At 41.4% G+C, this 124,522-nt stretch overlaps 1 protein-coding gene and 1 long non-coding RNA gene across 2 annotated transcripts; one reads left to right on the top strand and one right to left on the bottom strand.

The window, feature by feature from the left end:
- Nucleotides 1-28,922: 28,922 nt before the first annotated feature.
- me1 (malic enzyme 1, NADP(+)-dependent, cytosolic) lies at nucleotides 28,923-115,369 on the bottom strand. Its single transcript, XM_084357942.1, has 14 exons — nucleotides 115,049-115,369; nucleotides 81,484-81,617; nucleotides 78,335-78,484; nucleotides 55,112-55,187; nucleotides 52,685-52,846; nucleotides 43,557-43,660; nucleotides 32,381-32,490; nucleotides 32,171-32,268; nucleotides 31,934-32,047; nucleotides 31,136-31,241; nucleotides 30,783-30,925; nucleotides 30,511-30,684; nucleotides 30,079-30,177; nucleotides 28,923-29,964 (listed from the first exon to the last, which is right to left on the bottom strand). The coding sequence occupies exons 1-14, from the start codon at nucleotides 115,175-115,177 to the stop codon at nucleotides 29,797-29,799; spliced, it is 1,767 nt and encodes a 588-aa protein (XP_084214068.1). The 5' UTR covers nucleotides 115,178-115,369; the 3' UTR covers nucleotides 28,923-29,796.
- A 2,303-nt stretch (nucleotides 115,370-117,672) lies between these two features.
- LOC311259626 lies at nucleotides 117,673-119,220 on the top strand. Its single transcript, XR_014622924.1, has 3 exons — nucleotides 117,673-117,741; nucleotides 117,961-118,122; nucleotides 119,027-119,220. It is a non-coding gene; the product is annotated as an uncharacterized lncRNA (long non-coding RNA).
- Nucleotides 119,221-124,522: the final 5,302 nt, after the last annotated feature.

Here is a 124,522-nt window from a genome sequence, read left to right as displayed (position 1 = left end):
AAAAATTCTCTGTAGATGCTTTTCTTTTTTCCATTTTACCAGAACTCGATGGATCTTTGAGGCTGTGAGGCACAGACATGGGTGAGCCACTGGGTTGTATAATCAAGAATAAAAAAAGAAAATGTTTCCCCAACCTGCAGCACCTCAAACCCTTCATGCATCCCTCCAGCACAACATCTCTGAAGGTCAAAGGGTCCCAGCTGCAGAGATGCTTTGCCCTTGTTTTCTGGGAGTACATCCGCATAAACGTGAGGGTTTTTTTTCTTGTTTTGTTTCCACAAACATAATTTGAAAAATGAAAGGAATCTTACACATTATTAGTGGAGTCTTCTTTGAGTTAAATAGGGGCTCGCAGTTCACAACACAAATGGATAGCAGCCATCCAAGGCCCACGTCTGGTTTCTTGGAGCTTTCCTTGCAATATCACACATAAACCAGCGAATAAAAGATTCAGAATCTGTCCTGATTGGATGAATCAAGAAAGAGACTCTTGTGGCAACACTGCTGCAAAAGATTAATTATGAATTAATCGCAATTCATTTATTTAAAAATGATCTTTGAACCGCAGCTGAGATGAATGCAAATGAAAGGTAGTCAGTGAACGGAACCTATTCTTCTATTCACAAGCTAAAGGTGGTATGGGACTGCGCAGTAAATAGGCTGTTTCCTCTGCTCTGATTTTTTTTTCTTCTTTTTTTTTTCACCATTACTCCGATTGTGGGATACTCATAGCTGAGAGAGGGGCTATGTGATGGAGTATGACCGCTGTCACAATACAGACAACAGAAAGGCTTGGTGAAAAATGTAATTTCCCCTCCTCTGTGGAGCTGCAGCAAAGGGGAGGAAAAAAATGAACCCGGCAGAATTATTTGCCTGCAACTACTAGAGCTTGTGGTAATTACTATAATGATGTCTCCAAGTCAAGGCGCAGCCAGTGCCGCGATCACACAGAAGCTGATCAGAAAATACAAATTTCAGGGGGCACACAAGGCAGCCACAGTCATCTCATTAATGCATGCTAAATAAGGAGAAATGACAGAAGGATGCGTAGTGGCCTTACACAAATATGAAGTGAGGTAGACAGCTATGTTCTTATTGTATCCATATAAATGATACTGAGGTTGGTAGGTTGTTACATGTCGGAGATAACATTTTTATGCCTTCGACAAATTGAATCACTTGTGTGACTGATAACATAATTATAGTATATCTGCACTGCAGCAGTTGTATTGAGGACACCATAGTTTTTTCTTGGAAGCAGATTCTGGCATTTTCTTGACATTTATTTACGCAAAATGGGACACTTTTAGGCAAAAGACAAAATAAGAATTAATTTAAATAAAGTACTTTGTGTATTCTCTACCAGCACCACAAACCAGGCAGAGTGGGGAAAGGTTCGATGCAGCTTTTGAGACCTTCATTTTGGGAAAAAAATGAACAGAAATTATAATTGGAAAATTTAAATGAATAATAAATAGCATGTGAATAAGGTGGCATTTTGGTGGCTTTTATGGGTCATGACCTCTATTGTCTACATGTTGTATTGAGGGCACTGAGGCCATGTTGTCTGTATTTTTTCTGTATTTTTGAGTTTTTGCAGTCTGGACATGTACTGTCAGTCGATATCTGGGCGATTTGATATTTTTTAACTAAATTAAAATACTTTTAAAGCAACAACAAGACAAAAAATAGATTTAAATAAGACTTTATTTACTTATATAAAGAGAATCCAGTTTGTGCCAAATAAAGTTTGTATCACTGTTTTGTGATTTAGTTTTTATCATTACTTTAACCCTCTCTATTTCTTTAGCATGACCGTTTCAGCGTAGGATGGATGTAATTTAAGACGACCTTAGCCAGCTTCAATTTAATGTTAGCTGAAGTTGAAAAGTATCCCACAATGTTCATTTATTTGGATTTCAAACAGGTGGAGTCACACAGCAGCAGAAGTGGCTTCATGAGTACGCCTTAATTCAATTTTTATAATAGTAATAATTTTTATTTCAAGAATGTAGCACCAGCTAACATTAAAAGTACTTGCAGCTGGATGCTACATCGGTTATGTGTAACGTCACTCAAATGATTACATTTATTATTAAAATCAGATGCATTTATAACACTTGTATGTAGAAACATACAACTTATAAAAGCAGAGTCTATAAATGACGTGTAAACAAAGGCAGGGCTGAATAGCTGTTAGTCAGAGGCTGACAAAACTGTGATTTTAAGTAAAAAAAATGTGACTCCGTGTTTTTATCACCTGTGTATTTGTCTCTTACATTGACAAATGAATGCTGCCCCTCCACTATAAAACTCCTACTTTCAAAAACAAATTTGAGTGAAACAATAAAACTACCGGTGTGCTTTCCCTTTTAATCCTGCGCACAGCCCATCACCAACAACAAAAAACACCTTTGACAGCAGGGCCAGTGGATAAGCTGTGAAAAAACAGCAAATATTAACAGTGTGGACACTTGAGAAAGTGTTATTTTGATTAATTTAAAGTTAATTTATTTGCGTCTTATAATTGGTTATCATCAATCTATTTACCTGTGTCTGTCTGCGCTTGTCTGTGTCACGTCTGTTATTCAGCACTGCTCCATTGCTCTTTTAGTATTATTTGAAGGACTTGAATACATGTTTTGAAAGTATTCTTCTTCTTCCTCCTCTGCACCCTCTTGTGTTCCTTAATTACATCTAAGGAAAACTTTGTAATATAAAAGGACCTTCAAATGCCCCACTCAGTTCTTCTTAAGCATTCACAAAGCACCTTGATAAAACACACATTTTTTAAAGAATTGTAGGACAAGGGCTTTCGGGTGAGAGGAGCTGCAACATACAGAAACAAGGCTTCTCGAAGGAAGACAGTTTTCAGCAAACAATTCTGTGGGCAGAAGCAATTTCTCTGTGACTCTGCGACTGGCCCGAGAAGACGTGGTGGACATGCAGGGAGGTTGCAGGCTGCTGATATGCACAGATGTTCCCCCTCATATCCACAAGCGTGTGACCACAGTCACTGGTTCGCCCTCGCCTGGCGCACGCTTACGCAGCTTGCCTCTTGGTCCCTCCACATTACACACAGGCCCTGTTTGATTCTGATGGGTCCTGAAAGCCAGGAGACATACGTGGCTGTAACAACATCAATGCGCTTCGCCAGGTTTTCAAGTCAGGGACATGTCTTATTATAATTACTACCTATGTATTGTTTATTGTGCTCCAGAGAGACAAATCGTCACGGTGCTCCCTCGACAGTTTCGTGTTTTCCTCTCCTCCCTCCCTCCTTCCTGTCCTCCTTTCCAGTCCTGGGAGAGGAGAAGACCACAGTTTGGGAAGAAGGCGAGGGGGCGGGGGGAGAATGGTGGGGGCAGCAGTGATCTGCAAATCATTTATTTACGTTTGGCATCTGCATAATGAGGCAGGGAGCCAATGGCAGCCCTGGCTGGCTGGAGACAGGGTGGCATGCCTTCAGTTTTAATGGGCACGCTGAGGAAACTTCCAATCCTTCTTGACATTTCTCATAGCGAAATAAACGTGCTCTGGGTCAGAGTGTCTATTAGGAAGATAAGAGACGAACAAGTCAATTATACTTCAATGACTGCATAGCCAGGGGACCTCATTAACATGATCAGGGAGGTCCATGCTGCAGCAGCCCTCTCCTGTGTGTAGCTCCTGATTAAGTTGTGGAAGAATGACATGGCCCTTTTTTTTCCCGCTTCATGTAGAAAAAGACAAAAAAAACCACAAAGACATAAATATATTCAAACATCCATATGTACAAACACACGCATATATATACGTGGTTACACATATACACACAGTGGCGCACACACGCACGCACAGCAGACATTGCCAGGACGCCGTGTCTGGCCAGCCAGCCAGAAATTGTTGACACATTCAGAAAAGTGAGAGGCACACTCCATCAGCGGTTGTGGGGAGGTTTTATCTGCTGATAGGGCCACGGAAGTGGATGCTTTGGGAAAACATTTGTGGCAGGGGATGTTGCGAGCTGTCATGCACAGCCTGGACTCATGGCCTAGGGTTGCAAGTGGAGGGTGGATGAGCTGTGGGGGGGTAGCAGGGGAGCGGGCAGGGCACGAGCAGAAGCGGAGGCGCGGGTTTAAAAAAGCAGAGCCTGGGGTTTGGTGGGCGGGGTGGTGCATGTTCTTTCCCCCCTTTCCCTCTGCGCTGGCTTGTTTTCTCAGCGAGGACACTGCGATCTGCTGACGTTGATGGGATGAGTGCAGACAGGGTACAGGAAGCACTGGCTTGTCTTTTCTAGTGCTTGCATAGTGTGCATCATATCCAGCCGCTGCATGGCTAAGGCTCTAATTAATTAATCTAAGTGCCTATTTGGACCAGTGGGAATTGATCAGCAGTCATCTTATCAGCGAGCAAAGTGTTCTACTGTTGACTGGAAGAAAAACATTTATTCATCCAGCAGTTGCAACATGATGTCAGCTGTTCCGTTCCAGCTTGACACCCATCCTATGCAGTCTGTTTTGGTTGAACACACATTTAAGCAGTATTTATGAGTAATTGTGGATTTTGTTGAACGAGGAAAACGAATGGAATTAGATGCAGTTCGATTTTAGTGAAACATTTTCAGGCTTGTTGGACACTTGCTGAGTATTTTCGAGTGTCAATTGTAGTAAAGCCAAGTCAAAGTGTATCTATGGAAGCACCTTTTCCAGTATACAATATAAGACAGCCTAGAGACATAACATAAAGAAATTGAATACAATTAATTAATAAGAGATAAAAGTGAGGAAAAATAACAGGGGCTAAACATTTTCTGACACAATCTCTCACTCAGTTTCGACTTTTTGAAATTCTCCTCTCAATATCCGATTGTCCTCTAATCAGCTTTACTCCGAACTGGATCTAACGTGGACACAAAACTGATCTAATTTCTTCAGAATCCTCATCAGAATCCGGTGTGTTTGCTGTAATTTTCTCTGCTTTGCGTGTTTTGCCATGTGACCGTGAAGAAGGAGAGAGTAAAGAGAAGACAGTAACAAGCCTTTTGTCCACATGCACACCAAGCACACACAAAAGGCGTCCCACTAGAAAAGGTCCCGGACATATCTGCTCACGTAGCTCCATTATTGCTCTCTGAAACATGAATGATTTGATTATTTGATGACAGCTTATTTCTTAAATCTGTTTCGGCACCATATGTGTCTAATATGCAGCTCGCCCGCCTTATGAATGCCTTGCCCTGGGGTCTGTGGGAGGCCAGTGCAGTTTTCCAACCTGGAGGGAGGATTGGCTTGTAAACTCAGACATGCATACCACACAGTGCAAAAGCGCATCGGACTGGATTCAAGTGCATGTACAAGGAAACATCTTCCTACTGCTTTGCGCCCCGTGTGCTCTCTCTCTCTCTTTTTTGTTGTGAATTAATAATGCTGCTTAAGGCTATAAGTGCTGTTTTTGAATATCTTGGCCTCAGCAAACCAACCAAATGAAGCAGAATAAAGCTATGGAAAGCCTCTCTTTCATTATTTCCATTGCCTTCCTGAGGAAGTATTCTTGTTATCATAATTGGTTCCCCAGTCTTCCCCCTCGCAGGAATGTTAAAACATGACAATGCCTCGCGATTCGAAACTAACTTTAACCAGCTTTGCAACCTGTGTCTCATCACGCTAATTGGCTCTTCAGCTGATCTGACTGGACGACAGTGATGCCCTGATGATAAACCGTGTCCATACTGTTAGCACACACTCCTGATTCATTGAATTCATTCCTATTTATTACAGAATTGAATAATTGCCTCCAGCCGTGGAGCAGGACAGAAAGAAAAGGCAGTCTTCGATGATTGATAATTTTCACAATTGTGGCCAAAAAATGGGCACCCCTGCACAATTAAAGAAAAACGCGCAATTGTCCCTGAAATAAGTTGAAATCCACTTTAGATTTAATATTTGGCAGCACAGTCTCTGGAGAAAAAAAATAGCTGTGAAGTGTTTCCCATGGACTTCACTGAGATCTCCTCTGGCACTGGGGCCCACTCCTCTTTTGCAGTCTCCTCATCAGGTGATACTGAACATATCAGTAAAAGTTCAGTTTTTTTTGTCAGTCAAAATGGTCCATCTGGAGGGACACTATCCACTTTCTCTGACAAGCCTGGACTGTCCTGCACTTTGTATGCCACCCCATCCACCTCCTTGCGACTCAAGCGCAGTACATTTTATTCAATCAAAGAAACATTGTGTGTGAAAATAATTTAGCCAGCCATCACATTCAGAACAACTTGGAACAGTTGTACGCTGTGTCTGAAGGTCAGCGTGATAGTGTTTATGCAGCTGTCCGAGTTTCCTCTCTCCAACATTGGAATAATCATTCGCTGCAATCTTTGTCCAACTTTTCTCTGGCGTCCACTTCCAGAGAGTTTGGCTACAGTAACCAGGCCTTCAACTTCTTGACAACATTGCGCGTGGTGGACATGAACAGCAAGGTCTCTGGGGATGGACTAGTAGCCTTGAGATTTCTTCGTGCTTGTCTATGATCCTCTGTCCGACCTCCTCAGGCTATTCTCTACTCCTTTTCCTTTTGTCCGCGTTCATTGTGGTACACACAACAGCAGAACAACAACAACAAGTACTTTGCTCCATTTAAACTGCCTGAATGAGTGATTGAAGGCACCTGTGACTCAGCACAGGTGAGTTGAAGGTGGATCACCTGCTTCAAATCCAATTATTTTTTGCAACTTCAAAAAATATAAAATAATATTGTCCAGGCCATTTTTATGTGGAATAGCTGGGTACAGATTGTTTTTTTGTCCCTACAAACCTATCAACCAAAGAAAAAGATAGATTTTTAATTTTCCCTGTTAAATCACGTGTGCCATGGTTTTTGCCATGACTAAATTACTTTTATCACTTCCTTTCTGCAAAGACATATTTCATTGATTGGTTTAGTAAAGTTATTATATTATTAAAGCTGCCGTAAGTCCTATCTTTATTAAAATAAACGTTCTATACCAACAGTCATCACTGATATAGTGTTGGGGTCAGTAACCCATGTCTCTCCTCCTTCTGCTCATGCAGTATAAGAAAAAAGACATTTTCTGGTATCCCTGCCCACTTTATTCAATCAGGAAAGAGAACTCCTCTCTGCTCATTAATATGCAGAGAGCAGGATCCTCGTGTTTGCTGCTATGTCCTGCGATTATCGCTCTGAGTTTATGCGGTGACGCAGAGAGGAGGGAGCGGACTGCTAACTGCAAAACAGACAGGAAGTTAGCAAAAACGACAGCTTCAACTCTGATTTACATCACTGCAAGAAAATGAAATGAAGAGCCACTATACAAATTCTATATATAATTATAATAATTGAATAATTGGCTGACAAATCACCATAATGTACTAGCATAGTACAAATATTTGCCACCTCTTGCACATGTGCACCACATAGAAACATTATTTCAAATGACCCTTTTGCATGAATACCTTCCTTTTGTGAATTGTGTCTACACTCAAGTGTTAGTGAAGTTTGTGCGTTGCCTCCGGGGCTTTAAGAGTCGCGGCTGATGAATGCATGGGTGCCGCTTGGGGTCACAGAGGTCAGGACACTGTGTGGACTGTCCGTCACCGCGTCCCCCTTCTCATTCACACCTCATCGAAGGAAGAACCTGACGGCTCACCATTAGAAATCATTCAGCAGCAGGATATCAAACGACTTGTCAAAAGAAATGTCAAATCATACTGAACTGGAAGCTGAAAGGATTGGCACCAAGAAATGCAAATGACCTCAGGAGCAGTCAGAGTCATTTAAACGCATTCATCCCTATTGAAGCGTGCCATACAGTGTATAGTGGTATGGACAAATTGCAATTAAGAAATTGCAAGGCAGATGGGCTATTTTGATTATTTTTCTGCTCTCTCAAAGAACTTTTCGAACAATTGACACTGGCCTTGCTAATTCTCCACTTCTGATTAAAATAAATCCATGAGCTATGAAGGAGGTCACACTGTGGTCTTGGGATGCAACTATTCCTTTATCTAACTGCAAATAAAGCTCACTGCTACTTCAAGGTTTGTGCCACAACAACATTTCCAGAGGAGAAAACTACAACAATGGCCCATTCAGATACTTTTGGCCACAGGCAAATATTTTAGCAGTTAACAGGGCAGCATTTCCAATAAATGTTGTTTGTAAAAATAGGTGAGAGGTGCCAGAAATGGACTGACTGAATTTATGTGGCGGTTGTAAGGGCTTTTGGGGTTGCTGTTGTTGCCACCAGGATTTTTCCCGGCCATTTAGCCCTGCTAATAGCCTCTCTGCCACGCCAAATCACACTTCTTTCCAAATATCTAGACCTGAACTCCCAACATCCCTTCGGGGGACAGAACAAGCTCTTTAATTGATATACTGAGCATCCCCAAACCTTTGAATTCAGAGGAAGGAGGAAACTGGTAAACTGGTGTAAATAGGAGAACAAAAGGCTGCAGCACAGAGAAAGGGATTTATCTTCTCCTCTGTGTTGCTGGTGTCGTGCTGAATGTCCCCGCTCCCTCAGATCTCTGCTGAAGAGATAACGCTGGCTGTGCCCTAACAAGATGTACAGTTATGGTTGACTTCATTCCTCTCAGGTCTTCTCACCAAGGCGGAAGAAGAAGACTATTTTTCCACTGTGATGAGGAAGCAGTTTATCTGTCTGCTTGTTTAATTGACATGTGAGGGATGAACATGCAGGCAAAGAAAGTTCAGATGTACCAAAGACCAAAATCACCAGCAGGAATTAATATGCTGCCTCTTTTGACACAGACTTTCCTCTGGATCATCGGCTTGTCTGCGACTATTTAACGTTGCTTATTACTGTGGGGAAGTGAAGCATTAAATGTTCATCCCTTCAATAACCTCTGAGCCATACGAAAGCCGTTATGTTTGGAACAGAGCACAGCACGAGTGCCACTATGCTCCGTCACGGCAGGTAGTTTACTCTGACTCTCCAGACAAAACAGATAATACAAAGACTTCATTAGACTTAAAATATAGCTAGTACAGGTGATTTATTACTTTTAAGTTTAACATGAACAATTAGCTTTGGAACAGGCAGTAAAAGACAACTGCAGAACTTTACACACTGGTGTTCGTGTGAATCCAAGATGGCAGCACAAAGGTTTCCAAGTGTTTTGCTATGTTTTTTATTGACCTCGAGCTTGAAATGGTCCATTCTAAGCCTCACAACACAAAGTCAAGACATAAGCAACATCGACAAGGAGAAAGCTGAACATTTTAATGCACTACTGCTAATCACCTGTCCTGTTTGCTGCCTACAGCTACCTGCTGCTCAGTCTGCAGCTTTTGTCTCTGCTTGTCTGCTGCAGTCTCCTGCCAGCTTCTGAGTTTATTCACTGTTGTTTCCATACTACACCCACCTGCCCTTGCGTATGGTCTAGCGGCTAGGATTCCTAGCTTTCTCCCAGGCGGCCTGAGTTTGACCATCACTGTGGGAACAATTCTTTGGGCACTGCTGTGGTAGTTAAACTGACCAAATAAAGGTTGGTTAGGTTTAGGAAAATGCCATTGACAATGACCTGCCACTCCACGCTTTATGTTGCAAATATACATTTCTTTAGGTTAAATTCTCTATTGTATGTTGTGACAATGCTTTGGCTTGCTGCAAATGTTGAAAAGCTATGATCCCTCATCAAAAATGTCCAGTGGTTTCACACTTCAGCCTTCTCACCCGTAACTCGAACTGCCAACATTTTATCATGGCGACTGGGATGTATCATTATAAAGTGTAATATTAAATGCTTGTGGACTGTGGATGCAACTATTCCTTTATCTAACTGCAAATAAAGCTCACTGCTACTTCAAAGTTTGTGCCACAACATAATTTCCAGAGGAGAAAACTACAACAATGGCCCATTCAGATACTTTTGGCCACAGGCAAACATTTTAACAGTTAACAGGGTGCAGTTTCCAAAAAAACAACCCAAGGCTTCGTTGCTTCTGGTTCCCTTTGTGACAATCTCAACCATCAGCAAGAGAAGGGCGCTGTTTGTTCTGATGGTCAGGTAACTGTTTTTAGTTTTAAGCCTGTTGCTGCAGGCACACAAAGCCCTGAACACCTCAACCTCACTGGTGAGCCAGTCTGTACAAATTTCATAAAAGATACCAAATGCATCAGGCTGGATTTTGTAAAAATGTGGATCAAATTATCTTTGCTTGCATGTTGCAGTATATGTTGTATATGTCATAGAATTTGATGAATTTACTGATTATCAGACCACAAATGAGACGTGAATAAGGCTGGAAAAATGAAACACATCATTGCCAGAGCTGAGTGTTTCTGGTGGCTGGGCCTCACTGAATACAGTGAGAGTTTCCTGAAGGACAGACAGCTTTACTTGTTGCGTAGCTAACGTGAGTTAGCTCAGTTAGCCGTGCAGCTTCTACATCAGTTGACTCTGCTCAGTCTCAGAGCACCGGAAGCATGTTGATGATTACGCCTCTGGCAGGTGAGCTTTGGGACTGCTAAATGCATGGCTGACCAAAACAGTAAGTGAAAAGGGGAAATTAATGCAAAGGTTAATAAATACTGAAGAAATATTGAAACAGAAATATCAATGTATGTCAAATTTTCTGAATTAAATGGGCTCTGTGGAACTTTATATTAGCGGACTCCATTTCCAAACTTACATTAGCTGCCCTTTGTCAGTGGAGCAGAGAGAGGCACTCAGTTGAAGCACTCACATGTTGCACCTTTACATTGTAACAAAAAAGTTACATAGAGCCTCTTTAATTAAAGCCTACATTAATTTTATGTAATGTTTTTTGTATTAAATACAGAGCTACAGATGCCTCCACACCCACAGAAGTTTAAACATTTAAGCCTGTATTCTTCAGACGTAGCAGACGGTGACTCAAGTGACATGATTTGAGACAATTAGTCAGAAACTGCTCCCTCTGGAGCCGCAAGGCCTCATACAAAACTTTGTACACGCATGCAATAGCACTCCTCGACACGTTGAAACAGACTAGCAAATCGGTGGAGGTCTCCTTTGATGTAATATTTGACATGACACACTTTTCACACTAAAATTGAAAACTTTTTATGAACAAACATGGAGGGAAGTCCTTGTGTCTCCAGAGAAAAGACTGTTTTTCCTTTTAATGCTAGCCTTGAGTACCCCCTCACCTGAGTCACCACCCAATTGTAAGTCTCATGTAACCTTGGGATCCTCCATTTGACAATGCGTTGGCACTTTCTAGTGAAGTTAAAATGACCATTATAAAGATTGTGTTTTTAGTTAAAGTCTAGGAGTTTAGTTTTAGTTTAGATGTTGGAGAGTTGAAGGTACTTTAGATTTTAACTCTGTGTATTTGTGTCTATTGAGCTGGTCTGAAGTCTGCTCCTAAATGTCCATTTCCCGCCTGAAGGCTAAAACAGGTCACAGTGTCAAAATGCTCATTTAAGGATCACAGCCTGCTGTAATTTTCACACTTCCACACATGCTGGCTAATTCACCATAATTGACAAATGAACTGGTCAGTAATTTAACTTTAATTATTCTGTTTTTTTTTCCTCTCCCCCAGTTCCTCCCCTTTCCTCCATGTTGTTAGATCTAAAGACAGGGCCTGTTGGGACTGTCGGGTTCAATGAAGTGGGCTGGGATGGGAGCCAATTAATATCATGAGCTGAACCCTCAAACAGGAAAGAGAAATGGGAAGCTAACGGGGACATTTCCTCAGGACATAATTGAATCTGATTACATCAGCTTTAATTTGAGCAATGTTGCCTGCAGGGTATGAGTTTGTCTTGAAGAAAGAAAGCCTTAAATCACTAAACATCCCATGATCCTTAATTACTCACCTGTAAGGTTCAGCTAGAAATATGGGTTATGAAATGATAGTTTGTTCATTTGACCCATATGCGACCATATATTATTAGTAGTATAGTAAAATACTGCAACAGTAAATATAAAAAATAAAGGGCTAATTCACTCAAATCGCGAAAAGTAACAAATATGCAATATTTTTCCAGATAAACAGATATTTCTGGTTTTATTTGCCATTTTTTGGGATATAAGAATCTGACTTAGGCTTCCTGAGTCATCTGCTGACTGTGGACTATCCTGAGTAAAGAACCAATTTCTAATAAAACATTCCTGTTCACTGAATTGTGCTTGAAACAGAGGTGTCATTATGGACATCTCAAAACCTGGACACAAAATTAAAACTAAATTCATGGGTTTTTCGTAGAAATGTCACCGAGGATAACTTATAATGACCTAAATTAAGCTTTTAAAAAGACTCCAGACATTACTTGATTTGCTAAATAAAGATATAAAAAGTAAAATATAGAATAAATGGATGATTGCTAAATAAGTGCTAAGTGCTAAATAATATACAGACATTCATTTACTTTCTTAGTGGTTCCAATTAAGTGTCACTGGGATAGTTGGAGTTTATCCCATCATGCACTGGATTAAAGACTGGCAAACACCATCAACAGATCTCTGATCTCTGGCAAACACTGTCAAAGACCCATTTAGGGGCATTCTGTTTATCCTTGGGCTTGTTTAGTATTGGACATCACAAATCAGAGGTATTTTTTACTTTACTTGCGTATTTCCATCTGTATATGCCATTTTGTACTTCTACTCCACTTGGAGGGAAATATTATACTTTTTGCTCCACTGCATTTCTTCAGTAGCTGTAGTTTCTACTTAACAAATTATGATTTTATAAGGGAAAATACTTCCACCTTGACCAGGACAGAACAATAAAATGCTACAGAAATGTATCAGCAATAATAATATAACATAGTATATATAGAAACACTAACAGGGGAACTGTTTTTGAGTACCTTCATTTTTTATACTTTTAATGCATTAAGTTTATAATACCTTTCTATTGTAACATTGTATTCTTACACTGCTTACGTTGCTACTTTTACTAAAGAAAAGGATCATAATAACCTTCAACAACTGATAAAAGCAGAGGAGAACATACAAGACTCCACTCACAATGGACAAACCCAGGAGGAACTTGTTATTGTGCGAGTTAATATAATGCATTACCTAAAAACTTGCACATGAATTACTATACATACTAAAAGGTGTTTCTTGAATGTTCCCATCACTGATCATTCCAGAAGTGTGAAGTTTGTATGAATGTTTTTCAGCTTTACTTCCATGTCTGAAGAATCCTCTCATTTCCTAACCCTCCCACCTCTCTCTCTCTGTTTGTCACTGCTTAATGGCTCTTCTCCACCCTGGTAGTCTTAAGAGTATCTCTGCGCTGTGGACCTTCGGATCACATTACCCAAGGCTAGTCCAGACTTATGATCCTCCAGGCCAAACTTAATGGGACACCAGAGTCCCAACCCGCCCCAACCAGCCCAGTGGATTAGTGCTACTCGGATCCGATCACATCCAGGCCCGTCACAGAGGGCCTTCAGACCAACTAACTGCAAATCTGAGGCGGCATCTCTGGGCCTAAGACCTGCCTGAGTTTACCCATAGCCTCAGGTCACATGGCCTCACTGACCAGACTCGGTGCCCTCAGGGAAGTGAAACAGCAGCAGCAGAGAGGGAAAGAGAGGCCGACCGACCCAGAAAGACCAGCATGGTCAGACACACGATGACCCCTCCCCGTTTTGTGTGGACAAAGACGAACTGAAGAACATCTGGGGAGCATCACAGCAAGTAGCAGTAGCAAGAGGCATGTCTTTAGCTAAAGTGGGGCTGGTCAGTTTAGAAAAGGGGAGGGGATGAAAGAGAAAGAGACAGAAACAGACAGACATGGACAGATAAAGAGAGAGAGAGAAAGAGAGGCCATAGTCTTGGTTGTGTTTCAGTTCAGAGGAACTCAAATGTAACTTTTCTGACAGCAACAGCAATGTCTCTTTCCAGAAATCACGACCAGGTTATTCAAGATAATCTACAGACCTTGTTGTGAGCAGTTTCATGTTGGAACTATTTTCGTTCTAACAACTACTAGTATCACTGCGCAGAAGGAAGCACACATTTACTCATGGCTGAGAGGCTTGTTCTCATGACAGTGCAGGATGGAAACATAAAGCCTTCTTCAGCTTAAGGCTGATTTATGGTTGCATGTAGGCTCTATGCAGAACTGACACTGTAGCAAGTGTTTATTCATGGGCGCTGGTGTGTCTGCGTTGCTGGCGGTGGTGAGCAGTTTGCCAGCCATTCTTTCCCCTCTGAACAGCGGTGCTGCTGGGCTATGGAAAACGGACAGGCGAGGGACCATACACACCGAGCTAGAACAACTAGGTTCCAGCAAACCGGTATTTGCCACTGGGCTGATCGTGGAGGGGCATAAGCTGTAGTTTTGTGGGTAAACACACCAATCTCTTTTGCCTCTCTCCTGGTCCCCTGCTGCTGAGGCAGGGAAGCCCAGAGGCAGCCTGTCCTCTCTACCTAACGAGCCCAGAGACACTCTGACAGTGATGAGCGACTCTGGAGGATGAGTGACCCAGAGAGTACAGATATTACCAGAGCTACTGTGTGAGTTAACAGCTTGAGTCAAATAGAGAATGCAAAACCCCCCCAACCAATTAGAGGTGGAGTAGGGCGGGTGTTGTGAGACCATGAGTGGGATCCATAATAATGCTTAGCTGTAATGTTAAAGTTGCTAGCCTAGTTAGCTAGTCTCTCATGAGTAGGCTTGATGTGTGCTTCCATCCGTCCAGTGATACGGTTGGTGGGTGTAGTTCGGTAGGGAGAAAGTAGTTTCAGCATGAAACTGAACAAAGTTAACATATAAATACACCATTTGGTAGGTTCGGTTACTGTCCCGACACCTGTCATGCTTTGCACGCGACAGTCTCAGCTTACAAGGATAACGTAGCAGATAACACTCAAAATTCATAATTAGTTTCACACAGAGGCAGACCAAAGCAGGCCTTTCACTTCTGGACAATCCAGTTGTTGAAAAGTCTGTCCCCAACTAAATGAAAATCCAGTGAGATGGTCTTTAATATGCCTTTGATAATAATGATAAAAGACTGAGGCTGAAGCCATAGGTCTCATCTTCATCAGTTGATGATCCATTTGGAGAAATCAAGGAGCAGCATTGTTTTTGTATCGCACTACACACATACACGGTGTGATATGGAAACATTTCAGGCAGTTTTTTCAATCTGACAAAACCCAGTTCGAATGTTTACTTGACATAAAACTAGTCAAGGACAAGCAACACAGAGGTTATGAAGGTTATGAGATTTATTGTTTGGATTGTATTTCACTGTATGTTTCACCTTTAATGTTTCGAGAGAAAAGAATGTCAGAGGAAGACTAAACTCAACTGATGTGTTGGGGAAATTGTAAGCATCCCCAAACCAGGACAGAGCTGCTAACGCTCCACTGAAGTCTGGTTACGTACCATCCAGAAGCAAGTAAATACTACACAGTTAATGTCCCAGTTATGAATGGGTCTTTTTCTAATGTAACCGTGGATTATACCCCACAAAATAATTGTGTTATCTGATGTTATGTTGTGTGGTTTTGAAGTCAACATTAAGCAGTAAACTAGCTATCGCCTGGCATGCTGATGATTGGGTTACTACATAAAGGTGAATGTATAGGGCTCGTTTCTCGGTATGAAGCATTTCAAACGACTATGAATTGTTTTTATTGATCCCTGAGCTGTTTTTATGTTGCTTTCCTGCCAAGGTCTCTCTGGACATGTTTTATTTTGTTAGCCTACATAAATGAAAAGAAACTAGAAAAAAAAGAGAATAAAGTAGAAGCCTGTATGCATTAAAGGGACAATTCAGAGATGTAGTATTGCATTTCCAGAAAGAGACAGATTGAGCAAGGAAAGTAGATGGACAAGTCAAACTGATCTTCGGTGGATTGCCCCTGTAATGAGAATATGTAGCCAGTTCTTCTTTACAGTACAGTAAATATACTGTTGGCATTCAGAATGAGCATGATCGAGCTTTTCATTCTCACCTTTGTTTCACCGGTGTTTTAAAGTCTGTTGTCCATTTCACTGAGCTTCAATACAACCTGTCAGTAAAGCAGCAGCTTCCACGAGACACTGCTATGCCACAATAACCAGCCTATGGCTTTGAAATCAGGCTCACTGTACAAACAAGGACAAATAGGAACAAGCATGGCAGCCACTTGGCGACAGAGAAGAAAGATATATGGAGACAAGGAGGGAGACACGACTGAGGCTCTTTATTGCGCATGAGAGGAAGCAGAGGCAGAAATCTGAGCCTAATCGCAAAACCCACTTAAAGAACAGCGTCAAAAGAATTAGGTCCATAGCGTCAGAGCTCAGTGTAATGGAAGCCAACAAGTTGACAGGGAACTAGTGAATTTGTGGTGGGCACGCAGCGGCTGAGATATCCGGCAAAACTTGTATGTTGACTAGTCTTTTATCCGATTGGATTACCGTTACTTAGACCACACGCAGCCAGGCGCGAGTAACGTAAAGCTCTTTTTATAGATTCAATCCCTCTCTCTCGTTCTGTTTAAGATCCTGGTGGGTGGAGGTGATGGATGGATGTAGACTCACTGACCTACATGAAGGGCATTTCCACTCATGTATGTCATTTAAAGGATGCACAGGCCTCATTTGGAACATACAGGACGATTATATCTCTGATTTCAGTGCCTAGAGGCTCATAGCATGGGCACATTGGTACCAATCAGCATTAGGGTTAAATGCATTAGTGAGCCGATGCATAACATTTTAAAAGCAAGCAAATCAATGCTGTGCGTCATCTGATTCTGTTTTCCATGTTGGCTAACATGTCTAATCATGACTGTGCTGTTATTGAAGTTAATGGGGTCATTTATTTATTTTTTTAATTTAAAATGCATCAAACAACATCCACTTTGAAATTAGTAGCGATAAGAGCACCTGCAGTTTGAAAACCAGCCAAAAAAAAAAATTTAAAAAAATCTGAGAACTTGTTTTAAGGTTACACTCACCACTGCAACCTTTCATTTGGAAAACACTCCCACCTTTCAGCACATAAAGCTTTTCTTTTTAAAAGCCCACCTCCCTATTCATCAGCCCAGTCATTGTGAGACAGCATGGTGATGCTAGACTCTGTTTTCAATTAGGTTGTTCGCTGTTTACAGGTATTATACTGGGGGCTGTGTGGCCAGCGTAGCCTGGCCTCCAGGCCATTGTGAGCGCAGACAATAGATAATGAGCCATCCACCCATATACAGTCAGCAGAAGACGGACACACACATACACATGCACACACACAGTATGATATTACTAAGACAGGTACACAAACACTCAGTGAGTAATGTCCAGCGATTGATCTGTTCTGCTTGCATTTATTTTTTTCCATGATATAATCTGACCTGAACTACATTCTCTCCGCGTTTCATGGCAATCAGGGTTTGGAGTGGAGTAAAATATAGGGAGCATTCAACTCAAGGCCAAGAGCCTGATCAGGTGCTCTTTACAGGCCTGTGAGACATTCAGTGACCAGCACAACAGATGACTATTTTAAACAACCTTTGGTGTTGAACGAGTGTTACCTAAGGCTGTATGTTTACAGATCATATTATGGAATTCACTGTAGAGAAACAAAAATTACATCATAAATATCACAGCAGTCAACTGGAGAGTTGGTTGTTTTAAAAATGACTGACCTTTAGTCTGGATTACAACACAAACCTTTATTAACCCTTTTCTGGCTTCATGGGGGGCAACAAAAACCAGGAGTAAACACAACACTGACATATTGTATTGTTTGATAAACTTACAAAATAAATTTTTTTTGGCTTTAACTTCTCATTCTGAAGTAAATACTGATTGCACAGTGTAATGATTGTGGATAAGTGAGAGCATCGCATATAGGTTGGTTCCCTATAAATCTCACAAAGGAAGCGAGCACAACCAAAACAGAGAGGGGCATTGATTTCCTCGGTCACTATCTCAAGGCAACAGTGGAACCACTGGAATAACTGTGGACACTCTACACTGCAAAAGAAAAAAAATGGCTGACACAGAAGGCAAAGCAGGTGAAGAGAGTGAGTGTGAGAGTGATAGAAACTGAGAAACTAATAGAAAAGCGACGGGCATTCACTTGCTAGTTACCCCACATAGCAACATGTTTCCCCTTACCACAAAGAAATGGTTCAAAACCTGCATTATTTCTATCAGATAAGTAAGAAGCAAAACCTGCCTACTTTTTTCAGCACAGCCAGGTGTTTAACTCTACTGTCATATACTCTCTCAGGGTTTCTTGGTCAAATTGGGATTCTTATGGTTGTTTTTTGTCAGTAGCCAGGCTGCTAGCGCTGTCCTTGTGAACAGTTATACCAAAAACATTTGGAGGGTAATGTGAAAAGTTGTTTTTCCACTTTAACTTGAAACATTAGCATTCATTTGAAGCCATTCTTCTACCCATCATTTACTCTCCTTTTAGCACTGGTTGGGTATCCACTTACTGCTGAGGAAATCCTTTTATGGCTAGGCAGCGCCACTGTTTTCAACAGCTAGTTGCCAGCACACAGTGCTTTTCAGGTAGCTTAGGTTGGGGTTTATTGATTTTGCTGCATAAGATGAGAGCCACGACAGTGAACTAAAACACTGAAGTTATGGGCCATAAAACCAAAACAAATAGCTGAAAGATGCTAAAGCACTCTGCCGCTGAAGGGAACTGCAGAGCTGGGGATATTTATGTGGGTTTGATGACCTTTTTCACATTATGGTACACAGCCATTCACTGACTATGGCAGCTTTAAGGAAAAGCACAAATGTACTGTATGAGGAACACTAACACGCATTGCCACAACTTTATGGTGTACACTGAATCACTGAAGCATGCATTTACCATCATTTACATCACTGTGGTCAGTATTCATTCTGTGCAACCTTTGCACCAGATTTCCGAACAGTGTGTGATGTTAGCGTGGCACTGTGACATATTGATCAAAAAGAAAAAATACAGCCTTTGTAGGTTCTTTAATTTATCCGTCAGGTGGACAAACTCAGGTGGACCCTTGAGCAGTTAAGGAGATAACACAGCAGGCGGATTTACATGCTGCAACCGATGCAAAAAAAGGGGCCACCTCGCTCATCATGGCCACATCAAAGAGAACCTGGTTATTAATGGGCAAGGAGAGCCCTGGAGGCTGCATTACCATCACATACACCTCGCTGTCCTCATTTATAATCAGCAGCACACACATACACACCGACATACGCACGGCAGTACAAACACACACCATGACCGCACAAGCAGGATAAACTACTTTCCCATAACAACCAGAAGCTGTTGTTGCCTCTCACAATTAATTAGGCAACTTATTTAGCTCAAGATGCAATATGCATGCTAACTTAATGGGTTATGTCTGGTTTCAGAAAAAAAAGAAGAGAAAATGCTTTGATGTTTACAAAAGTTGGCAGTAAATCACTGGCAGCAAACAATTACAGAATTAATGAAGATCCGGAAAACAATAGCCGCGGCTGTTGTTGCAAATACATGCATGTTAATATCTTCAAAACGCATGCATGCTAAATGTGATTTCAGACATTAGTGTGCCTCAGAGTGTATTCAGGCTTATTATCAGTGCTCTCTTACTGGTCTTGAGTGCCTGGAGTATGGAGTGATGGTTGGCTCAGCTTTTGTTGTCAGTCCATCAATTCAATCTATTTTGGACCACGGCCCGTTCTTTCTGAGACAAAACTTAAACTTTAAAAACATCCATTTATCACATGCAATACAAATTACATGAAAAGAAACATACTTACCTTGTACTTGTAGTACAAGGTAAGTATTTGAGTACAGCCTTATATTAAGGTCCTTGTAAAAAGTGTTTGTTAACAAATAATAAGGCCCTTAAAGTGAAACTCTCGCCAAAAAGCAACCGAGGCTTTATTTATGATTGGGTATGAGTCAAACCTTCACGTACAAGCACACTCATGACCAAAGAGGCACTTTTAAGATTTACCGTAGTTTCGTTTTGGGGCAAGCTCATTTTGAACGGGAGTACATGGGGCATACCACGACGGCATCAAAATGTCTATTTTTAGACCACTAAGAAGGCTCCACACATCATGAAACTTTACTGGTAGCATCACCAGGGTCTCTACTCATGACACGAGCAGTAAGAACATTGTTTGTGTACACAAAGTGTGTGAAAAAGACGGTCCTCGGGCTTATTTCCAGATGAATTCGCGGATAATTCGTTGTTCTGTCGTTAGTCAAAAGCAACACTGACGTCCATGTTGACAAGGGAGCCACATATTACAGAGCGTCCCACCGTTACTCTCCGTCATGATGGCCGCACTCGGAGATCGACACTTTTTGCCTGGAATGGCGGCGGCGCGCCGGAGTCCCAGTAGCTAAGCGTAAGTAGTTCAAAACCGTCTTTTTCACACACTTTGTGTACACAAACAATGTTCTTACTGCTCGTGTCATGAGTAGAGACCCTGGTGATGCTACCAGTAAAGTTTCATGATGTGTGGAGCCTTCTTAGTGGTCTAAAAATAGACATTTTGATGCCGTCGTGGTATGCCCCATGTACTCCTGTTCAAAATGAGCTTGCCCCAAAACGAAACTACGGTAAATCTTAAAAGTGCCTCTTTGGTCATGAGTGTGCTTGTACGTGAAGGTTTGACTCATACCCAATCATAAATAAAGCCTCGGTTGCTTTTTGGCGAGAGTTTCACTTTAACTCTTAGTAGAAGCTAATTAACTCTCTTTATAATAGTATAAAGACTGTGATTTATAGATATATAAGAAGATATTCCTAAATACTCAACACAAGAAACTTGTTAACAGTTTGTAGACTGCTTAAGAACGGGAAAAAAATAAACCTGTTGAGTTGTTCTTGCTTAGATCTGGTGGTGGCAAAAAGCATCCTTGCATTCATGTGGTGACGTAGAGAGGAGTGAGGGGATTGTTAACTACAAAACGGACATGAAGTCAGCTAAAACAACCAAAACTAAATGTTGTTTTTGGTTCAGACACAGAAATCAGAAAATAAGAGGCACAGCCTCTGGAAAAAGTAAATGCAGTCAAACGCTCCCCATAGACCTCAGTGAAATTCCTTCGCCTCTCTCGTGGCGCTTTAGCCACATTCTTTACAGCAAACTGCTCTCTCAAACTGTGCTCTCAGATTTGAAGTGTGCCTTCTTCAAACTGCTGTTTTCAGATTTCTTCATAGCTGTTCAATGGAATTTAGATCTGTTGTCATTCCTGGGTGTTTTTTGATGTGTCTTTTGGGTCATTGTCCTGCTGGAGGGCCCATGACCTTCAGCAGAGATGCAGCTTTGTGACACTGTTTGGAGCACTGCACTCCAAAAAACGGTGAAAATCTCCTGATTTGATGGTGTCACATACAGATTCAAGGCACAACCAAAGGCGGCAAAGTGATCCTAAAACATCAATGAATTTCCTCCACGTTTGACTGATGGTACGGTGTTATTTTCAAACATGAAGTTTATGTAATTTTGGCTTGTTCGTTGTGTTTTGGAAACTTCCATTCAGGCTTCTTGTGTGTCTCTCTCAGCAGTGGGGTGCTCCTGGGTTTCCTACCGTTTCTGAAAACGTCCTCGTCCGTTTCTGAAAACGTCCTTGCAGCACCACGGGCCCTCAACTTCAACATTGCAAATGGTGGACACAGGAACATCAAGGTCTGTGGAGATGGACTAATAGCCTTGAGATTGTTCGTGCTTGTCTATGATCTTCTGTCTGACATCCTCAGGCTATTCTCTGCTCTTTTTCCTTTATTGCATATCTAGCGTGTTATGCACAGTAACACAAAACAGCAGAACAAGTACTTTGCTCTATTAAAACTGACTGAATGAGTGATTATTAGATTGCAGGCACCTGTGACTCAGCACAGGTGGGTTAAAGGTGGATCAGCTGCTTCAAATCCAATTATTTCTCACAACTTCAAAAAAGGTCCAAATAATATTATTCTAGGCAATTTTTAGATTTCTATGTGGAATAGCCAGTGAAGTAGCTTATTTTTTATTTACATTTTCTGTTTTGCTCCTCTGTAAAGACAAGAGATGCCGACCCAATCGCCAAAATTGAAGCTGGCAATGTACGTTTCTGCAATGGTCTGATTACATATGGGCACAGAAGCACCTGGTTTAAGTTAGGAGAACATCACGTTTTGGCCTAAAATGCATTTTTTGGTTGGCACAAACGTGGCTGGAAATTGTCCGAGGTCTCCTTAAACATATCTGCAGTCTCCAGCTGTGGTGACTGGTTTGGCCTTCTCACCTGAAACTCCACCACCATCCCTTTCACCTCCCGACTTCAAAGTCAGGTCATAAACATGTAATGTGAACGTGATACGACACGTTTTGTAGAAATGTCTTATGGTACGTAGCCTATGACACGCACAAATGTGATATCAGTGGTTTGCTGAAATGTTAACTGACATTTTATTCTGGCGACAGGGCTGAGATGTGCATATGTAGATACCATGAAATGTTATTTCACATCTTTTTGTGTTACTGTGAGTTATTTAGAAAAATAAATGCAGGAGTGCCAAAAACTGTTCTGACCTATTGGCCACAGTTACATCACAGGGGTCTTTAATTTCCAAATGGGGATAAAAATATCTTTTTAACCATCCGTCCTTGTTTTGAGTTCACATATAACATGCCTTTCAACTCATCAACTAATATGCTAATTTTAATTCCCTGTATGGGAAAATATTTTGTGCAGTGCAAATGTTCTGGTCGGGGGTCATTAATGATGTCTTTGGACTGACTTGTTTGCATGGTGGAGCAGAAGTGAGGGATTTAGGTCACATGCAAATGTCTTGCTTGTAATATTTTCAGCATGTGTTGATCCATCTGGAGCTTGCAGCAGAATAATAAGCACAAGCCTGGCTAGCATGTGCCGACATTCAAAAGGCGGCAAAGACATGCTCAACAGCTAAAGGCAACGTGCTGTGTAGCTTCACTAAACTAGGCTAAAACATGTTACATTTCACCGTTGAATTATTAGATAGGTGAACGATATCCGTGTGCAAAAATCAAAAACCCGGACCTGTAACTTGTTGGATTTTGCCTAAAATAGAGGTTCAACTCTGCAAACCTACATTGCTCATAAATACTACAAAGTGGCCTATTTTAGTAGAACATTGTGTTTTTCCAGTGATGAGAGCTGCAGGGAATGATGTCTGCGCACCGTGTCGCAACGAAAATTAATTAAACACGACTTTGGGTCGTGATCACACATGTCACGTTAGATTTCAGTGCAAGAATCCCCATGCTGAGTGCAAGGCTTCATCTAATTATGGAAAAGTTGTCAAGGCGTTGGCGCTCCTGCTTGGTATCTGCGCGTGGTACCCGTCCGAGAGACAACAGGCTGTTGGAAACCTGCGCCCACCACTGCCTCTCAGGCTAAAACCTGTGCGATGTGCAGGCCTCACGAACTGTCTGCGAAACAGGGACGTCTCTTTAAATTACTCGTAGAATCATTCACGGGAACGGCAGAACAGTGGAAAGCTGCTGAACAGAGGTGGTTTTGATAATTGTCCTCATTCAGTCCACCACCAGCCAGGCAGGGCACTGAATTTGCTGAGAAAATAAAGGTCACTTGGTGTAACAACTTGTGATGTCTCACAACACAAAAACACATTGGGTTATTTATATAAGGCAGGTTCTGGTGCGCTAAAGAATATAAAGAAAAGAAAAGAAATGAGGAAAAAGAGTAATTAGTTAATATATGCCACTTATGATGTCATTGCTATCGATCCCATGGGGTTAACTGCCCTTGGTTACTGCTGGAGAGGTCAGAGGTCACGGCTGAAGCTGATAAGGTGCAGCTCAGGCACACTTCAGCGAGCTGAAAGTGTCCACGCCATTCTACTCTAAAGGAGCACCAAGATTTAAGCCTGTACAAAAGCATCAGGTACCAAATAAATCAACTGCAAACAGCTGGTTACAGTCAGATTAAGCAAGAAAATGCTCATGCTATTCACTGAAATCTATTGCATTAAAGAATATTATTGGATGTTATAGTGACTTGTAGAGTTAACCTTTTGATGCACAGGCTTCGTAAACCCACTCTAATACACAAAATGGATTTAAAAAATAAAGTTATATCTTTCAAATTAAAATGATGTAATCACTTAAGTGACTTAAATATATTTTATGTATTACTGCATCATGTTTACACACACGGTTCAAGGATGACCCATATATGCAAGAGAGAAGAAATAAAGACATACTATTAAATCATATTGTTAAAGAATTATTGTAGCAGGGATTTGGGCATAAAATATTGTTATTTGTCACTTGTTCACACATAATGTTTGGCTTTTATTTTGTTGATCTAGCTAATGTTAGCTAGCTTAAACAGAACATGGCAACAGCTAGCTTGCTATTATTGGACATATTTCTCTCTTTCTTTGGAAAACTGAGTGATGAAATTCATTTTCTGCCAAGATTGAGAAAATAAAAACTCAGTCAGGTCACTTTTGACATGTTGCGCATCAAAGGGTTAATAGTCAGGTTCAGGAAAAATAACAACATTTCTAATATGATCTTACAATGGCCCATGACAGCCACTGATTGATACTGAATTACTGCATTAGCTAGAACAGTGTCAACTTTGTGAACACACTGACAGCAACCTTTGTTATCTCTCCAGCGTCTGTCTCTGTTTTTAAACGGTCACAGAAGGTCAAATTTCCAACAAATACAGAAACTGCAGTAATTCACTTCCAGCTCAGATATGGAGCTGATCCCCAGCTAATGATTCTAGAAGATTTTCTGAGGCTTGGTTGTGTCAAACCCTACATGACTGCTGCTTCAGCTCACCTGAGAGCAGACTTAAACACTCCTGCGTGGGCACAGGCCCTCTGTGATTATAGCCAGTTTCCATGAAGCACCAGCAAGATGCAGAGTCGTAACGAGTTTTCAATCTCGTCTGATCATCAAGCACCCTGCTTCTCTGACATGGTGGCTGCTGGGAAACAAAAGAAAAGTTAAAAGGAATAAATGTGAAGTGAAACGTGGAGGTGAGATGTACACATTTATTCTTTCAGGGTGCTTTTGTAGTGCGATCTTCTCCCTTCATCTCCATAATGAATAGGTTTATTTCAATAGGTCAATGAAAAGTTTGATACTGGTTGCACTCGATACTGTTTACTGGTTGTACTGTACTCTGCAATCAATATGTTTCATCTCTTCATGTAGCCACTTTCAGAAGGATACGTAGTGCTCTTTGTGAGTGAGAACAAAGAGCAGTTTATTGGTATGTATAAAGTCCTTGAAGTGTAAACTCTTGTGTTATAGACTGCAGCTGCTCGTCAGATGCCTGGAACAAACTGTTTTCAAAGTGCTTCTTTCAGACGGTTAAGAGCAGTATATTTTCAAATTTTGCAAGTGCTTATGGCTCAGTGTGTGATCAAAGATGCTTCAAGATGGCTACAGACGCTTCAAGGTTTTTTGAACAGAAAAACAAATTAAAAGCATTATTTATTTATTTATTTATGTTTGTTTGTTTGTTTGTTTGTTTGTAACCACTTAGAATTCAGAAAATACCTTTTTTTTGTTCCCTTTCTCTTGAAGATTAGATGTAATTCAGAGATTAATCACATTTAAACAATATTTGTTTATTCGTTAGGATAAACCATTAGCTGTTCTCCTCCTGGGGTCCACATTTAAAAAAAAAAAAAACATACCTATGTACAAAAATATGCATTAAAAAGAACATATTAAACATTAGGATACACACGAATCATCACATTTGAAGCTATTACATTTTCAATAGTGTGCATTCAATATTTACCATAATTTGGATACAATTCTGGGTTTGGAACGCATATTTAAGATTAATTCAATGACAAAAATAAACAAAACTAATATAAATAACAAATTAAAATATAATTGACGTATTACAAAGCTGTCTAAATGTACTCCTGACAGCCAATCAGCAGATTAAGGTGATAAACTATAAACATGTTGCTGTTGTTGATCTCAAACATCTTTGGTTTATTAAAATGTAAGTATTAAGTGTTATTAAAAGCTCACAAGTTTATCTACGCTGGATCAGATTTTCTTCTCTTCTTAAGTGTGAATCTCTTTATTCGAGTTAGCAGCTTATATTCATCAGAAATGCTGTTTTCAGAAATGAGGAGACCAGCAGTGAGTAATGTGTGGTACCATAATGTAATATATTCCATTAAAGTGATTATAGACAATTGTAACATCTACATAGGTTTTGTCCAATTTACCCCTCATCATCTCGGCCTATATTGCAAGCTATAATGGCCGTCCACAGGCCCAGTCGTACAAAGACTGCACAATAGAGGAACCTGAACTATTATATGTATTTAAAGATGTAGCTGGTGAAATGAGCCCTGGAGTAAATGCAGTGATCTGTAGCTTAGGCTATGGTTGTATTTATAGCAGCCATTATCTTGTGTCATTATTCATGTGCAGCACAGGTTTCAGTAGATTTACAAGAAAAGGTCATAAAAAACATAATGCACGACAGAGAGGAGGTGATAATGGACAAATGTGTGCATTAAATTCATTATTGTCAGTGATGCTGCTCTATAGTGTGAGGCCTTTAACTGATCTCTGCTCAAACATCATGTTAGAGCGCCCTCTGCTGGTCACTTGTTTACTCTTCTTCACAGTTCTGCAACTTTCAGCATGTCCACAAGTGAAGAGTGTCAAGTAAGGCAGTAAAAGTGATCATTTATAGTGAGAATAAAACAGTGTGTGAACAGTAGTTTTTAAAGGTGTAGTGGCAAATCCTTCAAACTAAAATCATAAACTGTGACAGTCAAATAACCAAAGGGACACATAATGGCTCCTGAGAGGAAAGTAATGTTGTCTGAATCCTGCTGTGGTTACACAAGGATGCAAGCAGAACGAGCCGAGTGGTGGTGGTCGAGGGCAGACTGGAGAGAGGGGTTTCAGGCTTAATGCCAGACAGGCGGCAGGGAGGATGGGTAGACAGACTCACACAGGCGACATTCCCTCAGGGGCTTTACTGATTGGCACTGATCACAAGGTCTCAGCAATGTGCCATTTAATGTGAGACAGTAAACAAGGTCAAAATGATGTCAGCTCGCAGCTGCCAGTCACCCGGCCGGACTGCGACCAGCAAGGTGCCACAGAGGGCTGCAGGGTGAGGCGAGATGAGATAGTCCTCTACAGTGTTTTAACTGAAAGTCAGCTTCAGTAAAGTAGCTTACATGTTTCTTTTGAACAGTGAGCCAGGTGTAACCTCCCCTGAGGGTCATTCTGCAAGTGCCAGTGGGCAGGCAGGGACAGAGGAAAGACTGTAGCACAAGTAAATTGAGGAAAAATTGATTGACTGATTTGATGAAAAATATATATCCACATATTGTGTCAGCTATAACAACTGAACGCCACATACCGTGCCTGAGAGTCTGTGAAAACAAGCTAGCAGAGAAATATTCTAAAGCTAAAAGCAGTGGCAGTAAGACAAGTAATTAATAAATAGCTAAAATGGTTAGCTAAAAGTACTGGTTTAAATGTTAAGAAAAATAAATGAATAAACAGTTCAAATGTACGTACAATAATGAATTATGGATGACACAGCTGGCTATAAATAATGAATTAATTGTTCAAATGTAGAGCCTAGCTTATGAGATAAATGTTAAAAAAAAAAATTCAGCTAATGAATAAATCGTAGACACAGTGCAAAAAGTAAAAAAATGCTGAATGCTGGCTAAGTTGATAAGCTAGCTACATGGTGAAATACCTAAAAGTAACTGTAGATGAATACAGCGTATAGCCTAGCTGCTAAACAGTTAGCTCAACAGTGCTAGAAATTAATTTCTAACAGATAAATGGTTTCAAATAGATGGTTAGTAATGGATAAACAATTGACTTTGCTATAAGTTACAAGGTTGCTGTGCTGAATTACAGTTCAAATCAACCCTGGATAAATGTTGACAAAGAACAGTTCAAACTTTACTTTTCTTTATGTTGCAAACACGACTGGAGTTGTCCCAAGGCCTCCTTTTGTAGACATGTCAACATGGTTTATATAGCCTATGATGTACAAATTCAAAAGTATCTTGTTTGCAGAAACCTTAACGTCAATGTCAACCGATGTTTTATTCTGGTGACCAGGCTGGTTCAAACAGTTCACACAGGCTAAGGTCTATTTGATAAAAGGTGAAGTGACTGCTGGTGTTTCTGTAATCATATCATACTTTCTATGTTGGCATATTTTCAAACACAACCAAGCGAAAGTTGTTTGAATAACACCATGTACGGTCAGACGGCTGACGGCTGGATGGTGTTGACATTGAGACATATTGATCATCATGTCAGAGTGCTGGTTGCCCAGGGCTGAATTTAAAGCGAGGCCGAAGCAAGGAGAGGAAAACAAATGTTTGCCTCTCATAACCGTGCCCGGGGCGAGACGCTCAACATTGAAAGCGGACTGGTCTGCTTGCTTTTCTATTGATTTTGTACTGGGATGGACAATGGGCCAGCCAAGGCCTCTGGTACTGACTGTCTGGCCAGTGATTGATTAATTAATGTAAAATCATCCTCAGCTTAAATCAAATAACACAGACACAAAATACACTGTTGGACCATAAACCTGTTTGATGAACTGACTTTCATTGTGACTTCCATGTACACACACCTCATATTGTATGTGTGTATGGCTCTGAATAATCTGCTGCACACACCGCAGTTAATGCCTTTGGTTTTCTATTATAACTGCATAAAAATGAAAATAATTGATAGATTGATTGATATTTTATGTAACATGCTGATTAAGTCTGAAAAGAGGAAGTTTCCTGTTAAAATCTGATGATTAGAAAAACATTCATCTGCACATGGAGTTGATAATGAAGCCACCCTGAGTAAAGTGGCTAATTGTGTCGCAATGACAGAAGTTGGCCTCTGGAGGGAGCCAGCGCCTGCTGAGATGCATCTAAGAAAGCCCTTGCTGTGCATATGCAAGTTGGTAACTCACAGTCAAGCAAACGAAAGATGAAGTGTGACATTTATTAAGACAGCTGGTGTCACCAGAAGAATAAAGGAACAGTTTGTACATTCTGAATTGAAAAAGGAGGTTGCGCTTCAACAGTGGGATAATTATTGGTATGCTGGAGTCCAAAAAATCCAAAGAAACATGGAGGGGCAGTCATGGAGGACAAAATACTCACATTTCACTCTTTATATTTGGCTCACATCACATTAGATAAAAGCTAGTGTGAGGTGTACTTTAACATTTTGTACAGGAATTCAGGAGGGGAAAAAAAACTACATAGAGGCTACTTTAAAAATGTTAATATCTTTATTAGACGTCCCTTTTGTGTCCAAGTCTAACACTCAGTGCATCCTTGTCCTTCAGCGGTACAAAAGTAGTAATCATCAGACATGGATAACATTCATCAGAACCATTTTTATTATTTGACAAAGAGTTTTGGTTTAAAGCCTACACAGTCATAAAGTAACTGCCTATTACAGTGCAAGTAACCTGTGAAGGACTTTCCCCAAATATATCAGAGTAAAATATAACGTGATAACAACAATAGTGCAATATTTCACAAGTTCTGCGAAATACTTTCTGTTCCACATCGTATAATTTTCCCTCCTTTTCATTCATTTATAAATACCTATCTGTAAAATGAGTTTTAAACTTCAATGCTTTTCACTACTGGAGAAGAGGACATCAAAGATATCAAGCACAATAACTCTACATGTGTTGTCAGCATTAATTTCACAGTAATATATTAATGAGGAAATTCTACACACAGCCGCTTTTTTCTTATCCCAGCGTCTCCACTTGGGATGACATTGCATGTCAGTAGTTACCCGTGCCGCTCCAGGGCTCAATCTGTCCCCGCGTCCGGTGTGTTAAAGTTTGCATGACTGCAAAGTCATACTGTCGGCTGGCCAGTGGTACGAGTCCACGACAAACTCATCATAATCAGTGCTGTAGGTGAGTGAGCGCAGGTAGGCCTCTTTGTCGGACGGCTCCGGCTGAAGCGTCGCCATGTTGTGCTTGTAGGCGTACTCCATGATCTGTAACGCAAACAGGTTTTGGGAGATTTCAATTTTGGTGCAGTTTCACAAGCCTTCATACAGGTGGATTCACACAGAAATGGCCGAGTGCTTCTGCGATCACCGAGCTCTCACCTTGACAGCCAGTTTAAAGGAGACGTCCCCGATAGTGCTGAGAGAAGGATACAACCTTCCCTCGTTCAGGTCCTTCTCCGTCACCAGATCAGCAAGAGCCTGTCAAACATGTGTAAAGTGTGCTGCATGAGTTCCTCTCAGTTAATTTCATGACATACACAGAGAGAGACAATGATCAGGGGTTTGAACTGGTCCTTTTCTTTGTGTCCTTGTACTTACATTCTTGGGTGTCTAAAATGGTGTGAGCACCACTGCCTTGTGTCTAAAGATCTTAATCTGGTTAGTGTGTATATTTCTTTCTGGAAGTGAGTGAAAGAGTGACGGAACTTAATCTTAATAATACATTTTAAATATTTCTGATTGATTTGGTTTTATTATTATTATTATAATTATTAAAGAAGACACCATATATACTGTGTATGTCAGTGTTACCTCTGCTGCAGTGAGGAAGATTTCCTCAGAAATGTGTCGGACGGTGCAGGCGGTGACACCCAGGCCCACGCCGGGGAAGATGTAGGCGTTGTTTCCCTGACCGGGGTACAGCGTCCTCCCATCAGGCAGTGTGACCGGGTCAAATGGGCTGCCACTGGCAAAGATGCCCCGCCCCTGCAGCACAAACAGTAACAGTGTCAGTTTAATGTTTTCATTCAAGAGGAGCAGTAAAATCACTCACAGCCAGGTGTAACAGAGTTTAGAGGCAGTACCTCTGTGAGTGTGTAACACTGCTCAGCAGTGCATTCGGCTTTGCTGGTCGGGTTACTGAGGGCAAAGATGATTGGCCGCTCATTGAAGGAAGCCATGTCCCTGATGATCTGCTCGGTGAAGGCTCCGGCAACAGCTGCCACACCTGAGACATTAATATATTTCACTTTAGTCTGCTGCTTTAGTAGCTTACTTGGAAGACAGGATGAAAATTCCTCTTCAGCATTCCCTATATAACCTTAAAGTCTGCAAAGGTACTGTCAGGCCTTTCTTTCAGCGATAAATCCCTAAATCTAACACCACGCAGCAAAGCGGCAATGTCTGATATGAAAACATCAAATGCTTGTTGTTTTACCAATGATAGCTGTGGGTTTCAGTTTCTGAACCACATCCTCCAGTCTCTTCATGTGTGGGTGCTCATGAGCAAACCTCTCCTTCTCGTGAGTCAGGTGGTCTCGACCCTGAGGAGGTGGAAAAGACGGATGAGGAGGAGGACATTAAAGACACGAAACCATCTGTGGAAACACCAAAAACTCTTAAAAATGTACTCGGAGTCGTTGTTATTGTTCCCAGTTTTAGTGTTGAAGGAGTGAGGGATTCTTGTAAATGTTCCTCTGGTTTGGAGGATCACCAAGTTGTGAAACGAGAGAGAAAGGAGTAGGTGAGAAGAGATGAATCAGAGGAGGAGAGGTGAGATGGAAGAGAGTGGATTACTGGCAGTGAGAAAGCCAGGAGTTGAAGACAGTGAAGAGGAGGAAGAGGAGGAGGAATAAGGGATGAATGACATGGATATTGTGGACAAAACAGATGTTTAACAGATGTTAATGTTCATCTCCTGGAGAGTCTTTGCAGCCATTCCAAGGAAGGACCGCTGTCATATAAATTAATGCACCATGGGTAATGTTTTTTTCTTCATTTTGCAGTTACTGATGTCAAACAGCTTAGGAAAATCCACAGTTAGAGATTCTTAACCTGTAAATCAGCCTGTGATGTTTTGTGCATTTCACTTTTTGGACGGAAATTCCTGTCATTTAGTTTTTGAGGACTGAATTAATCGGACGATTCATTCTGGTCTATTACACCTGTCAGATTATGATAGATTAGTGTTCATGCCTGCATGTGTTGTGTAGTTTGCAGTTTTTTAGTTATGCACCTTGACAATGAGTCCCTTGGAGTCAACCATCCATATCTTTTTCAAACACTCTTCCTTAGGGAGTCCCTCCTTCTCCATGGCCATGCTGATCAGCTCAGCAATCCCCATCGCTGCCTGGGAGTGAGACAAAAAGGGAGAAATCAATGTCGTGATCTGATATCACAAAACTTTTTTTCTTTAATGACCTGTCGCGGTGGCCTATGGCATACAGGTCCTCTTTAAGTGTGCTGCACATACCTCCCCTGCACCTTGGAAGACAATTGTGTGGTCGCACATTTTGCTCCTGGTGATGCGGAGGGCAGCCAAGAGTCCAGCTACTGCCACTGAAGCAGTACCTGAGGAGTATTACAGAGCAACATCAATACTTTAAGTTTGAATCTTCTCATAACTGGTATTCGTACTGGATTCGTGCGTATGTATGTGTTTGTGTGTGTGTCGTTGAGTTACCTTGGATGTCATCGTTGAACGTGCAGTACTTGTTGCGGTACTTGCTCAGCAGACGGAAAGCATTAATATTTGCAAAGTCCTCGAATTGAATGAGACAGTCCATTCCATACCTGTAAAGACAGGAGCTGCGTTTAATCTGAATGCACCAACAGAGGAGTTAAACAGGCAGAGGAGGAGGATTAAAGGAGATCACAAAGCTGATGGTTATTGTAAAGGGGCGAATGGTCATTTAATTGACTTTCAAACACACACATGGAGAGTCAGCCTGCTTTCAAAGACTTTATTTCCGTCCTCAAGGGGGCGCCCTCTCACTGCACCACACAGCACAGTGTGAGACACGAGGTGAGGTGATGCTGGCTTCAGTTTTCTGAATATTCACAGTTATATGAAAATGTTGTTGCGTAATACTCTCTTTTGTTAGAGGTTGTGTCTTTTAATTTAAAGCCACAGAACATTGTCCACTCTTTTGTTTAATAGACACTTGACAGGATGACACCTGTTTCCACCGACTTTATGAGAGCGCCTCACAGTGAGCATCAGTGAGGGAGGTCAAACCTCCACAAAGGAGCAGAATAACAAAGATGCAAACATGTGAAGGAAAAGAAACACAGAGCCCACCCAGCCTCCCAGTAAAGCAGCAGCGTTCAGTTTTACAAGATGCTGCCCCGACCACCTTTCACATGCAGTCAATGCAGCCTGTGCCAATAAGCTCCTGCAAAAACATCATACAACAAAAATAAGCCATAAGCCCGGCGTTATGAGACTGTAAATTAGATTTAGCAGCGACAAAGAGGAATCCCAAGTTCCCATGCCTTTTAACAGATGGACTTCTGTTGAGGAATTTACTGGATGTTTGCAGAGCGACTGCTGCTGCTCTGTCTGCAAGATGAAAGACAGGTTTTCAGCTGGAGGAAAAGGGAACAAGGGCCTGGTGAAGGTGTGCAAGAGAAATCCAAGTTGCAAATGAAAATCCTCTATTGATTCATAGCTTTTCTTAACATAATTGTCCTTAGCCTATTTTATACCCTAATTTTGCCACCGGAAATGAAACTGTCGCTAGCAGATTTGATCAACTTTAGCTCGATTGTTAACTAAGCTAATGTTAGCTATATGAGCTGGTGAAAATGTGTCTGACTTTTAACTTTTAATGACTCTTTCAAAAATGGGAACACAATAAAAGGGTCTTAAAGGATAACTACCGTTTTTTACAACCTGGACCTTATTTCTAGCATAAAATATTATCATTTACTCATCCGGATAACTTTGGTATCATTTGTAGTCGTTCGGACAAAATTAGATCCAGTGTAGCGCCGGTATATCCATATCATGCGAGTGACGGGGCACTGAAACACAGCCTCTATAACGCATTATCTGCCACAAAACTAGTTCATTTCACCAATATTTTGTTATGATACACTAGTGCTATTCCCCTCTGAGTCCGGGCTCGTCTGTTATCAACATCCGGGGTCAAACTAGCAGTAGCAGCTACAGGTAAACAAGCCGGCTGTCGCGGGTGCGCGCGGAGCTCAGAGACGACATCTTCCAGGTCAGAGGTAGTAGGGCAACCTACAGACCCCGGATGTTGACAACAGACAAGCCCAGACTCAGAGGGGAAAAGCACTAGCGTATCGTAAGAAAATATTGGTGAAGTGAACTAGTTTTGTGGCAGATAATGCTCATAGAGGCTGTGCTTCGGTGCCCGGATCACTCACATTATATGGATATACGCAGCGCTCCACTGGATCTAATTTCGTCCGAACGACGCCAAATGACACCAAAGTTATCTGGGTGAGTAAAGCATCGTATTTTATGCTAGAAATAAGGTCCAGGTTGTAAAAAATATGCTGTATTTTTGTCGGCTAACCTGGAAGTTAGCATCGCCACTAAGATTCCTACTACACCATACTATGCACACTTTACTACAATTTGATCAATATACAGGTTGTAAAGTTAGCGGTTGAATAGTTTGCAACTTAAGTCCACCTGTAAAGACAGAGTAACAAGAAGCAACTGCCTTTTTAAAAACATGTCAATGCTTTATAATTCAAACGTGGGAAATTTATTGAGGTATTTTATGTCGTAGAAGATGTGAAAATCTTTTAAAGCATGTGCAAACCACAGGCCTCATTTCAAACCCGATGAGCAATGATGAACTATTTATTTTTTAGGACTCTCTCCTGTAACTCTCTAAGGCTTTAAGAGGGCGGACTTACTAGTGTGTTAGCCAACGTAACACTATCTTGAATATAAGGCTCCATAAAAGACCCAGACGAGGCTGCTGACCTTCCCTCGAAACTCTGATTGCCTATTGTGGTATACAGACTGGCTTCCAGACAGTGGGCGAGCACTTCATTGTGAATGTGACATTGTGAATATTATGTTAACCTATTACCTGTTTCTCGGATGGGCACAATGGGAGGAAAAGGGTGAGGTTGTCTGAAAACGTGTATTAAAAAGACCAAAGATCACGTTTCATTAGTGAGTGATGGAGGAACTGGCAAAGCAAACAGGCCGAGACGCTCCAGACACCACCACCCCCCAACACCTGCAGCCCCGTCAGCTAACTGAACAACAGGAGGAGGTGGAGTCCTTCCTCATCACATTTGTTTTCTCACTGACAAGACGCTGTTTGCTCCCTTTTTTCTGTCTTTAACTTTCTCTTTCTTTCTGTTACAGTCTTTTTCATAAAACCCCACCTCATGCCTAATAAGGAAAAGGATTCTCGTTTGCACGGTTATTGTACGACTCACTAAAGCTGTTTCCCACTTGTTACAGTGGCTGCTAAACTGCTTAAATTCTAAGCAGGGGGAGGACGAAGCTGAGCGGAAGCGAGACAAGAAAGAAATTGCAGGATGAGAAGCGACCCGAGTTCAACGGCAATAAAACTTAACGTCCTGATGAGAGACTGCCATCGCTGGGTCACTGTTTATCCTTCGCTCTGCCACACTGCGAGACACGGATTCCTAATACAGAGACTGACAGCCCCACTGAATTACTGCCAACACGGCAGTAGCGCTGAGGAGAGAAATGTGTTTTCTATCAAGCAGAGAGCAGTACTAAAGCACTGAGAGCTTGTGCGAAGAGGATGAATAATGAGGCCAAGAAGGGAGCTATAAACTTTTCATTGTGTTGGGGCTTTAGGAGACGCAGACAGGCGACGGGCGAGGATAGATGTGGCCTTGCCCCACTGCCAGTGCAGCGCCCTCTGGTATGGTTTGGTGCAGCTCGCTTGCTGGAGAGGTCAAACCAGTTCAGGCAGAACCAAGCTGCTCATGCCCAGAATCCAACAAGATGGATTTGGGAGTCGTACTTACCTCCTGCATGAACGCTCAGTAAAGACAGAGGATTAGATTTTAGGGCTTTAAATAAGAGTGAGAACCAATGCCAGATACTGAATTTTGCTGTCTTATTTAAAATGACAGCACAGAAAGATCAGAGACTCCTGACACAGATCTGAGAATAGCTGAGCAGTGAACACATGCATATTTAGGGGCATCCACTGACCGTAAGCTGCAGAGTGACTATCAGTGGTTGTGGTAATGCAGAAAGAAAGGAACATCTTCCCAATGCAGAAAGCTCTTTGGTCCTTGGCCTGAGCCAATAAAGACAGGGGGAGTGTTTTTGACATTGTGTGTGTGTGTGTGTGTTGCCTGGAACAAAGCTCCTCTTGGAGGCCATTTGTGTTCATCACCCCTATCCTGCGCGAAAGTCTGTTGTCTTTCCTTGACGACGCTCTGAATGGAACGCCAAAATCTGACAATGCGCCTCTTTGCCAGCTAAATAAAAAAAAAATACCCTGGACAAAGACAGCAGGATTTGCTTTTTTGTCTAAGCTAAAGTATCAAGGGCAGTAACCTAAGCAAGGCAGGGCACACCCAAAAGATGAAAAACACAGACCGTATTCCTGACAGTGCGGAGAGAAATCCATTTATCTGTGAGAGGCAGGGGAGGAAGACGGACGGACTGGGAGAAAGACTGTTCTCTCACAAAAAGTACCATAATTGCTATAAACAGATGTTTGAACTGGGAATTTGTTATGGATCCATTTCTTTAGGCTGTTTTGGATCAGCAGAGGGTAAATAGATGAGTCATCTAAGTTTATTAGGTAACATTTTAAATTACACCCTGCAAATCACACTATCACTGTTTATGGTATTTAGGCCATGAATAAAAGCCTCGCTCAGTACCTGTTACTGTATCCTGAACAAATCTTTACAAGGGAATGAGACAAGAGACTAACAGGATGCTATTTTTTTATAACAATTATGGGATATGCTTCTGTTGTTACTAGGTAACAACACAGAACATGGGGGAAAATGGGGTGAAGGTACCAACAGTGCAATGAAAGTTATGGTGTCCTTATTTAAACTGTAAAATGATGATATTCTTACAAAGAAATTACATTGTGAAAACTTTTGAAAATGCCAATGACTCCGGAAGCCCTAAACGGCCATGCATTCATACATTTTCTTTCCTCCGTTTTTCCGTGATAATGAGTTAATTTCATTTGTTCTCTTGAGAGAAGAGATCTAGATCTAGAGAGATAACAAAACTTTGTTTTCCTGAGATAACGATATAATTAATTTGAGATCTTGAGAAAACAAAACGATAGTGCAGTATATCAAATCATTGCAGGAAACATCATTCAGTTTAGCAATGTCAGAGGAGCAGGAGCATATCGATCACCGCGTCACATATATTTTCAATCAAGGCCTGACACAGGCTGAAATAGCATTATGCCTTGCTATTACAGATAATATACACATTAGTGTGTGTAATCTAAAAAGACGGTTAGCAAGGCTTCAGCTATATCGGCGGCTTAATCTAAGTGAGCCTGATGTCGTCGTTAACTACATACCTGACCAGCTACGAGGTCCCGGGCGTCTCCATAATCTCAGGCCTATCATATCACAGTCAGTATCTCGAGATCTCGAGAAAATGATCCCGTTATCTCGGGAAAACGGCAGTTGTTAAATCTCGAGATAATAACTCGAGATCTCAACACAAATGAAATTAACTCGTTATCACGGGAAAACGGAGGAAATAAAATGTATGAATGCATGGCCCTGTAGGGCTTCCGTAAATGACTGATGCACATGATAACTTTTTGTTTTTAAATATGATGTTAGAATATAGGAGATCATTAATGTTGATTTTGGGTCAAATACATCCCTATGATTTTCTGATGTTGCTAGAGAGCTAATAAATGACCTTGTGACATATATTTACTTAGAAACAACCTAGACCCAAGTTTATTGGTCAATATATCCAACTTATTCCCAGCAACCATGATACCATGCAGGAATTACGGCAGCGCTTTCTGGAACGTCATGTTGTTAAACGGGAACCAGGTCTGTGTTAATCCTCATATCCTATATCATTTATTCATTAAGAACTGGGGTTTTTTTTACCAACACTTTTATTAGCCAATGCAGGCTGTGATCTACAGCCATACTGCTCACAATTCCTTTATTAGTCAAGATCAAAATCATTTGTTGATAAAAGCTGTAAATGGCTACATTTGGTGATGAGTCTATCTTGACTTTGAACTCAAAACAAAGGTCAGGACTTGTTGTAAACTCCACTGCCAAAACAGTCACTTCTGTTCCACCTCTCATGACGGCTGTGAAAAGAAAGAGACGTTCAGAAGTCCCTGCTGTCGAGATTTGGCAGTAAGATTGCGCTCCGTCTCGCTGTCCAGTGCTTTGTCAACAGCAGTGTCTGTTCAGTGAGTTCTGAGACCAGAAAGGTCCTGGTGGGAAAGCTCTCACATCTGTCACTGTGATGTGAGAACAGGCAAGAGAAATCAGTCTTACACCTGCTAAAGGATATGAAACAGTGACAGTGAAAAGCTTTGGTTCTGATGTGGCTTCTCAGGTACAACTTGTACAAATAACAATGAATGCAACACAAAGTTGCCTAATTAAGCTACAACCTCATGTGGTAACTGGAAGAGACTGAACTGTGAGAAATGATGGCTAAAGTATCCATAGTAGTACTGTATTATACTACTAAAGGAGAATTATCACCTAACTCTGCAAGTCCCCTCAGCTTTACTGAACGTTTTAGCGTCTTTTAGCTCATTATTTTGTTTTGTTTTTTTGGCCTTCTGGTTCACTCTCACTGCTCTAATACACAAGTTTTCAGCTGCAGCAGGCAGCATTTTTTGATGAAAAATCCTCTAAAGGCCCACTTTACACTACCTGCTCAGCACCAAACAGCAGACAGACAAAGGTAGGAACTAGCTGGTGACCATCATGGAGCATTTAGCAAATAAAAGTGACATATTTGTCTTTGGAGTTGGAGGAGACCAAAACAGGAGAGTGTTTGTGCAGAATATGGAAATAGAAAAAATGGTCCCGAAAAAGCTTGACATGTCAACGTAAAAGTTGTTAATGTGCCAGTGTGGTTTTTGCAGCTTATTTCTGCTGCAAATAATTAGTTAATTAATAATTAATAATTAGTTATTGCAGGGTTTAAGCCCTGGAAAACTTCAAATCTTACCTACTCACGCTCCATCAAGACTTTGTGGGAGTGGTTCGATCAGATTTGACCGACGGTTGCCTGGTAACATGAGCAAACAACCTCTGAACTGTTATCACACTCTGATATGAATATTGCCAAATCCTGATTTATGATCAGAAGTGATATCAACTGTTCCCAACTGAGCTCTACCCAACTCTGAACCAGTGAAACGAGCACAGACTGAAATCTCACACGTGAAATAAATACAGCTGTTCAAACTTTGGCAGCAAAGACCACATCACTTATTGTAAGAAGCAAACTAAGTAAATTAAGGCCCTCTAAAGACTTTCACCTCAGAGACTTCTGGAAACAACCACACAGGCAGACAAGACACATGAAGATGAGACATTAAGCCATCTGGGAAACACTAGCAGAACAACACAGAGCTCCTTTGTGCTTCAAACTTTTATTTTGCTGTGATTGGTGACCTGCCACAATGATATGAGTAGCAGAATGAATGAAAAATACCTCGATTCATTGTTTATGGAGTGGTATTCTCTGGGTTTCTTGGTGCTTATGGCCATACCAGTCGCACATATTGAGAATAAATGCCTGTGACGTTGTTATTAATGTATGATAGTATGAAAAAGAGGGTGAGACATGAGACGACAGACACCCTCCCATGTGGCGAATCACTCAGACGTTTGGTGTTATGTCTGTGAGACGAGTGACCCAGCTCCTCCAGGAAACACAATCCAGCTCCATCTGAGACCTGATGAAATCTGAATCTCCAGCTAATAGGAAGTAGGTGGATGTCATTTATACTTCCAACACTCGGGGGGAGACTAAAAGCAGAGCTGAAGGTATGAGAGCTTTCAGAGGCGAGGAGGACCTCTGCAAAGAAGGTCACAGACAAGGGTGCTCTGTCCAAACACAGCTGTCGAACCTGTGTGCGCATATGTGTGTTTGTGTACACACACACAGGCTGTCTGTTACTGCCGTCCCCACGGGGCTTCATGGCTTTTCGTGGCTGAAGCCTTAATAAATCCCCAGCCCCCTCTCGCTCTCCAGAGAGCCAGCATCTCTCAGCACACATTATTTCTCAAATCCCCGAGCCGTCATTTAAGACAAAGACGCATTCTGCATTCTTTCTCCTCCGCTGCTGCTTTCATCCACCCATCCATCCAACCATTGGTCAGTCTGTTCCTTACTCTCTCAGTGCCAAGACTTGATGGCATTCCTGTAGTCTGTGAATGCTACAGTACTCAGAGCTGCATGGAGCTCCACCTCGAGGCTGTTCTGCCAAATACTGCACAATCGTTTCTGACATGAGAGGTTCTGACATCATGTTGCGTTAATGAGTTAATGAGTTCAATTGATTTTTTGCCTACCCAAAAATATACCTGTAATGACGTATATCTTCCTGATTTCTACACCACATTACACATCAGAGAGTGATGAAGGAGGTTGGCGAAATGTGTTTATTCATGTTAGTTCCAGGAGTTAGATGAGAGGTAAATATGATGCTTAGCTTAGCACAAAGACCTGGAAAGATTGAACATGATTGAACATCTTTCTATGGTAACCGTAAATCACATGACCACTTCAATGTGAAAAGATTTATCTGCTAACTCTGCAGGTCCCCTCTGACTTAACTTTTTTGGCATCCTTGAGCTCATTGTTTTGGTCGTCCAAACTCGTTCACTCACACTGCTCTAACAGGATAAGTTGTTTTCAACAATAAATCATAAAATAAATCACTCAATCACAACTGTCTTTGCCAGAACTTAACCCAGGATGCAGCGATGGTGCCGCTGCAAAACAGTGTGAGGGGAAACTCGAGAGGTGAGATATTGCATTAAAATGGCTAAATCTCGCAAAAAGCAAAGGTAACAGCCGCTAAATTATTAACGTTCACGCCATTAGCGAACAGGTTAGTGATAGAGTAACTGGCCTGTTTTAGCATGCAGGTTGCTAGATTACATTTTTTTGGACTGGAAGAAGGGGAAATATGCCCCCAATGGCCAGCTTTATACCAACAGTCTACATCCCATAAGTCAGGCGACAGCTAACCTAGCTCTCTCCTAAGGGAACAACATTCGCCTACCAGAACCTCTAAGGTTAATCAACTCACTAATTCATCCATATAGTGTGAATTTACATGTACAAGGAGTTCCAGACTGTTTCTGACAAATCAAATATTATTTGGTAACAGATGATTTTAACTATTCAAAAATGTTTATCCTGATACCTATTGTATAATATATGTTTGTCTATGAAGGGTTAGACCTTCCAAGTAACGCCAGGTTCAGACAGGACGCCGAAGCGCCCCGAAGTGCCGCGCTCGGAAATTCTCGCGCGAGCCGCAGCCCTTCTGTTCACACCGGACACGCGCCGGTCGGCAAACGGCTCTGCTCCTCAGCTGTTCTGTCGTCACACTTGGAGCTGTTTTTTCACCATAGGAAAGCAAATAACCACATAAAATCACAACGCCATGTTTTTCTGACGACTGTACATGTATGTCCACTTCATGGTAATGAGTAGTTTTCTGTCAATCGGGGTGTTTAATTATCGAAAATAGTTTTATTTTGAAAAGTGTTTCATTTTGAAAATTGACAGGATTTCTCGTTGTTGCTTTGTTTGACTTCCTGCCCGGCTTGACACATTCGGCCGCGGCACACGAAAAAATTAGACCAGACGCCGAAACGATCGCTGCACGGCGCGCACCGGCAGCAGGGCAGAGCGCCACGGCGCTTGCTATCTGAACGACGCCATCGGATAACATGGGCGCCGAAACGAAAATGACTCCGCTCCTCTGCGCTTCGCAGCCGATCGGGGCGCTTCCGCGTCCTGTCTGAACCTGGCGTAAGAAATGAACAGTGGCATTGAAAATACAGTATCAGTGGGGCTTTACTGAAAACTGTGTTATGTGTTATTAGACACATATAGAGGGGCATTTAGAACAAAAAAAACATTATTTTTTTCTCTATCAAAGGCCTGTGTGGAGTTTTTCTCATTACCTACAGTGCATGCAGGCTGGACTCTCACAGAGAAATCTGCACACAACAAACACACATCAGGGATTAAGTGTAATGAAATGTGACAAAACCGCTTCCCTGACAGAAAATGCTGAGTTCGAAGTTTTATAACCTTTCCTGAGCCTTGGTTCATCCTTTTGAAATTATTGTGGGTGTGTGCAGGAGTAATGTGATTAAGGGATATAATTCATTTCTGTCGCCTGAAGACAAAAGCAGCAGACAACACCTGCTGATTATTCAAATGGAGCAGTGGAGCTGGAGAATGGGAGGCTGGCCTGGAACAAAACACCAACCCTTCTCCTTCAACTAAGATTTATTTTTAAACCGTCGATTAAAAATTCCCTCCACAACCTTTGCTGCTTATTGATGATGAGTCAGTCTGAAGTATTTACGTTAAGTTTCTTAGAAAACTAAACATGAATATTACTTGAAAGACTGCAGAGCTGTAATCATTGAATCAATCTCTGAGCCCGTAATTACTCATTTTCCGCCAATCTGGCTCCTTTGGAGAAAAAGCCTCGCTGTTCCCTGTAGTTGAGAAGCCACCCAGTTATTAGATTCTTGGCTTCCTGTTGCCAGCTGGAGGGGGCCCAGACCCAGGGCTCTCCCACTGGACGCTGGTCTCTCTGGGTTAGGACGAGGCTTAACCAGGCCCATGTGTGTGTGTGGCTGTGATGGCTCCATGGCACACAGTGATCAAGGGTTACACAGACGTGTTGGCATGCATGCAAATCAAAGATATACAAAAGTCCCATTAAGAACCAATATGCAATAAACACACAAGGCACAAGTTGCAAAGGGAAACAGTATGACTCACTTAAGATATGATCAATGCATGAAAACCAAATGAGGGACAATATGGAATATTAAACTCTTCAATATGTCGCTCAAAGAGGCCAAAGCTAACCCCTCACTCTGATCCACTGCTGAATAAAACAGCTTTAAGCATGTCAACATGATATCAAAAGTCTGAATGTTGCATCCCCTGAGAGGATATGGCAAGATATCTTCCCTGGACTGGGCCCATTAGAGTCAATACAAAAAACACAGATTCTTCCACAATCCAGAGGTCTCTCTCCACTGTTCCTGTTAGCATCTCTGTTTAAAGCCCAATCACATTCCCTAAAATTGATCGAGTGTTACATTTCCAAATATCCTGTTTACAAATAAGACACTCGCCCATCATTCCTGATTCAACACATTGTGTTTCTGTGGACTAATATGTAAGTCTGATCGTTGTGGACACTTTCAAATAGATCATTCATCATCATTATGTTGCCAAGAATGAAAAACAAACAAGTGTTCAGTAAAGTCTTCTGGTTAGCTTTGCTCTCAGCCATCTGCCTGGAGAGTCTCATGCCACTGAAATCAATAGCAGCGATGGTTACCAAAGCTCTCTGATCACTTTTCAATAAGCTCATGTTTCCATTCAGCCAGGAAGTAAAGTTTTGATTGACATCGCTTAGCAACTGAAACTTAGTGCATGCAGTGAGATTCAGAGGTCTGGAACTTCAGTCACAGATTGTTCGGTTTTAGCTCCTTTGAACTGACTTTGCTAAACTGCTTAACATATTTCTTTTAACAGCACCATGTGCTGTCTGTGTTACAATGACAATAGCAGACAGCGTGGAGGGAGTGGGCAAATGATGAATTGAAGGCCAATGTGATCATACCTGTCTGACACAGCCTTCATAAATTCATCCAGCAGGTCATCATAGGCCTGGCCTCGCACTCTCTTATGTCTCAGGCCAATGTACAGAGGGTCCTTCAGCAGCGCCTGTAAAAACACATGGAGGGAGAGGACAGAGTGTGAAGCTAACAGGAAGACCGAAGAGGAGCAGAGAGAAAATAAAGGACTCGCAGTTTTTATTGTGACATCTCAACTTAACGTTTTTGTCCTCAAACTGGACTAGAGTGTGCCAGTTAATAACTCCAGTAGTGCCTACATTGCCCACGATGCAACACGGCAACTGAAAGTTTGGTCAGTTATTCGATTGTGTTATGCTAGTTAGGGCTAATAAACTCAATTTTCTCCACATCTTCACCTTTCAAGTCCTTAGCACCAAGAAACACTGACTCAAGTGACATCACTTGAGGTCATTCATCAGACTCCATGCAGCTTCTTCTGGAGCCACAAAAGGTTTTCTGCAACTTCTTTTCACATATGCAGTATTTTTGTGTAGTTCCACTTTGAAACCTCGACTGTCAGAAAGTCTGTAATGTAATGCAGGTAACTTACAAACAGTACACTCATTTACCAAAATATGTGCACTTACATATAGTTTGACTTCAGTATCAGCCTTTATGACTTTACACTTTCTGTCTTGCACGTCATCTGTTATGTAAAGACAAGGTCACGCCAGGTATTGGATATCTAATGAATTAAGTACAGAGCAAGACTTGACGATATCACTTATTATGGTTATTAATTCTTATTTGCAAACAATTTTCAGATTTTTTTCTCATTAAAAAGAAAACAGATTGAGTGTTTTTTTATTGAACCCTTCACATTAATTGATTTTGACACATTGCTTGTGTAACCTTGTCATTCTTAAGTCAGTGAGCTGCGGGCCAGCCGAACACAACATCTGTTTACAGTCAAGACGACAAATCAACATAGGAAGAATAAGGTTTCCACTTATAATTGAATAATTATTTAATATTAACTAAGATTTAATCGGAAGAATGAAGTAAGGAAAATTCATATTATCTCTACAGTTGGTGCCAAATTACATTGTTATTTCCAGGAAACGAAAATATTAGGAAATTAAAGACGCTTTTTTAAAATAATGCGTTACCAACATGACTTGTTAGGGTCAAGCTCCAAACGAACTAAATCCTAGACTTCCCATAATGCAACTTTATAATGTCTGTTCATTAAACAATGTTAGCCTGGTAAATGCTGACCTGCTGTTCATGTAAACTCACACAGGATTTGTGTTAAAAATCTCAAATCCTAAATGACCCCATTGACATTCATCAGTGATATCATCATCATCATCATCATCATCATCATCATCATCATATATTCTCATCATATTTCAATGCCTATGTAAAAAAAATGTGGGTGTATGTGTGTGTATCTCCTGCAAGTTCGTACAGACTATAAAACTCTCAGTACCAGGAGTAACAGAGGAACTCGGGGAATGTTTTGATGAAGAGTGTGTGTGTGTGTGTGTGTGTGTGTGTGTGTGTGTGTGTGTGTGTGTGTGTGTGTGATTTGTGTCCAGTCTTGACATTTGCTGGATGTGAAAATTAAAGAGAGAGGAGAGACATATACAGTATGAGAGTACACCTTCACACACACACATACACACACCTGTGTCTCGGTGGACCTTAGAGCTCCACTTTTAATGTGGACCATGTGTGTGTGATCCTACAGAAAAACCTCCTGTCACATCACCTCACACAGCACACTTACTAGTGATTGATGTTTCAATAAATGTTTTATTGTAATATATATATACAGTAATATATATACATATATAATGTTGCATCTTTTTTTTTTGCTTCATTCAAGATGTTTTGTTTAAAAAGTGCATCTGAACTCTCCAGTGTTTTAGACTTTCTGTGCTCCAGATATTTGTATGCTTAGCATCTGGTTGTACATTAGCTTAGCATTTTGAGGGCCTTGTTAAGTCTATAGATTAACTACATCAGCAAGTGAGAGTAGAAGTAACAAGACTAATGAGTCTCCAGCTACACTAGTGTCACTAGCATCATGAGCTAAATGCTAACGTCAGCATGCTAATATACTCACAATGACACTGCTAACATGCTGATGTTGAGCAGCAGTAATTTTTACAGTGTTTATCATTTTAGCGTTTGTTAGCATGCTAACATTTGCTTTTGACCACTAAACACTTAGTACAGCTGAGGCTGATGGGAATGTCACTACTTTTGCAGGTATTTGGTTATAAACTTAAAGGTGCTCTATGTAACGTGTGCATCTTAAATCATTTGTGATGCTAACGTTTTAGTATTTTATGTCATTACACAATAATGCAACTAATCGTTGATTGGCAGAATAGCATGACACAATCAGCAGAGTATGAATCACATCACCAACATTTGCATATTTGTACACAATACAAAGAAATGTGGACCTGGTGGTAAAGACATTGTGCCATAATGCTACTTGTGGTCAAAAACTCCACACAGTCCCTTCAAGTATCAGACAAAGCTATTGCTATCATTTTGGGGAGGGCATGGCTGTCTTTACTAAATTTCATGGCAGTACATCCAAAAGCAGTTGGGGTATTTCAGTCTGTACCAAAGTGGACCAACAGACCAACACTGCCATCTCCAAGTGAGAACACAAGGAAGAATAGTTGGAAATTCAATGAGCTCCTGTAGGAGAGCCAATTGGAAAGATGGATGTAAATATGTGACTATATGGACGATAGGAATCTGGATCATCATTTGTTAAATTCACATCGACCAAACAGTCCTTCAGAGGCAAACTAACAGTGTGAAAGAGATGAAAAAGCAGCACCGGTGAACCTTTGCACCTTAGTATTTTGACGAATGAGAGGGATGCAGCAAGGAAGTGAGGCTGAGGGGAAGCCATGCGTGTGAAACAGTGAGACAGACAGAATGAAAGAGAGAGTGAGACTGTGATGAATTAGGTGGAAGTAAGTGCCACAGTGATGGAGTGCTCACAGACTAATCTGCACATATTTTATCAAGTAAGTATTTGACGTGCTGCACCTGTCTGACAGAGCATGGCTGTAGATTCCTCTCTAGACAGCTTTTGAAAGATGGACTCATGATTTAAATGTGCTACACTCTGTAAACTTTGACTTCCAGGGAATCTCAATCCCAAAGGCTAGGGAACTGTATCCGGAGTGTTGTCGTGTCTCATTGGGAAAGGCGACCTTTACTGCTGGAGATGGATAATTAGAGGGTGCCACTAAGATGAGCGTGGCTTGGAGAAAGCAGCGGCCACCTTTCCATGGCAGGGTCAAGAGTTGTCATGTCCAAGAACAGCTCAGGAGGTTTATTTCAAGCAATATTTATTTGAAGTTGACAACTCATTTCCTGGCAAGCTTTTAATGGGCAGTAATAGGCTGGAGGTGGCCAAGTTCAACTGTAACCAAAACAAGCAAAACATTTCATGTGATCCCACAGAGAAGTGGATTGATATCAGAGAAGGCTTATGGAGGTAGTTTCAAAATATGATGCAAGAGCGTGCAAGGAGAAAGATGAAAAAAAGCACTTTTGGAGTTGTTCACCTCTGCAGTGGAGTTTCACTCGCAGCTAATGTGCCTTCAGTGAAGTTATGGTGTGTGACGGTGAGTCTCGATTTTGTTATTCGGTCCATTTACACACCGACAAGACTGCATTTGAAGGATAAATTCAGATCCCAGTTCAGACAGGGTGCAAGCTTACACTTTAAACTTAGCAGTTACAATGAAGGTTCCGGCTTAAGAAAGGTTGTAAATAATATCTTTTTGAAGTATTTTATGATCCAAGGGCTTTAGGAGACTTGGATTACAACAGAAGAGCTGAAGACAATTTATGTTTTTTTCCTTTGTTTTTTTTTTTACATTTTAAAATAAGTCACCATCTACTTTGGTAGCTTGGGAGAATGCTGCAACGCTGTTTTGCTGTGAAGCTCCAGAAATGTTTTGTGAACTACAAAACTTCTCACACCTTTCCATCAGCATGGGGGTGAGTAATGATTGAACTCTGACTTTTGGGTGAACTTACCCTTTAAAGTAGGGCTGAACAATTTGGTATTGTCAGTATGTTGGTAAATATTATAAATGATTCACAATTAGAGGGAATGATCATTTTTGCATCACAATTTCATTTTTACTAAAAAACACAACATGGGCAACATAAAATCATGACGATGGGACATGTGTTCAGGACTGTACCGAACAAACATGTTTCTCACATCTGGAGAACAAGAGCTTTATTAAAAAGTTAAAGCTCCTACAGTTATGGCACTTGGCCACATTGTGATTTCAGTAATATTTGGATTAATAATGCAGTCCTACTTTAAAGGTGAAATAGATGGAGCTGCATTATAGGTGCATGGGATCAATCTGAGTCACTTTCAAGTGGGCTGACCTCATTGACACTGTGCTGAACTGTTGACATGAGTTGTCTTTCTGTCCCAGATTATCTACTGTTGATTGGCTAAGCTGTCCTTTGTGTTGTACAGCCCCTTTTCTCTCAGAAGGGATTAGTCCTCGTGTATGGGTTTACAGTTCATGCTTGCTGGAGACCCACAAGCTCCACTTTCACTGTTGCAACAACTGTTGGACTGATAATATAAGGTTGTATGTGACTGCACTGTTGCTCTGCATTTCTGATGAGGAAGTAGTAGTTCAAGTAGTTTAACATTAAACTTTCAGTGTTAGAAATGGGCTGCAGCATTTGTGAAAAAATGAATTTGAATGGTGGAACAAGGCCAAACATCAAGAATAGACTGGACCTGTTCGGGGTAAAGGACACCAGACGGACACTGGACACATAGAAGCCCACCCAGTACAGACACACAAACAGCATATTGTCCTGGATGACATCACCGACTCTCTTTTCAGTGTGTGTGTTGAGGTTATTCCAGGTGACATCAGGCCCAGAGAGACACACACAGAAACAGTCCGGGGAGATAACAGGACGACGCAGAGAAAACATTCTCTGCAGATACGCATGTCTCTATGTCTTGTTTGTACTGCGCGAGTAAAAGAGATAAGAGCTGTCCAGGTAGTGAGAGTTTATTGCTGGATCTCACACGATGTAACACAGCTACCACATTCCCCTGCTGGAAAAATAACAATTCCTCAGTATCCAAACAGACATTTTACAGGCTCAGAGCCATCTCATGATCTGATAAGATTAAAGGAGTAGTTCATTTCAGGAAATATGCTCATTTATGTTCTTGATGAGAGTTAGAGGAGAAGACTGATATCACCCTGTCTGCATGCCAAAAATGAAGCTACAGAACAGCCTGCAGCTAGTTAGCTTATCACAAAAAATGGAAACAGGAAGAAATACAAAATGTTAAGATTTATTTTTTGGACTATTTACAGAATTAGTGAGCTTTGGAGGTGCCACCTAGCTGTTTTCCTGTGTTTCAGTTCTTTTGCTAGGATAGCTAACCAGCTTCCTGTTTAGCACACAGACATGAGACTGGTATCAATCTTCTCATCTAACTCATGGCAAGAAGGCTAATAAATGTATTTCCAAAAATGTTGAATTATTTGATTAAAAAACAAAACAAAAGTATGTCTCAGTCAGGGGGTCTGGCTGCTTCACTGTTTGGATGTGTGCCTGCTTGCCTCTCTCTACCCCCATCACCACTCAAGGACAAATATAATCCCATAATAACAGTCATTTTAATAATTAGCTACAGCTACCACTACCTCATAGTCTCCCACCTCCATCTGCTCCCATCATGCCTTCATAGTCAGGGCAGAGACGGGGTACGGAGGGGCAGCAGGCTATCCTGCTTCCCATAAGAGGCCAGTCCAGAAAAACACACACACACGCACGCACGTACACACAATAGCCCATTTATCCCATTACAACTCATTTAGCCTGTCATCCCTTTAGAATACTAGAAAACTGGATAAAGTCGGCCACGGCCAAGCAGACTACAGTAAAAGCCCTTTTCTATCTTTTTCATTTACAGTTGCATAAGCAGAAATACTATATTTGTGTATGCATTTGCTTGAAGAAAGATTTGTCCCTGTGCATATACAGTATGTAATTGTGTCTAGTTAGTACCTGTATTTAATATAACATTAGAGAAACAGTTGAACATTTTGGGAAATAAGCCGCCGGTGACCAAACGTTCAAACTGGTTCTGTTGTTTTGTAGTTTATGAGCCACAGTATCCTCTTATTTGAACATTATAGATGTGTTATTAAAGCAAAAACAAATACAATTGTACGTTTGGGAATCAAACCAGCAACCTCCTGACTGATGAAAGGCCATGTTAACTGTTAATCCACAACAGCCACTATGTTTCCAGTTTGTGCAGTTTGCGCCACAAGTCATGGTTTGGAGTAGTCAAAGCTGTAACGCTCCAAGTACTTATGCATGTACTTTACAACAGTGAGCGCTTATCAAGACACTAATCAACATTGTCTTTCTTTCAACTTACAACTGCACAAATTAAAAATGATTAACAAACGTTAGACGTTCAGACCAAATATCAACTAGAAATAAAAGTTGAAATCCCGGTCTGTGCTCACTATTGTCTTTATTTTAATGCCATTGATTTAGAGTCTCATTTCCAGTGTAATACTCACTATATCAGTACTACTTCATATTTAAAAAAGTGTCTCCAGCTATGTTTCCAGCTGACAGATTCAGCTGTTGATCACAGGAGCATGAACTCCCCTGAAACCACAAATTGTAATTTTAACATTTCTGTTTTTGTTGTGTTGTTAAACAAACAATTTACAACGTGATAATGAGTGAGCTTTGGAGGTGTTGGGAAGAGAACTGTAATTCTGAACTCTGTCTGCTTGTTCCACAAACAAACATGAGGGTGGTATCAATCTTCTCGGCCAACTTATGGAAAGAAAAAGTGTCAACTGCAACAGACTGATCGTGAGTTCTGCATCCATGTGCATCGACACATCCCTCACAGAAAAAACACATGAACTTCCCATGTTCTCCACATGTAGTGTATCACAGAGAGTTAAGAGTTAAGAGTGAGCAGCCGAGGACGATTAGAGAGGAAACCAGAGAACATTTTATCCATTCAAATATGATCCAGTTTCACACAAATCAGTGAATAAAGTTAGAAATTGAGGCCTGGTTAATCACATGACCAGATGCAGGACATTTGTGTGGGTTTAACATTGGTATTTACATGAGTCTCACATGCAAACCCATAGGTTTCACATGGGTATTCATATGGGTTTGATAAATTGAAAATGTTCCAAACCACATTTCCTTTGCACAAAGAACATGTTTTACTGTGTTCCACATATTTCTCACATGATATCAACATGTTTTCACATGATAAATTTCCTATGTGCAGAATCACATGGACATAATCACATGTGAAATTCATGTGTTTTTCTCTTCAGGTTTTTCCCTTCTTCCCACTGTGGCAGCAGGTACGAGCCAAAATCATACAAGTATGGGTCAAAGACTATGAGGCATCTTGTTAAAGTTGTGTTGTGATGGCCATGAATGTCTTAAAGATGAATCTAATCTGCAGATGGTACTATCACCCTAAACCAGAGCCACTCAGAGTAGTGGGAGACACATTGTGAAATACCAATGCCAGTACTGGAAAACATCCAAAGGTAATGCTAAGGTGCATCCTGCAGGCCTGTAAAGATAACGAGCAGAGGTGGAAGACTTGGCAGAGTGAAGGATGATTTTTACTCTCTTTATCCTGGCCCAATGGCACCAAATGGACTAATGTAGAAATATGATATCTTTAATGGGCTTTCTGGGAAGACTGCAGTGTTTCCATTGTTATAATGCAGGGCTGCCTGCTGTGACCCGGAGAACTCTGATGAAGTGTGTATTGGGTAAGTGCTGTCATGGCGGGATCTCAGGCCATCAATGATGCCATCACCTGCATGAAACCAGTGGGTTTCTCTAATTCTTGCTCTCTGCCCAATCTGACAACTCTTCCATATTCTCTCTGCTACTTACATTTCTTGCTTTATTTTATGTGCTCATCTATCCTCAGCAGCGTCTCTCATCCTTCGTCCACTTGAGACATTTGCTTTGGTTGAAACTGAACTCCAGCGACTGAGTCATGTGAAGACTGTCTTGGAAAACGAAGGACAGCTCCTGACAGGCTGAGCTCAGCTGTGTCGGGCATCTGAGGTTGCCACGCCCTTGGCCAAGACCAAGAGTTGTGTATATATAGAAGTGCACACAGATTTATTTTGGTCTGTTTAAGGCTACACGTGCTGCCCTGCACAGAGTTTGAATCATCTTTCAGGGACGCTGTCATAGAGAACAGAGACCATAGGTGTATAACTCCAGCTCTGCTGGCTGCCACACTCATAGGCTGGCAGAGGGGAGAGGTGCTTTCCCAGCTGGCGTCCATCAATGGAGCTGAGCAGCTCACTCATGTAAGGGGTGTTCCTGGTTGCAAAATGTGAGATTTGTTTTCTTTTTCTTGACTGACGTCTGAGGCAAGGGCTGCCTGGCCAAGGTGGATAAGGATCATTTCCCTACTGGCGTACTGTATCATGTACTCACGGCATATTGTGGGAGCAATATTTTGAGTTTAAGGGTCTGGGGCAGTAGAGTTGAGAGGTGAGCAGGAAGACCAAACACACTTGATCATTACTACTTGGGGCTATAATGACCTAATTTCAGGGATGATTAGAGTTCCATCTAATTGAATTAAATCCATCCTGAGTTGAGTCAGACGCTCTACCAGCCCCAGCTGCTCTGAAGCTAGCACCTTGAACCTTGAATAAAGATTCCTTAACTGTGAGACAGTTCCTCACTTTGTCACGACTCACATTTTTGTGTACCGTTTTTGTAAAGTGTTACCTGCAAATGTACACTAACACATTAAACAAAGATGGTGAACATGGTAGCCTCACAGAGCCGTTAGCATGACTTCAGACTATTAGTCATGTTATCCTTTGGCTGATTTATGGAAGCTACCTTACCTACCTACTTTATATATTGTTGACTTATTGATTCTGTGACAACTTATAATGAGCATACCATATGTGTTATGAGTAGAACAATTATAATTGTATGTAATGTAGCAATGTATCAATAGTGAAAAAAGAACAATATTTTCCTTTGAAAAGCAGTAAACCAGTGTGTCACATTAGACCTCAGCCCTTACCTCATTGTCTGTGCCCACATCCAGCATAACGGGCAGGCACTGCTGTGGCGGCATCCCTCCACAGGCTGTGTAGAGGGCCAGTTTGCCCACTGGGATGCCCATACCGTAGCAGCCCAGGTCTCCCAGCCCCAGGATCCTCTCTCCATCCGTCACACACACAGCCTGTTAATCAACATTAAGTGTTAGCCATAAACTACAATAGCTAGCCACACCAACCACGTAAACAATTTCAATATGTCTATAATGCCGCTACATGTAGGTTATTTCTCAAATTAGATATTACATCACATTTATACGCAATTTAATGAGAAAATAACAAAGCAGCAGTTCTGCCTCCATGCCTCGTGAGCTCAAATCTTCTTTTACCAAAACAAGTCCACCCTGCTACCCAGAAACATGTTTTTTTCCCTCTCTGTAAGCCAGGTCCTCCTACACCCTCCTGGCTTTCCACTCACTAGTTACTTTACTGTTCGAGCAATAAATGCGCTCCTCCAGGTTGATTCCACAGCATGAAACAAATCAATTGTGTAACAGCTAATATCAGCAGCAGAAGTGTTTAATTTGAGTTTTTCTTTTTCCACCCTTGGAGTGACGCAGATAACTCTGGCACAACGTTTTAACAGCCCGTTCCTCCCACAATCTGACCGGTTTAAAGGGTGTCATTAGTTTTCCCACTTTAGTGTTTAAAATCAATAATTACCATACTTAACACCATTAGCAGCTTTTTTCCCCCCGACTGTCACTGGTTAATATGTGACAGGATGGCTGCCAACGCTTATCAGTGGATGACTACCTCGGCTCCTGTTTGCCCTCCCTCCGTGGAAATGTTAAAAGTAGGCCATATTAGTTGAGTTTACGATAAGACCACCCTGACAATGAGATGCAGCGTGTCAGCGCTGAGGTAAATGCCCTGCTGTTGACAGCTGTGAACAGGTGGCTGAGGCTGCAGGTATATTTGACATGCCAGGAATGCCGACTGGTTTCGTCATTCTGAGTATGACTAGATTATGACTTGCACATAGCTGCTCTTTACAGAAGATTAAAGGAATATTTCAGGCTTTTGGGAAATGGCCAATACAGAGGGTCAAGAGAACCGACTTTTTGGAGCATTCACTATTTTTAATAACAGCCTGGTTATGATTCACTTCTTATTACCAAGAGCAATGATTACTACTTACTAACGGTAATAAAAACAATGTGTTTTCTATCGTGATTAAATATCAAACCATTGAAGGTACTTAGCGGTGTTTAATTTCACAAAAGCAATTTATAATTTATTCATTTTCCAAGACAGGTCCACCTTCTTCAGTTTACAAAAAGACAAAGGAGCTCAATATAGTTTAAAAACCATCATCAGTATTGTATTTTATTGTATTTTATTTAAAGTTTATCAGTTAACATTGCAAAGCTTTTCTGCTTGTCTGTCATTTAGGATCATATTACAGCAAGTGTTCATTTTCTCACTGTTATGAGAAGTATCGTGGACCGCTTTCACTCAAAACTGTTTATCCTAGAGTTGTGAAACTACTTCAGATAATGTCTTCTGCGAGTGTTTCTCCTTAGAGACAATCATGTATTTTAACATCATAGCAACATGCGCTGCTGATGGATGTGTGCTGCTTCCTCTCCTGCTGAAAATAAGTAATCTTTTGGTTGTGTTGCTTGTGTGCCGCTCATAATCCATACTATATGATCATATCAATAAAAATTATATACCGTATATTGCATGCTAAATTAAAGTACATTAAAGAAGAAGCCTGGTGATTTTCTGTGTTTTTGAATTGTCTGCAAATTCCATGAAAAGACCAAAACCAATAATATGTTAGTCCATCTCTCAATACTTCCATTTCCTGTCTCTGGCTCTCAGCTCCAAGCCCATTAAATCCTAAAACAGAAGTTAAACAGGTCTTTTGAATCAAAAATGAATTTGTTTTTCTAAAACAACTCGGCACTGTTGTTTGTAGAAAACCTTATTTAAACAGGGTTTCATTTTTTTTTACATTTTAAGGTGTGCTAGCTAGCATGTATTTATGCCTCCTTACTGGCACTGAAGCAACATGACTCATTGCAAGAGTGTGGCTCTTTTTCAGTTTTCATATTTTCTGGACAACAGTGGAGCTCTATGGCAGAGGAATAAGACAAACTAGACTCTGGATACTTATTAATTGGATCAATTCATTATTGGTTTGGTCATTTGTTGACAAGAAAAATGTATTATATTCCTGTCTTGTCCTCAGCACTCAATTAATGTTGACTAATTGATATCCCGACATTTTGCACTTTTACACATACCTTGCTGTGTTAGCCTTTTTTTTTGTAAAGTCACACAAAACAGGACTTAGATTCTAAGCTTTTTGTAATGTGGGAGTGCTGGAATAACATGAATATGATCATACTTCATCCCACTGTTTGTGTAATATAATTTACCCTGATGTCCTTTTCTGGCCAGTTCTGGAGGAGTGTTGCAATGTGTCCACGGTCATGAATAGTGATGAAGAGCCCCCTGGAACACAGGAAAACAAACAGAAGAACTTAAGTAAGCAGAGGAAAAAGAAAAAGAGAAAGAGACCACACTTTTTTACATGTTGAAAAGGCATCATAGGGCACACCGCTCGATGGTCTTCCTCTTTCTCACTCAAGTTTAATGTCAGGCTGCACTCTAATGAAACATAATATCATTTAAATAATCTTGGCACAATCAATGGCAACACAAGAACTCAACCAACTCATGACCACTTTGTACTTAAAAACTTCTTATCTGAGATTTAAAGGAAAAACAGCTTTGAGCTCAAACTCAGAGACTGTTTGAAGTTAAGCTGCTATTTCTTCTCTGCTTTTCTTTCTTCTGACCACGACTTTATTGAATACTGATGGCACCTGGGATTTGAATGTTAAGCCCAGAGCCCAGGGCCTCTGTGGGGAGTTTGCTTTGGACCCTTGAGGTCCCCCAAATATTCATTCATCTTAGCATCCCCCCACCTACCAACCCTTCCTGTTTCCTTTCCTTGCTCCCTCAGCATCAACGTCCTTCCCTCTGGGACAATCCCAGGATAAAGAGATCATCTCTATGCGTGGGGTCCAGATGCGGCGCCTTTCCTATACCCAACGCACCCATCTGGTTAATGCATGGGGGCAACACCTCCTCCATGTGCCAGTGACAGTAAAAACATCACTATTTGCAAGAATCTGCTCATAAAGTAAAAACCCTTCCCAGGTCAATGCTTGTGGAAGAAGACAATGGAGAAATGTCAAACAGAAACAGTATGACACACTGTGAAAAGTAAGAGTGAAATATAGAGATAAAAGAAAGACGTAAAAGTGTCATATAAAAATGCTTTGAGAAGTCAGGGATGTGGAGCGGACACTGTAAGCATCGGTTTCCATTTAAGACGGTCTTCAGCCATGCTAACGCCTCGGTGAAGCTGTACTCAGGCACAGTGGTGCTTTGGGCTAAATGCTAACATGTTGATGTTTAGCAGGTAATGTTTACTACGTTTCTCCATATTAGTTTAGCTTTTTAGCATGCTTTCATTTGCTAACTAGCCAGTACTACACACAATACAGCCAATTTCATCTACATGTATCAGGTATTTGGTTATAAACCAGTTTGGAGGAGCTATAATTTTCATCATCATCAGTGTGGCCGATCTGGCCAAAAAATATCACAATCTATTTAATTGAAATCATGATCCACATCTAAATTGCACCGTTTAGTCTCAATTTGAAATGCCCTGTAGACAATAACTAGACTTGAAATAGACTGTGAGTTTCTCCATTGCCAAAATTAAAGTCCAATATTGCACCGAAGATAGAAGTAAATCATCTAGTCATCTAGTTGGCTACGCACATGACTTTGTTGCCGTGTTTACATAGCACGGATCTGCTAGTCATTGAGGTAATGTGGACTTTGGAAACAAAAGTTTAAATAAATTCCTCAATCAAGATCGATCATGATCTAAAATTGTCAGATGGCCCATCCCCAAGTCTGAGGAAAAATCTGAGGACCACCAAAGTGAGTTGGCTTCATCATCTGGTTACTATGAATGTCTACAAAATTTCATAGCAATACTGTGAATAGTTGCTGAAAGATTTCAGGATGGACGAAAATGGATGACAGACTGATATTGCCATCCATAGAGCCAGAATCAGCAATTCAGTGTAAATACCCAATATTTGTATCTTAAAATGAACTTTAAGAAGGCAAGTGGATCTGAATAGAAAACAAAGTTGAAGGACAAAGTAATGCAATGTAGCTTTAATATAAGTTGAAGCACACAACTCCTCACCTTTGAGTGATATAAACCTTTATATTCATATGAGAATATGAACTGTCTGAGTTTTCTACTGTCAGAATGTTTTTTGTCCGTCAAAATCTTACAACCTGAACCACCACCAATCTTTGACCAAAGCGGGATGAACTGTCCAATTAAGTTACAGTAAGTACATCTAACGATCATCTGCAATTCATTTAAATCTATAGTGATCTGTGGATCTTGTTCTTTCTTTCAGTCCAGTGGTAAACATCCTCTGATTTTAGCTTCTCCATTGTCAGGACTGTTGGTCCAATAAAAAAGACATTTGAGGACGTCACCTTGACATCGACAGATTAATTACTAATGGAAAATAAGTTGTTATTTGCAGCCCTACGTTAAATGAAAAGAACATAACAAGAATTTGAAAAGACAGGAAGAGAGCATGACTGATTAAAAAAAAAAGATTGACAGTTTTTTTTAAAGACAGTCGTTTCTCTTGTGCAAAGAGCTCTGCAGGTCACATAAAGGTCAGCAGGCCACAAACATCTGGCATCAGTCATTTTACACACGTTTCAACTTTTATTGCAATGTAATGACGTACATCTGCATACATTTGCACATCGAAACATGTGTGCATGATATTGTATTGTGCTGTTTGATGATTTAAAAGAGTCTGCACAGCGGGGACAGGGACCTGTAGGGAGCTGGACTAGTTTTGTCTTTCTACAGTGGACGAGTGTGAGCGAGGAGAGAGAGGGGAGAGAGTGCAGCCTGCTGTGTTTGTTTACCTGAAGCTGGGAGGACATGAGCCACTGCCGGCAACAGCAAAATGAGAAATTTATGGGAAAGAACAGCATCGGAGCTGAAAGGTTGGCCGCATTATGATTGTTGGAAAACAACTTTTTGAGACGGATGAAAGCAGACAGGAAGGACGGCAATAAAGCCTAATTCCTGTCAAACTGACGGTTACCAAAAACATTTCAGGATCCACTTTCCATCACTCCTTTCCTCGTCCAATTCTCATTTTCTCCCACTTCTCGTCGCATTTCAGAGGAGTTGTCGACCTCATGACCTTTGACCCTGACAAGTACAGTGATGTAGAGCTGCAGGAGTGCCTGTGACACATTTTAACATTAAAAAAAACAACACAAACACTCACACACACATAAACTCCTCTTACAGTACCCAGAGCATCAGAGAGCTAATCTACAGTATCTCATGATGTCAGGCTGTTTTCAATCCATCACCACCGTCTCTTAAGATAATGACGATCTTTTGAAATGGAAAATAAAAGTGCTTAATGACAGTATACAGCAGCTGTCATGAGGATGTGTATGATATGAAAGCTTTTTGTCTGCGGTCCGGAGATCACTACGCTGTGTGTGTATGTGGTAAACCGGGTCAGGGTTAGATGTGTTTAACGTATTTGCTGTGAGAAACATTGTTGTAAAATGAAGTCATTTTGGCTTGTCCAAATTTCTTCAAGGGGTTACTGCTGGGTTAGGATTTGCCTTTTTAGTGGTAAACCCTCTGCCCTGTCTGATGAGCAAGTAGCCAATCCCTTTATGAGCAGTGCCAGAACCATTTCTTTTAGTTTTTTGCCATGTATCCAATCCTATTTTTAGCTCACTATTGGAAATGATTATCTGTCGGCCTACTTTTAGAAGGCTATTCAACAAATATCAACTTTGTAAACTCTCTTTTTTAACCTATTTCATTACCATTTTATTTATTCAGACTGTACTTTATCCATAACTTTCAGCTAACTATTCAAACTGTTAATCCGTTACTTACAGCTGTCTGATGAGCAGGTAGCCTATCCCTTTGGCCAGTGCCAAAACCTTCACTGAGTTTTATTTCTTCAAATGAGAGTATGATATATTTTTCCTCATATTCATGCCTTTAGATGCCTTGAATTATGTGTGTGTTTTTGTGTGTCTGTGTGAGTGTGTGTGTGTTTGTCAGACTGCTGCTGCTGAAATAACCACAATGAATAGCAGTCGCCCCATTTTCTAGATGAGAGGAGGGCCACAAAGCACTGAGCTGCCATGTCTGGCTCCTCCTGTAAGAGTGTGGCCAGAACAGAGAGGGTAAAGAAAACAACCTGATGGCCTGAAACAGCCCCACCGCTGACCTGCAGCCCAACACAAAACACACCCCAGGGACCGTGGAAGCTGGCAGGAGGAAAAGCTGCTTTCCACACCATGACCCCAAAACACTCTTAGCCCCATGAGGAAGCCGGCCTCCGATCGTTGACCCGTGTCCACACAAAACACAACCAGTCACCATTCTTCACCTCCAGTGCATAACCTTAATCTTCACTGTGCTGGACGCCCTCACTTAGCAAGCCACACAAGGTTCAACTGACACAGTGGACACAAATCAGAGAGAAAAGACTGTGAAAATAGTGTTAAAGGTCACGGTCACGCACTATGAGATTTCTCCAACTAATTAAGCTCCAAATCTGCCACAACAGACAGGTTTTAACGGTTGGTCGGTGTCCCCTGAGAAAAATTATGACAGGGTATTTTCCACTTGATTTTCTAAATGTGTTTGAAAGGGCCTAATTGGAGCCAACATCTTGTAGTGTGACTCTGACCAGAGGGAAGTGGTAAATGTCAGCTAAGCAAAGAAGACAATTCTTGTTTTGTTAATGCATAACTTGAAAAAACAAGTGTCTAAGATCTTGTACAAGCTGAGGAAATTAAACCTATTATACGTTTTCTCATGCCAGAATGTATAATTTCCTGTCAATGTAAAGAAAATACTACATTACTCAAAGGATATTAACTGATTTCTAGGCGTTCGGCCTACTTGTCACCTCAAGTAGTACATGCACACCAAACTCTTGGTCCAGTGCTGTTCCAGTGGTTTCTAACACTTTCGGCATGAAGCAACACCTACTTGTGACCCTTCAACACAGATTAAACTGTTATGTACATTTAATATGTGTTAAAAGGTCACATCGTAGAACCTAGGGGATACAGCGGCTATAGAGATAGCGCTTGGGGACTGACATCATAAAGAAAGTTGAGCAAATACTCAGTTTTTGTGTCATTTGTTACACGACAACAGTCGAAATATGTTACCTGGATGTCACTCCAGCTCTTAGCGCATAGCCCACTGATGATTTATATTACAAAGTTAATTAAAGGTGCAGTGTGTAGGATGTAGTGGCATCTCGTGGTGTGGTTACAGGTTGCTACCAAATGATCACTCCTTGTGAAAGGCCGACTCTAGAGCTCTTTGGTTTGTACACTCTGGGCTACTGTGGAAACACAGTGGTGCAACATGAAAGACAAACTGTTGCCTCCTTAAATGTAAAAGGCTCATTCAGGTTAGTGTCACACAAAGGAAAACATCATTCTAAATATCATATTTCTATTATTGCCAATAGAGCCCCCTGAAGCTTACACACTGAAGTGCACCCACAGTTTTGTAAGAGTATAAACAAGGCATGGTAAGGCTCAATCCCGTTTGAGATATTTGTTGGGCGTCACAGTGGAGCAGTCAAACCTGTATCTAGTATTTACAAGAAAAAAAGGAAGAAATAGAGAAACCGGCACAAAAATACAAAGAAATGTGCAGAAACATTCTCCTTTCATTGATTCACCTCATGACCCCTAACGGTTTCTCGCAGGATCCCTTGTGGTGTCCTGACACCCAGATTGACAAGCAGTGAAATATGGAGTGTGCGATCTAAAGTAAACATGGGTGAAGAGCGTTGTTATAAGACTGAGAACGCTACAATTTGAAGTTCTGGTAATTTTCTTGAGTAGGAGTGCAACAACATACAAAGTTAATCAGATAGCTAAGCATTTTTCTTTGGACACTGTAATTTTCTTTAAAGACTTACATAACTGCCACAGTAGCACAGTAAAAAACATTACAGTATTGAGCTTTTTAGGACGTACTGATGTTTTCGACTGAAAATACCAATAAGCCAAAATTTTGCACTGTATACAATCTTAAAGAATTTACATTTAAATGAACTGTTCAGTGATGTTACCTGTACTGGACAGAAACAGTTAATCCATCTCTGTACCTGGTCCAGCCAGCAGCCAGCTGGAGCTGTCATTGGCTCCCGAAAACTGTTATTGTTAGACTAATTACTTTCTCATTTACCCAGAGCTGTTGGGCACGCTGCATCTTGGTTACGCAACAAGACAGGTTACGCAAGCCATGTGAAGCTGTGTGTCCCTCACATGAGGGTTATGACAGTAAATTTAAAGCAACAAAGTCACTCCCAGACAGTAGTAGTCCTACAAACACACTCAATTATGTCATGTAGTATACAGAGGTCCTACATATACAGGCACAAAATGATCTTGTTATAGAAACAGGGACTGAACAATTAATACACTGCAAACTCCAGCTCAGTAGGAAGATTATGGTATAAAAAGCAGAGAGGTATCAAGATACTGTCTGCCTTTGAAAGAAAGCAAAACACATCTATTCAACGGGAGAACTCCCCTGTGGAGATCCATGGCTTTTCAAAACAGGTTCAAACAGGAGCATCACTCCAAAATTAACAGGGGATCCTTCTGCCAGACCAGCTGCTGGGATATTTGAGACATGGTTTTATTAAATCTGGGAAGTTCAACAGAAACAAAATCATGCACTTGCCAAAAATAAGAGATTAATATTTAGGAATTAATTAGAATAGACTAATCTGCTCCAGTTAAAAACACAGTAATAAACCACAGATGTTGGTGTGAGGCCATTTGTTACCAGAAATTTGCTGTGTCAGCCTTTTTAAAGTGTGCTCGAAGGTGGAGATATTGTTATTTTGGATAAGCGCTAGTCTGGCTTAAATCATTATCAGTCCTAGACTATAATCAGACTAAGTCCAGTTATATATTGTATTATTCTTGCGTTGGGGGAGTCCCTATCCAGTAATACAAACAAATCATTTTGTACAGAATTCGGTCTAATTGAGTTACAGACATAACCGGTGTGCGTCACTAATTAGAAAAATGACAAAAGTGCATCGCCCTTGTTAATCTGCCATCCCTCTTCATCCCCTCTGAGGTTGGACCATGGTCTAGACTGATAACTGATAAATTGTAGAGAACACATAACCTATATTTTTAACTTAAACTTAACTTTATTTGGTAATTGTGTGAATCAATTATGTGCCATTATTTTATTAGAGAAGTGTATCGAACTGCAATGTAAGACTGGAGCCTCTGACTTGGCTTTTGGTGTGAATGTAATGTAAAAATGATACCACAAAATAATTAAGGAATTTGTTCATTATATCACTGAACAGCATGTTTCATAGCAGCAGTGTGTTAAGCTGCTTTTTCTAACTAGCTTGTGGTCAAGCTTGCTAGTATCAAATATGAGGAATGAGTAGCGGCTTCACCACCTACAGTTTCAAAGCACTGTAGCCTCCTCAACACTGGGCACATATGTACTTACAGCATTCAGATCAATCATCAGTGCTTTCAATACACCTCAGTTTCCCAGCAGCCAAAGTAGGAAACAAACAAAAACACAAAGTGATACGAGACTTCAGCTTGTTACTGGCACTAGCCGTGTCTTGGTTACATTTCCGTCAAGGTAAACCAAACATTTCATCTCAAGCCACGATGAGACATTAACCAGCATCTTGGGTTTGGCTCCATGTGTTCATTTGTCACTACACTAAAGGACACTGGTCTGAGCCTGACGTCTGTCTGTCATCATATCAGGTGAGCATAGTGTCCTCTGAGCTACAGCACAACATCGAGCGAGACAGCCCGGCACAGCGGCTCGTGCACACAGACATACAGCACACTCATAAGGAGACAGAGTAATTTCTATGACTGGATGTGGTATCTGACCACACGCTGTAGAAAAGAACTGACAGCACAATATTTAAGCAGTGAGACCGCTGGTTTCAACTTTCTTGCTTCCTTCCCTGAGTGGTATTTAATAAGCTAATGGCTTTCCATGGAAAGAGAAGAACTTAAGTTCAGTTTATGCACAAACTGCAACTTACCTTTAAGTATCCACATAACGGGAGAGCAAGAGTCAGTTTTACTACTTAAGCTGTACCCTTGGTTTTGTTCATACTGATCATTTCCAAGGCAATTACGTAAGTGAAGCCAAAGGAGTGAAGCTGTTGGCATCGTGAATAACGCTCTAATGCTGCAGCGCGTGGACCAGCCAAGCAACTGACTAAACCAATGGAGGAGAAGAAGAAAAGTTGGTGAGAACAGGGGGTCTGGCTGTGCCAATCAATAACCATGTTCATGCTGCAGCCTGAGCTGTTGCAAACTCTGCCCATTTTAAAAATAACTAATTGCAATGGAAAAGATGACCGTCTAAGAAACTAAATATGCAACAGAGCTCTGGGAGGAGGAAAAAGTGCTCTGTAAACACAAAAAGAAAAAAATAAATAGAAACGACAAAGGGATCCGGGCTGTGGGTGAATAATTTTGCATCAGCTCAACAAACACAAAGATTCAGGCCATAATCCACCTCTCTGTGTCTGTCTAAGCACATGTAAGCCTTCAGTTGCCTGGGTTTGTTGCATCTGAAAAATATGCATCTGTACAATTCCTGAGGGGTGAGTTTTTGAATTGATCTCAGTAGCAAGAAGCAACTGTACCCAGTAATTTCTGTTGAACTCACAGCTCTCATCACTTGGAAATGAAACGTGCTGGGCAGGAATTCTCTTTCCAGTCCCTTCGCTTTCCTTTTTCCCTTCACACCCTCCTCTCTACATAGAGTGTGACTCTCTGAAGACAATGCACTCTTCTTCTCCGTCGTCAGCCTCCCACCCGCCATGGCACGCTCAGACTTTGTCAGGATTCCATCACGTTACGAGGATTCAACACGTTGCCTGAATCACCCTCTCTTTTTACACAAGTGAGAACCAGTTCCAGTCGCTGGCCTCGGAAAACCAAAACCCACCCCCACCTCATTCCACTGCAGCCCACTGAAATCAGCCCGGGCCTCCACACAACAACTAATCTTCTCTCGTGAAGCTTTTCCAGACTCGGAGACGAAGGAAACTCTAGAGGATTCGAGGCCAAAATGAACACAGTTTAGCCAATCTGATTGGCCTTTCATCACTTCGGGTAACACGCTGAGGCAAAACATAAGAAGGCATGGAATCTCTGACACAGGCAGACCTGCAGGTGAGGGAAAATAGCAACCAGACTCTGAGTTTCTGGGGTTTCAAAGCACATCTTCTACTGTAGCTGTCCGGGTGAAGGAGAAGCAGTCGAGTGTCCAGACAACTAATTGTCCAACTTCTCCTCTCAGCCAGCCTTACATAACTCATGGTGCAAGAAACGGCAGGAAAAGGCCAACTCCAGCACAAAGGCCCTGCTAAAGGAATCAGAGGCACAGACCTGATGAACCCAGCAGGCTATTAGAGGAGTTTCAACCCTCTGCAACCAGGTTTTCCATTTATTCGCCTTTTCACACACATCCTGACATTTGCGGCATGCCAATGACGTTTCATGTGGGTTGCAAAGTCACATTCGAAAGCAACCGGGCAGCAACTGCATGAGGAGGAGTTGAAGCGTGTTTATTTGCCATTGCTGCTTTGTGTTAGCAACAGTGGTCAGGACCGGATCAAGAAAACTTCCCTAAAATTCAAACAGGTCATCCTTTCATGAGAAACACACATAAAGATCATGACGATGGGAGACAGGTTAAGAGAATATTGTAAAATCATTGAGCCCCGCGTGGATGACAAAGATTTATGGCCCATTGTATTCTCCATGACATTCACAGAGAAATGTGTATTCAATTTTAGGTTTGTCTGGGGAGGTGGCAGGCGAGCTGCTAATATCCACTATAAAACAGATGGAGAACTGCTTTAAGAGTTTCCAATTCTTCATGGCTGAGAAGTGAGGAGATCATTCATGTACTATATGTTACTAGATGAGGGCCATCATATTTTACAACATAGGCGGTTGGTGAAAAACAATCGCAATCTACTGTCCATTTTATGCTCTCAAAACCATGTAAGTAGGTTGCCAGATAGTGGTTTTAGCATGCCTTCACTTTTGTATTGATGTTACTTGGAATACTCAGGTAATCCATTAACCTAGATAATGTATTGATCCTGATTAAGATATCGATGCCAGTTTGTGGAAAAAAGCATCAAAATGTCAGTTATCTGCAGTACGTGCACAGCATACTGTACTGCCCTAACATTAGCTAGCTTGTGTTAGCAACATTAACATTAGCTAGCTAGCTTTTGCAACTTGAACATTAGGTAACATTAGCAATGTTAATGCTAGCTTGTGTGAGCAATGTTAGCTACGTTAATGAGCAAGCGTTAGCAACTTTTACATTTGCTAGCTAGCGTTAGTAACATTAGCAAGCGCAACAAACTGGCAACTACTTGAAGGGTGCTGAGCTTAGTGCTTCCATATAGGGAGTGACAAAAATAAAAATAAATGTGATCATTACAAGATCCCCTATTATTATTATTACTTCATAAACATAAACAAGGCGTTTCTTTGTTTGTGGTTGTTAATTCTGCAATTATTTTTGCATTTATCTGCTTTTCAGCAACTCTACCATCCATCATAAAAGAAGAGCATGGCTGCTATTAACATGTTACTGGCCTGTTGGTGACATTTTCCAACTCTAACAAGGAAATTGGAGCTGTAGCTCTAGCTGATGTAATGCTGAGGCCTAAATCAAGTGGATGTTCAGGGTGTCAGGGGAGAGGTCAAGTCTCACGTAATGAAAACAGATCAAAGAGAGTCAGAGGAAAGTCAGCTGGGGTCAACTCTCATTCCTGTAGAGTGGTCAGAGGTCAGACAGAGTGCTGGAAAGTTGGTCGACATCACCAGCAAAACTAATCATTTTCCATGAGATCATCCGTAATAACCAGGGCTAACCAAAAGAACGGTTGTGTTTATAAATGGTCATGTCTCCTGCAAAGTGACACTGAAACCCTGAACACTCCCTGTGGGATTGAGAGGGAAATTATTCATCAATAATAATAAACAACCTCTTGTCATTCCTATTCAGCATAACATAAACTTTCTGTATATACACCATTAAAAGTGCACTTGGGGTTAACATAGTTTGAAAGCAGTGAGAGATTTGTCTTAAGTCCAGTGTGCTCTGCCAAAATACACTCATACATAAATCACATTTGTCATGCATATTTACATATAAGGTTATTACAACAGATAGCCTGGAATCAAATAGGTTTTTGCAGGACCAGTAAAGCTATTCCTTCATTGTTCAAATATGTTTAATTCTTATCAGCTAACAGGCATTATCAGTTTGTAAAGAGAACGAACTATGCAGCCGATTAGCGGCGGGAGCTTTAATGTATCAAAGAATGAAAAACAAGCAGGTCTGACTACTGAAGTCATGCCAAAGAAGCCTATTGTGTGTTTTAGTCGTATAATGTAGTGTAATGTTTTATTTTGATCGCCCAATCAATATCACAGATCAAGAACTGTATGAATGTATATCACTTGGACAATGCGTTGATGAAGTATTATTATTAATATACTGTTCAAAGTAACAGTTTGTAATCTTTTATTAGATCTAGCACACTGCAGTTTTTTTTCTCCTTTGAAACGAGTAAAGTATGAAAGGGTATTATGGGTATTAGACCACAACAACAGCCACTGAATAATCTCTTTTTTCAACTGTGATTTCCGTCAGAAGTCAGAAGTCGGATCAAGCCTTTTTGCACATACCAACTGTCAAAATAACTTGGTCTAATTTTCCACCAGTTACATGTAACGCTATGTTGAAATGAAATGAAACGATATTTGCAGAAAATGTTGACAGTTTGGAGGCCTCCGGAGTGACTCCTCAACTCACGCAGCCCTGAGAGCAGATGCATATCTTCAAGTTTTCAATTTCAAACCTTGGGCCAAGTGCATGACAAAACTACGAGCGTTCACAGCCAACACTGAGCTGCGAGCTGATGGAGCTGTCAAAACACAGAGAAATTAGCTTTTAGTGTTTTCTTACCACATCCATTTAGTAAGCAGAGGGCCGTTTTGAACTGAAACAAGAGAAGCAGAGCAGTTAGGAGATATCAAGGTCAGATACTGGAGGCCTCATACCATTCACTGAGGTCTTATCTAAGAGCAGATATGAAGGTGGTGCAGTGGGATGGTGATTAATGTGAGACTCTGCTGACTCAGCTCTTTTTGCAAGTGAGGAATGACCCAAGTAACCATGAGGCTGACCCAGATTCAGTCATGGTTCTTAGTGGTCTGCTAAACTAGGAGTGTAAACCATCATGCCTCCAAATAACAGTGCTCTGAGTTAATGGCTTTTATTCAAAATATGTGTTTGAATGTCCTCAAAAGACAGCAAGTCCTCTGAACTCAATAACAGAATACAATGTGAATCACTTTTAAAACGTCACATATAAACTAAGTTTCTTCTTAAGGTTTGGCTGGATGTAGGCAAAAGTTATACAACTTGGTTCAGGTTAGGAAGTATTGGTCGACATGGTTTCAAAAGTACATGTTTTCAGGAATAGTTTGACATTTTGGGAAATGCATGCTTTGAATGCATGAAAAGTTTGTTTTTGTTTGCAATTTTTAAGTATTAGTTTTATAACTAAATTCAAATTGGCAGAGTAAATCAGTTGAGTGTGTGTGTACGTGTCAAACTGCAGCAAATCTTTATCAGCTGTGTTTCTCTGGTGTAATCAAAGGTTGCCATGGTGATGGTAACTCCTGTTTGACTCGTTGGTCAGAGAGTTCATTTCATAGAGATCTTAGCTGAGGTACACCTCTCATGCTCATGCTTCTACCTCAAACACAATAACTCCTGTCAGCTAGTAATTGTCCAGAATGTTGAGAAAAGAGGGTAAAAATTCAAACTTATGAACATATTACAGAGTGTTTGTTTAAATGTGCTATGAACAGCCCATTAGTGACTATTGTAATAAAAGATTTGTGTGTGAGAGACATGTCAAGAAAGGAAGGGGGTCCACCGAAACTGCTTATGTATATGGGCCAGAATTTAGTGCTACACTGCTGCATCAGAGGACATTATATACTCCTTTAGTTGATGTAATGTGTGCAGTCTCCCTTTACCGCCCCCCTCACTCCCATGGTAATTTTTGGTTACAAAGAAAAAAACATAAAATTGCCTCTGGAACTAAAGCGTAACGTGCCACACCTGGAAAAACAAGCAGTTCAGTAAATCAGATGTTTAGCGGGGCTCAGTGACCACAAACTGTCAACCTCCATCGTCTTCACTAACCCACGCGGTCTTAACAGCTTCATTAGGCCAATACTGAGCCTCGTCAGAGAACCAGCGAGTGGTGGCAGCTGTTTGGATCTGATCAGGTTGGGTATATTTGTAATGTTTGCATCATTCCATTGGACCATATCCTGAGTTTTACTCTACACCGAAAAACGAAAATACTGGGGATTGTCGATTACAACCTGCCAAAAAGGTTGGACTGTGACTCGGGGAAATTTTGGTTTAGAGTTTCCATTCAGTCCAGTGGGAAACAAAGCACGGTTTGACAAATTACTGGGGCATTTTCCATTCATGATGGTAGTGGTTTGTATGCGGTTTGTGTGGACAGTTCAGCTGATTTAAGATGTAACATTAATCCTTAGAAATCTGACACATGTATGTCTTTGAACTCTTCTTTATCTTGTGCTTAATCCTAATCCAAAGCGGATCACAAAGTTACAGTTGCACCGCTGCTTCTCTCACTTCTAACTGTGTTTCTGTGTGTAGCACAGGCCAATACGAGGCTTGTAAATGATGGAAATGATAATGACATTGTTGGCGATATTCAGCTTGCGGCTAGAAATTCATCCTCACATGGTCAAGATGTGACCTCTGACAGTATGTGTGACTCTCCATTTAACCCTGCATACATCTGCATTACATACAGTACGTACTGTATTACATCACACATACCCATCTGGCTGCTCCAAGTCACACAGGAATGAGGCCAGCAGCATGAAACGACACTGCTGAGGTGCTGGCAACCCTCCTACACTAGCTTTGGAAACGCCACCTCCAACATGTGCTTTGGCAAACAAGCAATGTGGACACATTTCAGCCCTGACAAGTGCAATAAAGAAGTGATATAGGTTCATTTCAATTTGCAGCCTCCTTGTCGATTTATTGGGCCCCATTGGGCTCCTGCAGCAGTAATTGTGGCAAAAAGATAACATCGTTAAAACATACAGAGCGCATAAGTACAAAAGTAGTGGAAGTGGCCAACATTTGCAAACACAGGGTTATTCCATAAGGGATCGTAACTCACCAACCTCTCCAGTTCTAGCTTTTATGGTTTAACTATATTTCTCGAGGCAGGGAGATGACAGCTTCAGCCACACTGTCACTGTTTAGAAGGTGATAGACTGAATATCCTTTAAAAATGTTTCTCTTGTTTTGAATGCATTGTGAAATTCACATTAAAGCCATTCCAGAGGACGTTGCCAACCAGTGTGACATATGCTGAATGAATTTGCTGCTGCATGCTGCTACGGGTTCGCTTTAAAACTACAAACCAGGCTGAGTGTGAGTCACAGATAAGCTTCATGGGATGAGCAGCGAGTTGTATTTTCCAGTGTGGGCTGGTGAAATATTACTACTGAGCCCCAAAATTGGACCAATTGAGACGGTGCGAGGATAGCAGCCAAACAGAACTGTGCTCTATAATTTTGTCATTGGTGGGAATGGAGAGTCTTGTATTAATGCATCATTCAGCAACTCCAGTAATGTCAAACTGAAACCCCATTATTGAAAAAACCGTCTTTGGGGAAATATTAGAAATGCTCCTTTTTGAGTCATAAACTGAAGGGCTGTGTCAGTGTACATGTTTGATGAACCGCAATCTGGCAGGCTGAGCCCTGCCAAAGGGTTGACAGATCACTATGACCTGCAAGGCGAGGATAACATAACCGATGGAGGCACCCAATGGCATTCGAGGACTCTTTTTTGGTATCCTTAATAGTTTATAGGCCTTCTTCTGAATCTCTATTTAGTTTTGACAAATTGTGGCTTGAACAATGAAATAATTTCCAAATGTTAAAGTGATGACAACGAGAAAACCAAACTAAAGACCTGTAGCCAGTTAACTTCCTTCCAATTTGTGTACAACAGTTCTAACGTTTTCCTCGAATTGTTGAATGTGTGGGTCTGTCGCCCAGCAAAAGACTTTTCACCAGCTCTTTTCAGAGTGTCTGGCATGAGAAATATCAGCTAATGAAAGGAAACAGCACAATGGCTTCGTGGTTAAAAAAAAAAAGACAACAATTCTGTTCAATTTCCTCCTGAATTGTGTCCATTTGCAACATTTATTAAAAATGAAACTCACAAAACGCCATGGTCAAACCCACCGCCTCACTATAAGATAACATCATCCCAGCTAACATGCTTGCAGATTAGCTCACCAAATGTTAGTGCTAGTTTAGCAACCGCATCGGTCATGTGATCCTTGGCTTACATGTTGTAGCAGTCCATTGAATCTCCCCAAACCCTGTAGATTACAGGCCACAAGTGGACTGTGTCTTATGAGCTGTGCTGCTTAAGAGTAAAGACCTCACCAGCATCTAAACTGACCAAAGTGACATTAGCAGGTAGGCTTTGAAGCTGTTAAATGTTACTTGATCAACAAGCTGATGTCAGCAAAGCAGTTTTCCCTGGTTCAACAAGCTCAGGGGCAGGAGCAGACCATGAGTTTGGAAGGACATATTAACAGGAAATGTGGGCTGCTGTTCAGACTCTGTGGCTCTTTTGTTGTGGAGCAGCCTACTCTGTCTATGATAGAACACTGATACTACTGCTTTATGCAAATATTATTCAAATGAGATGAAAATGAAATGAAAATGCTCCAGCATGCATGTCTGCTTCATGCTGGGCTCTAAAACAACACCAGGATGACGATGAAAATGATGATGATTTATGTTGCTTCAGTAAAATTCTGCATTCAGACACAGTCTGGCAGTCTCAGTCTCTTGAGTGACAGCAGACCATTTGACAAATCCTGGACCAGACAGCCACAGTGTTCACAGACCCTGACTGGAACCTGACCAACCAGAGAGTGACTGAAGCCACACATCTAAAAAAGGTGAGGCGAGACGGTCACAGAGGCTGCCAGGCAGACTTTTAGGCTGCCTGAATGAATATGTTTGCAATGATTTCATGGCTGTTCCTTCGAGACACAATGGAACAAAGTAGATGTTCTCCTAGAGAGCCAAATCCAACCACCTTGCTCCCTGGCTATGCTTCACCACTCATGGAAGTCATGGAAAGTTATGGCAGTTTGAATTAGCAAAGGCCCCTGGTCCTGCAGGTCACAGACAATTCTGCCAGGTAGTCTTAGTCAAGTAGACAGTTATTCAAAACATATATTTAGTTTGATTACTTTCCATGTTTGAACAGTAAACAGTAATGCTGCTGTGGATTTATGTTGGGTATTAGCTAATACATGAATTTATTATACTAAGGGATACGGCCTACTGTGTCTTAAAGTTTCTTTGCTTTCACTGGCTCTCAAACATTCCCGGACATGAGCCTTACATTGTTATATGAGGTCCAGGGTGGAATTAATCCCAAATGTTTGCCACGCTCCTCCTGAGGTCAGTGCAATTCCAAACCCTTCCTCTCCTCCCTACTTCTCCAATGCTTCTCCGGTTTGACACAAGCATATGAGCTTCTTTCATGGTCTACCAAAGAGTAAAAATGCGGTCAGCAAATACATCAGCAAAAGTCGTGCAATCAATCAGATCAGGAAACAAATTCTCTCTGGACTCGAGTTATGTGGAGTAACTGGTGGTTTCTTATTGGCAGGTTTAAGCAGGTCATCACGGTTCAATAACCAGTGGTGGATTAATGATCCAGAAGGCAAGGCTATTTTCCGTTTACCCTGGATGTTCATCAGTCCAAATGACATCGTCTCTCTCACACACTTGCAGTGTAACACTGTGTGTGGCCTGAGTGGGGTGAGATCAGAGCTCAAAAGGCCCTAATCTGAAAGGTTGGAACACCTCATCATCCAGCATGTGCCACACCAGAGGTGGCCGAGGCGACTTCAGCTGATGCCTTTCATTAGGCCTTTATAACCTCCTGCAACACGCCCTCTGGTTTAGTCTACGACCGGCCTTACAAGACCTAATCATCATACATTACAGGACGTCTTTTATGTAGCCGATAATGAACCAAGTAGCACTTTACTTCTGTGTGGTTTCCAACTCTCTTCCGCTCACATAGAGCATAACGTGGCGTATTACTCTGCAGGTGTTTGCATTTGACGAACACCTGACCGGACAAATGTGTCAATCACCAAGACGTCCTCAGAATTCAAGGTAAGAAATGGCCTGGTAGTTGCTAAATTTACAGTTTAAAGAATGAGGCTTTTAATATTATATTTTATTTACTACATCTAATATATTATGAAATGTCATTACATCATATAGATCCTCCAAACAAGTATTGTGTATCCAAAGCCTGATATATCTTATTCCTCTGTGCCATACAGCTACATTGTTGTCCAAAAACTATAACAAAACACATAAATGAGCCACACTGTTGAACTGGGTGACATGTTCCTTCATTACAATTAACATAGGCACTAGTTTTTTGGAGTCTATTAAACATCCTGCTGCTGTACATACTTACTGACCACCAAGAGTTTTAGGTGGGGAAAGTCAAAGAGCAGCCCTTGTCCCTCCCTCATTACCACCACTGATGTAGCCTTGGGCAAGGCACTAACCCAGTGATAGAATGTAACTGTGTACGTTTACTCAAGTACTGTACTAAAGTACAATTTTGTACTTGATTAAGTAATTTTAGGCATAATTGTACTTTTAAGGTACTCCATTATTTATTTAATAACTTTAGTTACTACACTTTCTATATACCATACTTTGCAGATTGCTGCATCAGAGCCAAAGTAGTGCTTTTTAAAATTATTTCATCGGCAATCAATTAAAAAAGAAAAAATAACGTTGATTCCATGAATCAGAGAAATTATGATTATTGGATCGGATAATTGGCCAGGCTAATAATCAGTCAACCCATAGTATACAGTATGTACATACATGTAAATATATGTATAATTTAAGTACAAAAGTACATTAATTGCCCAAAAATTACTTCTGATACTTTAGTACATTTAATATCAAACAATATTTTTACTTTTAGTCAAGTAGGGCTTGTTTTTACAAAAATGCTAAATCACAAACTGTGTGTAAATGAGTGATTATGAACAGGATGTTCCTCATAATGAGCCTGGCTCTGAGTGATATTTTACCAGATTAAATGAAAATGAAAAGAAAGGGAAAGTTGGTATCAAGAGATAGAAAAAATGCAATGTTAATTTTAGTCTTTTCATAGGAATTGTTGACAGCAGAACAAAAACAACAAGATTATCAGCATCCTTATCCTTTACGTACATACCTCTTTACAGCGTTAAGGTAAAAAGTGATACACAGTGGCAGTGTAAGGCTAAGTAAAAATGTCAGCTACAGCTCATTTACTACATGAAAATACCAAATTCTACAAATTGATATAGATGTTTTATGCTCAGTTACATAAGCAGTAAGGCCCATGGCCTAAATACTGTACAGTAGAGATGTCAGAAGAAAAGTGAACGTCTGGTCTTCGCCCTGCCCTGTCTCTAGGGAGATGAAGAATGCCTGTCTTCCTCTCAGGCTCCTGACAGACAGCTGTAGTAGCTGAGTTTCTGACTCTTGACCCTGAACCAGGAATCCAGTAATGGCCTACCAATGATCATCCATCTCCATCAGCAAGATGGATTGGTTCGTGTCACTTACCTCGAGAGCTCCTTGAAGAGTCAGACTCTTACTTTTAAAGGACGTATTAAAAGTTTATTTAGACTCTCATAGCAGTGCACCACAGAGGGCGAGGTGACGCTGGCTGTGACTGAGGTAGACCTAATTACTTGTAAGCAATACTTGGGATCATTTTTCTGCTACAAAACATTATCATTTATCACAACTGAGTACTTTCAGCTGTCAAACAAAGTACACAACCCGCATTTATGGTGAAAACAGAAACAAACTCTGTGTAATGAAGACAGACACACTTTCTCTGCTGAAACACTGCGTCCGCTCATGAGCTTACGAACCAATAAAAGTAAGCATGTTCACTAATCTTCTGATGATGTGAATGTGTTCCTTTTTCCAGCTCCGCTTCCTGCCTCTGCCCCATCTAAAGATCAGTGAATCAGCCGTGTTTTGACACCTAATGGCGCTTGACCTTCGGCCTCTGGTACAGAGCCTGGTGTCGGAGTGTTTAGTCTCCCTGAGGCAGATTAGCGGGTAAAGTCGGGCAAGACTAGGAGAGGCTGCTGCTACTGCTTCCACACAGAAAGTCTTTATACCTGAATGCCAGTGATTACAGACCTAATCTGCTGCTATGGTGGTCTGACAGGAAGACATGCATGCATGCACACACAAATGCACATTGGCATCAGTACGACAGGACGGTGGTGAGTAAGACGCCCTGTGCCCTGTTACTTTGCACTTCAGTCACACCCAGCAGAAACAGAGACATGAGCTGATCCCTTAAGATCATATGAAACAAGACAGAGAGTCTATGCTAGCATTTCCGTGAGGGCATAATTATGCAAAATGGTTTGCTTAATGTATAATATTTATCATGTTAAAGTGGCTTCAGGGAACTTGTTTGCTTATGTAGGTCATACAGAGGCATCAGCATTAAATTGAGACGGCATAATAACAAGTTGAACACTTGTAGATTTAGTTTAGTAGTAGATTTAAGCATCTTAGTTGAGCATTTTAGCATGCTTTATGTGCTTATTAGCACCAAACACAAAGTTCAGCTGAGGCTGATGGGAATGTCATCATTTAGAGAGGTGTCTCAGACAAATTGAAATTTTGACCTGATGATGGCACTAGACATGTCATGGTAATCCATCCAATACTTGTTGAGATATCTCATTTAAACCCACAGAATGGCAACCAACAGTCATAACGATGCATCATCTGGGAACCATGCATATCTGTACCGAGTTTAATTATAATTCTTTCAATAACTGTCAATATGTTTTGATAAAAAAAACGAAATTGTCAACCTCATAGTAGCGCAAGAGGAAACATTAAGGGTTACCTATCCATCCTCTGGGGATCATGAATGTCTGCACATTTTTCTTCCATTAGCTGTTGAGATACTTCAGTCCGAACCAAAGAGGTGGATCAACTGACTGACATTGCCCTGCATGGATCAATGCCACTAGAATGGCTAAAAAACAAAGACACCAGATGCCATAAATACAGGCTCATAAGTATCATGATTTCAGCCAGCTCCATTTACTCAGGCATGGTCAGCAGAGAGAAACAGCCGGGCTGAGAACCTAAATCTGTCAGAGACAGCGCGCTTTGTCCCGGGTGTATTCTGCTAACTGATCCCCCTGATGCACATTTCCTAGAGGCCCGACTCCAACCCCCGAGGCCTCTGGCAGCAGGTCCTGTCCCACTGCGCTGTGAGATTGAGGGAGTGTATAAAATGACTCCTCCAGCCAGCTCAGTGTGAGAGGAAGGGAAGCATGCTAGGAATATTTTCCACATATTTCTGCAGAGACGGGGAAACAGGGAGCTGTTGGGTAACAAAGTTATGTGCATGGGAGAACTCCGGTTTCCAAGTATTTTAAATATACCCAAGGTAAGCATTTATAATAAAACTGCTTGGACAAAATTAGGAAAACTGGGGTTTCACAGCTAATCACAAACATTCGTGGTGGTAAATGAAGCCATCATGAAATAAAATGTTAGAAACTCCTGGCTTTTTCTTACAAATTGATGCTCTATAAAATCCTGGGACTGACATATCTGATCCTATTCCAGAGTAGTTACCGCTACTTTTTTAGCACCGTATGTTTATACCAGGCTAATTGTCCAAATTTAGCTTGATTGTTAAAAAATCAGCTAATGACCATCAACTTTAGTTAAATGCATGCTGGCTAACAACAACAGCTAACCACAGTGAGTTGTCGTGTGGATTATTGGCTCAAATATCCTTTTAGATTCGTCAGTGATTATATAGCTAACAGCAGTAAGTGAGCTTAAGAGGACAGTTGACTAGGGTGGTCTCTTTCCTATCAGTCTTATAAGAGGAAAAACAAACCCAACACTTGAGTACCACCTGAGTAAGTTTAAATCAAGGAGGCCATGCCAAGTAAAACAGAGCTAGGCCTTGAATGCAGCACGGAGAACGAAAGCACTATCAACTCTATGTTATATCTATCTCACTGCTTAGGGTGTGTTGCTATCAGATAGTGAGAGACTTGGACCTGATGAACCTACGGTAATTGAGGGACAACAGATACTAGCAGAAAGGTGTGTGTGAAAGTGTGTGTGTGTGTGTGTGTGTGTCTGAGAGAATGAAAGTATGTTTATAGCAGACGAAGAGGGGAATCCAATGAACGTCGGTCTGCTCGGAGTAGAGCCAGATCCACTCAAGGTGGACCCTGAACTGATTTTAACAGCTTACAGTTGTTCAGCTCAAGCTGAGCTAGCTAAGAGCTACCACAACCTACATACTTGGCTCGGATTTTATAATATCATAGATCAGTTCCAACATAACTTACACATGCACATGTGTAAAGAGTCCTTGAGCTTTAGGTTTCAATGCAATACATCAAATCATTTGACAATTTGCTCTAGCTATAGTAGACAGGCTTGAAGACCTGTAGGCTTTTCAGGTTTTTGAGGCAATCCAAGGCGCATCAAGTAAAGTCATGTTCACAAAATTCCTACTTGTGTAATAAATAAAAAAAGAACGAGCCAACAAGACTGCTGTTTACATGTCAGTCTGCTCATCTTATAGCCAATCTGCCACCTCATTTATGTGTTTTGCTATCTAGTGACGCCACAATTAACTGAACGTGTTCGCTGAAAGTGAGAGCAGAGGTTGTTGTAACGGGCTGATCATGATCAGCTGTAATCCATGAAAGTGGAGAGAAAAATATTTAGGTTTCTGTTTGACCTTCACGGTCTGGATGTAAAAGTTCTGTCGTAATTGAACCCAACAAACAACACAACTTTCTAATCAAGAAACTCCCAATCCATGAGTTTTGCATTTCACATGAAAATGAAAATTTAAAACATCTGAAACTGTGGGAGAGGAATTTCAGCCAGGACACATGCAGAGTGTACCCAGCCTAAAGAACGAGATATGAGCGGCACAGTTCAGCAGATGGCGGTTGCTGTTTACGCCATTTTCGATATGCAGACATTGGAATTTAATGGAGATGAATCACAGAACAAATATTTTAATTTGATATAGGCTTGTGTTGATAACAGCACAGCACAGGAAATGTGGTCGTAGTGATTTTCAGGTGAAAAGACGTGAAGCAAGTCTATTAAAACTGGATTAAATGTTCCTGTTCATTTCATAGTTTAACAGTTTATACATTGTAAAAGGTCTCCTAGTTTCATTTCCTGGTGAAACCCACTGAGGATCCTTTAATACTACGCATCACAGCAGCCAGGTTTCCATTCAAATGAAGTGCCAATTTTAACAGATTTTCTATTGGCACGAAAAAATGCAAAGTTTTGTGCATTTCTATCAAAAACAGTTAATTAAGCCAATATTTAGATTAGCAGTTGGTGGTGTTGGTATTAACCAGTCTGGTGCCATTAAACCATCGTGGAACAAGATACTTAATAAAAATGAGTGCCAGTCAAATGTCAAATAATGAAAAACATGTGGAAACATGATTGAAATATGGCTTTTCTATTGATTTCATGAATTAATTTGAGGAATATTATAGTCTCCACATCGCTCCACACAGAGCTGAGGTCTTTTCAGTGGAGACTTTAAATGGCGAAGTCTTTTACCATTGCATTCCATTTATCAAAACACGTTTCAATAATAAAAACTTTTTTTTTTAATATTTCCAGCCATTTTTCAAATTTTCCAAAAAACAAAACACACTAAGTGTTATACCACGGGTTTCGTGAGTGATGAATACAGTAATGGCAGCTTGTTTGCTCCTGCCCTCAACTCACATTTGTCTATGCTTCTTGAATTGACAAATATTTAGATATTGTGTAAGCCAGATGGCGGTAATTGGTGCAAAAAATGTGACCAAACAGTTCTTTCCACTGCTCTCTATGTGAGGAAAGGCCGCCTGAAGCAGTGGAATATTGGTACCACACAGCCAGCAGTAGAAGTAAACTGCTGGCTGATACTAAGTGCCGCAACAAAAACAATAAAACTGCCGATACAATAAAACACTTAATAACCGAGTGGTGGAGGGCTGATTTGGTGGGAACATTGAAAGAAAACAGCATCGTTCGCTTCCTTTTGGCCGGCCGCCTGCTCACAGCAAATAAGCTAAAACCAATCCTCATGCAGATTGGTTTTATCTTTTAAACTGCAACTTGGAAATGTCTTTTTTCATGATTCAAGACAGTCCACGGATGTGAGTGTGTCTCACCTTGGTCTTGTAAATATCAGGCCATACTGCTGACACGCCAGGCCCACAGTGGGGGTGTAAATGATGGGCATGAACCTGTCGATGTCTGACGTTATCACCCGATAGAAGAGCTTCTCGTTGCGGTCCTGGAGCCCCATCAGAAACACATATCTGGGAGTGACAGGGAGAAAAAACACAGCATGTTAATCTTTAACATCTTGAGGACTCATACCTGCTGAACTGAGGAGGGGTTTATTAGAGTCAGATGTTCAATCCTGTGTGTTTGTGAGTGAGATACACCGGGCAAGAATGAAAGAGCTGAATGGAAACACTAGAAGGGGAATATGTCAGAGAAGAGAGTGAGGCAAAGGTTTAGATTTGGAGTATGAGTGTATGTTCATATGAATGCTTCATTACAGTCAATTACAAAAAGCGAAGACAAGAACTTTGCTCACGTGTCCAATAATTACTCGTGAAGATTTGTTTTGCTTGTGTTCCAAATGATTGGAAAAACACACAGAATAGAAATCAGCCCCTCAGACAGCCTACACAAGCTCTTTGTTCTGGATTGTAGATTGACCGGGAACTGAGGGTTTGCATATGACCCAAATTAAACAGAGCACGCCAGAGAGAGCTCTATTTCTAATCAGAGAAGTTTCCATAAGGCCAAGAGCACAAGGTGCCTCTTGTTGAGGGGATAAAAAGCATGCACGCCCTTTCTGGTATAGGTTAGGCCACAGCTGCTGCACAATACACGGTGGTGACAGTCGCTCTTGAGGAGAGCTGTTTTCATATTGGTGAACCAAATTAGTTTCTGACACATGCAATTCATCACATGAAGGATCTCTGTTGACCTCACACTATGGAGCTGAAATCAGTTGAGCCACAGACTGATTATTTGATGTATAGTATATACAGTACTGAATGTTTCTGTTCCTATCTGGACTTTATTATATTAAAATTCATTTTCCAATTACTAGCTTTCTTCCAGAGCTTTCAACCGCATGTCAAACTCCACGGCTGAATAACTTTACCGACTTGCCGTGGAGAGGCCATGTGTGGACAACTCTGCTATCTCCTCGAACTGTTTCAGTTCCATCCACTGAGGAAGACCATGAGATGTGGTGGAAAGTAGTGGTGTGCGAAAGCGTAAAGAAATATTGATACATCCGATCCCAAACTAGTCTAAATAATACCAAGAACTACTTCTTCTTCCACCTGTGGAGTGTTTTCAGTCCTCAGAACAGCAACGATGCTGTATGTGATGTGTGTGGCAGGACTCCGAGGTACTGTGGCAACTCCACAAACCTTGTTACATCAGAGGTTTAAACCCAATATAGAAAATTATGAGGTTATGTAGGGATGGTCTAAAGAAAAGGAGAAGAACGGCAGGTAGTAATGTAAGGAAAAACTGCTAATTTCTGGGTATGTTTTACAGAAAACGGAATACTTTGAGGACTGAAGAGATTATGGTTATGGACCAAACAATAAATCATTATTTGAGAAAATGATCGCCAGATTAACTGGTAATAAAATATTAATTTGTTGCAGCCCTAGGAAAGATATCTTCACTTTTAGTTTTACGCTTTACTCTGATTTTGAGATTTCACAGGCAGTAAAAGCATGTTGTGACAAGTGAACTGCTCCTCTTGTAAAATGTGTGAGGTCCCTCTTTAAGAATGACAAGCAAAGACACCGGACAGACTCAAGTTTGAATTGTGTTCACAGCAAACTCGATGACTTCACTCCTCACTGTAAGTCTGACTCATCAAACAGAACTAATCCCCACGTTGAATCCTAACATATCACTGCAGCGTGCTATTGTTTGATTTGATGCTGGCAAACATTAAGGAGGGTTTCTTTCTCCATTCGCAACCTTAAAAGGCGCGAGCTCTACCCACACCCAGGAAACAGGATTATTTACAGTACACACTGCTTTATAAAGCAGGATCCATGCTGACTTACTGAGTGCACTATTTCCTTTAAAGTCAAGGCAGGTGGGACATAATCTATCGCTTTCTTAATCTATCTGAGCACGAGTGATCAACTGGCTCATTTTCAGCTTGTTACTGCTTTCTAACAACCTCGCTGGGTATTCCCCTCAGCTGTATTTCACATACTGCAGTATTTCAGTTGGCAAAGCAGTTGAACATCCATTTCCTCTGTTGGCGACACAGTCACAGGAGGTACTTGAGTTACTCCATCATCTCAGATCATAAACGCATGTGCTTGCGGAGCTGTTTGTCGCAATAATTCAAAAGCGAATTCCACTGAGGGGAAAAAAAAATCTAGATATCTGATTAAAATAGAATGAGAAATCGCAAAAGGTCTGAGTTATGGTCGTAAGGAATACATGACAGCGTCCAGCAGTACATACCAGAGAAGGATTCAGAGTTGGGGGAGCAGACTGTAAGTAAACACAGCGACGGCAGGCAAATAGCAGCCCTTAATCCAAAAGCTGGAACGCAGATTGTCAGTGACATTGACGGGGCATGGGAATGGCAATGAGCAGCTCCTAATGACGTGTTTTTAGATGTTGATGTTGCTATGGCGGAGAATGAGGCAGCTTTTAAGAAGCTGTCCACTTCCTGGTGACCCTAAATCGTGTCTCAGAAGCAGCTCACTCATCCTTGACATTGGGAGTGACAGCTGATGGAGCTGTTGACTGAGAGCTGGAGACTGGAATGAGAGGCAATTTCACAGACAGACAACATTCAGCTATAATCCAGAACAGTAAAACGGGCTGCGCCTTCAGTTTAAGGGCTTGATCTTCTTGATTAAAGATTAAAATGTGAGCATGAGGCAGATTTGTTATATAATGCGAAAACAGCGACGACTCCTGAGCGTCTGATGAAGCGTGCAAAACTGAGCTGAAGTTTTCATTTGGTCGCTGTGGAGGTTATAAAAACACTCAGGAAGGAGAACAGGGAGGAGAGGAGAGAGGACTTTGTTCAGTGAAATATGTGTCTGGAGATGGATGTAGATCTCCGAGGGCTGTTAGCTAATCTGCCTCTCGTCTTTTGAAGGCTTCCAGATGTAGGGTCTCTCAGTGTTGCACAGAGGGTCCACTGGACAACCAGGAGGAATTCAACTCTACTGATTCAGGCTGATCAAAGATAAAAAGATATTACATCACAGTAGTAGTAGAGGAGCTTGTATGTTAGCCTAACCTGTCCAGGTCGTCTTTCTTCATGTCGTAGTTCTTGAGCACCCGGAGCAGCTGGACTTCCTGAGTGATGAAGCAAGGAGGCAGAAGACCATGGGTCCCCAGCTGGAGACGCTCCTCCAGGGAGAAAGCCATGCCCTGTGAACACACACACACCATCTCCATTATCCTCCACCATCATGACATCAACAGGGACATCCAGAACCTTTGAGCTCAACCGTAGTTTAGGACAGGGAAGTCTTATGTTTAACCTTCCATAGTCGCAAGCCTGAGTCACTAGCCTGAATTTATCTGACTCCCCGTGACTGACAGGTTGAGATATAACACAGGACTGTGGAGTGTGACCAAATTTTGTAGAGCAGTCAATCTCAGTTTCAAACAGTACAAGTTCAAGTGAAGGTGGATGATTGCAACTGTTGATCACCTTCATAGTTGCAAAAGATAGAGATGCTGAGCGAGAGCAGTGACGTTATTAGGATATTAGGATCTACTTCCAAACTTTTTCTAGTTTGCATTTCATGCTCTAAAAAGGTCCAATTTGGAAGTTAGTTGATTGTTCAGTCTTATTCCAAACTTTGTCAAATACTGACGCTTTGGGTTTCCCAACTTGGTGGCCAGCCCAACCCACCAACCCAAAGCGCCAGTATTTGACAAGTTATGAATGAGACTCAACAATCAACTACATTCTGAATTGGACCTGTAAATCTTGTCAGAAGTGTGGCCATTTTGTGTCTTTTTTTATGTCGTGAGCTTCCTATTAACGAAAGTGACATGGCAATTAAAGGAATGTTTGATCGATACTACATTCATATAAGTTAGCTCAGGTTAGAACAAAGACTGGAGACTATCAGGAAAAAAAAACTATCATGACTTCGGCCACCTCTAACTTTAACACCTCTATAGCTTACACATGGTTAAACATCGTATCTCAGATATATTTAATATATACAAATAACAATATGTAGGAAAGACAGGTTGTAGTTGGGAGGCTATTTCTCACTGGCTGCATAAGCGAAGAAAAGTTTTGATGCTTCCTGGTTTGCTTCTGACTTCTTCATAGACATGGCATTTGAATGATGTCATGCACATAAAAGTTGTAGGATCTGGGAAACTTTTACAAATATAAAGCCCACATGCATTACAAAATCATAATATAAAGATTAATAACTGGTTTAATTTTCAATTCAAGGTATCCTGACATGTTTTACAGACCTCTCAAAGGGGATCTCAGTTACAGTAATGCGGTTGGCCACAGGGACAAACTGATGGTGCCAATAATAATGAGTCTTATTAGTGAGTTTTCGAGGGGCTGGTTGGCAGATTTTCTTACATTTTACCTTCAGACAAATCCAGGATAGCTGTTCCTTCCTTTTTCCAGTCTTTATGCTAAACTAAGATAACCATTCTCAATTTAACAGGCAGATAATGAGAGTGGTATGAATCTTCTCATCTTACTCTCAGCAAGAAAGTGAACTTTTGATTAAAGTATTGAATCATGTGTAAAGTCCAGATGATCAGGGTAAGGGGCCATAAGGGGTTAGGCTAGATAATAGTGTAAAATATCAACCTGGATTATTCATGTAGAATAATGGATTGTGTCAACCGCAATAAAATACACAAAATCATTTAGAAAAAAAACACACAGGTAAAAATAATTTTATTTTCTGAAACTAAGGCCCTAGTCATGATCAATCTTGTTGCATTCTTGGGGTTTTACTCCTCCCGGCTCAGATACGCTCTGAAAACTCTGTTTGAACTTTGAACAATCGCATATTTAGGAAAATATTCGCCAGTCTTTTCTGTTCAAACATTCCTGAGAGATGAGAGAAGCCGTGTGTCAAACATGTCCTCTGTTCGGCCGGGGTGTTTGCTCTCAGAGGGGCTCCCCTCTCAGCCCTTCTGTGTTCAGAGACGCCGCTGCTCGCTCACATTCTGGTGTGATGTCCGCTTTCACCACTGCACATCCTCAAAAACACACAACAAGGCTCAGACTAATAACCCCGCTTCACTTGGACTTTCACTTTCATCTCACTCACCCCTGACCTCTGGACGGGAATATCGGAAAACAAGCACACGTTTAAAGAGTCTGACCTCTGACACAGGAGAAATGTGGTGATCTCACTTCAGAAAGCGGTGACGGTGAGAGATCGAGGAACTTCAGCTACAGCTCCTCTGATATAAAAGAGGGAGATCTGTCCCCAAATCACCCAGAACAGGCATTGAGTCCATATTTAAAATGGGAACAGCATATTCTACTATTCTCTGCAAGTGAGGCATGATACGGTATGGTGGGCAGTTTCATTTTCTCTCCATCCATTTAAGACCAGCGACCCGGTGAAGCCTCAGCCTCAACATTCCAGCTACTGTTACTGACTGGTGAGACAGAAGCGAGGCTGCGTTGTAAACGTCTCTGATTTGGATCACGTCCACGGATGCTTGGCCCGGCCGCCACGATTTAAAGCCTTTCCAAGCCACCGGCACTTTCTGTGTATCTGGTTGTGTTAAAACAGTTCTGGGGTTGTAAAAAATGTGCTTGATCACACGAGACGCACAGTTAGAGGGAAGTAGAAAAGCATACGACATGGAATAAGGCACGAGGAATAAAATTCAGCAGTCTTGACGTCAGAGGAACCATCGTTGCTGACCACAGACGCGCTTCCAAATCTTATTAGTCTTACATTTTGTTAAATAAAAAAGCAGACTGCTGGTTTTAGATTTAATCTACATGATTGTTGAGGGTAATGATGCTAAAAAAGGAGGGAACGAGTCGAAGGAAACAAGTAAAAACATGCCATTTCCTTGTTGGCAGAACATCTAAAGAGCTGAGTTTTGTTTGCTTACTGTCTGCAAGCTTTCACCAATTACTGCATGTCATTACATAAGTTAACACAGAGAAACATGTAAACACCAATTCACACAAGCGATGTTAGTTATTTAGGTGGCAGCAATAAATCATCCGAGCATGACTGAGTAAAAAGAGCATTGGTTATTTCAGACACTCCCGATCCGTCCGTCGCTCTCAGAGGCTCAAGGCAGTCTGTACTTAACGGACCTCAAGTAGACAGAAGCAGCTCTGAATTACAACCTTCCCCAATTATCAAAAAAGATTTTCTATTTTTCAGAGAGCCAGCTGTTCACTTTAGACTCCGCGTGTGTCTGTGTGTTTGGAACAGCAGCTGGCCCACGATGCACCGCTGCTCTGCCGTCTGCCACAGCTGACCATGAGGGATATATGGGAGAGAAGAGTCCAAAAATACATGAGGCGAGCTGAGCTTAATATGAGGCTGTAAAATGGGATTCGGTCCTCACACAGACTCCCGCTGCTCTTTCATTAGCCGAGATACACTTACTGGATTCTTGCATTCTGCTTCCTGTGAGCTGGCTGTTCCTGACACAACTCACAATGGGCACTGAAATGCTAAAAAACCCACAAAGCACACAAACACACACACATACACATGCGCGAGTGTATGCACAGGGCTATAATTAGCAGACACAAACAGTATTATCAGCAAAATGTATTTAAAGTCTAGATATTTAAGTCTTTGCGAGTCCCTGTGAGTGTTATATGACTAGGTGTTGATACTGATGCATTAACGTATACGTAGCATTTTACTGTTGGAGCTTTAATCTACTTTACGTACTGGTTTGTAATCATATGTCCTCCATATATAAAATCTACTTGCAGATGAACATTAAATGACAAAGGCCCCCAATCACACAGAGACTCGCGGCTACAGGTGTAGTCGCTTCAAAAATGGCTTGGAAATGTCTTTTTTGGACAAAGCAGCGTGGTGCGCCTGTGGAGCCAGGCTGCATCCGATAGGGCCATTATATGTAATCAATGGGAAAAGCGGTGCGATTCCATGCTTTGCCCTGAAAAGTTTAACATATTTCAACTTCTGAAAAACCACAAGACACGGCACAGGATTGAAGCGCGTGCTGTACTTTTGGAAAACAATGGTTTCGCTGGCGACATAACATTGATCATCTCTTTATATAGAGAGCTCCTTGACACACACCACCCATCCAAACACCGCTGAAAAAACAGGTATATCACAATGGCCCGCAAAGCAGCACAATGCACCCTGCCACACTGCAAAAACTGCTTAGAATTGGGATAAAAGAGCTCAAGGTGTTGACCTGGCCACCAAATTCCTGAGATTTCAATCAGATTGAGCATCGATGGGATGCACCAGAACAAGTCAGATTGAGGCAAGCCCCATTTTACAGGCCACAGGACTCAAAGGATTCACTGCCAACACCCTGGTGCCACCAAAGGACATCCTGAGAGGTCCTGTGTGCAAGCCTCAAAAGGTCAGAGCCAAGTCCGATCCAGTGTGGGGCCTCCATGTATCGGACTTGTTCTGGCACATCACATGGATACTCTGACATAGATATGGGGAGTTTGGGGTCCAGGCCTTGAGCTTTTTGTCAGGGAGTGGCAGGGAGCATTGTCCTGCTTGAGGGACCACGATCATCAGGGAGTGCTGTTGCCATGAAGGGTGGGGTCTGCAACGGTGTTTGGATGGGTAGTGCATGTCAAATGACATCAATGTCAATGCCAGGACTCAAGGTTTTCCAGAAGAACATTTCATTGTATTGAAATTATCATTGTTATTCAATTTACCTTTCAGTCATTTTACTATTTTGGCTGATTGGTGTATCTGTAAAAAGAAAGCTGTGGGGTAAAAGTATCGAATTAGCATCAAATGGAAGTAACGGAAGTAAAAGAACCTCAACACGACACTTCTGTAGCTCTTATGTAACTACTTTGTAATTTTAAACCACACTACACACTACTCTCACGACAGATTAAACTACTTAACAGATTTACACACACAGGCACACATGGAGATCTATAATTAGCAGCCACGCTGCTTTTTTTTTCTACCACTCTCAGACTATTTACAATTCATTTTCACTCATCCTTACAGAGAAATGGTCTTATTGACGACATTTCCACATACTGTAATGTCCTAAAATTGACTGTCTGTCCTTTTTTATTTGCCTTTTTATGTCTTTGTCTCACATGCAAGTTCCATAATTAACAGTGTTCCTATCCCAATTTTGCAAATTCAGTTGCTTTTTATGTTTTATTTAATTGTGTCATACCTCATAAGGAGGGAGGGAAGGGAATATTTCAAGGGCTTTTGTTAAAAATTAGTTTTATTTGTATTCATCTTGTGTTTTTTATTGATTGTCAGTATTTTGCATGTGTTGCTACAAAAATATCCATATATAATGTGTATATACTTTATATACAGTAAATTACTGACCTGAGTTTGTTTCAGAATAAAAACACACAAAGCCAATGTAGCCATACCTCCCTGTCTGACATCACACCGTCTGACATCTCACCAGCAGTTGAGATGTCAGACAGTCTGATTCATACGGGTCAATTACTGACCCAACAACAAATCAATTAATCAATCAATCTACCAATCAATATACATGATATCTGGTGGTCTAAAGAAGAAAAAGACAGGAGACGACAACATTGAAGACATCAATCTAAAATAAATTATATAGTGTATATCACAGCCAGTCGACTTGAATGAAAAGACCCATGAAAGAGCTTTACGCCTCATTAACAATAATTACCCACACAGCTCTCTGGGTCCTCAAAGGCTGCCAGTGTCACACATGAAATAGATACCATCCATGGAGTTGGACCCAAAATGACTAATTAACATCCCCCACAAAGGAGGAGGCAGCTTGGCCTTCCCGAGGGGGAAACCCTGGCCTGTAGAGTGACTTCATGATTGAAGATACGGCTAGTTGGGTGAGGGCCGGGCACTGCTGGTGGAGGGAGAAAAGAGCAGGGGTGGGGGTTTCATGGTGAGAAAGATTAGCAGTGCACGGTTCGTAGACTTTGGGTGGGAAAGCGTGGGAACCGCTGACGCCAGATTTGACATCTCTTTGACTTTTGACTTGAATGTTGGCTTTGCTACGCCCTTGTCCTCAGTATGTTAAATAGAGCTGCCAATCTCCTCAATTCCAAGGTCGCTTTCAGTCAACGTGTCCGTCAGTCTTAGGCATCAAGGGAGGACTTTGTCTCAACATAGGCCAGGGAAAATACACTGGAAGAATGGCGATCCAAGATGAGTAAGCTTTCATCTGAGACAGCTTCACGCCCAGAATATTTGGGCCATTAAACTTTGGCAGGAAATCACCCGAAAACTCAGTCCAGCAGCTCTGCTCCATTCAAACAAAAATCTCTGACCTGTCACTCATACATACTTCCCAATGCAGTCCCTGGTCAGCCTCTAGTTTTAAAGTGTGAACTTAAATAAGCCAAACATGTGATTCAGAGGTTTATCAATCATAAACACATTAAATGTCAACATTTTTCTTGGCTGCATTTTTTGGTTTACATTCCCCAAAACCAAGTATAGTGACAAACATTAACACCAACACGTCCAAACCTAACAGCGAACAAAAATGCTCACATACACACAGTCATGTATCCACACAAAGCATGCCTATGTTTGTTTGTCTGAATACAGGTTTGACTGCTGCAACGCCTGCACTCTCTCCCCTCGGCAGCCCTAAACTGGGCTGGGCACGATAAAGCCTCGAAAGCTTCCACATGTCCCTGACCACTTCTGAAGTGCCCGCACCCTGTGCCAACACATGTGATGCCCGCAGCTCCATGTTCCAGAAGCCGTGGTAACAGCCCAAACCTGTAATCTAGCCACTGGCCAGTGCCACCCCTTAACCTCGGACCGCTGCCAGGCCCAGCCCGAAACCTTCAGCGGAGAGGAAACAGCTAATTAGTTCACCAGAAGGCCAAACAAGGAAGATGAAAGGACAAGCTCTTTGAAACTGATAAAATGCCGTTGGTGCCTCTCTTCCCCTGCGCTGCCCAGGGAGTTCAAAGCAGTTCACTTTTGTAGTGTAAAGATTTAGAAATTTAAACATTCCACGACCTCAACCTTTTCATTTCCATCTGCCACAACCACACAGAGCTGTGTCTCACAGCACGGCAGAGCCACTCCCTTCATTTACAGTTAGACTTGTCCTCAGGCTGAATTCCTTAATGCTACTGTTTGGTTTAGTTTACCCACAGGAGGAGGCTCCTTATCACAATATTAACACTGAACTGAAACATTTTCTCGCACACTTTCCTTGAATGTTTTCTCACATTTCACTTCCTGCGTGAAAAAAAGTCCTCAGGGAATCTGATGAAGTTTCCCACTGTAAATGACAAATTACAAATACGAGTGCAGTTGGCACTAGGGGTGTCCCAATGCTCCTAATGCATGATTCAATTCAATTTTCAGTTGAGCACTATCAGGCTATGCTGTTGATAGACTGCCATCTGGATTTGTAAAGACGAGCAGACCACTGGTTTTATGCCTGTACCTTTGAATGATGTGTTGTTGGCAAACAACAACCAAAAACTCTTACACACTATGCCTTAATCTACTTACTGAAACGGGTACCTCTACGACTTTTCAGATGATGTAATTCGTTACATGACTCATTACATTACTTTCATTGCTCAGTCCACCTGTATTTGTATATGTACCTGTATATGTAACACCTGCATAGATACAGTAGAAAGCATGGTTTAGAGCCATCGCTCGTTTTGGGTGTATTGACTGTCTGTCAACTGCTCGCTTTACGCTGACTCCAGAAGTCTCACCTTCACAGTGAACCCAGAGGTTCATACACAGCAAAACCAGGTGAGGGCTTCCCAGTGGCTAATGTTAGTAAGCCAGCTAAGAAGACACAACTAAGACAACTTGAGAGCTGTGTGTGTCTCCCCTCATTCAAGAGGAACTGCATTTCTCCTCTTTTGGTAGCGGCTAAGCTAAAACATGCTGGACTAGTCAGTGTGTTTCAGTGTGTAGGATGTAGAGGGATCTATTGGCAGAAATGGAATATAATATTCATAAATACGTTTTCACTAGTTTTTAATCACCTGAAACTAATAATTATTGTATAATTATTGATAGTTTTAGAATGAGACCTTTATATTATCTACAAAACGTTTCTAGAGTAGCCCAGAATGGACAAGAATGAGGGACGGGGTACTCAGTTGACTGCAATCTGCAGCCACACCGCTAGATGCCACTAAATCTTACAGACTGGACCTTTAACAAGACAGAGGACATTTTCTGGAATTTGGAAACTTTTAAATATAAGAAGATAGAAACATAAATTTTTTTCAGCTAATCTAGAAGATAAAATACCTGACAAACAGAAGTCCAACGTGCTTTGGCTACAGCGCAGCATCATCTCATCCAGGCCTATTCCCAACGCAATTTTGAGATTTTTTTGTAAGATCATATCAGATGTAGCGGTAAAGCACGGTACATTCCTTAAGATGTGTTTTTATACAATGGAAGAAAATTAAATCATCCCTTCCTTTGGTGGTTACTTTTCTCTCCTTTTATAACAAAAATATGGGTTTGTGACTCACTATGAGACTAAATAACTGGTTTCAATGCACAATTCTGTCAATGTGCTGACAAAGCAAAACTCGGACCAAAAACTTAAACCCTCAAAAACCTTTCCATTTTCTTTCCAAAACTATGAAATGATGTAACACCACACAAAGCCATGATTGATTCCCAGATAAGAAAAGAGGAGGAGACCTTCCTGCTCACAGTCCTCTACCCTCCAACACACTAATCCCACTTCCAAATAAAAATCTGTTGGATGTTTCCTCGCACCGCGCCTTTTTTTTCTTTCTCCCTGTGTTTTCTCTGAGCTGCAGCTTCAATGGAGATGCCCTCTGCTCCGGGAGAAACAACCCCTATTGAGAGAGACCTGAGCCTAACACGATAGGGAGGCCTTCCCCTATTGAGCCTCTCTCAACCACAGTCGCAGATCAGACATGGAGACAAAAGCCGGCAGGCCTTCAACAGAGACAGGGCTCAAATGTTTGGCACTGAGATACGGCCTGGCAGAGATGTGTGTGGCCACAGAGCACTCCTCTATTCAACGCTGTGTGGGAGAGGGAGAGCTTTCTTTTCACAAGAGGCAGAGTTGGAGCACTACAAGAGATGGCCTCCTTGTATGACTTGTTTATCAGTAAAACCACTTGCTGAAAGTGATGTATAGTGATAGCCATCTTAACCCCACTTCCACTCATGCGTCTGTCTCGTATTCATTCTGCATTGCTGCCACCAGCTCTTCTTTTTATGCTTTTTTATGCATGTTGAACTTAATGACTCAGGTCAAGTCAACAATATTTATGAGGCATCTGAATACAAAGTGTCCCGGAGTGTTTCATGAGGTCAAAACAGAACAAAGATGAAGGAGAGTACAGTAAAAGCAGGTAAACCACATCAGTCACAGTGAAGAGCAATAAAGAGGTTTAAAAGGTGGTAATGTGGAACGTTTTAAGTGCAGGAAATGTATTCTGCTAGGTCCAAGTCTTAAACCTTGTGTTTCGGGTCTTGAACAAGGTTTTTTTTTAAAAGGCTGAGCATTCACAGATATAATGAATTGTTTTAAGAATGTGTATTAACTACTTTCAAATAAACGTATCTGATCAATGTGTTACAATCATGTCTGATTTCTGAGCTGAATGTTTTCCATGTTGCCATCTAACTTATGACCACAGCACAGTCAGGTCTTTTCTCCCATTAAATTGGCGAGCAGATGTTGTAAATTGCAGTAATTGCAGTTCTAAGCAAAAAAACTAAAAACAAAACACTCTTTCAGATGTTCTGCCAAAAGGAAATGACATGGAGGTGTTTGATTAGACTGTTCCTTATTTCCCAGTTTTTAATTTCTTTTAAAGATTTTCTTTCATCCCAACGTTTCATTCCAACTCTGATTTCATTATGAATGTAGTTACAAGATGACAGTTTAATCAACATCAAATATGTGACCTTAATTCTGTGATGGGCAGCACAATTACTTTACCCTGAAGCTCTTTAAACCTATCATATAATATTTCATAAAACTGAATAATCATTTCTGAAGTTAGCAGTGGCACTCTTTACTTCAGACAAGGAACGATGCCTCCACTATAAAACTGCAGGAACATTCCCAAGTGTGTTAATCTGAAGAAATTTCGGTTTATGTTCTCTATGTTCACACCAAACAGTGTAATAGACCTGCCGGTCCGCCGTCTCGCTGTTGCGTTTGGCCTTGCCTACCTGTGAAAAACAACACTGTCTACTCGGTTAGGTTCAGGAAAACATTATGGTTTGGTTTAAAACAACCACTCTCTTAAAACTAAGAGAAAGTCATCAGATTCATTACTCAGACCTGACTCTCGTACAAGTCACGTGACTCAAGTCCACACCTCTGCTAGAGAGCCATGGATCATGGAAAAGCAAAGATCATAAACACCGTGTGGGTGTTTGAAGGGCACAAATGTTTTTTTAGAATCATCCGAAGAGTTTAGCAGCTACAGGCCTGCCTATACATCATAGTGAGTCAAACGCAAGTGTAATGGTACTATGATTTGTATAATTTCACTGCTCAGAGGGTAGACAGTGGAAACCTTTGTGCTGGCAGTCAAATGTAGAACTTTTCCTGCAGTTGCCAGTAAAATAGTTGATTTTGAAAGAACCTGAAATGAAACTGCGGGGGGGCTGACATTTGCATAGCATTCAACAGGACTGTGAGAAAGTCATCTCCAGCGGTTGAGTTCGCCCACACTGTTGTTGCACCATAGGCCAGTGTATCTGGATTCACTTCTGCTGGTGATGTCAGGGCTCCTCAGACCAGCAACCTCTGTGCAGCTGACCAAACAGGGAACTGAGGGCCGCTGAGGTTGTTCCCATAAACACCACTGCCATCAGCAGCATCTACTCAACCCCACTATTACCGCCACGTGTTCTCTCCACACTGCACTAGGACTGTTACAGTTAGATGTGCAGCGTACAGCGGCCTCACAGTTAATCATATCGGTGTATTCAGCAGAAACGTATGATATTTATGCAGGAGAGGGAAACAAACAGTAAGATGAGGATTTGGCTTTGGCCTGACATTAAAGAAACTTTTTGCCCTGAGGGTTCAGACATGCCCACGTAAACATCTTTATTCTTAACCCTGAACATGAAATGTGCTCCAGACATGCAAAGCAGGCCCATTTGGAAACCAAAGATCGTGAAGGAGAGCATAAATATCGAGTCAGCAGAAACTCAATTAGAAACTTGCTATCACAGGAAGCCTCTTGATGAGTTCACTGGTTTGGCTGACGGGGAACCAACAGCTGGAGGAAAGACTGAGTCAGGCATCTCAAGCCCTGCTGCAGTGTTTGTAAACACACACACATATGTATGTGCATGCACACTTATACACACAATGCAAAAGCAGTGATGTTAATGCAGATTTGAGTCAGGTCTTCACAAACACACACGCTTTCTGCTTATGCCTGCAGACATACAGTGTACACACAGGCAGGTACACTCTTTGATGCGTCATAAAAACACACGCACACGAAGCCTCCCTAAACCCTGATTCACATCACAAAAAGATGAGTCTATTTAATCCCGCAGCAGGAGAAGACCCACACTCCACGACGTCCTCATTGTCCAGCAGCACACCGTGGTGTCCTCTTGTTTTATCAACAGCGGCATGTGTGTCTAGACGCTGTAAAAACAGCTGGTGGGGGTAAGAGAGTGGATAGCCCAGTGGAATGACAGATTTATCCCATAGTTATCATAGTTGGGATTAGAGGGCAGAGTCCAAAAAATGAAAGAAACAGCGGGGCTGAAGAGCGACAAAAACAAAGAAAAGAGCGGGAGAGAGGGGAAAGAAAGTAAGAGGCGGGGACGCTCTTTTATGAAGGTCAAAGACAAACTGATCAGGCTGCCAGCGTCTGGCTGGTGGGGTGACTGGATGTAATGGGCCACTCAGGCCAGGCCAGTGTTCACAGCTCTTCAAGGCTGTGATCAGCCAGCCGACGAGGCTCGTTATATAACAGCAAAAAGCTCTAGATTGCTCACCAGCACCACACTCAGCTCAGCCTCTCTGTGGTGCTGCCACGTAGAGACAGAGAGAACGATGCAGGACTGGAGAGTCTATCAGAGATCAGAGGCTGCTCACTGCTCAGACGTGGTTTGAGCTGTAAGCAGAGGAATCGTTTAAAGCTGCACTAGGCAAAATTGTTTAGCACAATTACACGTGTTTTAGTTGTCCAAGTTAAAGACTGTGACTTTTCAGCAAAGAAATATATCCGCCACAGAGTGAGGTCACTGGCAGGGAATCTAACCAGAACACGGGAAGCAGTGAACCAATAAAAGCACTGTGAGCACAGATTTATACCCCCTTGCCCTCTACCAGACCTGTCTTCAACCCCAGTGAACTCACTGGATCACAATATGAAGCTGTGCACATTTACCCAAAATCATGTCAGCTGGTTTCTGCTTTGTCATCACATAGACAGATTATATCATGCAAGCTGATTCAAGTCTGATCAAAGAATTTGTCTGATTAAAGGCCTGTGAATCACAACCCACATCTCCAATTTAAATAAGTCTGGTATTGTTCCCGCTGACAGCTGTTTCCATCAGCTGGAGAATCAGTTACACAATCAAAGCATAGCATCATCTCTCTACATAGCTAGCAGACTACCGATCCATCTTCATGACAAATAGAAACAAAAAAATCAGACCCATTTTTACGTTAACTGCTAGGTGGTGACCTCTTGTGGCCATAGTAATTATTACGGCAGCAAAGGAGGAAGTGTAAAAGTGACAAAGTCTGCCTAAGGAAAAAGTCAGGGTGCACAATGGGGTTAAACAAACACCAGACTTTTCACTGAGGAGTTATTTTAACTTACTAAGGTAGTGAAGTTATGTCACGTACATAACGTAAATTAAGTTACGCAAGTGAAGTGCTACATTCAAACTGAAGTTACATAAGTAATACATTTATTTTAACCGAAACCACAATGTTTTTCTTAACCTAACCAAGTAGTTAACCTGCTTAAGCCTAAAGGTCCAGTACGCATGGCACTGGTCCACTGCAACAATCATGTTGTTTTGGGAGTTGGGTTGGTTCGGACAAAACTAAATGAGAAACCCAACAAGAAATGAGCTACAATAAACACAATGGAAGGCTGAAGTGAAAGAAAATGGTAATTCAGACAAACTACAAAGAACGGTCAATCGTCTCAAAATGGCATTTGTACTTAACACATTCATCCATCCATGTCAGATCCCAATAAAGAACCCAAAACTGTTAGATCTTTACGAGACTATGGATCGCCAGCTTTCAAGCAGAATCCTCTCATTGCATGGTGATATATGATGCTAACGCCAAGTCCACAAGTTTCTGTCCACAAATACAGTGTTTGTGTGACACTTCAGCTCCTTTTTTTCCAGAAAGAAATCACAGAGAGAGTGAACTGGATGACCCTGAACTGATTCTTATGGATAAACAGCACAGGGAGGAAGGGCTGAGACACCTTCACACCTAAACACAACACCAGCATGCTGGGCTCATCCATAAGACCTGTGTTGACACAGCGCCTATGTCTTTAGAACTCCCTGTTTTCCACCACCGGCACCACATGAACAGAAAGTGGGAGACTGAAATGATTCATACTAAAATAAGGCACAAAACAAGAAAAAGCATGCTTCTCTTGCAAGTTTTCAATGTTCCTGGTTTGTTTCAATAATCCATCTCCAAACACAGAGAAGTCTGGTGAAATTGTCCAGGGATGTCACGTGGAGGCAACACTTGATAGATGACTGTAAAGTGAAAAAGGCCTGGGAGAGCTTCTTTGCAGGCATGACACCAGCCAGATCCCACTCTAATTTCTCAGGCTGTGGGAGTGACCTGGCTGACCAGGCTCCCACGAAATCCTCACAAGTGAGTTTCCTCCACAACAGCCAGCTCAGGGCTGCCGTATCCCAGTTTTCACCCAGACACAGCAGACGCATTTGGAAATTCCCCTCACAGATTACCGTAAAATATGACCAGAACACTTTTTTTTCGAGAGGTGAGAGGTGACAGAGCGAGAAGGTGTGAGTGTGAGAGAGAATGTCTAAGAGGAAAGGTTTGAGAGGGGATAGGAGAGAGATGGAGGGGAGAGAAATGAGGGACAATGAAAAGGAAAGAGAGGAGAAGAAAATGAGGGGTCAGATGACTTTTATTGAGAATCAAGTCTGTGAGCGTCGTAGCGTGTCATACTGAACACAACCTCACCTGGTCTGACCTTTGTTGCAAGCAATGAATCCTTCTCATTCTTTAGCGATTTCTGGAAAAAGTGTTGAAGTTTATAGAAACTGAATTTGTGATGAGCAGCTTCAATCCTAAGTACTGGTATTGGCCTTCAAATACCCTTTCTTGGGATGGAAAGAATGGGAAAGAAAGTAGGTGTTAAACCTCTACAGTGCAGTCTTTAGTGGTTTCCGGTGCACAGCGGAGGCAGCCGACAAAACCCAGTTTAGTGACGTATGATGTGTTCACATGTGTTCTCTTACATTTTACATTAGAGTAAGTGGGTAAGTGTGTGTTGGAGGAGTGATGAAAGGGAAGAAAGAGAGAAAGAAAGAGGGAGTGAAGGGCAGAATGAATGTGTTCATTCATGCCACTATGTGCACGCATGTGTGTGTTCATGCTCACTCTGTGCGTTTGATCTGCAAAACATACAGGAGCCCTGGATCTGAATGGAGGTGAGCACTGGACTGGGTCTTGTCAAACAGAAACCTTCAGTTTAACTCTCCAGTCCCCTTTCAGAAAATGTTTGTCCTCCTCACTTATAAATTACCTCAATCAGTCTCGTCTCTCTCTCTTCCACTTACAAAGAGAGTAAGGGAGGAGAGAGTGTGTGCCGTCAATCATTCTACACCGAATGATAAGATATCCCTCATACTATGGGGGGTCTCGGGATCAGTGTCTGTGTCAATCATTTAAATTATAAACCCATATGGAGTCAGTTCGCAGATGTTCTTGGGTTTCAAAAAAGGCAAATTGTGCAGGTTTCATGGTAAACTTAAACCACATCTTTTTGAAGAGCGACATGTTGGGCCCACGCTTCACAGGAATGCATTTCCTGATTTTGAGGAAGTAAGTCTAATGGCATCACTGCGCTCATTGTTCCAAACGGCCACAGCAGTCATCCTACACTATATAAATTCTATAGGCATCAGCAATCAAGTGGAAACAGTAGCAACATTAGACGGCCATCTATCCTTAAACAGAGTCATCCTGCTGTGGCTGCAGAGCGGCTCCCCTACGGCCTCACGGAAATGTGACCAGAGTTGTGTCCTGATACTCATTCAAACCAGATTTTGAGTATGTATACGTTCACAAAATAGCTCTATGTGATGACTTTTTCATCATCACGTACAGTAGAGGTTGTAAAATAAACATTTAATTCTCAAAGATATTTCGTTTATATTTTTATTCAATATATTGGAAACATATCCCATGAAAACCATCAGTCCATCTCTTAACACTGGCTTCCAGACTCTGTGGCACTCCACTCCAAGCCCGTTAGTGTGTACTGAAGACATAAATCTCACAAGTATACATTTTCTTTTTGTGTAAAAGGCTCATTCAATTCTACAAACAGGTGGGTACTGTAGTTTTTACCAAAATATTGCTCAAACAAGAGGAAACTGCATTTGTTGGGAAATATTTTCAGAGGCAGAATAATCCAAATTTGGCACTCTTGTGTGCACTGTCAACTGAGAGCTGGAGCAGTTAGGAAGTGTCTGTTTCTGGTTCCCCTTTTTTTCCTTGTGTCATTTCATCATCATGAACGCGCCAGAAACTAAGTAATATATGGAGTGAAACATCTCCCTTCTTTATCATCTCTGTTGTGAGTGTGCATGCACAGTACCGATCAGGCAGCCACTGACAAGATTACAATGTTACTTTTTCATATCTTTTAAAAAAGTTATCTTTCACTTCAGGCTCTCTGTCAAGCTCAATGCAGAGTGACGATGTTCGAGTGTTACTTCAAAGAGACAGATGCACAAATATTAACAAGATTGCGGCTTTAACTGCAATGTGCATCGTATCGGGCCTGAGAACAGTCGATATTCAGCGTACTGTATCCACCCGGGTGTTGAGTTTTCATCACAGCCAATCAGAGCTGGAGGCAATAAACACACATAAACACCCATATAGACCAAAGTCAGGTGATATATGTATATGAGTCACTGCATCAGCTGCGCTCTTGTCACTGGGAGGCTCCTGGTTTAAGTCAATTTGCTTCCATAGTAACACATGTTCTTCCTTTTCGATGTTTAACTTATTTATGTACAGTAAAAGCTATGGGGATGAGCGCAATCTTACAAGAAGATTTTTACACTCTGTAATGTTCCCCACTCTTAACATTCCTAATCTAAAAGTGCAATTGCTTTAAAAGCATGAATAATACCAACAAGCCGAATTAATGTAAGAAAGTGCCAAGTCTGGTAAACATTTGAAGGCTGAAAAGGAATGTATGAATGAGTGGAAAGAGGGTGAAGATGAGCGGGTTTGAAGGTTTTTTTATTTACTTCCATTCCAAGAAAAAAAAGAAAAAGAAAAAAGAAAAAATGCATGAAAAATGCAGAACATCTGAAAGTTTAACTGGAATATCTACGTGAATGTATGAATGAGGGGAAGGAGGGTGAGGATGAGAAGGGCTGGAAAGGTTTTTCTAGTTCCTTTCCGTTTTAGCTAAGCTTTAAAGACTGTTGAATATTTTGAAAAAAAATGATGTGATTTCAATGTGGGACAATACCGAAAATGTATGAAAGCTGTGGAACATTTGAAAGCTTGAATGGAGTTTGAAGTTGTAAGTCCAGACAAGGAGAAAAAAAAAGTGTGAACATTTTCCAAAGAACAGCAGCAGCCAGGTTGTGGCACTCCTGGAACGAGTAGAGGTAAAGTTTTGAGTTTTGAGCTTTGAAAACAGCTCAAGCAGTGATTCCTCTGAAACTAAAGCCAGGAGAGCATTTCACATTATTTTAGCGGTCAGTCAGGTTTACACACGGTTAGCACATGTTCACTGGAAGTCTGTCACAACGAGTCAAAAACAAACGTAAGCACATGGCTTCCAAAACGCTCGTGAATTTCAGAGAATGTACACAATGTGTCATAATAGTCTGAAAAGTCCATTGGGTTTGACACTTGCTTTAATATATTTCAGTCCAAGCAAATCTGAACAAACCGAGTGGTAGCCTCAACATCCAAGGAGTTAGACGGTCTGAAGCAGCAACGTGACAACGAAGGTCAGAGATGTCTGCGCTCATTTCCCATGGAGGTGAAGCGATGACACACATCCTGAAAGCAAACAAAGAGGCCTTCCAATGACCCCTTTCTCCTGGACACGATGGTAAATTTCGGAGCTCCACACATGCCAGAAGATCATACGCTGGTTGACCTCCACCCTCTGACACATATGACTAGTTTTCTGTTTAACACATGACAGGTGCAACAGCCATTCCTCTGACACCTCACTCGATACACGATACAGCACCTGACTTAAAGCTAACAAACTACACAGTCACAGTCTCCATGAAAGCCTTCTTGAGGGCCTTTAAGGAGTTTTCTGTCATTGGAAAGTAAGAGTGAAGGTTTTCTTAAACCATTCAAATTGTACATAGAGAGTGAATGTGAGGTTTATTTACGGGTCTGCAGGTGTAGCATCAAAGAATGGAAAACTCTGCAGGGCCTGGTGTACATTAGTTTGTGTGTGCGTGCTTGTATGCATGACTGCACGTGTATGTAGTTGCGTGTGTCAGAGAAAGTAAGCATGAGAGTGTGTGTGTCCACTTGGCATACTGAGGGGAACCTTGAGACACCCCAGAGCTACCCTGAGGTCGATCTACACTGTTAAAGGGGAAGTTCCCTCTCTGGTGGAAATTCCATTACAAATGGCTACAATGAATCTCCTGTAATGACTTCATGCTAACACAAAGTGCCATAGGGACCACCACACATGAAAGGGGAGAGAGATGACATTTTTGTTGCTGCTTTTCATTTAACATCTTTAACCTATGTGACCTGGGTGAATGTCTATGAATGGACATGACAGATATGGCGATTTGTTAGAGTACCTTATTCAAAGGCCCATAAGAGAAGTTAATAAAGTTTTTCATTCTGAGAATTGGACGTACAAGAAAGTTCAAATATAGAATCTACAGTAAATCATGTCATTATTACGCCAAAGCTGACCCCGAAATATACAATCAGCCTTTAATTATACTGATGTAATGTTATCACATGTGGCAGTCATTACACTAAACGGCTTTATTATACAGTAAATCCGACCCATCTGTTAGGTTAAATATTCAATGTTACAGTCCTTTATAGCTGTAATATCTCTTGTATTGGACCATAAAATTGAACATTAAAAACTCAATGAGCGCTACTTATTATGCTCATTTTCAGGTTCATTATTTTTTTTGGATTACTACTAGAATAGGTTTACATGCTTTAATGCTCAAAAAACACATCAGTTGTCTCATACTGTACAGTGCTGCAGCACTGTATTCCTCCTCTGTCTGAAACACTCTGTTTTACTGTTTTTTTAACCTTATTTTACCTGTCTCTTTAAGGCCCCCCCTCCCGAATACTCTGTCTCCTCTGATTGGTCAGCTCACACATGCCTGAGCCAGCACAGCTAACAACAACAGAGGAGCTATGCTTAATTAGTTCCTTACTGCCAAACTAGCAGCTAGGCATAAATTATGCAAATGTGTGACTTTGTGATGTAGTGTGATGTCACAAAGTCACAGAATTAAAGGTGAGAAAACTGCCGATACGTTTCGGGAGCAGTGTTTTCTCTAGGAGAGTGGAGCAACTTTTATGATCTTTTAAATGCACAATGAAAAAACTAAAAAGCATGATAGGTCTTTATGGATGGCAATGTCTGCCCGTCTGTCTGTCAGTCTTTCAGCCCACCACTTTGGTCCAGCCTGAAATATCTTATCAGCTGTTGGATGGATTGCCATCATATTCGGTACAAACATTCATGGCTCCTAAATAATGTATCCTAATGACTACATCCCCTGATTTTTCCTGTAGTGCCAGCAGCAGGTCCAAACATCACAGTTCTCAGATGATGAATCCTAATGACTTTGTAAATCGCCTGACTTTTCCTGTAGCCCCACCATGAGCTTGACATTTGTGGCTCTGATTGAATTTTCACAAAAACTATTCAATGGATTGACATGCGGTTAAGACATTCATGTCCTTGGTGATCCCGTAAGTTTGGATCTAGCACCATTATCAGGTCAAAAGGTTAACTCGTCCAGTACTTCAATTTATGACCAAATGTCTGCCTAACAAATGACATTCCTATCGATGTTAAGCAGGTGTAAAACAGCGCAGCAACATTTCCTCCAGAAATGGCACATGAGAATGGGGTTCAACCATTTCCCTCTGTCATCTTCCACAAAAAAGTTGCCACGTCACCGGAAGTAAACGTGTGTGGCTTACGGCAGGAGCATTTTGTTGAGGGCAAAATTAAAAAGCCCTCAACAAAAAAAAACAGAGGTCGCCAACACGTGTCCCTCAGGTCACCTTAAACCTAGACTGTCTCCTAGCTTTTTAAAACATGAAGACTTTAATTTGCTACAGTATGTCATCCAACACAGACCTCCCTGTTAGATAATTATATTTTTATCCATGAATGGTTTCTCAATTGATTCCAGATTAATGGTGATATAAAATTACATGTACTGTGGTAGTGGATTTTATCGCCCACTTGTACAGCAACATGCCTTCTATCTCTTCCATAATGACACACTGTAGCCGCCTGTATCCTGTCGTGGCTTTGCGGCAATCCAAGACAGCTCATTATCTCCTGTCTTTCTCCTCCTTGTGTTAGTAGACCATCAGCGCTCCGTGACAGACAGGACTGAACGATGAGCCCAATAAACCTGCCAGAGCGAGAAACACCAGACCACCTGTATAAAGCACCAGACAAATGGCTCTTTCATTGCAAGATGTGAGACAACGGCGCTGTGGCTAATCATCACTAGTGAAAACCCAAGTGAAGTCCAAGAGTGCATACTGAATGTAAACTATAGTGTAATTATGTTACGTTCAGTGTGAAATTTTACAAAAATAAATGCACTATATTTAAACATTCATGACAAGGTGTGATACATTAGTAAAAAGTGGGAATGGGTTTCCCTTACATCTAAGGTAAATCTACTACTAAATGTCTACTATGGTTATTATTTATGGTCCATGTCCAATCTTCACATTTGCTATTGGTCCATCTTTCATAAGAGCCACAGGAAAAAGAGCAGGAATGTATAGGGCATGGATGACACATGAAACACACAAAGAGACTGTTAATAATTTGTAGAGCAGAACGGAAACAACGCCTCAACGTACGGTCTGTACAATACTTCACAAAATGGGGCAATGAGTTCATCAAATATTTGTCTCCAGGTTGGTATAGTTATGTTTTTGTACCTATTATTGACAAGATTATAGATAGATATAGATATCTTACTAAGGCAAAGTTCAACAATAGGTCATATACCTGGAAATGTTTGAAGGAAAATTACATGGAATAAGATATAACCAGCTGTAATGTAACTTATCAGTAACTCTTACAGTAAAAAAAACAAGCTAGGAGTAGAATGACCTGCCTTATTCTGACTCAATATGAAGCTAAATGTCTCGCCACTGTCAATTTTTTTGCCCATGTAAGCTTCAGTTTATATTGGTATTCCATTTGAAGCCTTACAGTACCAGGTACGCTATGTGTCTGAATCCTGTAGATTTTCTTGGCAAGAGGCCAGATGCCCCCCATCTGTTTCCTGCTAAAATGGCAACCATAACAGAGTTCTGAAAAAAGGCCTTTAAATCCATCCTTTCCCCTCAGGAGGAAGAGGTATAGCACATATCAGCCCTGATCCGTCTCTTCTCAGGATCTCACAGCTTCACTAGGCTTTTCCCATTGAATGCCTTCTAACAAATGTGCCGTGTAAGGCCTGCGGGTGAACTCTTACACTCTTATTCCTCAACAACTGTAGTCATTAGCAGGCCAAGCACTATGGTGTTCAAACACATTAATCAGAACGATAGCTTGTGTTTTCTCTATCAACATTAATGCACTGCAGGAACAACGCTGAAAGATATGTTATCTAAGTAGCTCAACTATGACGCGTCCATGTGTGTACAGTAAAGTCATGGCTTGTTTTGATGGTGGCAAGTTAGCAAACATTAGTCTACTATAACTGGCCACACAATCAAATGTTAGACTGGCTTCATGAATACTTTAATCATGCTGAGAACATAACGTGACAGTCAACCAGACGTCTGGCTAATGGATGAACTAGGTTGTAATTAACATGCCAATAGACAGTATAGGCGAATGGACACAAGTAGTTTGAGTTTTGATAGATTTTATTTACTTACTTACTTATGAAGCAAATGAAGGTGCATCTGAAGCATCCATTCTGAAGACGACAGAGGTCAATTAAGCTCATCTACTAGGCTAAAAGGCTAACGCAGCTAAGCAAGCTTCATTACCTGCAGATGTTGCGGATGCAGCACAAGATGGAAAAGATTCACACACTAGCTTTGTAACGTGTCTTTGCAAACGCATCACAGTGAAAGAGACCATCAGAAGAGTTAATGAATGATGAATGAAAGGATGTTTTGCTGCCTTGACATCTTCACTAGACATTAGCTAGCTATAGACTTTGAGTTGACATTGTGAATCAGTCATTAGATTTGTTTTTTGATGGCTCTCTTCATGATATGGCTGGGCCAAGGGACGATGCCTTCATCCATTGCCGATAGCTAACAGTCATCGACCACTGAGCCCTGTGCCATCGTAACATCATGATCTAAAAGGCCCTCGTACCAGAGAGCACAAAAATATGATCTATTTAGTGAAGTGTGTCCCATAAGAGTTGCTGTAAGGCATGAATTGTTGGCCTTGATTTCATAACTTTGATTTAGTTAAAGAGCTTGACCCTCTCTCACTGTTTGTTTGCTCTAAACTTCAGATCTTAATCAAAAAAAAAAAAACTGTCTTTTTCTCTGAGAAAATATTGCTAGACTCAATTCAAATGCTTTCGAGGACCTGAGTTTGCCTCACATTATCAAATAATTGCTGCTTCCTTCTGCGTAACCAAGGTGAGCTTTTGGCTAACGATGATTCAGCACCTGATGAGCAGCAATTAGCAGTTCCTTCTGGGAAAACTAGTGCAGTAGGAAGAGGAAAAGAAAATAGACCACAAATCAAGATTTGCGCATTTCTTTTACTGGGAAAAAGTGGAAAAATATCATTTGTAGCTTTGGATTTATGTAAACTATATTTCACTTGTCATATTTATAATTAAGACCCATTAAAAAGTGTTTGAAGTTGTGTGTGTCAATTTCCCTGGCTTCAGTAGCATCTATAGTCTATAATCTTATAATGCTTTAAGGATGCACTACAACAGCAAATCTTTTGTCCAAATCTGCCATTAGAGAGCAGACAGCCACTAAGCCTCTAATTTACTCCTCACTTTAATGAGTCATGATCCCCACCTAGAAACACTGAGCTCTGAGATTCGCCAAAAGGAGCGTCTTAAATTCCTCATCCTGAGCAAATATGCAAGCGCAGGGCTCCTTAAATCAGGAGGTGTCAACTTGTGAATGTACAGACACGCTTGTTGGTCAAACAGCCTTGAAAACCGAGCCGCTGTTGACTCAGGGAGGGCAGCCTTGAGTGGGTGGAGGTAGCGGACATGCAGGGTTCTTCAAACGCAGCCAATCCCCTTGAGGCAGCCAATTCATGCTCCACAGTCCAGGTCCCTTAGGAGCCTGAGTGCTGCCGGGAAAGTGTCCAAGCCTCTAAAGACATCAGCTAGTGGGGCTCAGCATTCATTGGCATGTTCAGGTAAGTATGGGCGAGTAAGTGTTTGTGACTCCCTCCTGATGAGAACACATTGTACTGTCCAAATGCATCCTTTATCTGAAACATTAACCAAATAATAATCTACAGCTGAGTCCCACTGAGTCCAATCCTTAAAAAGAAAAAATAGGAACATGAGGAAAAATCCTTCTGACTTGCTTAAGTTCAATGAATAACAAGCAAACAAGTCTGCAATGACATAACAGATGTCTGTACTTGCAGTCAGTGTTGACCGACTGACCTGTCGACCTGTTTAATAGTACAGGAAATCTCCAATTAATCTCTTTGTGGCCCTACAGAGAGCCAATCCAATTTAAGAGGCTGCCTCAAAATAACTGTCTAATTCTGTAGCCGATGTCCAGCAAGACCAAATAGGTGAATTACCCTGCTCACCTCTAGGACCTCACAAAGGTATGCGTGGTGTCAGTACTAAGAAGTGAACATGTCAAGCTAATGTGAGGGCCCCACTGAAATGTGTTTTTCTGTTGTAACCAGTAGATCACAGGCGATAACAAAAATGTCTTCTGTCCAAATGACCACCTACATTGAAGCTGTAAATATGTGAAAGAAAAGAATTTGTCTCTTCACAAAGCAAACATCACTGCTGCTAAAACACAAGGAAAGGCCATAACACTGTCACCAGTGAGGCTGTAGCTCATGGTAAAGGGCACAGCTCTTCACTTCAGAGAGAAACAGCTATACCTTTGCTGGGGGTTTTTAACTTCCTTGTTTGTGTTGTGGGGTCAGGACAGGGATAATGGCGGACAGGGAGTGTGTTTTTAACCTGCAGAAGATGAAGAATTTAGGCCCCATCACAGCCGGCCTCTAAGCTTTGTGGCCCAGTTGTAAACTGTGCACTATTGTAGCTGATGAGCTATCTGCTAACATGCCAACCAGCCCAAGACCCCAAGAGAAGCTCAGGCTATGAAGCCAATTTGTTAATTATGTCACATGATGCACACTGGCCCAAAATCACTGAAATATTTGCGTGGATTTACTTTGATCGTAGAAGTTCCATTAGAATAAATTGATATTAAATGCTGGTGTTACGAGTCCTTTAGCTCGTTAACTGACAGATTTACGTCTCTTTCTCACACAAAGTCACACAAACCTGTCAATCAACAAAGGATCGTTCCTAATGATAACCATCTCCCTGACCATGGGACATGTATCCTCTATGTTTCTGAATGATGAAACAAAATACAACCTTTGAATTCTTGCTGCTGTATCTTTGTTAAGACATGGCAGGACTTCCACCGCTCTAATATAACGGACAAAAGCAGCATTGAGGAGAAGACGAGTGAAAAGACAGGAGGGGCTGAAAGAGGTGGGATGCTTGAGATGAGCTTCATAGGAAGGTGATGAGGCTCAGACTGTCTCCCTCTCTCTGTCTGGGACAAGCTAATGGCTTCTCCGTTGTCCTCACATGAATGAGGACCACCTTACAAAAAACACAAAAGTGAGCTGAGGAGGTAGGGCTATTAAGGAGGACCTGCTGCTGAATAAACACGGAATCACAAGTGTGTGTGCGTGTGTGTGTGTTTGTGCAGAGACGGTTGAAATGACAGTCTGATCATGTTACACTCTTTATTTAAGCCAGCCCTCAACAACACTGATAAAAGCACTTACAGGGCTGCAGGTTAACAACCTATTTAATGGGGTTTATGAAATGTAGAGTGTGTGTGTGTGTGTGTGTGTGTGTGTGTGTGTGTGTGTGTGTGTGTGTGTGTGTTTGTAAGGATCAAGTCGGGTTGGTTAGTGGAGGGGAACGAGGGTGCACTTTCTCTCTGTCTGGCCGATCCACTCCAGTCCATCAGAGGAATGTCTGGTCACCAGCAATGTGTGCGGTCAACCTGAAACACCTGGCCACACCTGGGACTGCCCACACACACACTTACACATTATACGCACATATCCATAGAGCTCCTCGGTCCTCCTAGTGAGGAGGATTGACAAGTGCAGCTGCTGGGCATGAAGTCTGAACAGAGAAAGTTTTGTCCCGTTTTCACCGCTCAGTTAAACGAGGGCTTGTAATCTGACTGCCAACATCATCGAGTTCAACCTCACATAACCACTGTCATCCACCTCTAAATAGCCTGTAATATACACACTCATACTGGCATTTTGACATGATTTGTGCCCCACCCAGACACAGTGCAGTGAGGTCAGAATCCCCTGTGCAATGGTCTTTGGAAAACTTACTCACACATCAACAGGACTGAGATTAAAGTAAAAAATGTGGGCACCAGCGAAGACGATGTTTCCACACACATTTGAACATGAAAGGTCTTGGTTGAAGGGTTGAGAGTTGTTTGCAGTTTTGGAGAAACTTGAAGAAAGCGTTTGAGATTTGGGGGAACTACTTCGCCTTTCTTGCTAAGGGTGAGATGAAGAGATTGATATGGTGTTAGTTAGCATAACTTAGCTTAGCAGCATGTCTACAAGCAGGGAGAAACAGCTAGTCTGTCTCTGTTCAAAGATAAAAGACGCCAGCCCGTCCTCATCAGGAAAACGATCATTCAGGTCAACTGTGAAACAGGCTTATTACCACCCATATTTATGTTTCTTGTTAGGCGACTACCTCTAGTGGCCATAGTAATTGTTACAGCAGCAAAGAAGGAAGTCAGCTAAAGTAGTATAAAGATCGACAAAGTCTGGGGGGGTGGGTTTTTGGGTACAATAAGCACAAGACTCACACCACAGAGACCACTGTAGATGATGCCAGAAGTCTGGCTTAACTTATTTGGGAAGTTATGTCATGTCAATAACATCAGTTAAGTAACTTAAGATACATAATTAAAAAGCTATTTTCACCCAATGCACAATCTATTCCTAACCCTAACCAAGTAGAATTGCTGCCTAAACCCAATCAAACTGCAAGCGTAAGACGTGTGCATTGTGTTCCTCTAAAACCAAAAAGTTTCCATATCGGCCGATATTGTCAACATATACGCTCATACTGATATATCTGTGATAGGCCAATATCAGCCAATAATATCAGCCAACCAGTATATTGGTCGGGCGCTAATGCCAGTTGGAATGTCATTAGATTTTCAGGTATTTGTTCATAAAACATAAGACAGTACTGGATATATTAACATTTCAATTTATCCAGTATTAGATTAAAAGTCAGGGAATCATCATAGTTATTACTTTCATTATGGAGGGATGGGGAAATTTCATACAATCCATCCAACATTTCAGTCAAGAGACGTTACTCGAGCCAAAAACTGTCAGGGGATCATTAAAGCCAGTAGGCTTCATCCTCTGAGGAACATTAATGTAAGTACAAATCTTCATGGCAATCCATCTAATAGTTGTTGAGATATTTCAATCTGGACAAAAGTGATTGCCTCCGGTCTTTATGCTAAGCTAGGATAATTGCACACTACTTCTAGCCTCATATCTGCAGACTTGATACGTGGTATCAGTCTTCTCACCAAACTCTCAGAAAGAAAGCATGTGAAAAATGTTGAAGCATTTAAGGACTAATGGGGTAAAACATGACATTTGTCAGAATTAGCATCATTAAGGAGTCACTGTTTACTTACTTTTGAAATGATTTACTTGAAAACCACTGCTCTGTCATCACAAATATCCATCAGAGGATTTGCCCTTGGAAGTGAAATGTTGATCGTATGATGGATAGGGGCCAGAAAGCTGAAAGACTGATAAATGTAGAGAGACTGCCAAAGGTCCATGGGAACCTTGGCTAGCAGCACAAACAAAGCATTGCAATGATAAAATGTGATGAAAACTGTCAGCAGAATGCTTTTAGAAGTTTTGACTGTGCAAAAAACAAAGTTTGTCTTCGTGTCACGCTGACGCGGTGACTCAGCGGGAATCAAAGTTCCGGACTGCGCTGGCTAAAGTCAGTGTCGGGTCATCAGGTTGTTTTCTCGCTGGCACATTTTACCAATTGTGACATAACTCTATTAGAGCGCATGCATGCACTGTCATAAAAAAACCTTATCAGGCCTTGCTAGAAACACAGACCGGCTGGAGCACATTATGTTTCACATGGAAAAGTCAGCAGATCAGTCGCAGTGCGGCAACCAACAAAGCATGACACATACACAAAAGAGTGGATCAAGACAGACACACAGACACAGACATATTTCCATTTCTGAATTAAAAGCCAGGCATATCTGGAGCCATTTGTTTGTTTGTTGCCATATTTATTTATGTCGGTCTCGGTTGAAGGAAAAGGCAAAACTGGTGAGGCAAAAGTATTTTCTGGGAGCAAACGTTGGTGAGTGCAGCAGCCAAACCAAAGCAAATCTAACATGAGAGTCTAATGACTTCCAGTTGCTACAGAGGGTTATCAGGACCGTCGCCATTTGGCATACCAGCACATCCTCCATGCCCAATCAGATACACTTTCGCTCCGAGATGGCCAAGACCAAAGATTGTTAATTCTAGTCTTGCATTTGATGGGCCATCTTGCAATGTCATGTGTGGAGCCTGTGGTTGCAAATGGGGCATCCAATTGCAGCTTTGTCTGGGCATGGGCTCTCCATTTAATTCAGCATTCGTAGGCTCTAATGGTGCGTAATGTTGGTGATTTTAAAAACCTCAATAAACAAAACATTACGGTTTAATCAGGGGGATCAACAGGAGTTTTCTTTGGATTTAGCACTATAAGCGTGAATGACAGCACCATCTCTCACTCTGGGGCCTACAGCATTAAAATGCAAGTCTTTGTGAGTCTACTATTTATTATTGTCAGGAGTGTTTTAAGGGAAATGTGCCTTCCAGACAGTTGCTGTGAAACTGTAAAACAGATCAACAAACAGACAGGGGCTGCAGTTCTCATTCTCCCAAACCTTTATGAGTGACTGCGACTGAGTGTTACAGCCGCCTTCGCCTACAGTACAGAGCCGGTGAATGGGCATCTGTTGGCCTCCGACACACCGGCAGCTCAGTGTTTGAGGTGAAACAGCATCCCTGATTGGGTGCTAAGAGCATTTTTCGGGAGGTTGTTGTTGTTGTTGTTATTCAAGGCCGTGGCAGGCGGAACCAGCGTCAGAGAGACGCACTGAGGGCCGGGATCCACACAGATGCCTCATTAAGGTGTGATCAAGCAGAGAGACAGAGGACGTCTGTGGAGCGTGGCCAGCACTCTCTTCCTCCCCACAGAGAACCCTTTCTACATGTCGCACCCCACTTCATCTCTTTATTGCACAGCGAGCACACACAAAACACACCTATAATATCCGGTTCCACCTCTGGAGAGGGAGGGGGGAGTGTCAGCCAAAGAGTAAGGTGAAGTTGTGCTTGCATGTTTTGCACATGCATCAGCTCTGCATGCATAAGCCCGAGGGTGTGGAAATTAAAAGGAAATCGAAGCCTGTAGATGTGAGGACAGGCTGCTTTCAGCACTGCGTCCCTCAGCATCAATTAGCAGGTTGTGCTGTGACTGGCTCCTGTTAGAGGTGAAGTGGGCCAGCTGAGGGAGGTAAACACACCTCATCCCCAGGGCTCGCTGAAATCAGAGGGAGGGCAACAATGTGCCACTGCCTGAGCCACAGAAGCCCGCCTGTGCCTGGTCGCTAACACGCTTTAGCAGTCATTTCCTACCTTCTCCTCCAATTTCCTCGCCCTAGTTCGTGCACAGAGCTGACAGTGGATGGTTCACCTGGCTGCATAAGAAACCTTTTTTTCTGGCCATGACTCTAACCTGTGTGTGTTTTGGGTTACTTTAGTCAACTGATGGTTGAAGGTCAAATCAGATACAAACACCAACCACCGATTAAAATTACCAATATAATATAATATATAATAATAATTTAAAATGGTGGCATAAGCTAGACTTTCTTTTGTCAAAAAAAAAGTAAAAATCTTAGGTAAAATAAACGTGCATTAACGTGTTGTTGTTATTAGTTTCAGACTTTAAACAACAATGCAAAACTGAAAAATTTTGGCACGCGACTCGCCGACTGTGGCGTCATAGAAGCAGGAAAATGGTGGACAGTTGATGTTTTGAATCTTTTAATTAAATCACACATTTCATAGCAATTTTTCTGCTTAACGTGATTACATAAATAAGTCTATTTATTAGCATTAACCCTTAAAACAAGTCCAGTAAAGCAATAATTTAGTGGTTTTAGGGAGTGTACCAATGCAGCAACAATTCTTATCAAAATCACTTTGAAATATAAAGCTTCAGACCTCAAACAGCAATAAACATGTTGTTTGATCGCTTGAAATAAAATACAACACATCTTTATGTAGCCTTCTTGTTGTTTCCCATTTAGCACTTAAAGCTCATTAACACACCAAAGTCGGAAAGAACGACCTCCCAACATGGGAAATGGGGCCATCCAAGAAAGAGAGAACATGTTTTATAAATCCCCCCTCATTTTACTTGGTGATTGAACATACTGTCAAAGCAGGCTCCTCATGTCCTCGTTGCTGAAAGTTTCAAGCCCAGTATTTGTGCTCATGTAATTAGTCTTATTAAACCACACTTTTTCCAAAACAATGTAAAACTGTGAGCTCATTTAGGATAGCCAACTTTAAAGGGAGAAGAAAGTCTCTAGTAAACTGAAGAACAAAGTAGACGCGCTCTCGTAACATTCACTCTTGACATAAGTTAAAAGAAAAAGTATGGAAATGGAGAAAGGGAGAAGAGCACGAAAGAGACCATCACTCTCTTAAAACTGTGACTAAAATGATATTTGTGTCCTTAGACGCTTTATGATTTAAACATATCTTCAATCTTCCATTGAAGGTTCCAATTTGAATGTCTATGACCAAATTGTCAACAGATTTTTATTAAAACAGACAAAATATGGTGTAACATCCTAAGTGGTAGACCAGTCAGGCTTCCACATGAATTTAGGTCAACCCATCTAGCCCGCTTTAAGAGCCCTGTTGTACACTGGGGCCATTCAGGGTCCCCAGGTGTAAATTGAGATGTAAACAAACAGTTTACTGGGCCAAGTTTAAGCGCTGAAGCCATAGGTCCCAGATTGACCTCTACTGCAAACAGCCGTCAGGCTAATCTGAAGAGATTTTAAAAAGAAACAGTGTGAAATCAGATCAGTTAGGCAAATGCAGCCAAAACAAATTCAAACTTCATCAACAGAAAATCAAAGGGGGTTTTAAGATGGAGTGACTGGTATCAACAGAGCTCCCACACTGAACCACAGCAAGATTTCTAACATTAAGCCTCAAGCTGGAAGCATCAAATGGTGCCAATATTAACATTTATGCTTATTTTCTGAAGAATACTCAAAACATATAATTACAAAAACCTCAGGTACCAAGCATATCCTGTGGTAATGCTTGATGATGGTGTAAAAAAAAACACTGGAAATAAAACTGATTATCATTTAGCAAATATCAACTAAAGCAACTGCAGATTTTCTGCATTCCAAATGCATTAAATGTTGTCTGCAGGCGAGATCTTTGTTTTACTGGTAGAAGTCACAGAATTTGTTGAGCCACAGAAGAGCAGTGAAGTACTGGCAGCAGGCTGAGGCCGAGCACTCGTCCTCAAGTTATCAAAAATGCCACAAGTGCTTACTTTAACATTACAGACGATAGATAAACATTTAAAGTGGAAACAGACAACTTTCCCCCAATAGTGTTTTTAAGCGGTATTATTGTTGGCATCGCTGTCCATAGACAACTGGATTGCTTTCTGTTTTCCTCAGAGTAGCAAGTACCAACAATACAGGACAAAACATGAGTTTACTCATTCATTTAGTCTCAAATGGAGACATGAAAGCTGATAGAAATGGTGCCAGGCTGGCAGCCTGACTGCATCGCCAGTCAGCTTTCATTTAGCCAATATTTCATTTATTTTAATTTACCCAAGAATTCGTTCCTGGTGGCAGACAGAAAAAGTTGGTTTATGTCATTATTGTTATTGTCATTATTCTTGAGCCATTACATAATTCAATCAACATTTACTTTATGAGTTAAAGCAAAAACTTGTGTACTGTCAGTTTAAGCAAATTACTTTCCCAATTTGTTGGAAGTTCCCTGGCACAAATATTGCCTTTTGCAGTTGTTTGGTTGACTTTGGTGAAGTCTACCCACACTTTGGAACACTTAAGTTAAGCCACTCTTGTATACAATTGCGACACTAATTGAGTGCATGCCTGTATTTTTGCCTACTACAAACTCAGTCCACACAATCTCAACACTGAAATTTTGATCTCTCTGGAAGAAAGAACCAGTTATCATTTGGAAAGAACATTGGAAATGCTGGAGAAGAGAATGCAATGTGTCTTTTCAAAAAAACAAACTATCAATCAATCTTGGCATCATAGTGGTGGTGTGTCCCCAGATTAAGGACATATTTCCCATAAACCATAATACTTGATGTCACAAAGAGCATGTTGCTCTGTTTACGATTCAATAACCGACCCTCAATATAATCAACTAACTTCCTGTGACACGACATAAAGTATTCTCAATGACGGTCCGCTAAAAGTTGATGTATTTTGATTTGTCACATTTCTACACAGTGTGTTTATATGAATGACTACACCATCATGGCCAACTCTTTAAAGAGGTCATATTATGCAAATGTTCAGGTTCATGCTTTTATTTCAGGCTCTTAGTAGAATAGAGCTGCATACTGTAATTAAGAAAAACAACATTATTTTTCTCACATGGTGCATTGCTGCAGCACCCCTTTAAACACTGTGTCTTGAATGCTCCGTTTTAGCTACGGAGTGAGACATCTCGCCTCTGTTCAATCTTAGATGAGAGTTGCACATGTGCATTACTTAACCGGCAGGATGTAGCCAATCAGAGGCAGAGTAGGGCGGGCCACGCCCAGCAAGGTAGTGTGATCAAAACAACGCCACTGCAGCTGGTAAGCATGGCTGTGGTACAGCCCTATATATTTAATAATATTTATATAAATATATATATATATTTATACAATTTACATTTGTTACATAGTGACGCACATAAGTTACGGTAGTAACCAAGCGTTTCAGTGGGAGAGAGTAACTCTCTTTGGTGTAGACTTTGGGCTTTTTCACTTTGCAGACCTTTAAATACAACAGGAAAGGAAAGGCAAAAACCCAAAAAGCATAATATGACCTCTTTAATGCTGTCTCGCACAGTAAAAAAGTACATGTGTGTACAACACCTAGATTACAAAGGGTGTCAAATTTGTTCTTATTAGTTATAAAGCATCTGTGCACACCCCTCACCTCACCCTGCCACACCATGCACACTTAAACATATGAAAACAAACACACAGGGCTGATGTGCAGTATGTGGACGTCTCAGGAGTGGAGTCATTAACTCAGCTAACAAACAGGTCTCTGTGCAGTCACCAGCTCTGCACCACCCCTCTCCACACACACACTGGCCTGTTTGAATCTCACTGTCTCACTTATCAGCTCACTGCTGACACCACCCAGGCTGGCAGCTGCTCAACTGACTGCAACCTTTATCAGGCTGGGACAGCTTTTACACTAAAAACTCTGTAAGTCCCTGGTGAAATAAACCAGAATATCGTAACGATTAACCGCAGTAGGCTTTAAGTTTTCGATGTTTGCTTGTAGCTTTCAAGAGAGAACATATTTAGCCAGTGAGAGTGCAAAAACAGCACAGAGGGAAGAAATAGCCCACTCAAGTGCTCTAAAATTAGTCTGACTGTGACAAAGAGCAGTCCCTCTACACTCCGTTTGTAAGGGCACACTTGACATAAGAGTGGCCCTTTGTTTGGATGGTCAGTCAGCACCATGGACAGAGACCCCGTCACCACAGCTTGACCTCAGGGGCCCCGGCCCACCACACAAACCAGGAGAAAACACTGGAAAGGCTCACAGGCTGCCACAGTCTCTTTTGTTAAGACAAATGCATCAGGCTAGTTCAACAGCAAAAACTGGTCAGAGGAGTCACGTTAGAGCCTCGGAAGACTAGAATGGTGGCTTTTTGTTTGCGACAATAAGAGCGTGCAAAGTCATCAACCAGTCTCATGATCAACGAGGAAGCTGCTCAGCATTACTAGTCGCATGATTTCAACACTGTTCCTCATTTTACAAAGAGAAAGGAAAAGGGAAAACCTTTAATATTTATGAGGCCTGTCAAGATATCAGCTTTCACAGTGAGCTCACAGCAGCAGCTTGTCACAATATGCTGAATCACATACTGTAGTGCTTCATTGTGTGAAAAACGCACTAGCACCACGCTGCCACAGCCTTTGTAAAGCAATACGTGACAGGGCAATCCTAACAAAAGCCCCTCTCTGTGTGACAACAGCGTTGGGTCTCTTTAAATCTAAATATAACCTGCTCTAAAGCTGATACCTAAACCTCCTGGCTAATGATGAGTTCATGTGCTCCTCGAGTGCTCCGGGCAGATTGCAGATAACAAGTTGAAGACTTGTGCGAGTGTTAAAATGTCAGATACATACCTCTAAACACAGATATTATTAAAGGTTGCTGCTTATGTAAGGAGTAGAAGAGGAACGACACTCGATATGTAGAGCAGTTTTACACCTTAGTAAGCTAGGTGTCAATATTTAACATTAGCACTGTAGTCACTAGCTAGCAAAACTGTTGTAGGCCTATCACTCAACACTGGTTGAGCACCTACACGTCCAGAAAGTGAGCTGAACAACGTAAATCACGATATTTAAGAACATTCTCCTCTTTTAACAGTAATATTGACACTTGAGTTTGCCGCTCTATTCAGAGTGGTAATATTTCCCACAGCCCCTGAAGGCAGCAGCTAGCTTGTATGCCTTATGCCGAGATACAGACAGAAACAAACTGAAAACTCACGACAGTGTCCCCAAACTCACCTTGTTGAGGAGGGGGTTTCTGGTGACATCGTAGCCCCGCTTCTTGGTGTAAACGAAGGTTTTTCTTTTCTCTTCGGACTTGTGCATCTCTGTTTCCACCGACTCCCGTCTGACTAGACCGTGTGCCATGTTGTTGCCTCTTTAAATAGAGCGACGGTGAACTATTATGAACTCAACAAGTGGATGCGCAGGTCCACGACCACAAGCACTGAGCTCTGTTCTGCAGCTGATGTCTCTCGATTTAAGGAAGAGACGGAATGTCCTTATCAATGAGGCTGTTTTTATTGTTTCCAGTAATGCACTGAAGGTCTTAATGTGTGCAAAGTCCCTCCCAGCAACAAGCAACAGGTGCATGGGAGTTATAGTAACACAGTGGGAGGTGTAGGCTACAGCTAAAAAACAAAATACATCCTTTTTTTTTCTTTATGCCTCAATATTTCCATTGACTTTGAAATTAAATATTTTCAGAAAGTATTGTAGCAGGTTGTTTTATTGAATAAGTCATAAAAACTCTGATAAGATATCTGTATTGACCAGGCTACAGGGGTTTTCATGTGATAATATCCATTAAGTGATATCTATCCAAAACCAAACAAATGAAACATGACTGGACCACCACTTCACCTTAAAATTAATCATTTCCACTGAGTCTTTTATCTAGTGTTAAAGGTGCAATATGTAAGTATTGGCCACATGTCGAATTAATACTCAAAATAAATAGCGGGAAGCATATCGCCAGAGTAACCGCCAACTGCTGCCAACTGTAACTGCTGTTAGCTAACTGGCTCAGTTAGCCACGCAACTCGCGGTCTACATTTGGAGCTTGGGGACCAGGAAAGTGTTGGTGGTTAAGCAAGATTCTGGGCAACCTTTACAGAGGTGCAATAACCAGCATCCTGACTGCATGGTTCATCATGGCCCAGGACAGGAAGGCTCTACAGTAGGTGATTAAAACCCCCCAGAACATCATTGGTACCTACAGAGCATCAGTGACGTTGGTGAAGCGAGATGTCTGCACAGAGCCCAACAATATTAAAAGACACACCCACCCAGCCACAGTCTGTTAACCCTGCTGCCGTCTGGCAAAAGATACACAAGTATCCGCGGCCGTACCACCAGACCACGGATCAGCTTTCCCCAGGCCGCGAGACTCTTCAATTCATCATCAAGACTCCATTGTCTAAATAAGATGTAGCAGGACTCAAAAGGACTCAAACTTTATTTAGTTTTTTAAACCCTTGTTTAAAAAATGAAGTTAAATTTACCTGTTAACACTGCTAGCAAAGGATCTTTGGAGCGGAATGAGCCACAGCTAGCTGGTCAGCTAACCCTCGTAGATATCTCTGCAGTAAAATATATAGATGTCACAATATCAAAATTGTTATTTCTTGATTTTATGATGATCATTTTTGTTAATTTTTTATTGATTTCAACCAAAATTCTTGCATATTACACCTTTAAAGGGATTTAGCATAGTTAATCAAACATAATGTAGGCCTACCACTATCTTAATAAACAATGTATTGATTTTTTTTTTTGTTCTAAATTTGAATCAGAACTAAATTATCTTCAGTATTGATAGCAGTAGGCTACAGGTAGCAAAATTGGAGTTCTAGTTGTAGCAGTAACAAAAAGTATACTAGTAACTAACTATGTCATAAAACAAGCAGCATTTCCTGGAAAGAGTAAATTTGTTAAATAAGAGAAACAGTTCATGGTAGCACTTTATAATAACCATCACTGATAAATGATTTCTATTATTTTTCCATGTATGATTTAGCTTATCCCCCAGTTTTTCCTCAAGTTTTAGATGAGTCATGACCTTTACTACAAACATGTACCTAGGTTTACTTTACAACGTGGTATCTGAGGTATCTCAGGGCTGTGACAGGAGTGAGGATATTTGAAGCCAAGGTCAACCTTCAGCCTTCACACTGTTTTAGCAGCAGAGAGTTATGCAACATTAGGCAGCAGCAGCAGAGAGTGTGACAGTCTGTAATACAGTGGCATTCTGGGAGTGGGAGAAAGGTTATTTAACCCTCGGCCGATGTACCTCATGTTCATGAGGTGACTGCTCCAAATTCCCTTTGCTCTAGCCTCAAAAGCAGCTGATTTATCAAATTAATTCATTGTAACAATTAAGGGACTTGCAAATCATTGTCCCTGCAGTTTCAGCTCCTCAAATTATTTTTTTATTCATATATCTGAATTATTTTCAGGCCTCAGTAGCCTTTCCTGTCCTTATTACCAAGGATTCCCTGTCAGTGTACGTCATAGTGACAAAGAGAGGTTGAACCCTGAGTGAACACGTCTGAATGCTTACTTTTTATCGAGGTTGAGCTCGTGCCAGGTGTGTAAAGATGGTTGGACTGATACAAGGTATCTCAACCTTGTCTGCAGAACTGAGAAGATAAGAGACCTCGGGGTCAGTCGACCTTCTCTTATCTTCTCTCTTATCTTCTCTTTCTAAATCAGTCTGCTATTTCTGTAGAAAATGTGTCTGAACTCGCTGCATTCACACATCATGTCCTCTCATAAATCATGCCACATTGTGGCTGTGTTTCAGGTTTGTCTTGTCACACCACTATTAGTGGTGAGATTGATATGTCTGTTTCTTCTCCAACAGATGTATCCATGCACTGTTAAACATAAATAATAGCAGGAACAGTTTCCCAAGAGGCCCTGATGTTAAGGTCAGTATTTTGGATTGTCGACAACATTTCCCCTGATAAAATTGAAGTAGCAATAAACAACTTTTTTGCTTTAACTTATCATAACTTTTACTATTTTGAACTTATCAGTCTGGTGTCTTGATTTTTCCAGCAAAAATGGTCGTATTGTGTTACAAAAGCAACACATCTGCCATTGCACAACCAAAACAGAGGCATTGTTTCCCGGGTTGCTATCCCCAGGTATCCATGGAACAACTGGAATAACTGGCAATGACACTGCAAAAGAAATAGAGCCTCGCTGATGGAGGAGGCAAAGTAGGCAATGAGGGAGAGTGATAGAAACTGAGGTCAAACAAGAGTGAACAGTATGGGCAAAACGCGACAGAACAGACTGGAGACATGGTGAGCAGTGCTGGCTCAGGCGTGTATCAGCTGACCAATCAGAGAAGAGGGAGGGGGGGCCTTAAATAGATAGGAGCTAAAACAGTGTCTGTTACAACAGTGTCATTTTTTAGCATTGAAGCATGTAAACCTGTTCTAGTAACCCCCGAAAAAAAATTAGGACCCTGGAAATTTGCATAATATGTCGCCTTAAACAAAACCAGGTGTTTCAGTGGGATTCTTGCAGTTGTTTTTTGGCTTTGGACAGTAGCCAGGCTCCTATCGGTAGCCATGTTGATATGTGGGAAATTCTGGGAGGTTGGCGGTTGGAAAGTTGTATATTTACACTTTCAATTCAGCTGCACAGAGTAAAGCATAATATATCTACAGTACATTACACACAGGCCACGAATACAATATCAGCAGGCTGTTGAGGTTCACATGGGGTCACACTGGGTTTGTGTTGTTGGTTCTCTCTGGCAACAGTGTCAGTGGCAGTCTACTTTGTCCTCAAGGCCCAGAGTCAACATCAGACTGCTGCCGCTGCCAATGGGAAGACCTGGCTGATAGTTCAGCAGCTACCAAACACTGCATATATCATGCAGGTTGTATCTCAATGCCCTAATCCTGAATATCTTCTGCCACTCAAAGGTTGGGATGTTTAAAATTAAAATACATGGCTTGGTGACTGTGCATTTTTTAAATAACCCAGTGTGTTTTGAAAAAAAGAAGGTTGGTATGATGATGGTTCACAATCAGCCATGGGAGTGTTAAAAGACTAGAAGCAGCTGCATTGTGGATGTCAAGTTGATATGGATCAATGCCTGAATCAAGCCCCTCCTGGTCACCTTGTTTAGTTGACGTCCAGTCTGTGTTTGAATGACTAATCCTGATGACAAACATCTGCCATCTGTTTCTGTATCAGGGGCTGGAAGTTATTTTTGAGGTTCAGGCAGGAAGCCAGTTGGCAGTGGGAGGGCACGAGGAATGCGGCGGGAGTTTGGGAAGCACCATCAGCCCACCCATTGAATGTGATCACGGCACTGGAACAGCTGGATGTTGCTGAGGAAGTTCACCAACACTTCTGCACCCGATGATAGAAAAAAATCAGATTCTAAAATGTTTTATTCTCCAACAGCTAGAAATATCTTGCTCTGCCCACATATCATTTGGCAATAAACGTGTTAGTTTGTGTTTGAAAATTGCATTCAAAGTCTGTTAATAGACCGGAGCTATCACTCTTCTTCTGTTTATTTCAAGTTCTGCTGCAGGCGTTGGAAATATTAAAGCCTGGCTTCCTGTGCCCCAGGACAGGACTGTCATACAACAGGTGTTTGGAAAACCATGTGTATATTAAAGACTTGGTTTCGGCCCCATTTTACACAATACAACACTACAGGTAAATCAAAAGAAAAATCCCCCTGGCTGATGTGCCAGTAAAAGCCTTTGTATGATAAATTCAGCCCCTACACTCAACTTTACTGTCCCCTCTGCTACTGAATCTATAAAACCTATGGTCTGTATGCTAAGATGCTAACATATGCACATAGGCACTATGTATGCTGATGGGAATGTTATTGGTTTTGCAGATATTAGATCATGAACTTTAGTATTGGACACATTTGAATTTGGACCTGATGATGACAATTGATGAAAATCTTGTATAATCCAAATCATTACAATTCATCCTGACAGGGAATGTCTGAACCTAATTTCATGACAATAACTCAGAATTTCACTCGAAACTACAAAGGAAAAGTAAGGGGATCACCAAAGTTATTATGATTCATCCTAACCAGACCGTGAATATCTGTTTCAGATCTCATCGTGATCCACCCAATAGCTGTTGAGGTATTTCAGTCTGGAAAAAAAAAAAGTGGTGGAATGACCAAACAAAACCAGACGTTGTCATCCATGGATTCACACTGCTCGCATGGGAAAAAACTGCTGCACGGCATTAATAAGGCTTAATATGTACCCAGAGGAATGGAATGATGGAAGCTCTCACTTGTCAAAAGTAAATGATTACAATCCCCTTCCATACTTTTTATTACTAGCCTGCAACTGATTTGATAACTGGACTTCATAATATATTATCATAGTTTAAGATAAGACCTTAATGATGCCTGGGGAGGAGTTCACATCTATCTAGCAGTGTATAAAGTAATTACAATCTGCCCTACCTCTACCGCTGCAACATTAAAGTCATTCACACTTTAATGCTTCAAAATATATGATTAAAAAATATGGAGTACTTGTTGTTTACTCATAAAAGAATATTTAGACAGTGGCTATTTTTTTTCTTACATAATCTGAGTACTTTTTCCACCACTGCAAGCTTTCTTGGTTTAGAATTGGTAAATGGCAAACAGTCAAGGCCGTGATGTGGGAGAGTGACAAAGATCACTGTCAAGCTGACGGCTGCAGCCAGGAGATAATGAAAGACAGCACAATTCACCATCACCAATCACTGGAGAAGTAATGAAACTCCCTCCAGCCATTCTTAGCTGTAATTTTACCGGAGTGATTGGTGATTATGTAATAAATATGCTAACTAACGAGGAGGTTTCACACACAAAGTCTGCCTTCAGTTTCATTGACATCATCGCCCCTAATCACCTTTTCATGACCTCAGTTGAACCAGATGGTTTATGGACGTAATCTCCTGTTGATGCATCTTAATAACAGGCACACACACTAACACACACACACAGTCACCATCCATGCAGTCTGCATCATACACAGCCATCTTTTTTCACGTCTGTGTTTTGGCTCTTGTTTATCCCTGTGGGGTTTTTCTGGTCAGGAAGGGGAGGAGGCAGTAGACAGAGACAAATACAGTTACTGAGAATCAAATCACCCACAAACACATGGTTTTCTCTCTTACCTCCATTTACTCTGCTGCATACTGACAGCAACACCTGGCCATACTTCCTGCACCCAAGCTGATGGTAAAGGATCCACAAACGTGGTCATTAAATGTAATTACAGGCAGACGATGGAGCAGGGGAAACCATACCTTAAGATTGCATTTGCATCAGCCTGTATGAACCAAAGGACAGAGCGTTCATATGAAGGTTTGCAGAGGCTGATTTGCTTGGTAAGCAGCTCTTAAAGGTAGATAAGAGAGCTGTCACTCCTGCTCAATGGACAGAACACAAAAAGAAAATGAAACTTAAAGTCATTTATTTTGAACTCACTAGTTGTCATTGACCCCACACATGACTAACATGGCTTCCTTGAGCTAATGCCATTAGTAGTGCAATAATGTGCCTTTGTGTTGGGCACTATGGACAAGCTACAGACTGACCACAGACGGCTGTTAAACAGGAAATGTGTAAGATATGGCCAGAATTTTAGCTTAAAACATTAAAAAATGAACTAACATTATTAATAGAGAAGAATAGAGTGAAGAATTAACAGTGTTGACAAGTGCAGGAAACAGGAATTGCATCCTGTCACCATGGTTCTGGTGAAATGACACGCCTGCAGTCACACCCATAATTTGCACAAGGTGTCATGGGAGCTAGGAATAAGGTGGATAGCTACCTTCAAATGCTGGCCTTTTTTCTTTTTTTTTTTTTTTACAAATGACACCTTTACCTCTTGTGTCTTTCATCTTAATTCTTCTTTAAACTACCATATCTTGCGTTATAAACAGTTTGAATTTGTTATGTGTTTGCAAACTTACTTGCCTCAGGTTGTTGGTTGAGTTGCTAAAGGCTGTTCAATACAGAATCAAACCTCCATGTGAGCAGTGGACGACATGATAAAAGGCCAGGATGTATGCCTTGATACATCAGCATATTAATACAGCTTTCAATTGATAAATAGTCCTTTTTGGTTGAATTCTTAGGAGATTCTGTTCAATACTTAAAACAAATTAAACAGGGGCGCCCATTAGCTCAGTTGGTAGAGCAGGCGTCCCATGTACAGAGGCTTTGTCCTCACTGCAGCTGCCCACGGTTTGAGTCCGACCTGTGGCCCTTCGCTGACTATGAGAACAGAGGATTTTGAATACAAACAATAGAGCCACTGGGTGAAAAGTCGCAAAGGTCAAAGTACAAGGTAACACGAGAGCTTAAGGTGAAACAGTCCCTCTCACGTGTAAGAAGGTGTGCTCACCTGCCTCGGCCTCCAGGGCATCTTGACCTCTTAACCTCTATAATCATCACAACCTTGGACCAATAAACTACCTACAATGAACTCTGGGAGGTTTGTTTCCGCTGCGGGTTCACTGACTTACAGAATTCCCATAGTTAACCATTCCACATTTAAGAACTGGCAGTACACGGTTTGATCTGGCAGAGGAAAATCTGAACAAGAACCACATTTCCGCTCTTTAGGAACTTTAATGAAGCCATAACTGATGTTTGGACCCAGAACAGAACACGCACCAGAAGAGCTGCGAGGCGTCAGGCCCACTGAGCACCTTCAGCACCAGCAGAGGAAATGGGTGGATGTTTTGGAGGGGTTCCTGAGGGACGCCGCACTTCCAAGTCAGCTGCCATACATACACACATGTCATACATGCCCTCGCTCCTTTGCTTTCTCTCTCTCTCTCCATACATGACCTTCCCCCAGCCCCACAAATCAATGGGCCCTTTCACTGATCACTCTTCATAATGACCCACTGTTTGAGCCCATGGATATTTGGGGAGGTGGAAAAAGAGAGAGCTTTAAGCTGCAGCTTCTGTCTTGCATTATTAGAGAAAGCTGAGTTGACATGAGTGTACTGCGAGAGGGAGTTTGATCATAATATGCCAGGTTGAGTCGAGGAAGCCCTGAACATATCCTGAGGAAGGTACTGCTGAGCCTTGTTTTAGCACGCCATATGAATGTGCCAAGTGCTCTAATGGAATTGCTTTCAGATTTCCATGCTTCAGTTTTTCTTTTCGACAATGATAAAGTGAGAGAAAGGTGAAAATCTTTTTCAGCACATTGTCATTGAATACAAGCTACATTACACCTGATATGAGATTAGAAAAGTGTTTTTTTTTTTTTTATAGACTGATTGAAACCATCACTGGCACTAGGCCAGACAGCACAGCATGTTTTAAAAGTGCACCTTGAGAACAATAAAGGAAAATAGCTGAAAAAAATGTATATTCTTGATGCTTGTTTCGACCTGTGTTCTTATTTAGTGAAAATTGTACTTACGAAAAAGAAGAAATGTATGTTTTGTGATGGAGAATGTTGGTACTGGTGATTTTATTATATACAAAACATGGTTTGTAACTAGTATGACTCACAGAATGTAGGCCGACTATTTTAGTCAGTATTCTCCTTCCCTTTAGTTATCTGCGTGTAATTGTCAAATTCATTATCATGTATCTTCTCCACATTCAAATGTTCCACCAAAACAAGTTCTCACCCCCCACACTGTTCTGCAAGGGCACCTTAGCTGCATTATGACTGGTTAAAGAAATACAAACAAGACAGACCATTTTTTCCCCTGCACTAGAAGGATAATGAGTTCAGCCAGACTTTTCTCCAGTGTGGAGACTTTTCCAGCAGGCAGTTACCCCGCTAGTGTGCCAAAAATGTTAGCCCATCTGTGATTTTGGACGTCTTTGTACGTCATCTGTGACTCCGTATATTTACTCTGTCGTTATTCGAATCACTGGGTAATGTACTAATGGTGCTGCTGATGTTACAGGACTAGCCATTGTGAGTTTTGACAGTCTTGTTATTCGCCACCTGGACCCATGAAAGAGAGAACGCTAATGCTAATGGCTGTGAAAATGACTGTGCCACGCTAACATGACTAACAGGTGCAATCTCGTTGGAATTATTGGTATCGTTAGCAGGCTAGTTAGCCTAACTAACGTTACCACTGATTATCTTACCAAAGTGAAAACTAGTAAGCAAGCTACTTAGCCTAGCTTGCTTATTTTCACTTTGGTAGTGAAGTAGTAACTTTTGGTCAGACAATTGTTCCTCCTGAATGTGGAGTCTCAAAAAAGAACGGGAGCGTACCTATGTTCCCCTGGTCCTATGTTCCCCGATTGGGGAACCCTAACCCTAACCTAACCCTAACCCTAACCCTAACAGTGGGGAACATAGGACCGTTTTTTATGTTCCCCGGTCACATACAAAGCGGGGAACATAGGACCCGGGGAACATAGGGATGATCCCAAAAGCGAACAGGTAGCTTAAATCGCTAACGGTATAAAACGCTATGTGTGCCTATTGGATAAAGCTGCAAAAAACTTACTTGTATGAATGTTTTTAGGCTATAGGCTAAGAGCTGTTAGGTATTACAGTCAGTAGCGCTCCATGGACATTGACAGCATGTCTCCAGGCAACACTGTGAGAGCATGGGGAAACACTCACCCACAGACTGGATGCTGATTCGCTGTTTACACAAATACAGTATGAATTAAAATTTCAGCTCAATTTTAAGGTCGGTCATAAAGTA

The sequence above is a fragment of the Pagrus pagrus genome (genome assembly GCF_965226575.1).
Source record: "Pagrus pagrus genome assembly, chromosome: 7".
Lineage (NCBI taxonomy): Eukaryota > Metazoa > Chordata > Actinopteri > Spariformes > Sparidae > Pagrus > Pagrus pagrus.
The sequence above is the reverse complement of the archived record's forward strand: the minus strand, read 5'-3'. Positions and strand labels throughout refer to the sequence as shown.

What these genes read in the sequence shown, in the direction of transcription:
- me1 (XM_084357942.1), bottom strand. Translation starts at nt 115,177, where the DNA reads ATGGCACACGGTCTAGTCAGACGGGAGTCGGTGGAAACAGAGATGCAC. An exon ending in AAGAAAGACGACCTGGACAG is followed by an intron (nt 78,485 to 81,483) that starts GTTAGGCTAACA and finishes TGTCACTCCCAG; the next exon opens with ATATGTGTTTCTGATGGGGC. An exon ending in ATGTGGGCACAGACAATGAG is followed by an intron (nt 43,661 to 52,684) that starts GTAAGGGCTGAG and finishes GTGTTTTTACAG; the next exon opens with GCGCTGCTGAAGGACCCTCT.